The sequence below is a fragment of the Apodemus sylvaticus genome, chromosome 3 (assembly GCF_947179515.1).
Source record: "Apodemus sylvaticus chromosome 3, mApoSyl1.1, whole genome shotgun sequence".
Classification (NCBI taxonomy): Eukaryota; Metazoa; Chordata; class Mammalia; order Rodentia; family Muridae; genus Apodemus; species Apodemus sylvaticus.
The window spans coordinates 54,444,118-54,566,138 of record NC_067474.1 but is presented as its reverse complement, the minus strand read 5'-3'; the positions used below and the strand labels follow the sequence as shown (position 1 = coordinate 54,566,138).

At 44.8% G+C, this 122,021-nt stretch overlaps 2 protein-coding genes across 4 annotated transcripts; one reads left to right on the top strand and one right to left on the bottom strand.

The window, feature by feature from the left end:
- The first annotated feature begins 10,644 nt into the window (after positions 1-10,644).
- On the top strand, positions 10,645-53,221 carry Rigi (RNA sensor RIG-I). Of its 2 annotated transcripts, none has more exons than XM_052176240.1 (18): positions 10,645-10,872; positions 19,477-19,611; positions 21,688-21,884; positions 22,844-22,991; positions 24,040-24,162; positions 25,862-25,969; positions 26,359-26,512; positions 27,168-27,426; positions 29,034-29,196; positions 30,564-30,668; positions 33,562-33,719; positions 34,666-34,801; positions 37,815-37,963; positions 40,391-40,481; positions 42,919-43,089; positions 44,679-44,830; positions 49,915-50,058; positions 51,982-53,221. In XM_052176240.1, exons 1-18 carry the CDS (start codon positions 10,767-10,769, stop codon positions 52,276-52,278), a joined length of 2,796 nt encoding a protein of 931 aa, XP_052032200.1. In that variant the 5' UTR covers positions 10,645-10,766; the 3' UTR covers positions 52,279-53,221. The 2 variants fall into 2 exon arrangements, with proteins under 2 accessions (XP_052032200.1, XP_052032201.1); XM_052176241.1 differs by having other exon boundaries at positions 10,646-10,872; positions 21,688-21,869.
- A 9,011-nt stretch (positions 53,222-62,232) lies between these two features.
- Aco1 (aconitase 1) lies at positions 62,233-118,590 on the bottom strand. Of its 2 annotated transcripts, XM_052176239.1 has the most exons (22): positions 118,436-118,590; positions 115,688-115,834; positions 100,020-100,138; positions 99,124-99,292; positions 96,496-96,633; positions 87,474-87,543; positions 87,176-87,359; positions 85,853-85,992; positions 83,540-83,711; positions 82,450-82,550; positions 81,286-81,402; positions 80,045-80,204; positions 78,460-78,595; positions 77,694-77,778; positions 76,124-76,280; positions 74,597-74,721; positions 72,343-72,447; positions 71,549-71,691; positions 69,949-70,096; positions 66,489-66,611; positions 64,234-64,419; positions 62,233-63,021 (listed from the first exon to the last, which is right to left on the bottom strand). In XM_052176239.1, exons 3-22 carry the CDS (start codon positions 100,114-100,116, stop codon positions 62,908-62,910), a joined length of 2,670 nt encoding a protein of 889 aa, XP_052032199.1. In that variant the 5' UTR covers positions 100,117-100,138; positions 115,688-115,834; positions 118,436-118,590; the 3' UTR covers positions 62,233-62,907. The 2 variants fall into 2 exon arrangements, with proteins under 2 accessions (XP_052032199.1, XP_052032198.1); XM_052176238.1 differs by lacking the exon at positions 115,688-115,834 and having other exon boundaries at positions 118,436-118,589.
- Positions 118,591-122,021: the final 3,431 nt, after the last annotated feature.

The window sequence follows — 122,021 nt, the reverse complement described above, 5'->3', positions numbered from 1 at the left end:
GGATGCAAAGGGAAGGAGGGAGGAGTGCTGAGTTTAAACTAAAGTGTTAAGATCAAGGGAGAGGTTACTCTGTTCGATGTTTTAAGATAGGTCCCAGAGCCTAGAGGCACAGGTAGCAATCCCAGCTAGTCAAAGGACTGAGGCAGGGGAATTGTAAATTCAAATCCTGCCTGGGCAGTTTGTGCAGCCTTGTCTACTGCTGGGATATAGCCCAGTGGTAGGGTGCTTTCATGGCTTGCATAAAGCCCCAAGCACAAATCCCTGGGGAGGGACATACTTGAATTTGGGGGGACAGAACCCTTGAAGAAGGAAAGGTTGGAAGCAGTAATAATAAAGCAAAGTATTTGAGTGATAGCGAATCCAAAACTCAGGCAAGTGAAGTAGTTAGGCATTTCAAGTGGTAGAGGGGTCAAAGTGCACAAAGAGCTGTATAGGTAAATAGAACATTGCCTAAAATGTCTCTTCGTTCTGAAATAGGAAAAACAGAACAGTGAGTCAAGAGTGGGACTGAGCTTGAGTGGTAAACGCCTTTTGATGGAGCAAGAATTAAGGGTGTTGGTGTTTAATGTTGAGGTCTACCTGAGATGGAGTATTTCAATTTTAGAATACTAAGACTTGTGATTTCTTTCTTTCTTTTTTTTTTTTTTTTTTTTTTTTTTTTGGATTTGTTTTTTTTTTTTTTTTCGAGACAGGGTTTCTCTTTATAGCCCTGGCTGTCCTGGAACTCACTCTGTAGACCAGACTGGCCTCAAAATCAGAAATCCGCCTGCCTCTGCCTCCCAGAGTGCTGGGATTACAGGCGTGCACCACCACCGCCCAGCTACTTGTGATTTCTTAACCTGGTAAATGTTTGTCAGTGGGAAAAACAGAAAACTGTATTAGGAACTTTAGATTCTAATTTTTATTTATTTATATAATGTATATGTCTGCCTATATACCTGCATGCTAGAAGGAAGGGGACATCAAATCCCTTTATTTATCCCATGTGGTTGCTGGGAATTGAACTCAGGACCTCTGGAAGAGCAGCCAGTGTTAACTGCCACGCCATCTCACCAGCCCCGCCCCGCCCCCACCCTTTGTGGTTGAAGATTAATAAGTGTGTACAGTAAGGGATTTAGTTGAGGGAGCTGCTGTTGAGTTATTGAACCGATGCATCTGGGCTGATTCGGGGCAGGGAGTGAAGCTATGAGATGATCAGTATACTTGGCCTAATCCCAACCCCAATGCTAACCATATATTATATTCTGGCCCTGTAGTCCAAAAAAGGGAAGCTGGGAAGTGTAGTCATTCAGCAGGAAACTCAGCTAGTACTGTAGCATCTTACTTAGTCCCTCTTCCACCTTTGTTCCCTTGCCCTTTTTCCTCTAGTCACTTCAATTATTTAAAAAAAAAAAAAAAAGTTATCCTGCCTTTCAGAATTCTGTGATGGTGTATCGCCGTATTTAAGACCAAAGCCCCGTGGTCTGTAAGGCCTCGGCTAACCTTGGCGGCTTCTCTTCCCTAGCATTCCACTCTGGCAACTCTACCTCCTTTCCTTTCGCCAGGTCCTGTGCTCCTGCCTTGGGGTCCTTGCACTTTCTGTTCATTGTGAGTAGACTGTTCGTCACTCTAAAGACTGACTTCCTGTCTTTATAAGATCTTCTCTGACCAAGACACCTAATAAATGCAGCCTCCATCACAGCACGGTGTAGCCCCTGCCTTATCCCCCCTTGCTGCGTTTGTGTGGAACGTTCTGTCCATCTCCCTCACTAGAGTGTGAGAGGCTGTTACGTTCTCGTCTCTGTCATGGCACTGGCCTCCTTCCGCCACATGCTTTTCTTCTTCCGCTACAATGCCAGCCACTCAGTCTTAGCTCCTTCACTGCTGAGTCTCCTCTGTTTCTGTTCTTACCCGTGCCCTCATCTTACCGAGTCATTTCCAGGATGATGTACTAATTCTAGGTAGGAGCCAGGCAGGGATTATAAACAAGTGGTTTAGTTAGGTCATCCCTTGCTTTTTTTTTTTTTTTTAAAGATTTATTTATTTATTATATGTAAGTACAACGTAGCTGTCTTCAGACACACCAGAAGAGGGGTCAGATCTCATTATGGATGGTTGTGAGCCACCATGTGGTTGCTGGGATTTGAACTCAGGACCTTCGGGAGAGCAGTCAGTGTTCTTAACCGCTGAGCCATCTCACCAGCCCATCCCTTGCTTTTTTAAAAGCCTTCGATTGGACTTACTCGTCGTTAAGGCCCTGTTTATATTCTCACACCACTTCTTGCCACCTGCTCAGAGCTCAGAGTTCCAGGGTCACATACACTCTTGGGGGTTTTGACCCTTTTGTGAGCTCTGCCCCCATACCTGGCAGCCACCTCTCTTTTCTGGGTAATAGCAGAATCCTTCTCATTCTTAAGGACTCGCTGAGCTCTGTCCTGCTCAGCTAGGCATTCCTTCACCGCTGTGATGAACGGCTTGCCTTTAGGTCACTTTGCATTTGGTAGTTACTCAGTTCTGTTCATACACCTTTGTTTATACATCTTTGTCCTTCGTTGGCAGACAGATCTTAAGCTCATAAAGACGGCTTTTAATTGTGTCTATGTATGGAATGCTTTGGTGTGTACTCCAAATGGGTCAAGTAATAATGCCCAGCCAAAGAGAGGGTCCGAGTTTTAGATAAGTCCTCTCACCATCCTGGGGCTTCATGGCTTGGTCACATTTTACCTAGGAATCAGGTTACAACTGGTTTAATAAATCCATTGCAATCAAGGATACAGTGTTTCCCACTGGCAGTATAAAACAAGACATATTGTTATCCTTTTTCTTCTTTTGATGTAGGGTCTCACTTCTGTAGCCTGGATGATCTGGAACTTCCTATGTAGACCAGACTGGCCTCAGACTCAAATCTCCATGCCTCTACCTCCCAAGTTCTGCTACTATGTCCTGCTACACTTTTACCTTCTGAAAGCAATTCTTGGTCATATTTCTTTCTTTCAGTCAAAAACCCATGCCCAGGGGCTAATCTGGTGGTATGCCCTCCTTCAATCCCAGCACTTATAGAGACAGGAAGACCAGGAGTTAAAAGCCAGCTTGGACTACAAGGAAGTTCTAAGCTAATCTGGGCTGCATGGGAATACCCTGTCTCAAACACTTAGGACAAAAAAAAATTTCCACTAGACCTAAGCTGATATGGTGACATGCCTGTAATTGCACAACTCAGGAAGCTGAATCAGGAGAGCTCTAAGCTAGTATGTCTCTCAAGTGTACAAAATTAAAATGCTACATAAAGGTACTGGGAAAAAACCCAATGAGACTGAAGAGAATTGAACCTTTGAGAAATGGGAACTGCACTGTATAAAAATGGCTGGCTTTTTTTTTTTTTTTTTAAATGAGAGCCTTCTGTTTAAGGCTCTTACAAAGCAAGGTCCAGACAGCCAGGGCTATACAGAGAAATGCTGTTTCTGTGTACAAACAAACAAGAGTGAGCCTTCCTCAGTCTAGATGGAGGCTGGAATCTAAGATTCCATACTTACTCTTTTATAAGATGGACCATGGAATATGAGGGAGAAAGCTCAGAAAGAAAGGAGGTACTTGGAGAGCCCTAAGATTGTATATATAAGATTCACTGTAGTTTTTAATCTGGCTCTGAGATGCCTGTATACAGGGAAGATGTGAAGGACTGGTGTAAGGAAGAGTTTGGAAGGATGAACGATCCTGCGATGTCTGAGATGCCACAGAGAGGACATTCCAGGGGTTGGGTCCAGCTGCTCCCAAATGACGGGCACATTTAGGCCCTTTTATAAAGGATCACTATCCAGACCAAGGGTTAAGATCACATTAAGGGCAAAATCGGAACAGAGCTGTCACTATGTGTAAACGAAGCTTCTGGGAGTTCAAAATGGAGTGCTAATAATTTAGAGGCATGCTAGAGCAGAAGGTGACATTCCCAAAATTAAGGTTATAGAGTCTAGACATACCATTAGTTATCCACAATGCCCTGCATAAAATTAAATTTATTAAACCTGAGACAAGAGGAAAAAAACAGTAACCCAAAAAATGGAATTTCCAAACAAGGATTAAATTTTCCTTTACTGGGGATCAGTTGAACCCAGGGCTTTGTGCCTGCTAGGCAAAGGCTCTACTACATTCCTAGAGTTCTTTTTCACTTTTGAGACAGAAGTCATTAAATTCTTTAGACTGGTGTTAATATTTTCTGGCCTCAGCATCCCAAGTAGGCCAAACTACAAGCCTGTTCCACCAGGCCTGGCTTGGACTTCAAAGGTTTTACTAGAAATACATATGTAATGCTGGGCATGGTGGCGGTGGTGCACACCTTTAATCGCAGCACTTAGGAGGCAGAGGCAGGTAGATCTCTATGAGCTCGAGGCCAGCCTGATCTGCATAGTGAGTTCTAGGACAACCAGAGCTGCATTATGAATGATTGTGAGCCACCATGTGGCTGCTGGGAATTGAACTCAGGACCTTTGGAAGAACAGTTGGTGCTCTTAACCACTGAGCCATCTCTCCAGCCTGCCAGAGGGAAGTTTTAAGGTGAGTCATGGGAACCGAGGCGGAGGAGGGGGAGGCACAGGTGAGATCCTAGAACTGTTTAAAACAAGGTCTGAACGGAAATGAAAGCGAAACAACCCTTGATGACAGACTGGGGAAGCAGAAGGCAGGAAGTGAGGAGGAAGCCTGTACCTCCTGGGGTGAACAGCTAGGCTGGAGCAGGTGCCGGAAACTTACTCAAAACAAAGCTTATATCTGTCTGTCGCAGTGCCTTACGCCACCCCGGAAGGGTTGTTTCTGAGCAGTCCTTATGAGCGGGTGGGCGGGAAGGTGGGACTTTGTGGTTCTGAGGATCTGTACCTGATGAGGTACAGTATCAATCCCAAGTGAATGATAAAAGCTGTGTATTGTAATCTTTGGAGCAATCACTAAATACAACGTATATGTACACAGGCATACATACATGTGTGAAAAGGGTTGTATGACTAAAAGGTGAAAGGTAAAATTATATATATTTTTTTTGTTTTTTGTTTTGTTTTTTTCGAGACAGGGTTTCTCTGTGTAGCTCTGGCTGTCCTGGAACTCACTCTGAAATGAAGAATAAAATCAGGTACAACAAACAGCGAAATCATAATTCTAAATCCATATCAATAATTAAACATAATTGAAATGTTTCAGTTAAATGGCAAAGACTGTTAAAATGAGTAAGAAGTAATGCCCAGCTACACACACACACACACACACACACACACACACACACATATATATATATATATATATATACTAGACAGGCACCTTTCATATAAGCAGAGGAAGGAAACAAATAGGATAGGAAAAGAGACTGCATGTAAATAAATAAGCACAGAAAGGTGGTATGGTTATAAGAATATCACAATTTAGGCTTGAAATGACATAAAACATAATTTATCAGAACCATGTAGTAGTCCTAAATGTGGAGATGTCTATTAACATTTTCAGTGTTTTTGCAACACTGACTGATCCAACTAAGGGACACAGGAAAGCAGTAATAGTTGAAGATTTTGACCTTTTCCTCTGCTTATTTGATAGATCCAGGAGAACAGGGTATTATTAAGACTATAGCAGATGTGGGCTACATTATAAACCAAGTGGTTTAATTGACAATATAGAACACTAGTCCTTAAGACTGCCCAGTACCTGCCCTTTCCTTTTCTACATGCTTATGCTGTGCAGGTGCATGCAGGTTCATGCATATAGTGCCTAAAGGTGTCATTCTCAGGAACATCCTCTCATGTTCCTTGAGACAGCCTCTTTCCTCCTCTGCTTAGAGATCATCAATCAGGATGGATGGGATGAACAGAGAGAGCTGCAGAAATCGTCCTGTCTCTCAATGCCTCCTCAACGCCGTGTTTACAAGCGTGAGTTACCATACTTGTCATTGTTATGTGGGCCCAGGTGATTAAACACAGGTCCTCACGCTTGCGTGGCAAACACTTTACCTACTGAGCCATATTCCCGAGCCTTGGTTCATTTAAGCTTAACTGCCTCTGGGATGTATTTCAAAATATTTGATATGCCCAGGCCCTAAACAAGTTGCACTAAATTTCAAAAGGCTAAGTATTGCAGTTCCTGTCACCACAGCAGGTCAGCATCAGAAGTCAATATCTCAAAGCTATTTAGGAAAATTCCTAGCATGCTTATTTAGAGGTTGAAGAAGAATTCATAGGAATACTAGAAACTTGCAAATGGAATGTCATGAAATAACATCAAGACTTGCAGAATGTCCCAGATTCTCATCTAAAAGGGGGGAACTCGGGGTGACTCCTATGCTTTTATACAGGGACAACTATAAAATAAGTAATCCAGAATCCTATTTTAAGAAGCTAGTACAAGAGTACTCTAGAGGCAGAGGCAGGTGCATCTCTGAGTTCATCCTGGTCTACCGAGCAAGTTTCAGGACAGCCAGGGCTACACAGAGAAGCTAGCACAAGAATGATAAATAATAGCAAGTAGATAAGAAGCACTAATATTGACAGCAGAGATCAATAAAATAGAAAAGGAAATAATGAAGAAATGTGTCAGTAAAAGCTGGTTCTCTGAAACAAAGAGCAATGTTTAGCAAGGGTGAGTTTCTTTGAAGGTTTTAGAAGGAATTAAGGAATGTCATGAACAAGTATGCCACTGTTTTACTAATTTAAAAGAAACATGTGTTGTGCTGGAAGATTCCTGGAATGTGTTACCTTTTTAACGCGGTGTGAGTCATGAACTGGCCATCTCCAAACTAGAAGTGCTTCAGAGTTTGTCTAGAAGGTGTTGGTAGAAAAAAGTTCTTTTGTTTAGTTTTGTTTGCTTTTCTTTTTTGTTTTGCTTTTCTTTGTTTTTAGCTGGATCCACAGGGAAGAAAATTTGTTTGATTGGTTGCAGTTTGGGCCTTACTCGGGCTTTCCTGGTGAGCAGTTCAGGAGGAAGTAAAGAATGCTCAGTGGCTACCTGTGATTGGCTGAGCTTGTCCTTGGCTCTGTTTCTATGGTTTCTTTTCTGGGTCTTAGCATTGCCCCAGACTAATAGATTCTCATTTAATCATTTTAGCATTTGGAAAAAAAAAATCACAATTTCCCAAAATTCATGATGTTTTAAAAATCTGAATAGCCTTATATCTAGTAAAGAAATTGAATCCAAACAAATATGCTAACATGATCCCCAGACCAAAAGGTCTGTTGGTGAATTCTGTTAGTATTTAAGGAGAAAAGATGCTACCAGTACACAGACTCTTATGATACTGTCACAAAAAGCATTACAAGAAAATTGCAGGCCAGTAACCTTTGTGAGCACAGACAAAAACCAAAACCCAACCAAACAAACCTAAAACAACAAAAACAGCAACAACAACAAACCCCAATTGTATGAAAAGTACCAGCAAATCGAATCCAGAAGTATATAAAAAGAATGATACATCATCACCAAGAGATTTATTGCAGGAATTTTAGGCCAATGTAGCCTTCACGAGTCAGCATGTAGGCACAGTCTTGTAATCCCAGCAGTCTAGAGACAGAAGCAGGAGGAACAGTTCAAAGCCATCCTTGACTACATATTGAGTTCCAGGCCAGCTTAGGCCACATAGAATCCTGTCCCAAACAAAACAAAATAATATAAATCCATAAAATTTAGCATGTTAGCAAAATATATGGTCACTGCAATAGATATGGAAAAAGACATTTGAAAAAAAATCAACACCCATTCATGGAAGGAAAAAAAAACTTAAAAAGTAGAAAAAAATAGAGTGCCATTAATCTGACAGAGAGCGACTGTCAGTTTTTGTCAACTTGACAGAAACCTAGACTGACTGACTTACCGGCTGAGGAATGGCCTCCAGCAGACTGGACTCTGTGCCTGTCTTTCTTAACCACGAGAAGTGCCCATCACACTTGAAGAACTACTACCCCTAGCCAGGCTGTCCTGGGCTGTGTAAGAAAGGGAACTGAGCAAGAGTGAAACTAAGCAGGTGTTCACTGTTGTTCAGAAGCCGTGTTGTTACACTTTGTTATTAAGTCTCCTACTTGACAAGAATAAGTTTCTGGCAGGGCAGGGCAGGGCAGTCCTGTTGCAGGCCTTTGATCCCAGCACTCAGGAGGCAGAGTAAGTAGATCTCTGAGTTGGAGGCCAGCCTGGTCTAAAGGGTGAGTTCCAGGGCAGCCAAAACTACACAGAGAAACCTGGTCTCCAAAAGCAAAAACAACAACAACAAAGTTTGTTTCCTAAGCTTAATGTATCCTACAAACCATGTTTCTCAGCCTCTGCTGGACTTGTAACCCCGTGATGTGGACCCACCCGTTTGCCTTGCTCCTGAGCCCCTGTGATGACTCCCTCCACAGGATGTGTTCTTTCACTTCTATCCACAGGCAGCCTTGAGCCTCACTCTTCTGTCCAGGTGCTAACAGCCAATCATCTCAACAGCTTTTTCTATTCAGCCTAATTCTTCCCTATAAAAGAGACCTCAAAAGCCAATGATGGGCTGCTCTCTGAAATACCAATTTAGGAAGAGGTGGTCGTCTGGCCAGACCCCTGTGCATTTCTAAATCCAGCTGTGCAAGCGTTTTGTTGTTTTTCTCAAGTCTAACAAGACCTAGTGCAAAAAAAAAAAGCCAGGACATCACATTCCCTCCATGGTTTCTCCTTCCATCCCAGCTCCTGGGTTTCTAAAGCTTTGAGTTTCTCCTGCCTTGGCTCCCCCTGTTGGTGGACTTGAAAATTGGCGGCTAAATAAACCCATTTACCCAGTGAAAGCAAGCCATGCTCACATCTGAATCCCAGTTAAATCGAAGCACTGATCGGTTCCTACCGAGATCAGTGATAAAGTTTATCAGTTCTGTCACCTGTCTGTTTTCTATTAGAGGCATTACTGGGACAAGGGAAGGGAAGGAAACAAAAGGCATAAAGACTGGGAAAACTATGAGGAATGGAGACCTAAACAAATGGAAAGAAATCCCATGGTCATGGAGAAAGCTCAGTCCTCGGATTTCATCTGCAGGCTCAGTGCAGTCCTGATAAAATCCAGTTGGTAGTTGTTTTTGTTTTTCAATTGACCTGTTGATTGGAATTGGATATGGAAATGTAAAAAAAAAAAAAAAAAAAACAAAAAAAAACCCAGCATGGCCCAATATACTCTTTATAATGAGAAACAAGTTTGGGGGACTCAATACTACCTGATTTCAAGATCCATATGCAACCTGCAGTAACCCAGGGAAAGTGGTAGGCACTGTTATAAATGCCAGGGAATGGAAACAGATGGGAAAGAGTCAGAAATGGATCTACACGGGCAAAGCCAGTTTTGTCTTTTTCTTTTTCCTGATAAAGGTCCCCAAGGCTATGGAAGGACAGGTTTTTCAGCATATGCATTACAGCAAAAAAAGTTAATTTGAAATAACCTAGGACCAAGAGTAAAACTAAAAGTATAATCACTCTAAAGAAGCGTTGAATAAATTCCAGAGCTGGTGTGCTGGATACTTTTAGGTCAACTTGACACAAGCTGAAGTCATTAAGAAAACCATAGGATCGGGCTGTAGGGATAGCTGCATCCTCTCACACTGAGGCCAGACAAGGCAGCCCAGCAAGAAGAACATATCCCATGGACAGGCAACAGCTTTTTGGGATAGCGCCTGCTCACGTTGGGACCTACGTGAAGACCAAACTCACAACCCTACATGTGCAGGAAGTCCTGGGTCCAGCCCGTGGTTGCTTTGGTTTGTTCAGTCTCTGAGAGCTCCTAAGTGTTAGGATTCTGTCTAAGCTCCACCCCACAATTACCTGGCAACAGTCAGGTATGCCCCTCCCATAGTTGCCTGGCAACAGCCAGGTAGACCTGGCCCACTATAAAAGGGGCTACTTGCTCCTCCCCTCTCTCTCTCTCACCATTCTTGCCTCTTGGCACTCTCACCTCTCTGGCCATTTTGGGCTCTCCTCTCCTCCCCTCTCTCTCCACGTGGTCATGGCCGGCCTCCACTCCTCCACCTCTTCTCCTCTCCCTCCCCCTTGCCCCCTCCCTCTCTGCCACTCTCCACTTCCCATTAACTCCCGTCCTTTGCCCTGAATAAATTCTATTTTATACCATGTCTGTGTACATCTGGTCCCTCAGGGGGAAGGGGTTGCCTGGGCATGGCCCCGCCTAGGCACCCCCTACCCCACACCGCTGTGCCGCATTCCCTAAACCCCCTTTCTCTCTTTTTATGACCCCATCACTAGGGATCCAAGTTAGTTGACTCTTGGTCTTCCTGTGGAGTTGACTCTTGGTCTTCCTGTGGAGTTCCTATCCCTTTCCGGGACCACAATCTTCCCCTCAATTCTTCTATACGGTCTGGTGGTGGTGTGGCGGTGGCATGGCAGCCCCAGGTCTTTAATCCTAGCATTTGGGAGGCCAAAGCAGGGGTGATCAGAGCTCTCTGAGTTTGAGGCCAGTCTGATCTATAGATCGAGTTCCAAGACAGTCAGGGCTACGCAGAGAAATCTTGCCCCGAAGGGAGAAAAAAATAAAGGAAAAAAACCCACCACGCGAAAAGCTGTGCCCAAACTTCAAGGCAGTTCCCAAGGTACTTTTGAGTCCCTACGGATCAGTGGCTGTCTAGGATCACAAACGAAACTGGATCCCCGCCCCCCCCCCCCAGCGCCCTGAGGCAGTTTCGATTTCCTTGCACTGGCCCAGCTGGGCAGCTTTTTCATCCGGACTCTTTGGAAAGTCCCCGCCGCGTTCACCCCGGGCGGATTTGGGGGAGCCAGGGTGCCCCTAGATCGCGGGGAGCCACAAAATGACAGCGGAGCAGCGGCAAAATCTGCTAGCATTCAGAGACTATATCAAGAAGATTCTGGACCCCACCTACATCCTCAGCTACCTGAGTTCCTGGCTCCAGGACGGTGAGTGGTCCCCTGCTGGGGCTCTCTGACTCTCCACCTTAGACAGGGAAAATCGCTCAGATCAAAAACATTGGAGGCTCTGTACCTCCCCCAGCCCCCTTCTTTAAGCCAATTTGGGTAACTAACCTAGGAACACCGGATGTTTGTGAGATTCCCAGGCCATATTAGAGTAGACAGCATCTGGATTTGATGGTCAGGAACAAAACTCCTGCAAGGGGTAGTAACTTGCATAAGGACGCCACTCTCATTTACTTTCAAAGCTGGGGAAATAGTCTGTTTCTCTTATTTACACTTTATAGACTGCTGTGTGCCTCCATCGTCCTGTCGTGCGCCCGCCCCCCACCCCTAGATTCCTGTACAGAGCAAAGAGCAAGGCTCTGGGCCGTGGCCAAAGGTGGAGGTGAGGGCGGCGTGAAGCAAAACGAATGGCACACGCCTTTCTGTCAAAGGATGTTGCTGACAAGAAGACGACTCCGTTTGTTTAGAGTTTAACACGGTTGTTCCCGTCTAGTTTTGGGGATTTGATTGTTGGATAATAGACTCTTTGTAAATTGCTCTAGTTGCTTCCATCTGAATAAAAAGACTTCCCCCACCCCACCCCCATCCCCATGGAGAAGGGAGGGGGTGTTTGAAAGGGTGACAAAAGACTTCTTGGCAGCTACTTTTCCTTTTTTGCAAGTTAAAGCCTAGAGTCTTTCCTGGTGTTGGACCACGGCGGAAACTGCAGGTTAATTCGGACGCTCTTGTGTTCCGAAGCCTAATAGGCTATGCGGTGTGGAGAGAACACTACCCAGGGGTCCCCACGCACGGTTATACTGGAGAGAGGCAGGAAAAAAAATATCCTAACGACTGGAGGGGGAGGACTTGAACCACCCAAGACGTTTCTCATTGTGCCTTCCAATTCTTTAATCTTATCTTTAATGATTTACATTAGCATAAGAAGTAACTAGTTGCGGTACTTGAGGTCAGACCTTCCTACCTTTGCTTTGTTCTTATTTATTCCCCTCTTCCGTGGCTCTTCCAGCCGCTTTGCCCGCCCCTCTCGGGATGGTTTCCTTCCCTCCTGGAATTGGTACCCTGTTCCGCTTTCTTAGAACCTGCATTCTATTCGACTCTCTCCCTCCCCCATTTAAGATCCTTCCATCTCAGGATGCCTGTTTTAGTTTCATGAATGTTAGGGTTTTGGTTTTTTGTTTGTTTGTTTAGTTCTGTGATTTTTTTTTTAAATGTGGATTATGTTGAATTTGTAGATTGTTCTTGGTACTAGAGCCCTTTGCACGGTATTAATTCTACCCATCTAGGGAGATCATTTCCATCTTCAAGAATTCCCCCACCCACCCCCATCCCCCTCTTTCACCTCTTTGGTTAGGGTTTGTTGTTATTGGTTTGTCTGAGGCAATTGTGAATAGACCTCCCTCCATGTCTTTCTCAGCCAGGTTCTTATTGCTAAGTAAGTAAGCAAGCTACTGGTTCCTGTATGTTTATTTTGAATCCAACCTCTTAGCTGAAACTTTTTATGAGGGCTAAAAGTTTCTGGTAGAGTCTTTGGGGTCTTTATAGGATTATATAGGAGCCATTTGACTTATTCATTCACTAGTTGTCTCACTTTTATCTCTTGTCTTATTGTTCTAGCTGAGACTTCCAGCACTTTCATGACTAAGAGTGGAAGGAACAGGCACACTTGTCTCGTTCCAGACGTTGGAGGAAACACTTGCAGTTTCTAGTATAATGTTGTCTGTGTGTTTGCCATTGTCTATGCACAAACAAACAAAACAGATTATAAAGAAGCATAAAAGACCAAATAGCCAAGGCCACCATTCACAGAAAGGACAGTGCACTGCAATCAGACTGGCTACCTATCAAGGAAACAAACAAGTATCTACAAGGATACGGAGGGAAAGGAACCTTTCACCTGCTGTTGAGGATAGAAACCTGTGTAGCTGCTATGGAGTTCACTATGGAGATGTCTAACACAGACCCTCAAACAGCACTACCAGATAACACAGTTATGTACATACATACATACACACATACATACATATACAGTCTTGGAGGTCGTCTCAAGGAACTCAAACTCACTGTGGACACACTTACATACCAGTGTTTATTGCTGAACTTGTTCATGTAATTGAGGGCACAGTAAAGAACCACTGAGATGGAGCCATAGCCCCATGGAAGGCTTTTGGGTTTTTTTTGTTGTTGTTGTTTTTTGTTTTTTTTGTTTTTAGGTTTTTGTTTTGGGGTCTCTCTCTATGGCCTTGGCTGTCCTGAATTGGCTGGCTTCCAATAAAGGCATGCACCACAACCTCCCGAGGGGGGGAGGGAGGTTTTTTTATTGTAGATACAATGGAGAACAAGCAAGCAGAGGTACCTGGAAGAGTCCAGAACAGAGGGACACAGGAGCAGACTGGCCACGTGGCCATGGGAGCGGAGAAAATAGGAGGAAGAGCCCAGAAAACCGTATCGTAGAGTGGGGTAGCCTGGGGAGGAGACGCCGGATAATTCACAGTAACTGGGAAACAGAACCGGTCTAAAAGTCCATCGATGGGTGAATGTATAAAACTTAGTAGAACTGAGCTGGGCGGTGGTGGCACACACTTTTAACCCTAGCCCTCGAGAGGCAAAGGCAGGCAGGTCTCTGAGTTTTAGGCTAACCTGTTCTACAAAGAGGGTTACAGGACAGACTCGAGGACCTACATGGAGGAACCCTGTCTTGGAAAACAAAACAAAAACACTTCATGAAACTGTTTCCGCCGAGCAGTGGTGGCACACGCCTTTAATCCCAGAACTTGGGAGGCAGAGACAGGCAGATTTCTGAGTTCAAGACCAGCCTGGTCTACAGAGTGAGTTCCAGGACAGCCAGGGCTACACAGAGAAACCCTGTCTTGAAAAACAAAAACAAAAAACAACCAAAGACTTTCCATTTGGAACAGAATTTGGGCTAATCTGACTCTGTATTTCTGAGCCATGGTCACTCAAAATGGCTCTAGAATAAACTTTCTCTTATTCTAAGATAAGAGTTATTGGTGTCTGTTTTTGTTTGTTTGTTTTCTGTCTTTAAAGTTTGCCTTGTTATAGTCTTTTACCTCCTTGGGTAAGGTTTGCTGCTCTTTGTTTGTGGCTATTATACATAGGAACACCTTTTATAATTGATTCATTTCTTGCCAAGTTTGCTAATAGCATGTTGGAAAGCTACTGGTTTGTATGTTCATCAAGAAACCTCCCTCTTTTCCTCCCTCCCTCCCTTCCTTCCTTCCACTATGTACTAATCTAAGTTTGGTATTAGTGTAATGCTAACTTTGTACAGTGTTTGGTGATGTCCCTTTCCTCTCTATTTAATGGAATGTGCTGACAAATATTTAGGTTAGCTTTTCTTTAAAGGTTTGGGCGAATTCAGCAGTGAATCCATTGAGTTCCAGGCTTTTATTTGTTGGGAGACTTTTTATTACTGTTTCAACCTCATTTCTTTGTATGTTTGTTTTTTTTAAAGATTTATTTATTTATGCATATGAGTACACCACCATTGCTCTCTTCAATCACACCAGAAGAGGGCGCCATACCCCATTACAGATGGTTGTGAGCCACCATATGGCTGCTGGGAATTGAACTTAGGACCTCTAGAAGAGTGTTCAGTGCTCTTAACCACTGAGCCATCTCTCCAGCCCCTCATTTCTTGTTATAGATCTATTTGTTTATATCCTCTTGATTAAATTTTGATAGGACGTAAGTGTCTAGGAATTTGTCCATTTCTTCTAGTTTGTTTTAAGTATAAATTTTCAGAACATTTCCTAATGATTCTGTGCATTTTATAGGACTCCGTGGTAATCTCCTCCCCCCTTTTCTTTTTCTTTCTAATTTTGTTATGTGGGTCTTTCACTCTTTTTGATAGTTTAGCTAGGGATTTTAAAGTAATAATTTGAATTGAAAAATAAATCAATAAAGCCCTGTGGAAAAGAATAATAAGAGTGTGTGAAATTCCTCGCCTCAGAAGTGAGGAGGCCGAAAACTTAGCACATCATGTCTGTGGTTTTAAAATGCTGTCCAGAGGCTGAATATAATAATACACAAGTGTAAAGATGATTATACTGGTTTCATTTTCTAGAAAGAGAGAGAAACATGTTTAGTAAACTTAAACTAACTAGAAAACAGAAAATGAAGTATAAGATGATTCGAGGAAAGCTGGTTGTGTCCATTGGGGTCAAACTCCTCTTTCAAAATGAGTCCACAGGCAGAATCTAGGACTTCCTGAGACCCACTGTGGTGGTTTGGATAAGAATGGCCCCATGGGTTCATATATTTGGATGGTTAGTAGCCAGGGAGTGATACTATTGGAAGTATTAGGAGGTGTGGCCTTGTTGGACCGAGTGTCACTGGGGGTAGCCTTTGAGGTTTCAAAAGCCCAAGCCAGGTCCTATGTCACCTTACTCAGCCTGCAGACCAGGATGCAACAGCTACACAATGCCTTGTATGTTGGTAAGCTCCCTGCCATGATGATAATGGACTAAGCCTCTGACACTGTGAGCAAACTCTCAATTAAATGCTTTATTTTATAAGAGTTGCCTTGGTCATGGTGTCTCTTCACAGCAATGGAACAGTGACTGAGACACCCATCTAAAGGGAAAAAATTAAAAGTGGAAATGAGACAGACATACTAAATAAATGTAGATGAGAAAGCTAGAGACCTAATTTTAATACTAAAACATATTTCACAGACACAAAGCTCAAATTTCAAAGGATAGCTCGTTCACAATGCAGCTTTGTTGGGTAATAAATGTGACATGCTAGAATTAAAAAAAACTGGGGTATGACCATACATTTTATGAATATTGTTAAATTAGTTCATCAATATTAAAAAAAATATATATAGACATTGTTCAATGTGATAAGAACTACTGAGAGGCCACATATGTAAGTTTGTACCCTATAAAATGAGAGTCCGTTGTCTGGCAGTGGTGGCGCACGCCTTTGATCCCAGCACTTGGGAGGAAGAGCCGGATGGGTCTCTTGAGTTCGAGGCCAGCCTGGTCTACAGAGTGAGTTCCAGGACAGCCAGGGCTATACAGAAAAAAAAAATCAAACTACATGTCTCAAAACACTTACATAAATAAAATAAATTAATCTTTAAAAAAATGAGAGAGAGAATATCAACCTCTCCCAATCTATAAACTTTCTCAGATGCTATACTACACAAATCCTTAGCAAATGTTATAAAGCACAGCATAAATATAAACATTTGATCCTTTTATTGACAGGTTCAGGACCCCAGGAAGTGTTTTAACTCTTTCAGTTACTACATCTATATGATGCGAGTAACAGTGATGTTGGGAAAATTTGAGAATAAATGTCCAGGACACTAAAGAAGTGACAGGTATTCTATGTCCCCAGAATTACTCACGGAACTTTAAAAAATGACTTACATAACTTCAATGCATATTTTGGGACCAAAGGAAGGCCTTGTAGATAAAAACACTTTCTACTAAGCCTGACAACCTGAGCTGAGCTTGATGCTAAGGACCCACAAGGTGGAAGGAGAGAACCAACTTCTGCAAGTTTTTCTCTGGCCTCTCCACACATCTGCCATGACACACACACACACACACACACACACACACACACACACACACACTTCAAAGAAGCAGATAAATAATAATAATAACATAGCACATTTAAGTAACTCTTTTTTTAAAAAGATTTATTTATTATTATATCTAAGTACACTGTAGCTGTCTTCAGACACCCCAGATGAGGGCATCAGATCTCATTACATATGGTTGTGAGCCATCATGTGGTTACTGGGATTTGAACTCAGGACCTTTGGAAGAGCAGTCACAACCATTTGTAATGGGATCTGATGCCCCTTCTGTTGTGTCTGAGAACAGTGACAATGTACTCATGTACTCATAAATAAATAAATCGAGAGAGAGAGAGAGAGAGAGAGAGAGAACAAAGAACAAAGAAGTCATTAGAAACAATTGATTTTAATTGACTTTGTCTCTGCTTTTCAAAGATTGTTAGGGTTCAGCAGATTTCAGATTGTAAAGGAACATTCATGCACTGTTGATAAAGGCTAGATTAGGTTTGTGTGTGTGTTAGTTCTCCCTAGGTTAGTTCATAGGTATACTACACTATGTAAGGTAAAAAGACAAGTGGAAGACTGCATAATTTTTCAGACCCTGTTTATTAGAGGTACACTGGAGGTTTTTCATTTCTTCTTATCCCCCTTCCATCAGAAGATTGTAATAAAGTTGGTTGTATGAGGCTGAGAGTATAGCTCTTATCTAGGCTATGTGAAACCTCATGTTAAAATAAAACATTGGTTGTGTCTTGCTTAATCATGTTTTTATAACATATTTATCCACAAATATTTTGCTTTTCCCTTCTTACTTTTTTGTTAGCTTGACAATACTTTCTGTTCTTTCCCTTCTCTTCTTTTCTATCTGTGCATTGGTGGCTTCTATAGAAGCTCTGGATTCTCTTGGTTGAATAGAAGTCCTTCATTGTCAAATATACACTACCAGTAAGGATACAGAAAGGGACCTAGGACACCAATGGGTACTATGGCTGGGTATAAAAATTGGACTTATTTATTTATTTATTTGCTTTATTAGAAGGCAGAGAATTTACTTCAAAGTCTCCATGCCCTTCCCTTTCTTTTAATCCTTTTTACAGACTGCATTTAGGACTTAAGTGCTTCTCTGTGGGGTGGAGGCTCCCTAGGCTATTTCAAAGTGTGGTTGGGTGTAGGGCATAGGAGTTTTTTCAGCATTTCCTTGGAGTCACATGCTCACCCTTACCCCAGAGGAGCACTAGGTGGGTGGTAGTCTCACTATCCATTTGTTTGCATTAATTAATTAATTAATTAATTAATTAATTAAGAGGGTTTCCCAGTAACAGTCCTGGCTGTCTAGCATGAAGGGGACAGGGAAGGACTGATTGCTGAATGGATGAACAGTTTCTTTTCATTGCAATTCAATGGTAGTGATGGAGTCCCAACTCCAAATTCCATCAAAAAGAGTAAGTTTGACTGTTATCCATAGATTTACTGTTGATAAGAGATCCCTAGGGGCTGGAGAGATGGCTCAGTGGGTAAGAGCACTGACTGTTCTTCCAAAGGTCATGAGTTCAAATCCCAGCACCCATATGGTGGCTCACAACCATCCTTAAAGAGATCTGATGCCCTCTTCTGGTGCTGTCTGAAGACAGCTACAGTGTACTTACATATAATAAATAAATCTTTAAAAAAAAAAAAAAAAGAGATCCCTAAATGAGAGCTAAGGAAAAAGGTTCTCCCTCTCTTAGTTCTTCCATATACCTTTCTTGAGTGTTCTGGGCCAGGTCTCCTAATCTCTAAGAATATGCTGAAAACACACTGGTAACTGGCTCCCTCCTTGGGAATTTGTACCCCATCTCCTGTGGAAAACTTGGATATAAGAGTCTACAGGAGGACAGTGGGTTATACCCCAGGCATGGAGTTAGCTTGTACATTCAAAACGAATACCATTTTGAAAGTAGCAGCTGCTAGCATTTACTGTCACCTGGTCTCCCTGGTCTCTTCAGCTCCCCCACCCCTTCCACTTTTCTGCTGTGTTTCTTTTACTCTTTTAGCAAAAATTGGAATGAAAGACCACCAGTGTACTTGTAATTCAAAGTGCTCGCTGCGTCTGCTCTGCTGTCTGTTACTGTTGCCATGGGGAGTTCGTTCCCCCCTCACCCGCTTAGTCCTACAGTTGCTTCAGAGTTTTGAAGGAGAGGAAGCCTCTCTTCTTTCACGTGACTCCCTCCACTGTGACTTCTGCTTACTGTGGGGATCTTGAGTGGAGGATGGGGGTGTACAGTGATGAAGGGGTGGGTGGAGGATGAGGGTGTGCACTGATGAAGGGGTGGAGAATGGGAGTGTGCAGTGATGAAGGGGTGGAGGATGGGGGTGTGCACTGTTGAAGGTGGAGGATGGAGGTGTGTACTGATGAAGGGGTGGAGGATGGGGGTGTGCACTGATGAAGGGGTGGAGGATGGGGGTGTGCACTGATGAAGGGGTGGAGGATAGGGGTGTGCACTGATGAAGGGGTGGAGGATGGGGGTGTGCACTGATGAAGGTGGAGGATGGAGGTGTGCACTGATGAAGGGGTGGAGGATGGGGGTGTGCACTGATGAAGGGGTGGAGGATGGGGGTGTGCACTGATGAAGGGGTGGAGAATGGGAGTGTGCAGTGATGAAGGGGTGGAGGATGGGGGTGTGCACTGATGAAGGGGTGGAGGATGGGGGTGTGCACTGATGAAGGGGTGGAGGATGGGGGTGTGCAGTGATGAAGGGGTGGAGGATGAGGGTGTGCACTGATGAAGGGGTGGAGGATGGGGGTGTGCACTGATGAAGGCGTGGAGGATGGGGGTGTGCACTGATGAAGGCGTGGAGGGGGTGTGCGTAGGTGAAGGAGTGGAGGCTGGGAGTGAGCATACATTGATGAGTAGAATCTGCTGCTCCTCAAAGGTCTTCTGGTTCTGTGATTTGTTAGGACCTCCAGCCCCACATGGGAAGGTCTGGCCTGTTTTACCTTCCAGTGACCAGTGCTTCTGCAGGCTGATCACTGGTCCTTGCTTCTGTTTGCAGATGAGGTGCAGTGCATTCAGGCTGAGAAGAACAACAAGGGCCCGATGGAGGCCGCCTCACTGTTCCTCCGGTACCTGTTGGAGCTGCAGACAGAAGGCTGGTTCCGGGCCTTTTTGGATGCCCTGTACCATGCAGGTGGGTTCCTTCTTCTTCCTCACGATTCAGACTACTTCACTCAGCTGTGTCAGAATGCTGGGAGGATAAAAGCGATTCGTTCTGTGGTGTCTGTGTGTGGCTCATGCCTGGTAGAGGAAACGAAAAGACTATTTTTGAATCAGATTAGAGAATGGTCAATGCCAGAAATATTCAGCGCCATCTACAGAGTTGTAACTAGTAGGAGAGGTGGCAATATTACCAGCACAACAGTATCTTTCAAGAGGAGAGCGAATAAATCAGTTTTATAATGTTTATACAGTACTCCATTATCCTGCAGTGAACATGTCTAGAAATGACAACCCTGATGAACTGTAGGCACACAGCATTTAAATTTGAATATCATAAACTACAATAGCTATAAAGTTCCACACGAATCAGAGTAAACACACAGGGAAGGAAACTGGACCGCGGCCCTGGCTGACCAGTCCTGGGGTGTATGCTCAGTAAACTCTCCCTGTCTGACGGACATCGGTGCCCTGTGGCTTGCGAGGCAGTTCCTGGATCCTAACACTTAGGCGATCACAGTTCTTGCCTCTCTGCTGCTCCATCTTGTTCACTGGTGAAAGAAGATGAAGAATACTTTTCTTCAGTGTTACAAACAGTGAGTGAGAACGTGTGAAAAGAGCCAGGCCCAGTGTATGGAAGAAACACCAAAGAAAAGAAAGCCAGTGCCTTGTTTTGGTTTGGAGGTATATAGTGGGGAACACCGTTGTCTTCCCAGGCTCCTGAATGAAGTAAATGAGGGTCTGAGAGGCAGGTGAGCCTGGCGATTCTGCCCAAGAACCCCAGAGTAAGGCGTTTTGGGATCCTTTAGTTGGAAGTCATTTTCCTTCTCAATTTGCCCATTGACTTAATCTTTTCTTGGAATGGCGTGGAAGGAAACACAGTTCTTTTCTTTTCTTTTTTAAAGATTTATTTATTTTATGTGAGTACACTGTAGCTGTCTTCAGACACACCAGAAGAGGGCATCAGATCCCATTACAGATGGTTGTGAGCCACCATGTGGGTGCTGGGAATTGAACTCAGGACCTTCAGAAGAGCAGGCTTAACCACTGAGCCCTTTCTCCGGCCCCAGGAAACACTTTTCAAGGGCAGGATGTAAGGTTCATATTTCCCCTTGTATTCTTTACTATTTGCTCCTGAGAAGATAAACGCGATGAATTTGACTAATTTAAAAGTGAGTTGAGGGGCTTCAGGAGCTAGCTCTGTGGCTAAGAGCACTTGCTGCTCTTGCAGAGGACACAGGTTTGTTCCTAGCTCTCATGTGGTGCCTCACAACCATCTGTAACTTCAGTCCCAGGAATCTGACACTCTTTCCTGCTCTCCACAGGCACCAGACACACCCACGGTACATAGGCAATATATGTAAAATATAAATATTTAAAAAAATAAATTGTGGGTTGTTGTTAAAGTGCACGGAGGGGCATTTTGAAGTTTTTGTTCTAAGGTCTTAAATACAAGGCTTCATATCTGTCCTTAGGACTTTACCCTGGAAGATAATGAATTTTAGGAGACCTAAACTGCTGGGTACCAAAAATGAGGATTCCTTCCGTTTTGGAAAATCATGAATAGCTGTATTAGTTCACTTCAACTACTGTGAGTAAATGCCTGAGGAAATAAAAAGCAGAAAAATGAGAGCCAAGTGGATCTGTAGCTTCTGCACCCATGTGTGGTGACTGCCTCACCATGGCGGGAGCATGTGTGACAGAAAGCCGCACTTTCTGGTGGACAGGGGCCCTGGACAAGGTGCGTTCTTGTAAGCGCCTTTCCAGTGACTCACTTCTCCCAGAGAGGCCACAGTTCTCCATTGCTTCTTCTGTATGAACTCAATGTGCATCCAGGATTTGCATGGTGTGGTCACCTCTAAAGACCGCCACCAGCTGGCAACCTGCCAGCCTCTTGGTCTGGCTTCCCAGACTGTCCAGTGACTGAGGCCTTTTGCAGATGGTTTTGAGTTCCCTTGCCATTTATTCAAACAGAATCCCTATGATTTTGATGTCAAAGCATTTTTATGTTGGATTCGCTTAAGAAATCCCCATTTCTCTTTCTTTTCAGGTTACTGTGGACTTTGTGAAGCCATTGAAAGTTGGGACTTTCAAAAAATTGAAAAGTTAGAGGAACACAGATTGCTTTTAAGACGTTTAGAGCCAGAATTTAAGGCCACGGTTAGCCCAACAGATATCCTTTCTGACATAGCCGAATGTTTGATTAAACAGGAATGTGAAGAAATCGCACAGGTAAACCAATGCCAGGTACTACCTTTGAAGAAAATTGCCGAAACATTGGAAATTTCTGTTTTCTGTCGTGTTTTAGGCCCAAGGATAGTTGAAATCCATAAAAGCTCTCATCTAGAAGACACAATGACTAGAATAGAATTCTTAAAGTGAACGGGGTAATTTTTGTGCTAGACTATTGGAAAATTAACCTATTTGCAATTAAAGTTAATCCCTTACTTTTTCTTTGAGTAGTGTTTTATGCAAATGCAAATCACATCACATAGTGCAACAGATAAAAGGAAAAATATGCCAGGCTCTTGGGTATAGATATAGTCATTACTGTCTCTCTGTCACTTAACTAGTGACATGGTGCTGGATGGTTCATTTAGCTTCTGGAAGCATCTGGATTTTTTGTTTGTTTGTTTTTTTTGTTTTGTTTTTGTTTTTCACATCTGAAGTAAGAAAAGTGTGCTTTATCAGAATGCTCTTAGGGTTAAATGGGATATCGTGCACAAAGTGTGAATGTCAGCTTGATGCATTGCAATACACACACATTGCATTTTAGTTATCATTAGAAATGAAAGTCATAGAATACCTGCTTTGAAAACAAAAAACCCTGACGCTGTGTTGTTAGGCATTTCCAAATGGCTCTGTATGCTGATACGTCCTTAGGGTGAGCGGTTAACGTTGGGGTTAATGTTTTACCCGAGATTGCTGACAGTAATGGGCGTAAGGATCTGAAGATGAGGATGTTTGCCTTGGCATATTGATGTCACATCATAAAGGACAAAGGTGAAGGAAAGACTATCTTAAATATCTTAAATATCTTAAAAGCTAGTGCTGGGTAGGACAAAGGTGACGCTAACTAAGGCCTACTCAACTCTACCGCACAGTGATTTCAGTCGGATACTGCTTGAGTAGATGTTTCTTCAGCGAAAACTTGTAAGAAGAAAGGCTGAGCTGACTGATCGGTGTGGCACATTTGTCTCCCCCAGATCTGTTTCACTAAAGGGAGGATGGCGGGCGCAGAGAAGATGGTCGAATGTCTTACCAGATCCGATAAGGAGAACTGGCCGAAGGTCTTGCAACTTGCTTTGGAGAAAGACAACAGCAGGTTTAGTGAGCTGTGGATTGTTGATAAAGGTGGGCTGCTCCCAGAAAGAGCTCTGGACCGTGCTGGGCCCCCGACACTTCTTCCCGACTTTATTTTCCATTAGAGACACTGTCACTTCAGACACCAAAGGCTGTATCCCTAGGACACAAGCAGTGGGAAGCTAATTCTGGGAGGAACTACAAATCATGGAATTTACCTGCCCAGGTCAAAGAATTTGGGGAAAGAAGAATAAAGGCTTCCAGCCCAAATTTAAGTTATCAGGGAAATAGCTTGAGAATTCCAGCCCTGAAGGTTCAAACTGCAAAACTTATCTCCCTGTCAGAGTAGAGGTCGAGTGCTTGGGTTGATAGCTATTGACTGGTTCTCTTACCCAGAAGCCATCTGGACTTGAACAGAGCTGGAGTAAACCAAGATTCGTGTTGATTAAGCCAACCTCACTTGGCTTCCAGAAACTCACTTCTTGCTTTAAGCCAGACCTTGATAAATACCTGAGTTTCTAGGTTCGGTTCTCACCTAGATTTCCTTAGTACATAAATTATTCCAGAAACTGTCTATGTCGTTGGTCAGAGATGAAGTCATGAGTGTCTCTCTAGTGTGCTCAGAATGACTCTCTTGCGTTGTTGGGGGCTCTGGATGCATACTGCTAATAGCAGGTGACACTGGAATCCAAACACCAAATTGAGTTTCAAACTCAAAATGATTCTCGCAGTTGTTTTAAGCCGTAAAAGTGGGGCTGGTGAGATGGCTCAGAGCATAAGGTTCCTGTCACTGAACCTAAAGACCCGAGTTCAATGTCTAGGGCCTACCTGATAGAGAACCAATCCCCAAACAGTGTCCTCTGCCCTCCGCACACTCACCGTGTCATGTCACACAACAAACAAATCCCTATCAAAAGTCAATAAAATGTCAAGAAGGTGCAAGGCCATGGCTGTAAGAGCTCATCGGAGATTTAGATGTTTAGTGGTAGTGTTAGGACTCTTCGGGGCTTCCTCAACCAAAACCATAATCACATCGCATTAAGAGTCTAAGCTGTTATTTGTGTTTATGATTATGTTTGTTTGCTTGTTTATCACAAAGGTTTCAAAGGGGTTGAACGTAAGGCTGTTGAGGATGATGGAACGGAGACGTCCAGCATCCAGATTTTCATTCAGGAAGAGCCAGAATGTCCAAATCTCAGTCAGAATCCTGGGCCTCCTTCAGGTACCAAATATCATTTGTTCTCGCCCGTGATGGTGTTTCCCTAGCACTTGGAAGCCCTTTGAAAAATCTTTTTTTAAGGATGATTAAGAAAAGAAAGAGGATTTATGGGGCAATAGGGACTTCATAATTGGAGTCCCCGTTCCTGTCTCCAGCGGCCTCTGCATGGGCTCTGCTGCTTTTATACCCTTCCATCCTGAGTGTGTGTCTTCATTTGTGCGCTGTTCCCAGAACTTCAGTGTCCGTGACACCCCAAAGTGGCCTTTCTCTCTTGAGAATACGTCTGTTTATGAGACACTTGTCCAGTCTCCTCCCAGGATCCCGGGGCTGCCATTCAGGTGGCTGAGGTGGCTGTGTGCCCACTGTTTGCAGCCCCTGTGTGGGGCTCACAGTAACTTCTCATGCACATGTGCCGTTTAGTTGCCTGTGGTTGGACAAGGGCCCTAATGCTTCTTGAAATACATCTTCGTCATAGAGAGACCAGAACGTTGTAAGACATGCCATAACAAAATATTTGTTAAAAAAAAAATATCAGGAAGGAATGAAGATGAATAGTGTTAAAAAATGTGATTTTTTTTTCTAGAATAATACATATAAAAAAAGATGATTTATGAATGATGTCAGCAACTGAATGACACAGGTTTCTGTCATCCTAGACATACACAGTATAGACTGACTTAAATGTTTCAGACACACGGTGATCCATACATGCCTTTTAAACACAGGCAGTTTTCTTCACCTAGAAAGTCTTTCTTCACCGTGGGAAGGTTAGACGCACTAGTTGATTTCAGCCTTTTCTGTCCCTTGGCATGTTGTATGCTGACAAGTTACTGAGATAAGGCCTCAGGTCACTAAACCTGGTTGTGCTGACCGAGAATAGAGAATACCGTTGGAGGTTCTGAGATGCACACAGCGTGGCTCCTGCTCACCAAGCAACTGAGAATCTGGTGCTAACAGCTGTTTTTCCTCAGCTGTTTATTTTTGGCAGGGGTGGTGGGGTGGTGGGAGGGTATAGTTCCAGACAGGGTTTCTCCGTGTAGCTCTGGCTGTCCTGGAACTCACTCTATAGACCAGGCTGGCCTTGAACTCAGAGATCTCCTGCTTCTGCCTCCCAAGTGCTGGGATTAAAGGCATGCACCACCACTGCCCAGCTGTTTTTGATGATCTGTTCTTACTTTGTTCCAAGTGGCTTTGTTTTGAATTAGGCCTTTCTTGCTTTCCTTTTTCTTGATAAAGTTTCCATGATTAAGAAAGAATTCACAGGGCTGGAGAGATGGCTTAGTGTTTAAGAGCACTGACTGTTCTTTCAGATGTCCTGAGTTCAATTCCTGGCAACAGAATAGTGGCTGGCGAACATCTGTAATGAGGTCCAATGCCCTCGTCTGATGGGTCAGAGGACAGCTACAATGTATTTACCCATATACATTAAATAATGAATCTTAAAAAAGAAAGGAAGGAAGGAAGGAAGGAAGGAAGGAAGGAAGGAAGGAAGGAAGGAAGGAAGGAAAGAAAGAAAGAAAGAAAGAAAGAAAGAAAGAAAGAAAGAAAGAAAGAAAGAAAGAAAGAAAGAAGAAAAGAAAGAGAAAGAGAAAACACTTTGGCCATTGTTGCTAGAGTCAGAACTCATGTCCTCTGAATGCAGTTACAGCATGATTCCTTAGAGCATGAGCCCTTCAATAACTTTGTCCTCTTTATATCACAGAAGCATCTTCTAATAATTTGCACAGCCCATTGAAACCAAGAAATTACCAACTGGAGCTTGCCTTTCCTGCCAAGAACGGGAAAAATACAATAATATGTGCTCCTACTGGTGAGTCAGCTGCTGTAACTCACAGAACTCTCTCTTTGCTTTGCTTTTCCTTTTGGGTGCTGTAAAATGAGGAGTTTTCCCCTGTGGTATTTGCCAGTGGCAAAGCTGCCCTATCAGTTATTTCGCTTTATTTCTTAAGGAACTTGGACAGTGGTAAGGATGGAGATAAGTGTCCTCTTTAGTTTCCTTTTGGTTCTTGCTACTTGAGTGCATGATACTTAGGAAGTAGCTTGGCATTTTTCGGCCATGGTTTAAACTGTCATTGTTAGTGCAGAGGAAGGATTAGTTTATTTGTATCCCAATGGTCATAGAGAAGCCAAAACTAAGTACCATTCTGGAAAACCAGCTAACACTGGCCATCTGTTTCTCTTTCCTTCCCTACTAAAAAGGTTGTGGAAAAACCTTTGTGTCACTTCTCATATGTGAACATCATCTTAAAAACTTCCCATGTGGACAAAAGGCAAAAGTGGTTTTCTTTGCTAACCAAATTCCTGTCTATGAACAGCAGGCAACTGTGTTCTCGAGATATTTCGAAAGATTTGGGTATGTATTACAATCAGTTCAACTGATTTGGTTTTTGTTTTGTAATTCTAGCCTCTTTGTCTGGTTTTGGGGGTTTTGTTGTTTATTTTCTGTGGCAGTGCATCACGTAGCCTGAGCTGTCCTCCAACTCACTATGTAGCTGAGGTTGGCCTAGAAGAGACGATCTTCTTGCTTCTACCTTCCAAGTGCTGAGATTACAGTGTTTTTAAAAGCTATGATTAAAAGAAAATTAGCATAGACTTAACTTTCAGAGGTAGTTCCTTTGTGGAATAACATTCTTTGTTTAACTTTACTAGAAATGCTAAGCCCTCGTGGATTGTGCTGACAGTTAATGACTTCGTGGCCGAACTTAACATTTAGGCAATACACGGGTCATCCTTATGATTTTATACTTGATTGGCTATTGCTCTTTTTTTTTTCAAAATCATTTATCTCCTGAAGACTTGAATGAATAAATATACGGTGATGAGTTATAACCCCTTGCATTTCCTGACCCCTGCCTTTGCGTCAGGTCTGTGGGAAAGTTCCAGGTACTTCCCAGTTGTACTCTTTTGGGTTTGGGGTGACTTCCTTAATTGCTGCTCTGACCTGGACTTGCACTTTGTCTCCTTGTTCACATCATGGTTGGTGATCAGGGATTTCTGTCATTTCCCAGGTACAGCATTGCGAGCGTTTCCGGGGCAACATCTGATAACGTCTCAGTGCAGCACATCATTGAGAACAATGACATCATCATCCTGACACCCCAGATTCTTGTGAACAATCTCAACAATGGAGCCATCCCCTCGCTGTCTGTCTTCACTCTGATGATATTTGATGAGTGTCATAACACCAGCAAAAACCACCCGTACAATCAGATCATGTTCAGATACCTAGACCACAAACTCGGAAAGTTGCCGGATCCACTGCCTCAGGTATTCCTAGTTGGGTGACTTCTAAGAAGAGCTGCAGTCTTCCCGAGTCCCGCTTAGTTGCTCTTTTGTGGTCACATTTGAGCTTGCCCTCCTTGAGTTCTCAGTCCATCAGTTAAAACTCAGTGTTCAGTGTGGTTCGTCCATTTGGCAAACAGTTGTCCCTTGGTGTCTAGGGTGGCTGCCCTGCCCAGAAAACAAAGTCTAGGCTGCTTAAGTCTCTTGCACACTTTCCCTTGAATACTTTAAATCAGCTCTAGATTACTAGTATTGTACAGTATGATGAAATTTTTATGTAAATACTTGTACTGCATTGTTTAGGGAATAAAAGTGGGATATTCATACATGCATAACTTAGGAGTTTATAAAAATATATTTGATACATGGTTGTGTGAATTCACAGATACATAACCTCTGGCTTTGGAGAGGTTATAAACCATGGGCTTCCATAGACTTTGTGCATTTTTCTAGGCTCTGGGACACCAGTGTAGAAGATACAGTCCTGGCTCTCATCCAGTTAGGTTTGCACAGGGAGCCAGGAACACAACAGTCACAGCTTACCATGAGGGACGCTGCAGAGACAGGTAAAGGGTGTGGTCAGAGCGTAAGGGAGAGCAAGGCAAGGCCTCACGGAAATGAAGGGAACTAACAGGGGTTTGCCAGGTAGACAGCTTGTGGTTTCCAGTGAGAGGGTGCTGTGTGTCCAGGGGCTCAGAGGAATGGAAGGGCCTGACACGCCCCAGAACCTTAAAACTCTACACCTGAGTGTACAGTGTGAGGCAGGGAGCAACAATCAAGCCATTTGTTTGTGTGACAGATGGCCCTGAGACATCAGGAGGGCAGAACGTCAGTGGGCAAGTCAATGGCTTAGCACAGGGACACCGAGCAGCCCCCTTCTGATGTCATATGAGAAGAGTCACTTCAGAGAGTCATTCTTATATGTGACAGGAAGGAAGGGACTCTTGAGTATAAATTCTCCTTTCTGTCGATCATAGGAGAGGCAGGCGCTTTGCTGAAAGTCAACAGTGCAATATGGGGAGAGGGGGCTGGAGAGGATGAGGATGATTTGACTCAGGGGATGAGACCGGATAGATGCAATAAAGAGTGACAATAGTGTATCTCTCAGGGGCCCCAAGAAGCTGTAAACCATGAGTTATATGCAATTTTTTAGCTCCAACAATTCCCTATTTAGGAAGTGCAGGTTAGAGGACATTTAGTTATAGGACCCACAGTTTGTTCTTCTTGAGAATTGTTGATAGTAGATTTCTTACTCGTCAGTAATCTTTCGGGTGAGCGATTACTGAAGGGCATTATCTTTCTGAATCCACACAACTCTCGGTGTACAGGGTCATTCCCCAACCTCGCTGATTGTTGAGGGTGCTTATCCGGGCACACAAAATGCATGTGATGTGAACGTGACTGGAATGGACTCGCCATTCCTTTTCGTTCCCATTGTGATTTTTTCCCCCTACTGAGAGACTCGAGGATTAAAAAATGGAGTAGTCCTGCCTGGAAAAGGAAAGCCTATTTAGAGCTTTGCTTCAGGGGCCTTTGTGCTCGCAAACACCCTGCAGACTGTCAGAGAGCCAGTGTTGGGATGCTCCTTACAGGTCATTGGGCTGACTGCCTCCGTCGGCGTTGGAGATGCCAAAACCGTGGAGGAAGCCATGCAGCACATCTGCAGACTCTCCGCTGCCCTTGATGCCTCAGTGATCTCCACAGTCAGAAGGAACGTGGAAGAACTGGAGCAGGTTGTTTATAAGCCCCAGAAAAGTAAGTGGGGTTCAGCAGCACACCCCTGGGGCCTTTGTAACCTTCTGTTCCCCCGACTTCAGAGACAGTGGGTGAAGTTTGATTTGTTTGGTAAAAAGCATTTTTAACTCCAGACGTCAGAAATAGACACATTTCCTATCTTTCTCCCTAGTCAACTTCTTTTCCCTAGTGGTGTGTGAGGAAAACATCCCTACTCGTTGTCTCTAAAACCCATCCACAGGCACCAGCAGCAGGGTGAAGGAGGCGATGAGGAGGTTCAAGCGCTTTGGAAGCTTGAATAGCTAGTGGCCGAGTCAGCCCTCTGTGCTCCGGGCCCTAGGCTGTGGGGTCGTCTTGTTCTTGTATGTATCTGGTCATTGTAGTTGGCGCGATTCAAGTCATGATAGTTCTTTTCAAAAGACCAGAACACGCTTTCAAAATGAGCTACATTAGCAGATGGTTGTTACTTATTAACTACCCGTGACAGCAGGGAGGTTCAGTAGTTACCCGTGGCTGGATCTTGGCCTGAGCACTCGCTCTGTGAATCAGCAGCAGGGTGGGCACAAGGGAATGGAGGGGCACAGCCCTGGTTCTTCCCTCCCATCCCTCCCCCCACCCCGTGGAGAGTGTGAAGAAGGTGTCTCCCCACCCACACCAGCCTCTTAGCAACACTCAAGGATTTCTCTACAATTTGAGCCCTAGGAGCTTCATCTGCTTCAAAGTCATTTTGGGTTGCGTTCTCGGGCTCTGAAAACCCTCCCATGAGCTATTCCGAGGGTGTGTCCCAGCTGTGCTTTGTGCACCGCTGCGCCTGCGCTGCCTTCCTCCTTCCCGTATTCATTTCAGCTTCCCCAGAGAGAATGAGGTTTCCTCCCCTTGCTCAGCGATGCCTTGCCTGCACCTGCTTCGCAGGACTCTGATGGGCGGGTTTAGGAGCGCACCTCGGTTTCATTTAAGAACCTGCCTTTGTGCAGCATGGGGTAGTTCTTGTCAGCTCTCTGTCACTGAAACACTCAATTTTTTTTCCTGCCAAAAGTACACAAATGTGAAGTTAAGATCAACAGGGAGCGCTCTTGGGGCTCGGAGGTGCGTAGAAGGAGAATAGGAACTCAGGAAAACAGGGCTGGGAAACTAGAAGACTGTCAGACCTGTCCTGTCGGAGTAGAGGCGCAAGGGAAGCTGACGGAGAAGCGGGCTTAGACTAGACCAGGAGAGACATCAGACCCGGAAGCAGTGTCGAGGCTTTTGACCTGCAGTGATTTGGGCCGCTCACGGCGAGCTTGGAGCCTGTGGCTTTAAAGGACTTAACCAGGATGGAGAAGGATTTGGAAAATGGCTGCATTTGACCCAGGGTTTCCTTCAGATGACTTAGATTCCTTTGACCCTAGTTTCCAGGAAAGTGAAATCAAGAACTTCGAACACATTTAAATGCATTGTATCCCAGCTGATGAAGGAGACAGAGACGCTGGCAAAGAATGTCTCTAAGGAACTTGGTAAGTCTGTCCTGAGTCATGGAGAGATCAGTCTCATTTTGGGGGGGGGGGGCATTCCACTTAGAGATACTCATGCATTGATCATTCGTGTCTTCAGTTTAACGATGACATTATCCCCAGATGTGGACTGCCTTAATCTCACTTACTCACACATATTTTTCTCTCTCTGTATCTTCTTTATCTTTTTATTCTTTTTATCCGTTCTTTCTTTTTTCTTTTTTCTTTTTTTGGTTTTTTGAGACAGGGGTTCTCTGTGTAGCCCTGGATGTCCTGGAACTCACTCTGTAGACCAGGTTGGCCTCGAACTCAGAAATCTGCCTGCCTCTGCCTCCCAAGTGCTGGGATTAAAGGCGTGCACCACCACTGCCCGGCCTTTTTTTTTTTTTCTCCAGTCCTTTTTAAGAAGGTTTATTTTTATTTGATATGTATAGGTGTTTCATCTGCACGTATGTAGGTGTACCACATGTGTGAAAGGGTGTTGGATACCCTGGAACTAGAGTTACAGACAGTTGTGAGCTATCACATCTGTTGGGAATTAAACCCATGTCCTCTGTAAGGGTAGCTGGTGCTCTTAGCCACTGAGCGGCCTCCATTTCCCTAGTTTTTTTTTTTTTTTTAAAAGTCTCTTCCCTTGTCCCTGGTTGGCCCGAAACTTGCTGTGTAGGCGGGGCTGGCTTTGAACTTGCAGGGGTCCTCTTGCTTTAGCTCCTGAGTCCTGGGGTCGCTGGCATGCAGTACCATACCTGTCTCAGATGTACTTTCTTAATCCCAGGTTACTTAGGAGCCTTGTAAGAATTATTTAATCCTCTCTTGCCTTTTTTTTCTTTTTTAATACAAAACACATCCCGTGTGGACACACATACCTGAAAAATACTGTCTTGAAATCATCTTTTAAATTTCCTTTCTTCCTTTTTCTTTTCTCTCAAGACAGAATCTCTGTAGTCAGTGCAGGCTGGCCTTGAACTGGGAACTCTGTGCCTCCCAAGATGTGCATCATCGCTGGGTTAGAGTGCCATTAACCCCTTCCAAGACCAGTGCCCTCAGTGGTATAACACACTCTCACTGTCCTCAGCTCTTGGAAGTGTCACCACCTCCTAACCTCACCACACTCAGGACCAGCCTTTTGCCACATGAGCATCCAGAAGACACTTAAACAGCCGCTAAGGCATGGCACTGGGGGAGGAGTTTGAATAATGAATTCACTAAGGGCCCCAAAGTTGTAGGGTAGCAAGCATGCTCTTGCCTCTAGAGTTTTGGAAACTCTCTGTAAGATAAACTGTAAAGAGACCAGCTAGGCGGTACATGGACCACCTAGGGACAAGATGACAAGGTCTGACTAAAGCAGTGGATGGACAGGCAGACGGGCATAGAATTATATGACTTACTTTTTTGTTGTTGTTTTGTTAGGTTTTGTCTGTCTGTTTGTTTATTTGTTTGTTTTAGAGACAGTCTCTCTGAGTAGCCCTGGCTGTCCTGGAACTCTCTTTGCAGACCAGGCTGGCCTTGAACTCACAGAGATCCACCTGCCTCTTCCTCCCGAGGCATCCACAATGTAGAATATTTTCCCACCTCCTCACATTGAGTACTATCAATATCCACCTCATTTCTTCTGGAACTTGGAAGTTTCTCATTGAGCTGGGTGTGGTGGCACCATCTGTACTCCCTAAGCTGGGAGCCAGAGTCTGAGGCCAGCCTCGGCTACACACTGAGCTCCTATCTGTGGGGCGGAACTGGGGACGAGTTTGCCACTGTTTCCTGTTGGAACCTGTCCTGTGTTATGTTATTGAAAATGAGCAGGCGAGGGGAGCCATTTAACGCATAAAGGCATTTCTTTTCTTTGAATTTCACTGTACTGTGCTTGTCTCAAGAAGCCCAGGACACGAAACACTAGATCAAGCCTCTGGGGCTGTTTCCACTTCACCTCTTCACCCCTCCCCACACCAGCATTCCCCTGAGTCTGAATCGTTGTGGACCCCACAGCTCAACCAAGCAGCTGAGGCTTAACTTCTGCACATGCGTGTGTGTGTGTGTGTGTGTGTGCATACACATGCTTCCAGGATAAACATGTTTGAGCTCTGCCTTGTGGTTGGTGCTGAGAGTGCTGCTCTGCGATCAGGTGTTTGGGACTCATAGCAAAGTAGAGCATGCTGGGAAGGGTCCTGGTGCTCCCATTTTTATATAACTGCCTCTGATGAAGCTCTTGAGATTTGTTATTCTAAAGGTATCTTCATTTTGAAAGGCAAAATGTGTTTCTCTTCCTCCTCCTCCTCCTCCTTCTTCTCATCTTCCTCTTCTTCCTCATTCTCTATTATGTTATTTCTGAACTACTTTGGCTGTCAGCCCCTTAGCCTGCAGAGCTTAGACTCCACAGAGCTAGGTTTGAATTCTTGCCTCACCCACACATTTATGACATTGGGTAAATTACTTAATGTTCCTTTTATAGAAGATTTATTTACTTTAAAAAGTTATGTGTATGCATGTGTGGGGTGAGTGATGTTGCCTCCAGGGGCCAGAAGAGGGCGTTGAATGTCCTGGAACTGGATTTACAGATGGTGGGAAGCCACCCCATGTGAGTGCAGGGAACTGAACCTGGGTCCTCTACAAGAGCCTAACTACTGAGCCACCCTCCCTCTCCTTACTCAGTCCTTCTGCATCCGTTTCCTCTTTTTAAAGTGAATTATTGATCTCATGAAATTAGAAAAATTCTGTGCAATTATGAACTTTGATTTTGGGCCATTTAGTAAATAGTTATTTTATACACACACACCCCACACACACATAGCCGAAGACTCAGTCTACTTCAGGATAAACATCTTCCTTATAATGAATAAGAAAGAAAATCAGAGGACCAGTGCTTGCAAATCTTTTATTTGTTTCTGTTCTTACCCTCTAGGAAAGTTATTTCAAATTCAGAATAGAGAATTTGGCACCCAGAAATATGAACAGTGGATTGTCGCCGTCCACAAAGCGTGCACAGTGTTTCAGATGCCGGACAAGGAGGAAGAGAGCAGGGTCTGCAGAGCGCTCTTCCTGTATACTTCACACTTGCGGGTACAGTGCTGCTCTCTGGGGCTTACGTCCCTCACCCTGTCTCCTGGGGTCTGTAGTCTGGCAGCTGAGGGGGCATTAGCTTCTCATCGAATCCAAGAGCTTAACAAGGAAGCTGAGGGGACATTAGCTTCTCATCGAATCCAAGAGCTTAACAAGGAAGCTGAGGGGACATTAGCTTCTCATCGAATCCAAGAGCTTAACAAGGAAGCTGAGGGGACATTAGCTTCTCATCGAATCCAAGAGCTTAACAAGGAACCTTCCCCGAAGGTTCTTTTGTTTTTTGAAACTCATCAGCAACTCTCCAACACTGGATCAAAGGCACAGAGTCGACCACCAGCTCATGAAGTGGCTCCTATGGCCACATCCTGAAGCTGGTGTGGGCATAGCTTTGTTACAAAGTCACATGTTAGACGGGTGGGGAGGGGGGAGAAGATGGAGTGCTGGTTAACACACACAGAGGGAAGGAATTGCAGTGAGAGCCCTCAGCTCTGTTTGCTAGTCTGTGGGAAATATTTGAAGATGTACTCCATACTGTGGGTTTGCGGAATCTTATCGCTGATGGACTTTCAGCCCAGGTGGGAAGGGCCACCGTTAGGAAAGGCCATGTCCACGGTAAGTCTGACTTGGGATTTAAGAGGAATGTCAAAGCCGACTTGCTTTTGTCATTGTTTCACATGATAGACTCCCAAGGTGGAGTTTTGTATTCCAAAGTACTTGTAAATTTCTAGCTGAGCCAAAAATAGAAACCAGCTTTTGGTTCAGAGTTTTTTTTTTTTTTAATTATAGACCCACCAAGGGCCATTCGCCTCTAAAACCTCAGCTGTACTATATGAGAAAGATTTTCTGCAAAGCAGTTTTGTACTAAATACAGCGAGTTGAACTTGAGTGCAGTGAACATATGCGATCTCAGAAACGTATACTGAGAATCACTTTCCATTCCAAACAGAAATACAACGACGCCCTCATCATCAGCGAGGACGCGCAGATGAAAGACGCTCTCAATTACCTCAAAGCCTTCTTCCACGAAGTGCGCGAAGCGGCGTTCGACGAGACTGAGCAGGATCTTACGCGGAGGTTTGAAGGTGAGGGTGATTTCTGAGGTCGGAGGTCACCAGGGTCTGGTGGCTTGTGTGGCAGTGTGCACGTGGTGGTTAACATGCATTTATTTGCCGATGCTCAGGCCATTGCGTTGGGTTTAAGGTGAGATTTATAGGGGCTGTGACGGAGCGTGACTTAGCATGGCTGAAATCCCAGCACTGAAAACGAAACGATGCTGAAGCTTTGAAGCCAACTAAGTGAAAACAGGAGGGTCTGGCTTCAGAGAAGTCTAATGCCCGTGGACAGATCTGTCGCTTGTCCCACTTCTCACTTGGGAAAAGGGGAAACAGTGGGATCTGGGAAAGGGGCTTCCCACAGGTAAGAGGCGGTGCCATTCTGATTAACTCAATAATTTAGAAGGTTTAATAACACCGGCATCTGTTCTCACAATGTTAAGAAGCCTGCTTCATGTTCTCTCTCTCTCTCTCTCTCTCTCTCTCTCCCCCCTTCCCTTCCCTTCCCTTCCCTTCTCCCTTCCTTCCTTCCTTCCTTCCTTCCTTCCTTCCTTCCTTCCTTCCTTCCTTCCTTCCTTCCTTCCTTCCTTCCTTCCTTTCTCTGGTTTTTCCAGACATAGTCTCTCTGTGGAGCCCTGGCTGTGCTGAAACTCACTCTGTAGACCAGACTGGCCTCAAACTCACAGAGATCCTCCTGCCTCTGCCTCCACAGTGCTGGGCTCAAAGGCCTGTGGCACCAACACCCAGTTTATGCATACTTCTAATAATGGGGAAAATGCCTTACTACCCTTATATTATACTCCAAACATGGGAAGGCAGCAGATGGTTTCTTTCTCATTTCCAATTACTTTTCCTAGAATCAATCACTATTAATAACTTTTTGTTGATACTAAATTATTTACATATGTGTGACAGGCCGTGTTGATAAATATACCATTAGTTTTCTAGGAGGAAATGTATATACATATATGTGTATATATTTATTATAAATTTTACTGATACAGGAGATGGCATAGCACACACACACACAAATAATAAACAAGGGATTCTTCACCTTAAATTACTTTTAGCCATTTGTGCTCCTCAGAATGCTTTTGGTGGTCTTTTCAGTACCCTCGTGTACAGAGTTAACCAGAGACGGCGGTTACCCAATATGGGAGTTCTGAAATGAAAGTCAGTTCTATCTTCTGTTAATGCCAGGAGCAAGAACAAAGCGAAACAGCGGAGGCATGTCGGAACCTCGCTGGTTTCTCAGTGGCGTGAGCAACTTTGTTTCTGAGCCAGATAACAGGTTTTCAAACATGGTGGGGCGTTTCTGCATTTTTACGTGATGCATAAGTAATAGCTAGATTTAATCTGCATTATGTACTGGGCACTTTACGAAGTCTAACCTGACTATAAAGGACGAAGCAGGTGCTTTCTGCATCTCCACGGTGTGGGTACTTCTAGGGTCAGCGATTTCCAACCATTGCCTCCTCGTTCAACTTGTGTAAAATTGAGCAGTCACACACACTAACTTATCTACCATATATACACTATAGGTGAGTACACACACTGAGCATAAATAATAGTAAATTGTAATAAAATGAATTAGGAAATTAATAAGCATGGCTATTTGTTATAGGTTTCGGGAAATATTTAAAAAGTGAGCCAGCACGTCCCGGGCCAGTGTCAGCACTGGTGTATTCTCGCTGAGATATTTTCTCCAGCTTGCCCCCACTCCCTGTCACTGTGTTCCCAGCTCTCGTTGGCTTGTCTCCGCAGCCGCTAGCTCCCTCTCCGCCATTGGCTCTGTCCCACATTCTAGTAGCCAAATGGATCTGCCATCCTCATGGTTTGATAACACAATACCCAGTAACCCGGTAAAAACAAGACTCAGTGCTTATAGTTAACCAATCAGACTTATGTATCAATAAATTCTCAATATACAAGATGCCAATACAATAATTTCATAACCAGTTGATAATGATAAAAGCTGCCCACCTAGATAAGACAAATTACCCCAATATTCTAACCTTTATCATAACAACCTGTGGCTTGTCATAGCCATGCCGATTCATGTCCACCGCCGCCATCTTCCTTTCTCGTTATCCCCTGAGATGCTCTGTCTCTGCAACTCTTAGTTCTGCCTTCCCGTTCTCTGTCCACTCACGGGCCTCCTCTGCACTAAATTGAATAGGGAAAAGTCTGCGACAGTTATGTTTAAGTATAAGTCATTGAGTTGCAAGCATAAAGGGTTAAATAGTTTTAATAATAGTTATATTTAAAACCAGGTCTACAAGTCTGAAGAACTTAATAACTAACCATCATAATCCGATTTGATTTGGTTCTAGTACACCACCATTGTGTATGCCTGTGTATGCTCCTGTGCACATTTATACATTTTTTAAAAGATAAGATATCCTATGCTTCAATTTTTAACTTAAAATACCTTTTTGAAAGCTGGGTGGTGGTGGTGGTGGTGCATGTCTTTAATGGCAGCACTCAGGAGGCAGAGGCAGGTGGGTCTCTGGGTTCAAGGCCAGTCTGGTCTGCAGACCGAGTTTAGGATGGCCAGGGCTACATGAAGAAACCCTGTCTCAAGAAAACAAAACAAAACAAAAAATACCACAAATAAAAAATATATCTTTTTGATGTTTCCATATCAGCAGGTATATATTTAATTTTAATAGTGACAGTGTTTTTTACCTCAGTTGGGTAGCCTGGGATTTGTTGAGCTGTTTCTCAGTACTCAGTGTTGGGTTGTTTTGTTTTTGTTTTTCTGTTTTTTTTTTTTTTGTATTTAATTCACAGTCTCAACCCTGACTTTCCTTGGAATCTTCTCCAGAGTTTTTAAATAGAATTATGAATCAGATTCCTAACTGTGGATTACTGTGTCAAAGAAGGTGTGAGCTTCATATTGCTAAACTGCTTTTCTAAAAGGGTATTCCCTTGAGATCAGTGCCTGCTTCTCAGATTTCTGGTGGTTAACTGAAATAGAAAGCCACAGTTGCTTCTAAAGCTTTAACCTTTGTAAGCCTTTTGCAAAATGCTCTATTTGCAGAAAAACTGGAGGAACTAGAAAAAGTTTCCAGGGATCCCAGCAACGAGAATCCTAAACTAAGAGACCTCTACTTGATCTTACAAGAAGAGTACCACTTAAAGCCAGAGACCAAGACCATTCTCTTCGTTAAGACCAGAGCACTTGTGGATGTAAGTTGTGTGTGTGTGTGTATGTGTGTGTGTGTGCGCGCGCGCGCACGTGCGAGTGTTTACAGATTAGCCCTACTTTATTGAAAGGGTTGCTCTGTAATCAAGTAACCATACGTGTGTGGACCTGTTGTGATTATTTACTCTCACACTAATCATCATTGTTTTATTGACCGGCAGCTATAAGTCTTTTGGCACTATGGAGTAAACATTGTGTCCTTTTTAAAATTTAAAATTTCCACTTCCAGCCATCTTGTAGGTTTTGATTAATGACTTATGTATCAGATGCCTTATATACATCACAGTTACCTTGCTATCATCTTTTAAAAATTATTTATTCAGATTTTAAAAAACAGTTTTAAAATTGGCCTGTGTCTAGAGATGCGGCTCAGTGGTCAAGCACTTGGCTAGCATGCATGACTTTAATCCCCAGTTCTGGAAAGAAATAGATTACCATCTTATTGCTAAGATTTTAAGATTCGTTTTGCCTTCTGGCCAAAAAAAAAAAAAAAAAAAGTCTTCTGTGAGATGGGCAATTTGAAGTGTTTTTTTTCTGTTGGCCCACAATTTGCTTTTTAATTATCTTAATAGTGTCTCTGTACACTGAATGTTTCAAGTCCATTTTTCTGGTTTTGGCTGGTGTTTAAGGTCACAATTTTTAAGGTCGTCAACAGAAGTTTTTGAATTTTTATATTAGTGTGAGGTATAGTTGAGTGATTTCATTTTTCCTTTGGATTTGTACATCTTATTGTCTGTTGACAAGGCAATCCTTTATTGAGTTACTTTGTAACTTAGAAGAATCACTTGACTATATTTGGATAGACTTATTCCTATTTCTTATTGATCTATACATCAGATGCTTTGATCTAAATATCAATTCTTGATCTTGAATCCATTCCATAGTTACGAATACTCTAGCATTTTTTTTTCTTCGAGACAGGGTTTCTCTGTGTAGCCCTGGCTGTCCTGAAACTCATTCTAAGAAACTTGAAATGGGACAATGTAAATACTTTAACTCTTTTCTAAGCTTTTAAAACCTCATTCTAAGCCGGGCAGTGGCGGCGCACGCCTGTAATCCCAGCACTCTGGGAGGCAGAGGCAGGCAGATTTCTGAGTTCGAGGCCAGCCTGGTCTACTGAATGAGTTCCAGGGCAGCCAGGGCTACACAGAGAAACCCTGTCTCGAAAAACAAAACAAAAAACAATAAACAAACAAACAAAAGACTGACCTCTTGGCTCCTTTTGTGGGTTGTTGGCAGGCTTGTAAAGATGTGCCTCCAACATGGCGGCCGCCCTTGCGTACATGATGAGCGACTGAGAAGAGGAGGGCCCAGTAGACAGACACTGTCATTTTATAAAGTCCATCTTGGAATTGATGTCCCACCACATCTCCCATACTTCAGAGATAAGCTACAGAATATTTTTAGAATATAGGATGTGGAAGTCATTAAAGATCTCTGGTCATGTGATCTTTGTTGTCTTTTTTTTTTTTAATGTATGTGGGTGTTTACCATGTGCTTGTGCATACGTTTCGTGGAACTGGAGTTAACAGAGAATTGTAAGTTGCCATGTAGGTGCTGGGAATTGAACTCAGGTCCTCTGGAAGAACAGCCAGTTCTCTTAACTACTGAGCCATCTCTCCAGTCCCCTCTGGAGAGATGTTTTATTAGTGTTTTGTCATTTTTAGTATAGAGGTCCTGCATACATTTTGCTAAATTCATACCTACGTATTAATTTTACTAGTGTCATTCTGAAATTGTACTTTCAAATATTTCTTCTCATTGTGGGCTAGGAAGACATCTCAGTTAGTAAAGTGTCTAAAGTATAGGCATCAGGACCTGGCTTCCAGCAGCCCAGCAAAACAGCTGAGTACTATTGGGCACACTTGTAACCCCAGCCCTGGAGGAAGAGATAAGCACAGCTTACCGGCCAGCTAGCCTAACTGGCAATGCCCAAGGCCCAGGGAGTTATGAGTCTTAGACAGAACTAAGTGGGTGGCTCCTAAGGATGATACCTGATGTTGACCTGAGGCCTCCACATGCACGTACACACACACACACACACACATACACACATGCTTACTCCCCACCAACACAGTCAGCCATGCACACCTCTACACAACACACAGATCTTCAAATCCTGCTGGTATGTACCATGCAATTTACACGTGTTGACCTTTCACCTTAAAGCCTTGCTAAATTGCACTTATTCCATGTCTGAAGCTTGTCTTTAAAGATACTTTTTAAAGTATCTCCTACGTTAAGCCATAATGAGCCAGAGTTCTAGATCACTAGAATTGGTCGTTGTTTGGAACCTAGGGTTTGCCAGTCTGAAGTCTATTTGTATCTTCAGTTGTATTCTCTATATAAAATCGACTCGAGGTTTAAAGTTTACAAGAAGTGTCTAACTGGCCGTTGCTTTTCATTTTTAGGCTCTGAAGAAATGGATTGAAGAAAATCCTGCACTGAGCTTTCTAAAGCCCGGCATATTGACTGGACGTGGCAAAACAAGCCAGGCAACAGGTATGTATGTCTAGAGAATCAGATTTAGGATACTAGGTGTATAAAATTACATTGTTTTAGTGTTTCTATCAGTCAGAGCTCAACCAGAGAAATAAAGCTCCTAGATTATACATATGTATGTGGTATATATATGTAAGTATGTATACTTATTTGTTTGTTTATGTACTTAGAGACAGGGTTTCTCTGTGTAACCCTGGCTCTTCTGGAACTCACTCTGTAGACCAGGCTGACTTCCAACTCACAGAGCTCCACCTGCCTCTGCCTCCTGAGTGTTGGGATTAAAGGCGTGCATGCCATCGAGCTCAGTTGTGTATTTATATATGTGTACAGTACACTAAGATTTCTTGAGTATGAACACACAGGCTGGCAGCGCAAGTCGGAAACCTGTAGGGCATTAGTCAGGAGGAGGAGACCAAGAGCAGGTTGGTCCCCTGCCCATGCACTGATTACTTCTGAGCTCAGGGAAGGCCTAAACCCCCTTTCCAAAAGGTCATGAGAATAGGTCAGGCCCACTTGGATGAACTCACTTCTTTCTCACTTAGCTCGACACCAACTGATTAGGGCTCCTGCCATGTCTGCAGACTCCCTTCCCGCAGCACCTATGTGAGCAGCTGCAGCTGGAGCCCTGCCTGACCCAGGCCGTGCCTCAGAAGGCCTGCACGTTTCCCAGATGCCAAAGCTACCCTAGTCTAGTTCTATGCAGGAAGTTGCCTTTTTTTTTTTTTGTGTGATGTATACACAAAGACAGAGTTGCTTTCTCAGCACTTCTTAGGCCGATGTCGCTCTCCAAATTCTGGAAATAAAAATATTCTGGGTCTATTATTACACTGTCATTCTTTACCCAGTAAATTTTTCCCTCCACCTACTGCCTAGTTTATAGTTTTTAAAAAACGGTCCAGGCAATCCTGAACTCTAGCTAGTATGGTCTAGGGAGGAAAGTTATCCTTTCCTGGAAGAACTCTATGTGGCTAATTCTCATCACAGCTTTGTCCCAAGTCATATCTCATGGGTGCATGACCTGTCCTCGCTGTTCTTCCTGCCAGTGTTGTTCAGATGAAACGAGTCTCCACCCCTGCTCTCTCCGCCCTCAGGCACTACTCTTGGACTTTTCCAGTGTGGAATTTCCCGCTCTCATAGATATAGAGTGGACTCGAGTGTTGCACGTGAGACTTCGAGTCTAACACTACCCTAATGTGGCTGCATTTCAGAGTTCTTTGCCATCTCTCCAGCATCAAATCCAACTTGATTTTCATTCAATATATTTTTTATTTACATTTCAAATGGTTTTCCCTTTTCTGTCTTCCCACTCCCCAAAAGTCCCATAATTCCTCTTCCCTCCCCCTGTTCCCCCATCCACCCCTTCCCACTTCCCTCATCTGGTTTTGCCCTATACTGCTACACTGAGTCTTTCCAGAACCAGGCCACTCCTCCGTTCTTCCTGGACATCATTTGATATGTGGATTATGTCCAATTTTCTAGGCTAATATCCACTTATTAGTGAGTGCATACCATGATTGATCTTTTGACACTGGGTTACCTCACTTAGTATGATGTTCTCCAGCTCCATCCACCAACTTGATTTTCAAACTTTGTTACTGACATACAACTAGAGCCTTGGATAATATTTTGTCTGCTCAGCCATGCATGCGTGGATCCATGGATCCAGTCACGTGTGCGTCCACCCGCCCGCCCGCCCATCCGTGCATGCCTCTGTCTTTCCCTCATGCACTGACACCTTACTCAGCTCCTGCTTCTGTGGGGCAGCCATCCCTGTCCTCTATGCCAGAGGCGCCCCTCCCCCTCCACGTTCCCACCTTACAGATCCACCCCACTTCCTCCACCACAGCTTCCTGCTCATCATTTTTTCTTTTTTATTAGATATTTATTTACATTTCAAATGTCATCCCCTTTCCTTGTTTTCCCTCCAAAATCCCCCTATCCCATCCCCCCTCCCCCTGCTCACCAACCCACCCACTCCCGCTTCCCTGTCCTGGCATTCCCCTACACTGGGGCATTGACCTGCTCATCAAACTTACAGATAAAAAATGTCATCTTTAAACATCATATTCTCATCTGCCCAGCCATAATCCATAATTGCTGGCTGAGTGTTGGATGAATGAGTAAATGGGTTAAGGTGATTCTGCTATTATTGTCTTCTGGATGATTTCTTCATGTTTTATAGCTAACCTCAGAAAAAGGGTGAACTTTTATAAAAAGCTACGGGTTGCTTGGTGTTTGGACATCTTCAGATTCCCTTATTTGTAGCATTTTCACTTCCCAGTTTGTGAAGCATATTGTAATGTTCAGGCCTTCTTTCTTCATCTGTCAAATGGAACAGTACATAGTAGTTGTCCCCAGCTCAGTTTCATTTTAAATGGAAAATAATTAGTAGCTGGTTTATGAGTGAGTTGTACGGTGTCCTCTTTATCCAACACAGGAATGACACTCCCGGCACAGAAGTGTGTGCTGGAGGCATTTAGAGCCAGCAGAGATAACAATATTCTGATTGCCACCTCCGTCGCTGACGAGGGCATCGACATTGCCGAGTGCAATCTCGTCATCCTGTATGAATACGTGGGCAACGTCATAAAGATGATCCAAACCAGAGGTGAGAGCGCGACATCATTCCCACCTGCTCCCATTTCGCCTGGCCGGTGGCTGTGTTTGCCCTTTGGCATTTCTCCTTTCCGCTCCTTGCCATCACATTGTGTGATGGGTGGCACAGTCGACTCTGGTACTCATTGTCTGAAAGCTGACTGCCTTGGCCAGGATTGGGTTTTACCCATAATATTCCATTGCCACTCTCCATGATGGCACTGCTTTACTTTCCCAGCACTGGATGGCATAGTCATGAAAATATCATACCCACTAGGCCTGAGGCTTTGCCAGTCGGCAAGTAGACCTTTGATGGTTGTGGTGAGTAGCTCTCTGTACTCCAGCGTTGGAGGAAATATTAAAATATTCCCCCAACACTCATTCCCACACGTGTGCCTCTTCCCCGTGGCCTGGCTGGCCATGCACTGGCAGGCAATGTCTGACATGTTTTTGTCTCGTGGAGATTCTGACTCTGAACTCCACAGTCTCTCTACCCAGCTTGCTAGTTCCCACTGGTGAGTTGCTACCATGCCAACCCCATGCTTCAAATCCCCCAGGCCTTTGTGGAGCACCTCAGGCAAGGCCACACTTCACTGCCATACCTTTCTCTCTTGAACCCAGACGAGCCGCTGCGTGAAGGAAACACAAAACAAACTTAGTTCAGAAACAGTGGTAACTCAGTCTCTGGGCACAACAGCTAAAACCTAATTTTATAATCCTTATTAAAATCTGATCCCTCCGGTGGCGGATCCTGGCGGATCAGCCATAATACTAGGAAACTCTAGCACCTACATCATATCCCTCTGCTGTCCTGGTTCCAAAGAGAACTCTCTCCTGATTCCTCTCTCCTTCCGACCAACCCGGAAGACCCGCCTACTCACCCAGTGATTGGCTCCTTTATTCATTAGGGGATTAGCTCACAAGAAGAGCACCAGGCCCATCCTCCACGCAGAGTTTGGTCTCACCTGGACCTGAGTTTGCCTTCCTTTCTCTTCCTTATTTCCCCAAGATCAGCCCCACATTCCCTTTCCTGAATAACGTCTCTGTGCCTGTGATTCATCAGTCACACCCATTTTTCATCCTCCTCCTGTGTATGGTTCAGCCAGCCAGACTCCACTTACTGCTCGTCCGATTACTGCCACGCTGCATGTTAGGCCCTTCTCTGTCTCTGCCACACGTAACCCTATTCTTCCAGCTAGAATAAGTGCTCCTTCAAAAGCCCAGGACCCTTTATATCTGTCTCTGCAGTAGCACTGACAATTGCATTCTGGGGGTTATGAACCTCTCTCCACATTGCAGAAGGATCAGGTGGGCATGCACTGCTGAGGGCCCGGGTCAGATTATCTGTACATCAGTGTTGCTGGGAATATGGCTGTGCAATCAGACTGTTTCATTGGAGATGCTATGAAAACCACCAGAGATGGTTTATCTGTCTGCTGAACACGAAGGTGGGAGCCTGTGTTTGAGTCTACTCTTCAGTTCAGCTTCCCTAGAAAGTAGGATGCAGTGAATCAAAGTTGAACTCGAGAAATACTTCTCATATCTCTTTCCACATAACACCAGAGTTTTACACTAATACACAAATAAAACGTTTTCTGGCAGGCAGAGGCAGAGCACGAGATAGCAAGTGCTTCCTCCTGACCAGCAGTGCTGATGTAATTGAAAAAGAAAAGGCAAACATGGTCAAGGAAAAAATAATGAATGAATCCATTTTAAGACTGCAGACATGGGATGAAATGAAATTTGAAAAGATGGTAAGTCTCTTGCAACTCTTTTGGAATATGACTAGAAGTAACAAATGACTATGGTTGGCCCTGAGTGTGTGTGTGTCTGTCTGTCTGTCCATCTGTCTGTCTGTCCATCTGCATCTGTTGGTTTTTTGAGAGGGTCCCAAGAAGCTCAGGCTGGCCTTGAACTTCAACTTGTTATGAACCTGAAGGTGACCTTGAACTTCTCATCCTCCAATCTCTACCTCTCAAGGGTTGGAATTAGAGATAAAAGGGAGAATGATGGAATTCATGAGACGCGAAAGGCAGGTCATATGGGGGGAGGGAGGGAGCCAGCCAGAGGTGAGAGGAACTCAGTGTGGGGACAGGGCAGTACAGACTGGAAGGCAAGTCAGAGCTGTCATAAAGTGTAATCTGAGATCTACACGAAGAAGTCTATCTTCCCTTCCTCATGGGGCCAAGAGAGGACAGGAATGTTACTTTTGAATGAAGGACTTCCAATATGTTGTATATGTGCACAACTACTGTGAGGGGTCCACTTTGCTTTCTCCACCTGTGAGGGTGGGGGAGGGGGGACGGCTTATGTTAACCCTACTGGGTGAGAATGAGACAACTATCACAATATTTGAGCTAGATTTGAAGTAAGCGTTTATTAAATACTGGCTAAGACAATGGAAATTGGCCAGGTCCCTACCTGGGATTCCCAGGGTATGATGCTGAATTACATTCGTTAAAGGCTTACAGAGGTAAAACCTACCTGGCTACATTCTTCTTTTTTTTCCCTAAAGTGTATTTATTTATTATATGTAAGTACACTGTAGCTGTCTTTAGACACTCCAGAAGAGAGCATCAGATCTCATTACGGATGGTTGTGAGCCACCGTGTGGTTGCTGGGATTTGAACTTAGAACTTTCAGAAGAGCCATCAGTGCTCTTAACAGCCGAGCCATCTCTCCAGCCCCAGGCTACATTCTTCTTGTCTTCATTCAATTGGGACAAGTATACATCCTGACTTTCTTCCTGCCTTGTATCTCCCACCTATGTGTGATCAAGCACATCCGAGCATTTGAGGTAATCAACACAGAAGCCAAAACAAGTGGCTTGCTGTTAGATGAGAACCCCAGCCCCCAGCAGTTCAGGAAAGTAACCAGCCTTGGGCAAGTGATGCTTACAGGTTAGAGGCACCTCTGTTTTACAGCTCTCCCAAGCACAGTATTGAAACTTAAAACACAATGTGAGCCATCACTCTCAGTGGATAAGGGTGCTTGCTACCAAGCTTGATGACCAGAGTTTGATCTCTGGAAACTACAATATGGGAGGAAGAAACCAACTCTGCCTGTGTGTGGAATCCTTCCTTTCCAACCATAGGTGTGGACTCAGGTGGGGCAGGGCCTTGGTGGCATCTTCACCAGGTGCCTTACAAGTTTTAACTATAGTAGTAATGGCTTTAACCCATTGGAATTTAGAGCAATTACCAACAGTACATTGAAAATACCTGAGATGACTAGTATTGAATTGAGTTTTGCTGTTCAAAACTTGATTTAAAAAGCTATTACATGTAAGCAAGTGAAGAGACAATTGGATATCTAAGGGAACGTTTATATATTTACACTTTCCTACCACATTCCCCAAAGCTCCAGTCTGCCTGAGATGGTGAGCAGATCTGAACCTTTTAATCCTTTATTTATTTAATATGTATAAGCATTCTACCTACATGCATGTCTGTGTACCCTGCATGTCCAGCGCTCTGAGAGGCCAGAAGAGGGTGCTAGGTCTCCTGGATATGGAGTTATGAATGGTTATGAGCTTTGATGTGGGTGCTGGGAATCAAACCTGGGAGGAGCAGCCAGTGCTCTTAACCACTGAGCAATCATCTCTCCATCCACCTTGATGCGTATTTTAAAAAGGAAGTTAACATCTGGGCACCGTGGTACATACCTTTACATCTCAGCATCTAGTAGGCAGAGGGATCTCTGTGAGTTCGAGGCCAGCCTGGTCTACATAGTGAGTTCTAGACCACGCCAGGGCTATGTGGAGAAGCCCTGTTTCAGGAAAACAAAATAACAACAAAAGGGGGGGAAGTTAATATTAAAACTTTTCATAAAGAAATGTATATTTCATATAACCTTAAAATTTCTTCTAGAAATTCATCCAAATTAATTATAGAGTTAGGAGGTAGTACATGTCATGTAATGGTTTCACAGGCGTGAAAATTGATCTTGAAAACAGGACCATAACCCCCACTTTTCTTTCTTTTTCCTTTTCTTTTTGATGGAGCCTCACTTAACCCAGGTTACTTTCAACTTCCTGTGTGGCTGAGGATGACCTTGAACTTTTGACCCTCCTACTTCCAGACCTAGATGCTTCATGTCACCGTACCCAGTTCCACTTCTCCATTTTATTTACAAAAGCAAGAAAATCTTAGAGACTGGTAGGAAATGCCTTTAACCATAGCACTTCAGAGGCAGAGGCGGGCAGATAGATCTCTGTGAGTGTGAGGCCAGCCTGGTTTACAGAGCAAGCTCCAGGCCAGCCAGAGCTACACAGTAAGACCAAAAGGGAAAGGAAAGTTCTGGTGGGACAGCCTGACGGTGGGAGGCCGTGGGTATCATACACTGATTATTTTCTAACCTACACTCATGGTGGCAAATCCTGTTTTCTTTCTTCTGAGAAGGCCTTCATTTCCCTTCATTAATTCTTTCAGCATTTGAGAAGTAACTGTGCCTCTTCCTTCTGGCCTGTGTGATTTCCGGGGACTGGCTGCAATCATCCAGACTGCTTTTCCTTTACAGAGAAAGTGTTTCACCTTTGGGTGACCGTCCTTGCTTTATATTGTTTGAAGCTTGTATGGCTTCCGTGAATCTATGATCATGTTGCTCTTCAGTTCAGACTTGTTCAGCCATGATTCTGGACTCCAATGATGTGGATGTTAGATGTAAAAACATTCTTCAGTAGCCATGTGTCCCAACGAGTCTGGTTTTTGTTTTTGTTTTAGTCTATTTTGTTTATGTTATTTGATTGGGATAATTTTATTTGATAAATGTGTGTGTGTGTGTGTGTGTGTGTTTTGCCTACATATAAGTCTGTGCACCAAGTACTCATGCCTGGTCTCAAGGAGGCCAGAAAAGAGCATCAAGTTTCCTGGAACCGAGACTACCGCTGCCATGGGAGTTGAACCCAGGTCCTGTGGAGGCCCAGCCAGTACTCCTTATTAAATGCTGAGCCACCGTTCAATCACTTGCTCTAGTTTTTTTTTTTTTTAATTGATTATTTGGGAATCTCACATTATACACCCAATCCTGCTCACCCCCAGTCTTCCCATGTCTGCTCCACTCTGCACCAAGTCCATTTTGTGTTGATCATATACCCACTGGAGCATAGCCAACTCCTAGTAGCCAGCCTCCTAGGGAGGATGAGTCTTTTTCAGCCTCCAAGCCAGAAGCCATCAACTGAGGAGACCCACATGGCAGCTTCCGGGATCCACTCTCCACAAGGGGCGGGGCCTTGTTTATGTTTTTAGTTCAAAGTTACTCCCTGGTCCCCTGTTGTCTGCTGTCCAGTCCATCTACCAGGCTTTCAGTTTGGGTTTTATGTGTCTGCATATTTTCCATAATCAAATATGCATCGTTGTTCATTGAAGTGTTTTTATCATGGCTGTTAAATTCCTTACCATGTGATTCTCATCATTTTCGAGTTGACATCATTGACTGTCACTCTTTTTCTTTCTTTTTTTTTTGTTTTTTTTTTTGTTTTTGTTTTTTTTGTTTTGTTTTGTTTTTTGGAGACAGGGTTTCTCTGTGTAGCCCTGGCTGTCCTGGAACTCACTCTGTAGACCAGGCTGGCCTCGAACTCAGAAATCCACCTGTCTCTGCCTCCCAGAGTGCTGGGATTATGGGTGTGTGCCACCACTGCCTGGCAACTGTCACTCTTTCATTCAGCATGAGGCCTTCCTGTTTCATCATATGGAATCAGACATTTTCATTTGCTGTTCCTGAGACTCTGAACTTTATCAGTCTTCCATGTCAGCTGGCTTCTGGCTTGGCTCTGGTCGGGAGGCCATGACCTACCTCATCAGGCCTTATCACCATGAAAGCAGATATCCAGCCTCTGATAGGAGCTAAGGGGAGGGACCCACTTGTGCTTCTTGTGCTTCTTGGCTGTGTGTGTGTGTGTGTGTATGTGTGTGGTGTATGCTTCTAGTCAACAAGGCTGAAGACCCTGGCTCCATCCTGATAGCTGGGGCCGAATTACAGCTTTGTAAAGTACTTTGTAAAGTAGAAATCTTAGTTCTCCTTTGATACAGGTAGGGAGAGGCTAGGCCACGGCCTCCCCACTCTGGGAGCAAAGTTGTCATATCATCTAAATTTTAGGCTCTAAAGATTTTGTTCTCTAGGCTCCCCTCTTTGGGTCTTTGCCTGGGGGACACCTGGCTTTTCATGGAATTTTTTCCCTATGCTGATTGTCAGCTGCTTTGGCTTCAAGTTTGAACATATCAGATGACGAGGAAGTCCAGGGACCCCAACATATCAGTTGAAGGCAAAGTCCAGAACCCAGCACACTATTCCCTGGGCCCCAGTAGTTCTGGCTGCCCCGCCTTCTCCTCACTCTTCACAATCTTTTATTAGGTTTGTTTATACTGAACTGTTATTTCTGTACTTGGCCAAAGCCTACACTTGAGTTAGAATACAGTTTGCGTTATGCTGTACTGGAATTCGCAGGATGTTTTGAGCTTGGGGGGAGGTTTCAGAGGGAGATGACTATTCCTCCCCTCGAAGTATCCATATTATAAGTCTATCTGTGAAGGACTCCTAAAGTTTTGCAAACAACTAAAGTAGAAAGCACAGCTCAGGTGACTCTTCTATAGGTGTGTTTTTATGGCAGTCACTGGAAGACTGAGGTAGGGTGCATTTAAGCGCTGATTACCAAAGAGTTAGGAGAACCAAAGGAATTACTTGGTTTTTACAAGCAAAACGATACAAATAGGTGCTGTATGGAAATGCACTTGTGGAAATTAGTTTCACATGAGTGTGTGTGTGTGTGTGCATGTGCGAGCGAGTTTTGTGACCACGTGCTAATTATGGTCATTCAAAAAACCTTTCTGTTGGCATGTAGGTTCGCCGCATACAGTTGGATGAAAAATTCCTCAGAGACAGTCAGCACAAACCACAACCTGTCCCCGACAAAGAAAACAAGAAACTGCTGTGCGGCAAGTGCAAGACTTTTGCATGCTACACTGCTGACATTCGAGTGGTTGAGGTGAGTGGCCCTGCATAGTTTTTAGCACCAGTTAAATCTTACCATCTCCTGGAGAAATGTTTATAGCAAGAACACTATTTCTATTGTGGGGGTTGCGAGTGATGGCTATGGTTATGTATTGAGAAATAAAATCCTGCATCTGTGTGGGAGCCAGAACAGCTGATATCATTGAAGTACAAAACAGAAAATGGTGCTGTCAGCAGGGAGCAGAGTGAGGTCTAATTGCAGCTGCCCCAGACAGTCAGGCAGGACCGATAAGGTTTCCAGGTCCACACAGCAGGGAGAGTGCTGCTTATAGTTTCCGATTCATTACAACTCTTACGAAGAATTAGATGAGAGAAATTCAAAGCTTCATCCATGCAGAGATGAAAACTGCTCAGGCAGAAGGGAATACTAATTACTCTGGTGAGATCATTTGCATGCTTAGATTATGACACTGCACACCCTAAGTGAAGACAGCTGTGTGTTTTGAAAGACAGTCTCACTTAAGTAGACCATGTTGGCTTCAGCTTGTGATTTTCTGTGTCTTAGCCTCCCCAGTTCAGGGACTACACCACCACTCTCTCCAAAGAAATAGTTTTTTTCCAATGCAGGTATAGAAGGCTAAGCTAGATACCATGTTATGTCCTTGATTAGTTCCAGGGACAATTAAGGATTAGGCATGAAAATCTGGAATTGATTTCTTAGTTTTAATAAATGAGTGACTGAGTGTAAAATGGAACGGGGTTAAAGGCATTCCCGAATCTCCTGAGGCATCTCTGCAAGCTTACTGCATGTCAAAGATTATACCAAAGAAATGTTAAGGCTCTGATTTTGAAATGTACATGGTATAGTGTAAACCTGCCAGCAAATGAATGGTAAAGTGGGAAAATAGTATGATTATGAAGTTATAAAGATGCTTTTGTTATAGCTGCGTACAACATGAGCAGCGGTATCTTTGTCATGACAACTGTGGGTCCATCTTTGTCTAAAGGGGAAAAAAGGCTATATAAAAATGATATATTCTGCTAGTGAAATTCTCTCTTCCTGTTTGGTTTTCTAAACTTCCTTATTGGGACAGTGAATGCTTTTATAATGAAAACAAAATACCTCACTTTAAAAAAATGTAACACTTGCAGGTCAGCCCTCTACTTTTTCCCCCCTTCAGACTTTTTTCTTTTGACACAGGATCTCTCACTCTATAGCACTGGTATCTTGAAACTCACTATGTAGAGATTGTAGAGATCCCTTGTGTCTGCCTCCCAAGTGCTGGGATTTAAAGGCATGAACCACTTCATACATGGTCCCTTAAAACTTTTAACGAAGGATGGCAAAAACCCTGCAGAGACTAAACTTGCTGGCGTCATTCCTGCGTGGCGGGTGGCTGGACGAGCTGGGAATGGCTATATTACTTATTATGAGTCTTTTTTTTTTAGATGTAAAAGGTCCTTTCAGCTCCAATTTCAAGGCTTCTTGTTCACAGTGGTCCCTGTAGACCATTTCCTTGGAGGACTGGGCGCTGGGTCTGCATTTCTGTCTGTAGGGTACACTCTTAAGTCAACTCTAGGTGGGGTCTGCAGACAGTGTGGCTCTTGAGCCCCTTTGCGCTCACGCACACACACACACACACACACACACACACACACACCCTATGAGCCCTGGGTGTTCAGCCCCAGCCCTTTTGGCCTCTGGTGAACTGAACTTGCACTTTGTGTGTGAACTTCTCTTTGCTTCCGAGATGGAAAGCTGGGTTTCCCACTTCTTAGGTGCAAGAGGCCCAGAAAATGGATCCTGGTTGGCCTGCGGAGGATTCCGTCTATAGTCTCTTCTTCCAACTGTAAAATAAACGACATTCCACCCATTCCTCATCTTTGGCTATTGAGTGGCTTTTAAGCCATTTTCGGACTATTTCTAACATTGTGTGTTCCCATCTCTTCCTCCTAGAAATCCCACTACACTGTGCTTGGAAATGCTTTTAAGGAGCGCTTTGTTTGTAAGCCACACCCTAAACCAAAGATCTTTGACAGTTTTGAGAAGAAAGCAAAAATATTCTGTGCCAAACAGAACTGCAGCCATGACTGGGGAATCTTTGTGAGATACAAGACGTTTGAGATCCCAGTCATAAAAATTGAAAGTTTCGTCGTGGAAGATATTGTGAGCGGAGTTCAGAGCCGGCACTCAAAGTGGAAGGACTTCCATTTTCAAAGGCTACAGTTCGATCCTGCAGAAATGTCCACGTGACCCCGGGCTCCTCAGTCTCACGCCACAGGGATCGATGCTTTAAATGTGGAAGCCGTGAGCCAGTGCTTTCTTACCCAAGCTTACATGGTCCTTTCTTACGCAAGCCTGCACTGTGATGAAAGCCAGATAACCCAACCTGTTTGTTCTAAGTCGTTTCTGTCCACACAAAGCACACCGGCATGAACCATAGCACCGAATACTTTGTTCACCAATAACTCAGCACTTGGCGGTGGTGGGGAGGGGTTGAAATTTTCCCTTTTACACTTTTTCAGATCTGCCCACCAGGGAACGCGCAGCCACTCAGTACACGGAGAGGCGTGATGGCTGGCGAGCTGGAAGGGTTCCCACACTGCCCTCTGGGCTCCACCTGCTCTAAGCTGGCTTTTGCCTGTAACAACCCAGTGACTTAGTTCTTTTCCAGGCCACCAGGCTGCCAGATCTGCCGCACTCCTGTCCCTTTCAGGATCTGGCCCTGCCACTGTCACCGTCTGCAGATTCTCTGGTTTCTGTCTCTTTCCAGTCTTTTCCATTGGTCTGTTTGCTGACTCAAATTTGGTGATTGCAAGGTTCAATATGCACACACATATGTATTAAAATGACATATACTTTTAAAATGTAAAAGGCTATAGTTGACAGCTATGCTTACTGAGAAGGTATTTCTGTTCTGTTCATTTACTATATATCTTACTCTAATCTGTTCTTTTGATTTGGACCATTTCCCTTCCTTGAATAGATATCTCAAACCATCTCTCTCTCTGTCTATCTGTATGTTTGTCCCCCACCAGTTTGAGATAGGATCTCTCCATAGATCAGAAACTCGATACGTAGACCATGCCGGCCTTGAACTCACAGATCCCCCAGCCTCTCAAGTGCTGAAATTAAAATCTTTTCTCCATGCTTGGTTCTAACTATTTTCAATAAAGGTTGATGTTTAACATTTGAACTACTTCCAATTCATTCCCTAACATGAATTTTGTTGTTGTTTACTTTGTGAGACACTGTTCCTCTGTGAAGCCCTGGCTCTGTAGACCAGGCCGCCCTTGATCACAGAGATCTGCCAGCTCCTGCCTCCTGAGGGGCTGAGACTGAAGGCCTGTGTCACTCTGTCTAGTGCCCTTTCTTCTTACACATTATATATTCAAATGGCATTTCCATGTTTCTCCTCAAGGTTTACTAATGCTTCAGAGAGCTTAGTCTGGGGTTCTTCAGATCAAGAGACAAGTGTCTGAGTGCTGTTACTGCCAACAGAGCGAGGTACTCTTCAGCACAGGGAAGGAACTGTACTGGTTTTATAGGCAGTACTTGTAACTCACTTACTTGTAATTCACTAGGACCAATAATGGCCTAAATAAAACTGCAGAGATCATATGATCACATAACTCTTTTCACAGGACATTTACATCTGAAGACTATCCCAAGCCCACCCGGAGCACAGTGGGTCACCCAAACTACCCAGGTCAGCCCTGGAGGTCAACAGAATGGCATGGGATAGCACATCACTTCCCACATTAGCCTAGAGAAATTAACTAGCAACATAACTCTTTGGGGGGAAAAACCTATAGGGATATTAGGCTTTTAATAATAGAACAGGTGAAAAAGACGATGTGTAAGTAGTTCTTGGTAATGGTTATTGGTAAAATTCTTAGCGCAATAAAATGGATGAAATGAATTTGCTGAGAGCTTTCATTTCTTTTAGTATATGATGCCTTTCTTTGCTACTTTAAGAATTCTATAACGTGTAAGATACCTACTGGAAATTATTTGAGAAGAAACTTTTAAGCAGTGATTTAATTAAAAATTTATATATTTTATGTATATGTCGGCATGTCCACATGCACATTAGAAGAGGGCATTGGATTCTCTCTGACTTTAGTTATAGATGGCTTGTGCTGCCATGTGGGAGGTAAGAATTGAACTCAGGACCTCTGGAAGAGCAGTCAGTGCTCTTAACCGCTGAACCATCTCTCCAGCCTTGACAATGATAATTTAGTTGAAGTGAAATAGTCTTTTTTTTTTTTTTTTTTTTTTTTTTTTTTTGCCAATGGGGGAAAGCAGACTAAAGCTGAGGACAAACAGAAATATGAGTTGTACATGGACTCAAGCCACTGCCAAGAATACCCTGGGATGGAGCGAACCCTGGGTGACTAAGTACTGAATGAATAAAGAGGTAGGTTTTGAGAGATGGGAAAATGCTCGTCTTTGGACTTCCTGATGGAAGTTGCATCTGGAATCTCCCATGACCACATCACCGGTTCCCACTAGAGTCCTCACAGGTTGCCATCCGTGTGTCCTTTTTGAAGCTCAGTACAACTTGTTCTGCAACCACAGACCTTGCTGTTTCGTATGTCAGTGCCAGTGTCATGGCGTTTTCATCCTGACCTGGAGCCTTTGTCAAAGGCCTCATGGCACAATAAGGTTGCTGAACTCCTGAATCCTATACTTAGGACAGACTCAGTATTAACTCTATTTCAAATATTTCAAAGCCAACCAGATGCTGGTATTTCTGCGTGCATGACTTGTAGGATGGTGTTGTGATGTCCCAAGTTGTACATGGGGACTTTTGTACCCTTTCCATCTTTATGGCACACGGGTCACTGTGTTGCTTCCATCGTATTAACATCCACACAAACCAGTGGTTCCTGAAACACTTCTGTTCATTGGACCTTGTTAATTAGCATCCTGTAAAAACCCATGAACAGGTATCTGGCTGGGATAGCAACTAGATAGATAGAATCAAAGTGAACTGTAAACTTCTGGACCATGCCAGTAGCTGTTTTAATACACCATAAAATATAACTACTACAAATGTGTGTTTATTAAACAGGTACAGGCTTGCTGGGTGCGAACTTTTAAAACTCTTAATAAAAACGGCAGCTGTGATTATCTTTGTCCATGACAAATTTGACTAAGAGAATAGAAATTAGCTGAGTGTTAAGTCACATCCGGGTTTACAACATTTAACTTCCTAAAGAGCCGGTGGAACCACTGTTCCTGTGTTCACAGGCAATGCTGTTCCACTCCTACACAACCCAAGGGCCACTCCACCCTTCTTAACTGAAGGCACCCTCCTTTGAGCACGTGGGCTCAGAGCGTGGTACTGATGGGGAAGGCTGTGGAACCTGTAGGCGACGGAGCTGCTCTGGAGGAGGTGTGTCACTGGGAATGGATCTAGGGACTTTATAGCTGGTTCCTCTTCCTGTTCAGTCAGCTTCCTAAAAATACATGCAATGTGACTGGCCAGTCCCCTGCTCCAGTCACCCTGCCTTCCCTGTCCTCACTACCAAAATGGACATCGTTGGTCTGGAACCTTACACCAACATAAACTCTTCCCCCCCTAAAGTTGCCTTTGTCAGGATATATCCCCACAGCAACAGAAAAGTAACGTAGATACTAACACAGTCCTGAAGGAGAGGCTGTACCAAAGTTAAGGTTCTTCATTGATGAGTGGGAACTCCTATTGACTGTGCCCAGAGCAGATGTTTGCAATGACAAATGATTAACTGTCACCAAACAGCTGATAGTAGCCATAACCCTGACCCACAGAGAGACTCAGAATAGGAGATATAAATAAATGCTGTCTCAGAGGCCATTAGAATGTGAGCTAACTCAACGATTAAGAGTACTGACTGTTATTCCAAAGGTCCTGAGTTCAAATCCCAGCAACCACACGGGCTCACAACCATCCATAACGAGATCTGATGCTTTCTTCTGGAGTGTCTGAAAATAGCTACCGTGTACTTAAATATAATAAATAAAGAAATAAATAAATCTTTTTTTAAAAAAGGAAGAATAAGGCAGTAATGAACTTGGAAGATCATAAATACAGAGGTATCCATCCCTTTTACAAGAAGGAAGGGATGGGGAGTAGTGGGCCAGCACCGCCTTGAGAACTCAGTCAAAAGGCTGTACAGTTTAACTTTGGGCCAGCATTGGACACTGGCCAATATTGAAGCACAAAGAACAGAGGACACGTTAGCTAGAGGATTAGAAAGTGGAAGATGCTTGTTCCAGAGGTGCGGCCACCCGAGACTTCCTTCACAGCCAGCATCTTAGTCTGATCAGGCTGCTACAGCACAAACTCACAGAAGAGACAGTTTAAGTGTAGATATTTCTGGAGGTTGAGGAAGCCAAGATCAAACAGCGCCACCCCTAAAAACTTCCAGCCAAGAATACTGTTCCTGGCATAGCTGTTCTTCAAAATTGACGAGAGGATAAAGGCTTTCTCAAATACAAGATGAGGGATCCAGACCTACCACAGGAAACACCACAGGCAGCCGAAGCTAGAAACAAGAAAAGATACAAAAGAATTTCATGAAGTCATTGTTTTTAATAGCTGAGTAGTATTCCATTGTGTAACTGTACCATATTTTCTGTATCCATTCCTCTGTTGAAGGACATCTGGGTTCTTTCCAGCTTCTGGCTATTATAAATAAGGCTGCTATGAACATAGTGGAGCATGTATCCTTGTTATATGTTGGAGAATCTTTTGGATATAGGCCCAGGAGTGGTATAGCTGGGTCCTCAGGTAATATTATGTCTAATTTTCTGAGGAACTGCCAGACTGATTTCCAGAGTGGTTGTATCAGCTTGCAACCCCACCAACAATGTATAAATTATCATCCTGAGTGAGGTAACCCAATCACGAAAGAACACACATGGTATGCACTCACTGATAAGTGGATATTGGCCCCAAACCTTAGAATACCCAAGATACAATTCACAGACCACCTCAAGGTCAAGAAGAAGGAAGACCAAAGAATGGGTGCTTTGGTCCTTCTTAGAAGGGGGAACAAAATACTCACAGGAGCAAATGTGGAGACAAAGTATGCAGCAGACACTGAAGGAAAGGCCATCCAGAGACTGCCTCACCTGGGGAATCCATTCTATTTACAGTCACCAAATGCAGACACTATTGCAGATGCCAAGAAGTGCATGCTGACAGGAGCCTGATAGAGTCTCCTGAGAGGCTCTGCTGGAGTCTGACATATATAGAGGCAGATGCTCACAGCCAACCATTGAACTGATCATGGGGTCTCCAATAGAGGAGTTAGAGAAAGGACTGAAGGACCTGAAGGGGATTGCAATCCCATAGGAAGAACAACAATATCAACTAACCAGAGCTCCCAGTGTCTAAACCACCAACCAAGGAGTACACATGGAGGGACCCATGCTCCAGCTGCAAATGTAGCAGAGGATGGCCTTGTTGGGCATCAATGGGAGAAGAGGCCCTTCGTCCAGTGAAGGCTCAATGCCCCAGGGTTGGGCAATGCAAGGGCGGGAGTAGGTGGGTGGGTGGCAGAGCACCCTCATAGAAGCAGGGTGAGAGGGGGGGATAGGGGGTTTGCTGAGGGGAAACTGGGAACGGGGATAACATTTGAAATGTAAATAACTAAAATAACCAATAACAAATAAAAAGAAAAGATACAAAAGCATAAAACTCACAGGGAAAGTAAGTACACACCCAATGAAAACGCTGCTGATGGGATGCCAGTCTTCCCACCATTTACTTCCACACCATTAACATGACATCACAACCATGAGAGACTAGACACTTGGTAATAAAAACAAGCACGGTGGTTAAGATGCAGACTGTGGGATGAAGGGCAAGTCTTCATATGCGCTCTTAGCTGTTAAATGACCTGCCATATCACATGATCCTGGAGGCTCGCTGAGATCACAACTCCAAACCTCCAGCAGACAGACAGAAGACCCCACTAAAGAACATCGCCTGCACACGCAGGAAGGGGTGGAGAGGGACAACCTACATCCTCACCCACCAGCAGTGGGAGGCATTTTAGAAATGTGTACATACTACGTTCCTGAACAAGTAATGAGCCAAAGGGAAAGTAAGAAAATTAAATTGCATGCACTGAAAGAATTAAGGTTATTAACATGTCTGTGATAACACCATGATCTGTAGATTCAATGCAATCCTAAAGAATTCCCAATGCTGCTGGACAGTGGTGGCCACACCTTTAGTCCCAGCACTTGGGAGGCAGAGGCAGGTGGATTTCTGAGTTCGAGGCTAGCCTGGTCTACAGAGTGAGTTCCAGGACAGCCAGGGCACACAGAAAAGTCCTGTCTCGAAAAAACTAAAAACCAAACCAAACCAAACCAACCAAACAAAAAAGAATTCCCAATGCTCTTTTTTCCCAAAGATGTTTTTCTAAGAAACAAAAGCTACCTTACTATGTACAAGGAACAGGAATCCCAAGCCGAGAAGGAAAACAAACCTGAAATTATTACTGATACCAAATTTCAAAATATATTACAGAGACACAGCAATGAAAACAGCATCCTGGTAACATAAGAAGAGACGCAGAACCCAGAGGAAAAGAACAGAGGTTGCAGAAGTAGTGTGATCATGACTTGACAAGGAAGCCAAGACACACAACGGAGAAGAGCTGTCTCTTCAATAAATGCTGTTGGAAAAACTGGAGGGCCACATGCAAAGAGCTAAGCTGACCCTTATCTTACAGTTTATAAAAGTCAGCTCAAGAGAGACTGAAGACTGAAGCCTAAGACCCCACTCCCAGAAAGGATTAGATAAACTCAAAGGAAATGCTATGGCATTGTTTATAGTTACGTCCTCGGCAGCAAAAAGGAAAACAGGCCCATCAGACTGCTTCCAAATAAAAGTTTTGTAGCCATGGAAATAGTCAAGTGTTAGACTGACTACAAGATCAGAGAAAATATTTGATAAATACTTACTATCTAGAATAGGTGGTATTCTATGCTAGACAGGACTAGAATAGTCCTATCAAAGGACTGGAACAGACACTTTTCAAAACAAGTCACAAAAATGATCAATACATATATGAAAATATACTCAACACCATTAATCATCAAGGAGCTGCATATAAAACCATAGTTAAAACTACACACACACACACACACACCCAAAAGGTTACTGCTGGTAAGTATGGGAGAGAGCAGTTGGTGTGGTGGCGGCTAGGCAGTGCAGCTCTGTGACAGATCCAGAGTCGCAGCACTCCGTGTGGCCACAAAGCCCAAGCGGAAGGTTAGCAAGAGCGCCACTCCTCAAGGCTGTCTGCCAAACCTTCCCCTGCCAAGGTGGATGTGAAACCCCAAAAAGCCTCGGGAAAGGATAAAGCATCAGACACAAAAGTGCCGATAAAATGGAAGAGGGGAGCGGAGGGAATCAGGCTGAAGTGGCTGACCAGCCAACTACAGATCTGCCGGCAGGAAACAGAGTCCAGCTTCTGAAGAAAAGAAGCCAGGTCCGACTAAGCATCCATCCCGTCAGTGCTCCCCGCCTCCCTTCTTGTACAATCCAGAGGAATATTTTGTTTTGTTTTGCTTTGTTTTGGTTTTTTGAGACAGGGTTTCTCTGTGTAGCCCTGGCTGTCCTGGAGCTCACTCTGTAGACCAGGCTAGCCTCGAACTCAGAAATCCACCTGCCTCTGCCTCCCAGAGTGCTGGGATTAAAGGTGTGCAACACCACCACCCGGCTAGAAGAATATTTTTATCAACTATTTTGTAAATGCGTTTTTCAGTACCTCTAGAAACATTTTTAAAAGGTGAGGGAATCCCAGCTCATCCCATTTTTTAAGTGTAAATGTTTTTTTTTAAAGATTTATTTATTTATTCATTATATGTAAGTACACTGTAGCTGCCTTCAGACACCCCAGAAGAGGGCGTCAGATCTCTTGTGATGGTTGTGAGCCACCATGTGGTTACTGGGATTTGAACTCAGGACCTTTGGAAGAGCAATCGGTGCTTTTAACCGCTGAGCCATCTCTCCAGCCCCTGTAAATGTTTTTTTTTTTTTTTTTTAAAGAGGTTAAATCATTTGCTGGTTGTTTATTTTTGGAGATAACCAGAAAATAGCAGGATACTGAATCAGGAGAGGCTGTAACTGTCTTGGGGGTCACCATGACATTTGGTTGAGGGGGCTAGTTTTATATCCTACAATACACAGCATACTAAATGGCAATTTAGAGATTCAGTCGTGCATTTGTGTCTGGAATATTTTCAGTTCTAGCTGGTCCTGTGTTTCTAGTAGAACCATTTTGTAAGAAAGCTAGTCCTTGGTCCTTGCCCTGCCAGAACTGTGATGTCTGTGGTCATGGCAGTCTGTTTTCCTAACAGTTGTGATAATGTGCTGTGAAAGATGGAAGTTTCGAGTATGTTCTGTGTGTGGCATGAAACTGTGAGCCGTGGAGCTGAGGATTATGAGCGTTTGGTTGCTATGAGAGGTCTTAGGGAAACTTGTCAAGTTTGAGGCTGGAACATCCTTGGAATTAAGTTCAAAGAAAAAACAACACTTGCTCTTCATTTGCGTACGTGAACACAATGGGACTCTTCAGAGCTTGGGTCCATGAGCACACATATGGCTCTTTTTGGGCACAAGTGATAAGAATTGGAATGTCTGTGTACTCTGCTTCTCGACCAATAAAATCTGCTGTGAAAGAAAAATAGAGTATGGGAAAGAGGCGTGCACACAGTTCGAGGCCCATATACACAGACACGCAAAGACACTAAGGAAAACAGTACAGGACCCTCCAGAAACTCACAAAGGACATTCTTTTGGCCCAGAAGTTCCACTTCTAGGTGTGCATCTGAAGGAAAGAAGCCAGTGTGTTGAGGAAACACCTGTATCACCATCCATTTTCAGCACTATTCATAACCACTAAGGTAGAACCTGCTTAGTTGTCTATCCATGACTGAATCAAGAAAGTATAGGGCACATGTGTGCACACACAAACATACTGTGGTAACAGGACAAACCTTATGGACCTTGTGTTTAAATGAAAAAAGCCATGCACAAAAGAAAAACAACCGTGCAATCTCACTATGTCTAAAGTTAAATGTACACTGCAATAGTTACATGGGGGCTGGGAGGGGGGTCGAGGGGGGCTGAGAGGAGCTGAGGGGGGCCGAGAGGACGCCATTGCCGAGGGGGGCCGAGGGGAGCCGAGAAGACACTGTTGCTGAGGAAGCAGCGAAGAGTCAGCTCTGGAAAGAATGGAGAAAGTACTACACGCTGTACGTGAAAACATGGGAGAACGTGGGCTTCCATTCAGGAGGAAGGAGCTTAGGAGCTCTGTGGTACAGCACCACAAGCGCTGTTGATACCTACACATTCTATGTTCTTTGAAAAATATGTTCTTGGAAGTATTCTCACCACAAAAAGTAAGAATGGGAGGCTCAGTTTAGTCACCCTATGATGTTTACATATTTAAAAAGTCATGTACAAGGTAAATACAATTTTTACATTTTAGTTAAAAAAAAATTAAGAGACACAGTCCAGTGGTGGTGGGGCACACCTTGAATCTGGCACTTGCGAGGTAGAAGCAGGTGGATCTCTATGAGTTCGAGGGCAGCCTGGCTGACAGAGTGAGTTCTAGGACAGCCAAGGCTACACAGAAAAACCCTGTCTCAAAAACAAAATGAAACAAACAAGAACAAAAGAAAAAAAAAGGAAAGAAAAAGAAAAGAAGAAAGAAAAAAGTTAAGAGACACAAAGCAACCCCTCCCCCAGAGGAACTTTAATCCATCACAGGCACTGGGTGGTCTGGACAAGGGCAGGGGTCGGGCCATTCACGGAACAGTTCTCAGCCCTGGTTCTTATACAGGCATTTTGTAACAGCAGCCTGAGCGGAATAAGGCACACCCTAAAACAATCCCAGCCATGAAGGTCAGTGAACAGAGTTTAGGGCACCAAGAAGCTTCAATCTGCCCCTTGCTGCTGCTGTGACCAGCGCAGAAGGCGACTTCCTGTCCGCTGCACTCACACCTTGGTGGTGACTTCCTGTCCGCTGCACTCACACCGTGGCGACTTCCTGTCCACTGCACTCACACCGTGCCTCACACTCTGGCTCGGCAGTGCTCCCTCTGTGCCTGCAGCTCAGACGCAGGGGACCCAAGAGCAGACTCCCAGGGCCCAGTGTCACAACATGCCCAACAAAATTCAATTCCAAAGCCAACACGTTTTCATGAAAATATATTTAATCTTATTTGAATTAGAAATCCCGTCTCTCTCCCCAGTCACTTTCAAACAAAGGACCCCTAACGTTGACAATGGTAAAAGACAATCTCATGTTGATTGATAGGTAGGTGATCAAACACTCTTGACGGCTGACCTGTCCACAAGGTCTTCGCTCACCTCTAAGGGAGGGATCACATCATCGCTGTGAATCTGAAGTGTGAAGACATTCTTAAGCTATGTCAGTTAACACTGGTGTAACATTCAGAGGAGTGGGCTCCCCAGGGAAGGGTGTCACTGAGCAGAGAAAGCCACAGAACAACAGAAAGGGCACGAGCCACTTCTGAGAACACTGGCTAGTGTAGAGCTCAAGATCAGTCAGAGTGAAAGATCGACGTCCGGTGATCAGTGACTTTAAAGAGAAGGTAGCTCCCACTGGTACTACAGACCGTCCCGTGATTCTAGGATCCAGATTATAGAAAGGGATAAAAAGATTAACAAATCGCAAAACTAGAGACTCCTGGCTCTGTGCCTCCAGAAAAGGCGGTGCCCACTCGCTTATCCCGGCAGCACCTTCGTTAGAAGTAGAGGTGGCTGCTCCGCCAGGCCTCCACCAGCGGGGCCTGGCACCTCACTGGGTCTAGCACCGAGCGCGTGCGGGTCTCCTGAGAGGCCAGCACCTACTGGGCCATCTTTCGGATCATGTAGTTCAGGATGCCTCCATTGTGGAAGTACGTGAGCTCCACGTCGGTGTCGAACCGCATCACGGCCTCGAAGGTCTTCCCAGTGTCAAGCTGCAAGAGCAGAGAGGCAGGGGGCTGCTGAGGGCGGGGCGACCCGGGGTGGGGGGGCTGCTGAAGGCAGGGCGACCCGAGGCTCCTGCCCCAGGGAGACTCCCCCTGGCTTGGTTGCCACCGGCCGGCCTCAGGTGGGGCGTGGTATATGCCCACAGTGCCAGCAGCAGATGGAACCAGTGGTCTGCACACCCAACAAGAACCCTGGGCATTTACGTGCCCTCTAGAGGCTGAGAAGCATCGCAGAATTAATGATGCTGGTGAGAGAGAGGCGCATGGGAACAAAGTGGCCTCTCAGGACGGCAGCTATGAGGGACACTGTGATGCCTTTCCCTATGTTTTTTCCTGGACATACTCTGGGCAGCAGAAGTCTCTGGGGTTGTTCCTTAGGCAGCTGATCCAACTGATCACCTGGGGTCATCCCGGGACCTCAGCAGCTGCCTCTGCAGTGCCCCTTGGGAATTTGGTACAGGGCACTTTATTCTTGCCTCTCCTGAGGATGTTGTTGTTACCTCTACGTTAGTTACTTTTCTGTCACTGTGATAAAACACCATGGCCAAAGCAACTAAAGAAGGGGTTTATCTTGGCTTTCGGCTCCAGAGACTCCGAGTCCATCATGGTGGGAGCCATGGCTGCAGGAGCAGGAAGAAGAGGGCTTCTCTCCTCAGCCACAGTACAAAGCAGAGGGAGGGGACTGCATGGTGAGTCTCTGAACTCTCCGCCTCTTCCACCCCTCCGCCCCAGACATACTTCCCCCAGCGCAGCTTCCACCTACTCCTACACCACCTATGCTTAGCCTACACCTCCGGGAGGCACCACCTGAGGCACCATCTCTGGTTGCAGGAGACTGTGGGGAATTTTCTGTTTTGTAGCACAGCCATGGGGCTGGGCCTGGGGCTGGGACAAGGTTCCTTAAAAAATGGAAATCTTAGGTAACGGGAAAGCATCACCTCTGAACTTCCATCACTAATCTTTGGGCAGAAAGAGGTGGAGAGAATGGGGCTGGTGGGGACAGGAGTTCAGAATGAATTGATAAACACTATGAATTAAAAACTATGCTAATCAGCAGATATTTTCCTACCCTGGACCAGGAGGCTTTGCATCCATCTGATGGTATCTGGAGTTAGCTACCCTCTGCCCCACTAATTCCTTCCTATCAACCGATGATAAACAACAGGCCCTGCAGGTCCGGCCAGCAGAAGCCCTGCTTACCTTTATCTGAACCTTCATGCGAGGCTTCAGGTCTTCAGGGATGTTGATAGTGTATCTTTCCCGACCTGTGAGTCCCAGAGAGTCTGCTGTTTCACCGGGGAGATACTCGAGGGGGATCACCCCCATGCCAACCAGGTTGCTGCGGTGAATACGCTCATAGCTCTCTGCCAGTACAGCTTTGATCCCCTGACGAACCAAGAGAGAAGTTTAGACCCAGCTTCATTCTTTAGGAGGTACACAGACACTTTGCAAGAGGCTTCTTAAGAAATTCTCACAGCTAGATGGTAGACCTGTGGGTCTAAAATGCTATCTTCTGGTTAGAAATAATTGAATAGCGACTCATATCTGATTGCCTACCATACACCAGCACTCTGTAAGCACTTAACCTGAATTCTTTCCTGCCTTCCAGCAGCCTTGAGATCCAGCTGATGCTGTTACAGTTCCCTTTCACTGAGGGAGTCTCAGTGGTGGGATGTAGCATTGGAACCCATGAGGTCAGACCATGCATTTAGCCACTTTGAGATTCTAGAGTCCTCAGCTAATCTGTATCTGGAATGCATATCTCAAATATAAAAGAAAATCGTTTTTCTTTCTTTGAGTTTTATTTTATTGTGGGCACACATCAGCAGATACCAAGGGTTTAATCAGAACTGACATTCGGAATGTACTAAGCAAACGATTAGCATGCATAGCTTTCCCATCTCCTGTTTCAGGATCAAACTGCACTTAACAGTGTTTCTGTGAAGCTTCCTAGAAAGGACCTTTTATTGTTAATGTATAATTGGTAACATACAGCAGTAACCAATACAGCAGAGAACTGGAGTAACTAGGCTTTCCTGTTAGTTCTCAATCCTACCTCAAATCTACTGCACCAAAACCTTGCAGGTCTGTGTGTGTGTGTGTGTGTGTGTGTGTGCACAAGATTACATTTAAGTTTCAAGAACCTGATTGTAAAGTAATAGGTATTGAAGCTGTTGCATGTTAGAATCACCAGGGGAGGTTTTAAAAATCCCAATGTCTAAGCCTTTACTAAATGAAGTGTATGCTCTAAAGAGAACACCTGAGATGTCCCCACAAGTATTCCCAAAGTCAAAAAACACTGGGTGGATATAAAATGTGCACACCCTTTTAGGCTGCTGTGGTAGCTCAGTGGGTAAAGGCACTTGCCATCACGCCTTAGTCCCACGACTCCTGCGAGCTGTCTTTCCTCCGACTCGTGGCTGTGTAGGCGCTCGTGTGTATGTACCTGTGCGTGCATGAGTGACCGTACTCATGAACTGCATGAACACATGCAGCTTAAAATCAGAGCACCCACCCTTGCTTCACCCGGCTCCTCACTGCTCCCTTACAGTTCACCCCTTACACTCACCGAGGACTATAATCTTAACACATTCGGGGGCTCCGAGCTCTGAGACTACGTGTTGAACGTGGTCCAGGAATGGAGTCGGTGAGGAGAATTATGAGTGCTTATGAGAAAAGTCCAAGAAACAACACAAGGGTCTCCTGACCTCAACTTCTTCAGAACAGGGAATTGCTCTTGGAATGTGTCTCTGTGTTGTCCTCCCAAGTGTAGCGGATAGGGGTGAGTTGATTTTGGATCACTCATTATTGCTTGCTGTTATTATTCTATTAATTCTATTAAATTATTATTCTATAATTCTACTAAATGTTTATATTATCCTTTATATACTTCTATGAAAAACATGTTTTTGCCACGTGCATCTTGTCCTTGTGATTGTATACAGCTTGAACTCATGAGAGCTTTACTTATGTGACCGGTCTTAATGCTCACAGTATAAATTGTCTGAGGTACTGAATAAAATTGGCAATTCATGAGACTTTAGTCAGCCTCATTTATGGGCTCTATTCTCCCAGGCCCTCTAGAGCTGTGACAATTATGAAAGCCATGCGATTTACACACACACACACACACACACACACACACACACACACACACACACACAAACAATAGCTGCATATACATCTCTGAATGTGTCAGCCTGACAGGTTTTCCTCCAAAGTTATCAACAGATACCTGCAGAGCGAATGCTGCCAGTCCCGAGCTGATCTACCTGAGCCAGTTCTCCTAGTGACTGTTGCTCTTTGGGTGGAAGAGGTCTAGATCAGCAGAGAAGCAGGCTGGGTGGATATCACAATCTGCTTTTTCATAGTGTCTTGGGAACAAAGCACCCTCCTGGCCCCGGCTCCCGTTCTGAGTGGCCCCACCAGGAAGCATCGTCTCCATACATACATACCAGCAGGAAAGGGCCTTTGGCCGCCCAGTCTCGGGAGCTGCCGGAACCGTATTCTTTGCCAGCCAGAACAATCAGGGGAAGTCCAGCCTGCTGGTACCGCTCAGCAGCATCGAACACATCGAGCTGAGAAGAGGAAAGGAAGGTGTTATAGATGACAAAAGGCAAGAGTGGGCCACAGACCCAGAGGACTAAACCATTTGCAATGAAAAGAAAAAAAAACCCATGAAGCCCAGGTTTTGGTCCAGTACTAGAGGCCCAGCAATGGTCAGTTCTGAAAGGTAGCGAAATGCAAGATGGTATAGAAAAGACAACACAAAGCCCACTAGTTTCCATCTAGGGGCCTAGGGGCTGTAGTTACAAGCTCCAGGAACAGACCAAAACATCCAGGGACAAGGTCATAAAACCTCCACCCAAAGAACAGCCTGGGGAATAACTGTAAAAATGGGAACTATCTTATCTCAGGACAGGCCATCTGGCCTGGGCAGCCCTACCTCAGCCTGTGGTTAAACGTTCATGACAAAGGAAAGCAAACCACTGACCACCTGTGACCCCCCAGCACATGCCAAGGAAATTTTAGATTGCCTGATCCTTCTAGAGAGTTCCCCCAGTCCCCTATAAGAAGACCTGGGTACCTTAATCTGAGGTCACCATGTCAAAACATGGTTGACCCCTGCATGCTGGATGTTTCTGCAGAATAAAGGTTCTATCTTCGTATACTACCTGAGTCTGGGGTCTTCCTTCACTGATTTTTCGGACCCTTATAGTATGTTTATAAACCATATATCAAATGCAAAGTCTTCTTGTCCCTCTACGTGCAGGCCACGGCAGAGGCAGGAGACGCATGCTTGGAGGCCTGACGCAACAGCTCGAGAAGAGTCAGCTAATTTAATAAGTAAGAAACATCTTCCACAAACAAATTTGCTTCTCACAGGATATATTCTGTTGGCTTGAGAATTCCCCAGATATCTGATGACATCACTGGTGATTGGGAATTTAAAAATTATGTATATAGCTAAGTGGATCAGGAAGTAAAGCCCCTTAAAAAGGAGTCAATTGAAAGGGGCTCAAGGCAAGCCTTGGGTTAAATCCTAAAATAGGCCTTTGCACAAGTCAAAATCCTGGTGGATGGCTGGGGCTGTGCTTAATTTCATTTGTTATCACCTAAACCTTGAGTTGGACAGACCTCACGAATACAGAAATGCTATACAACCTGTTAAGGTTTGGTCTGTTGCTATGTATTGTTAATGCTAAATTCTGTACCCAAAGGTCTCGGCCCATCAGTGAATTCTCATATTTATGGTTACAAGCTTTTGCTATGCAAACCTTGTTCCTTAATTTAAAACTACTGGTTAAAGAAAATTGGCTATAGTCCATTACTTGAGGGATTAGAGGTAGGTGGGCTTTAAGTTACCTGGTTGGGGTTAGAGAAGCAAGAGGAGGAGGAAGAAGAGGAGAGGAGAAAGCCTCCACAATGGGAGAGGACCATGAGCATGGCCAGGAGGAACAGCAAGTGTCTGAGCACATCACTGGGGAGGAGCCAGGCCAGGCCCACAGTTAGCAAAGTAGATTCGGGGTTATCCCCAGTAACTGCCAAAGTCCAATAAAATAACCATAGTCCCAGTCTCATTCTTTGTAAGTTAGTGGGATAAGCTTAAACTGGTTCTACTGCAACAATAGGTTTTCTCTGCACAAGAAAGCAGCAGGATCAGAAGGAAACTACCTACCTGCCTCATCCCAGAGATTACTAGCCTTGTGAATTAACAGCATGGAAGTCTGTGCCTTAAAAAGTGCTTTTTGAGAATGCAGCTCAGAATCCCACGGGGAAGCAGCTTATGTTACCTGCAGGCTGGCCTTCCTTCCAGAATTTCTATTTTTCCTAGTTTCAAACCCTGTGACTTGACAAGGTCTTTGCAATCATGTGTCTATTGCTCAGTGGAGCTTTTCTAAACAGATTCCTTGAGTTATTCTCTCTCTCTCTCTCTCTCTCTCTCTCTCTCTCTCTCAAGATTAATTTGTGTGTGTGTGTGTGTGTGTATGTGTGTCTAAATGTACATATACAACCTACACAGGGTGCCTGTGGCATCCAGGAGAGGTGCCAGGCCCCCTGGAATGCAGGGCTGTGAGCATCCTGATGTGGGTGCTGGGGACAGACCTCTAGAGCAGCACTGGGTGATCCTGACTGCAGAGCCATCTCTCCTCCGCCCATTTGTCTATAGAACTTGCACTAAATCACATGTTGTGCTGTGTGAGTTCAGTCCCTTTTCATGATCTCTCTCCCTTTGTCACTCCTATATACTCCCAGAAATTTTCCAAAGAGATCAGCCTTGCTTTTGAATCTTTTAATGTGTTCTTTCTTTTTCCATAATGTACAAGGATCTTGGCTTCTGACTGCTAGTGCTACAAAAATTCTGTGGAGATGATTTTAAGTTTTCTACTTTTTGCAGTGCCCCCGTGTCCTGTTCTCTTCTCACCCCACCAGCCTGCTACACTGATCAACCCTACAGCACATTAGGGTTGATGTGCTGGTTAATTTTACATCAACTCAACACCAGGCTAGAGTCTTTTCTGAGTTGTTGGGGAACTGTAATCAGAGTATATTGTATGAAAAAAAATATTTTCAGTAAAAGAAAAGTAGAAATAAAAAGAAGAGGAGGAAGAGGAGGAGGAGGAAGAGGAGGAAGAGGAGGAGGAGGAGGAGGAGGTGGCGGTGGCGGCAGCAGCAGCAGCAGCAGCAGCAGCAGCAGCAGCAGCTGGCCATCTTCAAGGAGGGCAGGCAGTTTTCAGACAGTTACAGAACAGTCCTTGGGGCCCACAGATGTAGTGCCATCCTGGATCTTACAGGCCATCCCATATTGTCTTAAGTCTCAAAGCCACTTAAGGCTGGTGTTATTTCTAGGTCACAAATTTATCAAAAGGCCTACAGAGGTAAATAACCGTGATGGGATCTCACCTCCAGTGGCTCTGAGTCCAGGTTTTCCCACCTCATATACCCACATCTACAAATAAACAACTCCACAATACACACCAACTTCAAAAGGCTCCTTCAGGTCTGAGCAAACCTCAAAGGGCCTCCAGGCCCTTCCTTCTGCTGTGGATGCAATGGCTTAGAACAAATACCAGTGGAGACAGGAGAGCCCTTCTCGATAAATATGCTAAATAATCTGGAATTTAGTTTTCAAGTACTTTAAACACAGATGAAATTTTACTCAGAGACTTTTTTTAAGCTCAACTTCCAGGGAATGGGACTTAGGTGAACCCTTGGGTCCATCCATTAATCTCAACATGAGATTGTTATCTCTCCCATGATATAGGAAAGAACAGGACAAGTATGGACTCCTAGTAAGAGGAACCATAGGAAGTCAGGCAGGCTGTGGCTGTGCAGATAAGAAAGAACACCGTAAAGATCAGGCATCAGAGCCTGACAGACGCTGGTTTCCGAAGCCAGGTTTCTGACACTCACGGTTTCTCCTGAAGGAAGATGGACAGTCTGAGGTGCCTGCTTGTTCAGAAACTTGTTTAGCAAGCGAATGTTGGCAAACGTCCCCCGTGCCATGATGGCGTCGTTACCCCGGCGGGAGCCGTAGGAGTTGAACTCTCGTGGCGTTAGGCTAATAACGGAAGGTGGGACAGAACGTGAGTGAACAGTAAACTTACATACAGACCAAAAAAAAAAAAAATCCATAAACCCAGGCATGTCACTGAGTCGGCCAGGCACTGCTTTGCCTGCAGGTTGCTCTCAAAGCCTTAACTGGGGCCCAGGCAGGCAGAGGGAAGCAGCTCGGGAATCAATACGCCCCAGGAGCGGCTCAAGAGTCTTTCATATTGGATCTCCTCTTAACTCAGCAGGAAGCTCACACAGCTACACAGAAGGGAAAACTGAATTAAAAGCAATAGGGAGGCCAGTAAGCTAGATCAGAGAACAGAGGGTAATATATATTCACTACAAGTGGGCCTGAATTTGCCCCTGAGTAATCTGGGCCTGACAGCCACAGCCAGGCCAGAGATCCTGACCTTACACCTGAGAACCGATGATGGGAACTTTGTGACACCAAGGACAGCATATCTCCGCCAACACAGCTGCCAGATTACTGGCCTGTGTCTGACATCCTGGGGGTCAGTGCTAACATGGTTTAATTGTTACGACACTATCTGGAAGTTAGGGGAGCTTCTGTTGGGTTTCAGGAGCAGGCAAGCATGCCTCAGAACCTCTGAAATCCTATCCCAAATGTTGTGGGTTTGTGTATTGCAGGGAAGGGGACATTATACTCGATCGTAATCGCTGCTCTAAAGAACTCCAATGACAAGAGAAATCTCCCCTTACCCTGGGATAAAAGTGTCCTGCTAGGGCTAGAGAGATGGTTCAGCTGTTAAGAGAACTGACTGCTCTTCCAAAGGTCCTGAGTTCGATTTCCAGCAACCACATGGTGGCTCACAACCATCTGTAATGGAATCTGATGCCCTCTCTGGTGTGTCTGAAGACAGCTACAGTGCACCTACATATAATAATAAATATATCTTTTAAAAAATGTGTTCTGCTTCTTGAATTCACTCTGAGCCCTCTCTCCAAGGGAACTGATTCAGAAGGGAGGAACAGAAATCAGGAAATTTTTTACTCCTCATGGAAACTAGCCTAGGGAGCCCCTAAACTCCTTATCTGTACTGAGCTGACAGAATGATGCTGGTATGGCTACCGGCTGTCTGAGGGATGACGTGCCGGGTGAGCTGTACTCTGGAGAGAGTCCTGTAAGCACTGCCAACAGGACAAGCAATGAATTCCAGGTTATATCACTGCTGGGTCTCCAGCAGGCTCTGCCGAGGCTTCACGCTTAAGAAGGGTGAGCCCACGGCATCCACTTCCCTGGGAAGCTGTCCCTCCTGGTCATTTGTGACTCAACAGCTTTCTATGGTGCCAACAAGGGAAACCAACTCATTTTCAAGCACTAGTGCTTAGCAAAGAAAGAGAACGCTCTGATCTCAAAGTCACCACAGGAAGATAGACATGCTGGTTTCATGGTATTTCCTCCCTCTGCCTTCAGCCCTTCCTGCTCACCCACACTCACCCTCTGTTTGTCAAGTAGCGAGCCGCAGGGCTGTTTCTTGCAATATTCCCAGCTGGAGAGATATGGTCCGTTGTGACTGAATCTCCTAAGTTTAGTAGCACATAGGCATCCACTATAGACTTGGGTGGCTGGAGATCTAAAGTCTATTGAAGAATGCACAAATCAGCATTTGCCCAGGTTCCCAGACAGGTCACCAGCTGGGCTCAACACCGAGTGGTCAAGCCAGACTGGGAGTTCTACATCAGTGCATGGATAATCTTCAATTACTGGTACATAGTGACGGTGTTCACAATTAAAAGTGAGGTAAACTGAAAAGGTTCGCTTCTGAACCTGGGACAGGAGGTGACATATTGGCACCAGCCCTCCAAGGCAATAGGGATGCAGCTGCAAGGACATTTTCTGCTTCTCTATAATTCTTCAGATGCCAAGGACAACGGGGAGGCTGACATGTGGTACACAGACACACAGGCAAGCACAACAGTCATACGCTTTAAAAAAGAACGTTAGGCCAGTGAGATGGCTCGAGGTAAAGGTTCTTGCCAACACCAACCCCGAGGACCTGAGTCTGATCCCGGAACCCACCGTGCACTGAGAGAACCGACTCCGTAAGCGTCTTCTGACCTCCACGTGTCATGGCACATTACACATATGCACCCGTGCTCACATACAAGCATCACACAGACACAGACACAGACACAGACACACACACACACACACACACGCACGCACACGCACATGCACACACACACACACACACACAAACATATATCTATAAATATAATATAAATCCATACCAAGCCTTCAAAGAATGGCGGTGACTTAATGTACGTAGATTTGGGATTCCATGTGTACAGCTTCTCTGACGGGGCTGCTAGGGCATTCCAGCTTTTGTTTACAGTCTGAAAAAAAATAAATAAAGGGGCTGGAGAGATGGCTCAGCAGCTAAGAGCACTGACTGCTCTTCTGAAGGTCCTGAGTTCAAATCCCAGCAACCACATGGTGGCTCACAACCATCTGTAATGAGATTTGATGCCCTCTTCTGGGGTGTCTGAAGACAGCTACAGCGTGTTTACATATAATAAATAGATAAATAAATAAATAAATAAATAAATCTTTAAAAAAATTAAATAAAGGGGGGAAAGAATCAATCATATTCTAGTCCAGGAAAATTTTGATAGGTTAAATTAAAACTTTCAAAAGAGTTCTTCTAAAATTCACTTTGATTCTAAATAGATACACAAAGTGGTTCCTTTGTCTTGCTGAGTGACAGTTGTGCCCTGGTAGAAAGGCCCTTTGCTGTCCCCCGGAACTCACAGGCAGGTGACCGCTCCTGTGAAGACGCTGGCTACTCCTCATTTCTCTGATGGTAACTGTCTACCATGAGGAAACAGAAGCCATGGTGGCCGTGCTGAGAGAAGCTGCCAGCTGAGAGCTACGGCGGGACTGGGGACCTCAATCCATAGCCCAGGGGGTCCTCAGTAGCCGTGTCAGCCCTGATGGGTGACTTCTGCTCAGAGCTTGGGAGGGCTGAGGCCCCCACTGGCTCGGCACCCACAGGCACAAAACATTTTTCTTTTACTTTGCTAAGTATTACCTGTTTTTATTTCCAATATATGTGTCTATATTTTCTTCTCGTAATGGATTTCATATATGTGTGTGCAATGTTCTGGAGTGCATCCCCCATTACCCTCTTGTCCCCTAATTCTTACTACTGTCATTCCCTTCTTCTCACCCCCCTCGCGCACGGTCACGTCTTTTTCTTCTGACCTGCTCAGTTTAATTAGCATTGCTTGTGTGAGCGTGGGCTGGGTGACTTGCAGGAGCCTGGATATCTTCTCAGCAGCTACACTACTGAAGAAAATGACTCCTAGCCGGGCGGTGGTGGCACACGCCTGTAATCCCCGCACTCTGGGAGGCAGAGGCAGGTGGATTTCTGAGTTCGAGGCCAGCCTGGTCTACAGAGTGAGTTCCAGGACACCCAGGGCTACACAGAGAAACCCTGTCTCGAAAAAACCAAATCCAAAAAAACCAAAAAAAAAAAAAAAAAAAAGAAAAAAGAAAAAAAAAGAAAATGACTCCTCTTCTCCAAACCACCGCTCATCCGGGAGGGAGGGGCCTCGTGAGTCCCACCCCCATCCATGACGAACCAACAGATAATGAATATACATTCTTCAAACATTGGGCTTCCAGGTTACACGGACACTAGACAGCAAATGACAGCCACTGCATATCTAAGTTGGCTTGAATTGCCTTCAGAGATCCTTCACTTGACCTTCAATGGCTGACAAAGTCCCCCTGACACTTTCCCAGAGAGCAGCCTGTGGCTGTGGGAACAGTGAGAGGACCCCACGCCCACCGCTCTGCCCTACAATCTCGCTCTCCTTTCCAACCATCTCCCCGGCCAGAAGACCTTGGCCACCAGGGATGAGCACTACCAAGGTTCTTTTCCCACTCACTTTCTCCTGTTTTATTTCCTTAGTCACTTAATTTTTACTTTGAGACAGGGTCTCCCTATGAACACCCAGGCTGTCGTGGGACTCACTATGGAGACCACGCCAGTCTCCAATGCATGGTATCTCTCAGAGATACACTCGCCTCTGCCTTCTGGGTGCTGTGCTGGGATCAAAGGCATGAGTCACCACGCCCGGCTTTTCTTTTAAAATGTACAACTCCCCCCCCCCCCATTTCAATGAGTTGGAACATTCTGATTTTTTTTTTTAACATTTAAATGATTTCTAGAGAGGCACATTCAATCAATTAACTCCACTCCAGTGACAAAATATAGTGACCATCATGGTCCTCAACACAGGGACACGCCAGGATGTCTGAAAGAGTGGAGCTACAGCACACCCAAAGATGGCCACTGAGGCCTGTGCCATCTCTTGCGCCGATCTGTGCATCATGGGCGAAGGATAACCAAGAACACTCGCTGGTCAAAGGAAGAAAGAAATGTTTCTCTCTATCGCTTATGTCCTGTTAGCCTCGATGCCTGCAAAGACAACATAAATAAAGGCTTCCTGGTGTGCGCGTGCGCCATGTGAGTCTCACCTCTATTTTCTGATAGACCTCCTTGAACATCCCGGGGATGACGTACTGCCGCTCCACCGCCTGGATCTCATCCCGAGTGGGCCAGATGTCCTTCAGAAACACTTGCTGGCCCTGTGCATTCACGCCTGGGGAAGACATGTCGCTGATGAGAAAATCTCTAACACCCACTTTCATTATCGCACAGCTACGTCTGTTCTGTGCAAACATGAGCCAGTGAAGACGGAATCTCTCCCTCTGGAAGAAAATCTCTGATCACATTTCCATCAAGCCTTTAATACATAACCTGGTAGCACATGCTCTCTTATTTACAGACACATTTATATAGATTCTGAATTTGTTAATTCAATCCACTGTAGACTGAAAACAGAAAGCATGCCTGCACTGAACCTGTATATCCCCCTCATTATTCCCTACACCACACTAGGGAATAATGTGGGAACACTGACATTGTCATAGGTGTCATGGGTGGCTCAGAGGCGGCCTGTGCCTAATAGGAAATGCTTTGTCAGTTGCTGTTAGGCACCTGAGTTCTGGCAGACTTCAGTATCCCCAGAGGTTCCTGACCAGTCTCTATGGACACAGAGGAAGGCTCTACAATATTGCTCTTAACTGGGGACTCAGTGCCAACAACAGCACACTCATGGCTGAAGGACGCCTGTGTCAGAAGGAAGCCCGTGTTAGCACATCACCGGCTTCTTGTGTGTGGAGGACTAGACGCCAGTTCAGGACTGTGCTCCAGGCTAAAGTGAAAGCTACGGCGCTGACCATGAACAGCACATTTGTCTACAGACTGAGGAGAGGAGACAAGAGGGCAGGGTGGTGCTGCCTGGCCGTGGCACACTGAAGACATGTACCGGGTGACACAGCTTTCCCCCAGCTCACGTCTCCATGGCAGCACTGAGAACACCGATTTAGGATCAGATATATCTTAGCGAGTGGGGATAATTGAAAAATGTAGAAAAAGCCACTGACGGTCAACTGCAGCTAGAGTTCCATTTCCTAAAAGTCAATCTAAGAGATGCCGGCCACGCTGAATCGCCTCTGGCTGGAGTAAGGACACAGGGAGCCCAGGGCAAAGCAGCACTTGGGACTGTGGGATTCTGAAACACCTGCAGTGTGCTCGCTCGTACAGGCTGCACAGCAGCGGGAAGCCTGCCTCAGGAGGCCAGGAGGCAAAGCCAGGGACTGCTGAAGAGTCTGAACGGCAAACCGCTAATACGTCTGGACTAGATCCCTTCTTGCCACCTACCACTCCCCTCAGGCCTTCCTTCTACTCAGGTCTACTCTCCTCAGGTTTTCCTTCTTCCTTCGTCTTTTGGCTGTACCCTGGAGAACTCTCTGCCTCATCTCTAGAGTCTTTGTGTTTAAAGAAGGTCTCACTGTGCAGCCCTGTGTGGCTTGGAACTCACTCACTTTTAGAGATCTGCCTGCTTCTGCTTTCTGAGTCCTAGGATTGAAGCCACATGCCAGCACACCCCGCAAAGCAGCAACGGTCTGTAGAGACAGTCACAAACCCCAAAGTCTTACCCAAAGGCTCTTTCTCGAAGTCAATCCTGACGGTGCCTGCAATTGCATACGCTATTACTAGTGGGGGAGATGCCAAGTAGTTGGCCCGTGTGTTAGGATGGACTCGGCCTTCAAAATTCCTGTTGCCAGACAGTACTCCAACAGCTACGAGGTCTCCCTGTGTGAGGCAAGGGAACCATCAGTTCACAGGAAGGCACTGCCTAGGCTTCTGACAGGTCAGTTTTCACATCATGTGGACAAAGACGTCAGCCGCCCTTCCCTCAGGTCTCCTGCTACAGGGAGGAGGGCACGAAGCAGCATTCCGAGGGGAATGCTCCAGGTCAAATGCAGGGAGCAGTGGTCAGTCATTTCTGTTCTTGAGAAAATACCAGACGGGTCGGCACATGACATAATTTTTGCTGCAGGAGTCTATGATGAGGAGAGACTACGAAGAAAGGCCAAAGGGTGACATCTCAGGGAAGCCACAGTGACGGGTCCGACAGTGCTTTTCAGGGCCGAAGACCTGTGAGGCCAGAAGCCGAACCAACCGAGGTAGCTCATATATGGGAATAGGGATGATTTGGAACCAAGTTCCAGATGAGCGGCAACAAATAATGTTAGAGCCCCTAGTTGTCAAAAGCAGCATGGTCTGAGCCCTCGCTCATGTGCCAGGCACTGTCCTAAGCACATCATTTTTAAAGATTTATTTATTTTTATTATATCTAAGTACACTGTCGCTGTCTTCAGACACTCCAGAAGAGGGCGTCAGATCTCAATACAGATGGTTGTGAGCCACCATGTGGTTGCTGGGAATTGAACTCAGGACCTCTGGAAGAGCAGCCAGTGCTCTTAACCACTGAGCCATCTCTCCAGTCTGCACTTCATATTTATCATCATCATTTTCAGTGTGGGGACCCTCAAGACACCCCAAGACCAAGTTCTCAGCACAAAGAACAGTTAATTGCCCCAGAGGATCATAGGGCGGGGCAGAAGAGACAAAGACAGGAGAGAGAGGGTGAGGGTCGGGGGAGGAATACTTGTTGGGCTGGGGGTGAGGACGCACGACAAAGGACCACCTCTGGATAGAGAGGAGAGAGATTGTGATGCACAGGGAAATGGCAGTTTTTAAAGGTAAGGGGGAAACCCCGTGTTAGGATGAGGTGTTTAATTTTGATTGGTCATGATTAGGGCAGGCAAAGGGGTATTTGATTGTTGGACTTTAATACTTTGATAGCTAGACCTTGGCAGTCAGTCTCAGGAAGAGGAAGTGGCCAAATATGGAAGAGATGGTTTTTAACAAGGCAGCTGGAATTGGGGAGGGACAAGGCCTTGCCCTCCCTTCAAGACCCCCCCCCTTCAGCATTCCCTAAAACAGGTGCTACACCGTCTCCAGTTTACAATTGTGGAAACCATGGCACGCACCAGCTAACGTAGCTGCCCCATGTCACACAGCTAGTGATGTCTCCTTGTTAATCTTACTTCTAAAGCATATTCTTGACCACATCCCAATCCCACGGAGCGCCTTAACACTTTGAGAATTTGTTACATGCTATATGAACTCAGCCTGCGTTCTGCAGACATCCGTAATTACCTGAGTGATGGCCTCCACCACAGGTTCGGGCAGGGGCCCGCTGTTGCCGATGCAGGTCATGCAGCCGTAGCCCACCACGTCAAACCTGGGCATCAGAGCACAGGAAATGTCCACTCAGTGGGCCCCTCTGCTGGAAAACTCCCGGAGGCCACAGGTCATGAAGGAATGACGGTGGAGTGAGTTTAGGACAGGATGCTACTGACATTTTAAAACTTGTGACACAGGAGTTGATTTGGAATATTTAAAAGCTGAAACCAGATGTGCCATTTGATGTCCCCATCTCCTATTACTGTGCATTCGTTCCCCAAACCTTTTGAATTTTATAAAACACATGGGGAAAACAGAACACAATAAGGAGAAACTGTTTTGGCACCTAATTTAGCACCTAATTTGTCTCAAGGACTAGAACGACTGCAGCCTTGTAAGTAATTATGTCCATGTCAAAATGCAGACAATGGCACAGCCACTGCCAATCAGCCCGTGGTTCATCTCAGTCCAAATGAGGAACAGCGCCCTCTTCTGGGGAAAAGAGGGAATGCCACACGGAAGCCCAGGGCTCCCTCTTGTTTGTTTGTTGAACTGGCATAACCATCCGTTGGGCCCCATGCAGTTGGAATGCTAGGGTTTTATCACATTTTACCTGCGGTAAAATGCTATGAAAGTACATAGCACCCGATAAGCTCAAAACTGCTACACGCAGACACAGACCCCGGAGAACTACCACATAAAGCTAAGACATGACCAAAGCAAACACCCTCTTCCTCACCCTAACTGGGACAGGTAAGGCATGACTCCACTCTCCCGGAGGTAGTAGGTGACCACTCCACTTCCCGGAGACAGGCTGGTTTTGACGTAGGGCTTCACATTCAGTCCCGCCTCTACAGCTTTCTTTGCTAACAGTCCTGTGAAATGGTGAACAGAGGCACAGCATGGGTGGTTGGCTGTTTATATGTTAGGAACACATTAGGAAAAAGCCTGTTTTTTATTTTTTCCAGTTACATTTCTTGACTGGCAGATCAAAAGTTCACCTCCCAGAGACAGCTGATGCATGCAGCAGGCCCAAATGAGTCACGGAACTGAAGAGGGAGGAGGGCTCTTGCTCCTTCTAATAAATACAAATCACAGCCTGGCATGGATGGGGGCAGGCATCTTTACTCCCAGCCTAGGAGGCAGACCCTCTGTGAGGTTAGACCAGCCTGCGTGTTCTCAAAAACAAAATCAATCAACTGAACAAATAAAAGAAACCCAAGTCATTTAGGAATATATATATATATATTGGCTTTTGGGGTTTGGTTTTCTCGAGACAGGGTTTCTCTGTGTAGCCCTGGCTGTCCTGGAACTCCCTCTATAGACCAGGTTGGCCTCGAACTCAGAAATCTGCCTGCCTCTGCAGGGATTAAAGGTGTGAGCCATCACTGCCCGGCAATTTAGGAATATTTTATAAAATGAGTTTTTAAAGTTTGGAGGGAAAATTATCTAATATTATCTGTTTGGATTTAGATGAAAATTGTTAACTGGGAGGGCCTTTTCTGAGATTCATAAATTGTGTACTGAATGATAGCAGATGTAGGCAGCCTACAACAGATCTAGAACACAGATACTGTAAAGCAGAAGATCAGAGGCCCCGGGCCCCTGCTGTGACGGGATAGCCTGTACTCTGACTTCAGAAGAATCACAGCTGTGGGGAGGACATGAGGCAAAGAGATGAAGGAACAAGGAGGGGAGGCCAGGGGGGGAGGGGGAGGGGGGAAGGGCAACTGCGGCTGATGCCTGATCAGACTGGCTCTCAGATAAGTATGGAAAGTTCAGGTGGCAGAGATGAACTCTAAAAAGATTTCCCTTTGGCCCACTAAGAAAGAACTGTTGGTTTTGGTCTCTGGACCCAAGGGAGGCTCTTTCAAGGGTGACTAAACATCTGAACTAAGGCACTCTTCTAACCCTGAACTCCACATGAACTATTAACTGCTCCTCAGCATTGCACAACAGGCTGGGCACACGGAGTTTGATCAGCCAGTGCCCTGTGCCCCAGCCCGGCTGCAACTGCCAGTGCACCAAGACAGTGCAAAATTCACCGTCCAAGCGGGCCTTACAGGAGCCAACTCTACAACCCAACAACAGGTTCTTCTTCCATTTCCTTCTTTCTCAAGCAGACCCAGATTCTAAGTGTTAGCAGAAACCCTACTTCCTCTGCTTCCCTCTACTTATTTTCTGGGCTAAGTACAAAAGAAGGCTGTTATACACTATAAATTTCTACTTTGAATATTTTGTACCGGATGCTATTTGTTGCGTAGGAATTTTCTGGGCCAGTCGGAGTCTACCTCTCTAAGGAGGCTGGAAGCAGATGCGCTCACCTGCTCCTAACATCACGGATGGATTGCTGGTGTTCGTGCAGCTGGTGATGGCAGCGATCACCACGGAGCCGTGAGCGAGAGTGAATTCACTGTCATTATAGATGAACGTCTTGTGGTCATTGTGATGGTCTGGAGGAACTTGGAAGCCTTTAAATCCTTGCTGTGGGAAGGGAAGGTTGAAAATATTGCATGCAGTAAAAAAGAAATAGGACACACACAGTCTGAGATACAGTGAAAAATATATATGATCAAAACTTCTCATTTTGGAAAAACCTTGGTAGTAATTTTAAGTGCCAACTGTTAACAGAACAATACTTCTATGAGTAAACTTTGAAATAGCCCAGAAAATTTCAACTTCTCTTTATTCTTTTAAATATTCGCAAAGGCAGTTGTAAGTCCTGAATCTTGCTTAGCAATGAAGTTAATAACAATTGCTTTCTTCCCTCCTCTAGACTAGGAGGTCAATTTAAGTCTACACAGTTCGGAGTTAGCCCTAACTCATTCGTGTGCAGCTGAGTGGCTATGAGCTGCGACTACTGATTCTGGCCACGTGGAAACTTGGAGAAGGTGAAATTTATTAATATCACTTTCAATTACTCTGATCAGTAATATAAGGCACAGCTGAACGTCTGGTATAACTAACGCTGATGCCTTGTGGATAAAAATCCATCTCAACCTCTCATCTGGGAGACTCTCACAGAGCAGCAGACATCATGCTGTGAGCTTTGTGGGGTAGCAGAACGGTTATGATACAAATCTTATGTTCCAAGGCACAGGTCAGTAAGGGAAATCACACAGCAACAATCTAAATGAAAGAATGCGAAACCTCACCCAATGGGCTTCAGGTTAAGTGCTATGAAGTTTCAAGTGAGGGACAGATGATTTCCTGCTAGGAGATGCTTGGGGCCATGCTCCAGAGAAGGATATCTGAGCAGAACTTTGAGGATCGAACAGAACAGGATGTCAGGAGATGGAGCAGAGACATGCACACAGAGAGGCCAGAGCAAAAGTACAGAGACCTAAAGAGTGTGTGTGAATAGGGACAACAACACTACAGACAATGAGGGCTTTCACGTGAAAAGGATATGCGCATAAACAGGCTGTGTTTATAGGCAGGCCGAGGGAAATGACGTGTTTAGGATAGAGAAGAAATGCCCTTGGCACCAGGCTTCAGGAAGATCCACAGCAAGGTGTTGTGAAAGCCTGGACCCTAAGGCACAGGCAGAGTCCAGAGGCCTTACCTTGGCTCCAAGGCAGTTTTCAAAGTCCTTTTTCATGTCAGACACGGCAACTTTGTCCTGAGGTCTTTTTGGTCCACTGCAGCAAGGCACAACTGTTTTCAGATCTAACTCCACAACCTGTTCACCCAAGCCAAAGCAATTATAGACTTCATAAAGAAATAGTACAACCACACCAGAGACCTTAGGCCATCCCAACAATAAACAACCAAATAAACAGGCAGCCACGATCCAACACTAGGGAGCCAGTGTTGTAATCCTTTTACAGTGTGCAAGATTAATTTCCCAATACTAAGATGGGCACGGAGTAGCAGGGGCTGGCAGGACTCTGCAGCCTCAGACAGGGTGGACACAGGCTACCTGCTCTCTTCCACTCTCTACTGTGGAGAGTAGCTCACCCATGGCTCTCAGGCTGAGAGGGGCTTTCTACTGAGGGACGTACCCACAATCCATCTCTGCAGAAAACAGTCTGACCACTCAGTGAGTACTTTCCCCCCTCGATGATACATGAAAACTTGGACCCCCCCCCCCAAGTCTGCTTTACTTTCTAATTGTGGCTGCTGGGAAAAATATGGATTCAGTTTTTCCCCTAGAAAATAAAGCCAATCACTGGATAGGCAGAGCCACTGACATGCTCGTGCCTTCAGTTCTCTCTAGGACTGTAACAATGGTGGCCTGAACCTTTAAAAAGCTCAGCTACCTTAATAAAGTCTGCCATGCAGAAGTATCAATCAGTAGGCAGGAAGGGGCACTCAGTTCACAGAGGTCAGGTCAGCAGCCACATTAAGAAGTCACTCTGGCTGGGCGGTGGCAGCACACGCCTCTAATCCCAGCACTCTGGGAGGCAGAGGCAGGCAAATTTCTGAGTTCCAGGCCAGCCTGGTCTACATAGAGAAACCCTGTCTCGAAAATACCAAATCCAAAAAACCAAACCAAACCAAACAAACAAACAAACAAAAACAAAACAAAACAAAAAAAAGAAGTCACTCTGATATGTTTATGTCCTTAACTTTCTCAGTTTTCACCCTCTGCAACACTGTTCTGTCCCTTATAAATAACGGCACAGAAACTAATGTCCCACAGTTGGAATACCCCTGATAAAACAAAGCCCACTGCACTTGTGACTTCAGGAAGAAGGAACGTGTTGGTTGGTAGCTGCTCTCCCACCTGAGTGAAGTCTGGGTCTTGCGAGGCGTCGTTGAAATCCCGAAACATGCCCACAGCCTGAAGGTACTTCTGGATGTGCTTGACTTTGTCTTCCTCGCGACCTAAGTGGCATGGGTAGCAAACAACCACGTTACCACCTCCTGGTGAAAGGCTATGGGCGGAGAGCCCGTCTGCAGCTGTGTGCCCCCTCAGCCTCCAGGCTGCTTCTCCTGGCTCCCTTTACAGTGACAGTTCTATACCAGGAGGCTCCTCAGCCCCAGCGCACTGCCCACCCCACCCATCCATCTGCCCTCACCCTGCCGCAGATACTCTTAGCATTACGTTGCTGAAATAACTACCAAGCACCTCATACCTCTGGCTCATAAGCACATCAGTGTGCCTGGCGCTGTGCACTAAGGGCTTCAGATGAATTACTTCAAACTCGGATCCATGAAACAAGTACTATTATTATTACTATTATTGTTCTCATTTACTAATGAGGAAATGCTAGCTCAGGAAAATTATCAGGTAAATTCTCTAAGGAATACAGCTAGCACAAGGCAGAACCAAGAATCTGAATTTGCACCTAATGTCTAAGGTCTTAACCCTCAGTGCCCTATCGCCAGGAATTCAGGCTCGAACCCGCTGGTGATCTGAGTAAGCCAGCCATGGCCTTCGATTCTCCATCTGCTCCTTATTAGCCCTGGTTAAGTACACTGCTCTGATTCTAGGTTTCCTCTATTATTTAAGCAAGTAATCCATCAATCTACCCTACCAATCTATGAAGGGGGTAACCAAAAGGCACCCCAGAGACCACAGTTACCATCACTAAGATCTCTTGTGTCAATATCAAGAAGTTGATATTGCACACAGTGCAGTTTTCAACTGCACACAGCAGTTGAAAACCAGCACACACATCTGGGATCTGGGGCACCAAAGAGAGAGAGCTCTTTTTCTTGGCCATCATAGCTACGTTTCAGTCCTCCTTAAATCTGACAACACTCTGTCTCCACAGAGAGGAAGAGTAAGTCTAGCACAAGAGCACGGTATGGGCGGAGGCGGAAGGCAGGGCTGTGATTCCCAGCCTTTGTGCCCTCAGCCTGTCACTTACCTGTCTGCACCAGGTACGCGATGCTGACTTCATCAACCGGGAAGAAGGCTGCTGTCGCACCATACTCTGGGCACATGTTGGCAATCGTAGCTCGGTCAGCAATGGACAGCTGTGCCACTCCTGGCCCGAAAAACTCCACAAATTTGCCCACAACGCCAACTTGTCGGAGGTGCTGTCCAGTGGAAATAACAGGAAAGTTTGAGGCTTGGCACCATGTGTTTAAGACACAGAACTACTTCTTTGCAATTCCCTAAAAGCAACAAGGCACCTAGGACTGGATCCCAGAATGGCAAAGGGACATCACTGAGGGATGAGTGACACTGTAGTCAGGAGCACTGTACCAACGTTACCCTTTGCTTTGAGAAGGCCACTGTGGTGTGAACATTAGGGGAGCTGGGAAGAAGGGGGCGGGGACTTTACTAGTTTTCCATCAACTCTCTTGTAAATCTGAGATTGTAGCAAATTTGTTCTTATTCTTTAAAAATAAAGAAAAAAATAGCCAAAAAAAATGTGATTAACACCAGGGTAAGGTATTCTAAATCACAAACATCAGAATGAAGCACAGTATTTGGGTAAATGATTTGTTTTATGCACAGAATGCCCAGTTCTGGCTACCATACATCCCCCAGGCTGCCTATCTCCTGTCTTCCCCAGGAAGCCAGCTTCACAGGAGGCTGAGACTGCACAGAAAGCCCTTCGGTTACATGCATTCTTCCACGCTTTTGGGGTGAGCCCTGTTATTCCATTTTTGAAAAATAGCATGATAATTTGTGGTGTTCCAATAAATCTCATGCTAAAGTTTATAAAGACCAAATCAAAAAAAAAAGCAAAAAAAAAAAAAAAAAAAAAAAAAAGCACAGGGTCTATGCAAATGGCTTCTATACCATATGCTAAGAAAATAAAGTGTTTAAAATAAAGACCATGAAACTACCTTATTTCATATATAATCACAGTCTTTAAGTAAATGATTTGTTTTTAAAGACATAATGCATAATATTTGCTACCACAAATCATGTTCCATGGAAAAGTAAGTGGATGCTTTTTGTAAAGTGAATAAAGAAAAAGGGGGAGGTGGTTTCTGCAGGAGTTTAAGAAAAAGGCCTAATGCTTTCCAACTGGTAGACACATCTGTTACAATAAAGTAACTTAAAGCAAGAAAAGAAAGTATAAAATTATTCATGTAACTAAGTTGCTATTTGCATATAAAAAGATCCAGGTGGGGCCAGAGAGACAGCTCAGTGACAGAACTAAGCCCAAAGGTCGTCTGTTCTCCTTACTCCACACATGCCTTGGCCTGTCTCACACACACAGGAGAGTAAAAAAGTAACAAAACTAAAATAAAGATCCATGTGCAAAGAATTGTAGCAAAAGTGTAAAATAAATATGGGAATAATTTTCAACCTCAACACAGTGATTATGTCTGGGAAGAAGATCTGCTGAACCATAAATACATGCTAATTATAAAGACACGCTAACTCATTAAAATATTAAAATATTAAAATATAAAGATTGCTCAGAGGCAAATCTGGCAGGACTTTAAATCATATCTTTAAATCTTGGGGACAGAAGCCAGGTGTAGTGGCACACACCTTAATCCCAGCACTTGAGAGGCAGGAAGATCTCTGTGAGTCTGAGGACAGCCTGGTCTACAGAGAGTTCTAGGACAGCCAGAGATATATAGTGAGACCCTGTCTTGAAAAATACAATATCAGTGGCAGGAATATGAACATGATTTTAATTTCTGTGTACTTTAGGTCACAATTTTTAAAATTGTGATTTTAAAATTAAGGAAAAGAATAAAGATAACCATCTAAATTTAACCACAAGAATTACTTTTATTTCATTTTTATTTTAGTTTCTATTAACATATTGTATCCTAGCCTCTCTGGAGTACAGACTCCATTGTGTTTATTCCCTGTCTATCACTGGCTATCGTGTGGAAGAGGCACACACACAGACACACAGATGCACAGACGCTCAGATACACACACAGACACACACACTCATACACACAGACGCTCACACAGACACACACAGACACACACACACACAGACGCTCACACACACACACACATACACACATACACACACAGACACACACACACATACACACAGACACTCAGATACATACACACACATACACACAGACGCTCACACAGACACACACAGACACACACACACACACATACACACAGACGCTCACACACACACACATACACACATACACACACAGACACACACACACATACACACAGACGCTCAGATACACACACACACACACACACACACACACACACACACACGTATCATTACCTTGGTGATGGTGAGCACGATGTCCGTGGATGTTACCAGAGGGTGAGGCTTCCCCATCAGCTTGTAGCCAATCACCTGGGGAAGCACCATGCTGATGGGCTGACCCAGCATGACAGCTTCTGCTTCAATACCACCTACACCTGCGGTAACAGCACAGAAGAATAATGCCTTTGTAGTCCTCTGTCCCTCAGCCGCAGAGTCAAGAAACTCAGCCAGCACCAGGTTTACCTGGTAGAGAGCTGTATTTCCCTACGGAACACTCATTTTTCTCTATTCCCTCTACAAAGTGTGCCTTTCCCCAGGACTTGGGCCAAAATCTCTTCAATGCCACATGTAAAAGAGTAGATTTAGGAAGCACCATTGTTAACAAATGCCTAGGAGATTTTCACTTATACAAATGTCCTTAAACTTAATTCAGTTTATTTTTCCAAAATGAAAGTGAATCTCACTTCTAGGAACTGAAAATATAGCAGTAAATAGAGTGGACAAAGCACCTTCCTCTGGGACCATGCAAACGCAGTCGGTGAGTGCAGCGCATGCTCCTGATGACCATGCAAACACAGTCGGTGAGTGCAGCGCATGCTCCTGATGACCATGCAAACACAGTCGGTGAGTGCAGCGCATGCTCCTGATGACCATGCAAACACAGTCGGTGAGTGCAGCGCATGCTCCTGATGACCATGCAAACACAGTCGGTGAGTGCAGCGCATGCTCCTGATGACCATGCAAACACAGTCGGTGAGTGCAGCGCATGCTCCTGATGACCATGCAAACATAGCAGTGATGAAGCGAGGTGCATGCTCCAGATGACCATGCAAACACAGTCGGTGAGTGCAGCGCATGCTCCTGATGACCATGCAAACACAGTCGGTGAGTGCAGCGCATGCTCCTGATGACCATGCAAACATAGCAGTGATGGAGCGAGGTGCATGCTCCTGATGACCATGCAAACACAGTCGGTGAGTGCAGCGCATGCTCCTGATGACCATGCAAACACAGTCGGTGAGTGCAGTGCATGCTCCTGATGACCATGCAAACACAGTCGGTGAGTGCAGTGCATGCTCCTGATGACCATGCAAACACAGTCGGTGAGTGCAGCGCATGCTCCTGATGACCATGCAAACATAGCAGTGATGGAGCGAGGTGCATGCTCCTGATGACCATGCAAACACAGTCGGTGAGTGCAGTGCATGCTCCTGATGACCATGCAAACATAGCAGTGATGGAGCGAGGTGCATGCTCCAGATGACCATGCAAATGCAGCAGTGATCGAGGTGCATGCTCTAGAAGAGTGCATGTGATAGGAATGTGGGAAAGACTCACCCCATCCAAGAACTCCCAGACCGTCAATCATGGTAGTGTGAGAATCTGTGCCCACGAGGCTGTCTGGGTAGTAGCATCCATCCTGATCAAATACTACTCTTGCCAAATACTCCAGATTCACCTGGTGAATGATTCCTGAGCCAGGAGGAATAATCCTCATGTTGCAAAAGGCTTGGGAACCCCACTAGGATTGAAGGACAGGAAGAACACTGAAAAAATTTTTCCTTGGTCTGCACACCTCTCCTCATGTCCCACAAACATGGAAAACCAAACAAAGAAACTGAACTCCGGTTCATACCTTTAAAAACTCAAATCGCTCTCTATTTCTTTCAAACTCCAGGTCTTGATTCTTTTGTAAACTGTCTGCCCTGTCAGAAAGAAAAAACTAGCTGTATAAATTGCAAGGCTTCGAGTGTTACCCATCCAACCTGCCAGTGATGGATCAGTGAGACAGCAACTGCACCCGCTGGCTTGCAGGCTGGCATAATCCCTCGCTAACCCGCTGGGAAACTGAGACAAGCTACAAACGCACGTTACAAATGACCCGTTTCAAGTGATTCCTCCGAAGCCCTTAAGCACGGTGGAAAACCATTAGCTCAATTCCACTGAAATTTAAGCGCCAAGTCTGACTCTAGGGACAAACTCAAGACATATATGACAAGAGCAGCAGAGACACAATGGCAAGGCCCACCGGGCTCAGCATCTCAGTCTCCTGACTTTCAGACTGGGGTTTATGCAGATGGTTGCTCGCCACGAACAACTGTAAACCCCAGATCACAAGCAGAGGTTTATTCAAGGTCATTCAGGTAGACTAAGTCATAGTCACAACTCTGCATGTTTAGCACATAGAAGGCGCTCACAGTCTGCATATGGACTCTGAGGAAACACTAAGCAGCGAAGACCACGCATCATATAATCACTAACTACTGACATCACTAGGCAGTGAAGACCCAAGGCAAGCTCCACCACGCATCATATAACCACTAACTACTGACATCACTAGGAAACAGCTGCTTGATTCATTTTCTCATTGAATCTCCAAACTTCAAGTGAGGAGAATGGGACAGAAAGAAACTGGAGCTGCTGGGTGCTGCGCCGCTAGTCCGTGGTGAGATGGAGGCCATAAGCACCGAGGTGCCATCAACACAGCCCTCGGAAGCAGCCACGGGGGCACAGGGAAGCTGGAGGAGCTGTCAATCAGGAGGTGCCATCTGAGCCCCAGTCTGACTATTTCCCAGTCTCCACTTCACCCTCAGCCTTTCCTTTCATTTATAAATTAGCTACTGAGAAGGCAAAGGCTGCCTTTTCCCTGCTCAGTGGGCTCAGGGCCTGGCAGGAAAGAGGAGGCAACCAAGGATGAACTCTGGACATGTGACGCAGGATGTCACAGGAGTGTGCAGAAAGGGCATGAACTCAGACCAGAAAGCTTCCAGAAAGAAGGAAATGACATCAACCCAGGCCGAAAGACGAAGGGAGCCAGCCAGGGAACACCACACAGATAACCTTGGAAGAAGATGTGAACGAACGTTACCATAAAAAGGCGCCCTGGTGTTCACACTGATTGGCTGAGTAGAACCATTTGGTTGGACAGAGCTGGAATGCTGCAGACGCAGAGCTAGAACTGTCTTAGGCTCTCATTAGTTCCTTCAACAGCTTTGCATCACCCACCTCTGCTTCTGACATTCTTCTATCAAGTGAAGCCTTTGGGGTGTTTTAAGTTATTACAGAGCATCAGCTTCTACCATTCGAAAAGCTAAGCATGTCAGACATCTATGATGATCCTTATCAAACCTGCCTCTCTGGTATCCCTGCCAGTGTAGACAGCAAAGGTACCAGCTCACGAAGGTGCTTATAGAACCACTTCCACAGTGTAGCATGCCATTCAGAGGCAAGCCATGCCTATGTTCCTAGGCCACGGGAACTCACACTTGGTTCAGAATAAATATCATATTCCTTTTGAAGTTGGGAAGCTGTGTTTTACAGATAAAAGCAGCCAGCATGCATTACCTCTCAAAAACACATTTAGTGACTATACTGACCCTGTCCCCACACTGTGACATCAATATTCTAATGAAATTAATTTCTGAGGGACAGTAGAGCAGGGGTCTATAAACTCTAGCTCCAGGGCTGAGGTCAGCTCAATGCTGTAGATGCTTCATCCCCAAAGAATGGTTCTGTTTTAAAGACTGGGGATGGGTTATACGGCAGAGAGAGCATATGGCTACCAAAGCCTGAAATATTTACTTCTGAGCTTTTTAGAAAAAAAAGTATTGATCCTATTGAGAAATGGAATGCCTCAGTATTTCCATGTTAGAGGAAGGCAAAGAAAGACATGGATGAAGGTGAGGCCCAGCTGGAGCAGCACAGGCTGGACCCCGGGGCAGGCACCTACATCAGCAGATCGTTTGGATACACGCACCTTTCCTCGGCTTTACCAGCTCCCTCTCCTCCTGAGGCCTCCAGCCCTCTGGCTCTGACCTGTCCCCCCTGCCCTGGTGCATGTGCATCATGGGGAAACCCTAATACCTGCCTTCCTTCCTACATCTTTCTCTTCGTCTGTGATCGCCTCTCTTCCTGTCTAGTGCCTACGACTACCAAAGCATTTATCATAAATGTAGCGCCAGCTAGCTTCTCAGTCCATTAACTCACTTCCATATCACCTCCAGTACTGAGTCTCCTACACGTGCACATCCTTATCAGCGTGCCAAGTTCTAATACACTATAAATGCTTTGTGTCAAAAAGCCACTTCTTCAGCCTGACCTGAACCTTGCTTTCCCAGACCCTTCATATTCTCCAGTTCAATTCTCCGGGTTACCACCATAAGAATCTCTTATGATTCCACACTCTGTCCTCTCTCAGGATGATATTTTGGCTTTTCTCCCTCCTTGGTCTGAGTGGCTCTCTGGAGAGACCTCTGGCTCCCACGTCAGGATTCTTTGCTTCTTCTTGGGTGTGACCTCACTTAGGAATTGCACTGAAGTTATATACTCATTAAACTTTCTCTTGGAAATTTACTAGCTCATTGAATAAATATGGGTAAAACACAGGTCTGTTAAACTTATTTTGAAAAGAACAGCAGAGAAGGGATCTCCAAACATTATTTCTACCAGTACAGGAGAGCCGGTGACTCATTACGTGGCTGGTGACCTCTCTCCTGTGACACATGGGTGCTCCTGGCCTTTAGTCACTGCTCTGTCTTCTAAACATCCAGCACCAGGAGGACGCTGCAGCTGAGGCATGGAATGCAGAGAATGCCTGCCCCAGAGCATGTTGGGCAAAACAATCACAGATATCTTCACCAAATGATTGAGAGCCTGATGCTCAGGCTGTTCCAAGCTATAGCAAGTTCAGGTAAAAACCTAACTCCATGGAACCAAAAGCACATTGTACTAAGTGTGGCTCAGTCTGCCTTGCTGTGGTTACCAGAATGTACCATCAGACCTAGAATTCAAAATTCTGAAATTTATTTAATTTTACTACTACTCAAATCTTTCCTAAATTAGTCCTAGTGACCTTTTCTTCTTTTGTTTTTTGAGACAGGGTGCCGTGTAGACAACTGGCCCCTAACTTCTCATCCTCCTGCCTCAGTGTTCAAGGTCCTAGGATTACCCATGTGTCAGCATGCCTAGTTCCAATCTAGAGGACTAATGAGGTCTCCAGATATGAATGACCTCTTAAACAGAAGGGATAACAATCCCCTTAATTAAATAATACTAATTCACATTTGTAGTTCCCGAGACTCACAAGTAATATTCCCAGAGAAAATAGCTTCCATACTCGAAAAACCTAGTCATTAACTGTTGTGAAATTCTTGGGGGAAAAACCAGGGATGCTAGTGAGATAAACCCAGGACACATGACAGCAACACACTAGTTAGGTGCACTCAGCTGCAGAGGATGACGAGAACACAATTATACTCAAAGACAAAGGCTCCAATCACCGACAACGTGCAACCCTGACACCCTGCCCCAGCTTCCCCAAGAGCCAACCTGGGGATAAGCCAGCATTCATTTCCATAACAGTTGGTACATGTCATATTTAATTTATTTTAAAAGGTAAGGAAAAGATTAGGTCAGTGTCCAAAATAAAACTCAAGAAAAATAAAACAAACCAAAAAAAAAAAAAAACCACTAAAACCAACCAACCCACCTACAAACCAACCAACCAGCCAACCAACCAACCAGCCAACCAACCAACCAACCAACCAACCAACCAACCAGCCAACCCACTAACCAACCTACTTACCTACTACAATGGGGGCTGGTGAGGCGGCTCAGTGGGCAAAAGCACCAGCCACCAAGCTGACAACCCAAGATTCATCCCTGAAGCCCACACATTGGGAGGAGGAGAACTTTTATTTCCACAAGTGACACATCCTCTGACCTACTCATGCACACCACCCACACCCCCGAAATAAATCAACCTAAAAAGTTATTTTAAAAAAAACAACATTCCAGCACTTGGGATGCAGAGTCAGGTGGGATTTCTGAGTTCAAGGCCAGCCTGGTCTATAGTGTGAGTTGCCAGGGCTACACAGAGAAACACAGAAAAACCAAAAAGAAAAAAAAGAAAAGAAAAAAAGAAAGAAAGAAATGTTTTAACAGAAAAGTTCTAATATGTACGTGCACTAGATTTAAATTTATATGGAACATTCACCGTTGCATTTTATGCTTTCCTAATACCATTTCCATTACGATCATGTAAATGAAAAAACCGTGAAAATGAGTTGACGAACGTCAACACTTAGAGGGAAGGGGAAAATCAAGGAGACAGCCCAGAGCGTCCATCCTGTGAGCACTTGGGATTGATTGCAGCAGGGCCGACGTACAATCACTGCCTTCTGCTCCCAGGACCTCCTCCTTCCAAGAAGGTACAAGGAAGTCAAACCCTTAGCAGCTGCCAAGTCTCTAAAACAGTGGTTCACACACAACTCTCACAAAGCTATAACCCTTTAATACAGTTCTTATTAATGTTGTGGTGATCTGCAACCATATAATTATTTCATTGCTACTTCATAACTGTAATTTTGCTACTGTTATGAACCATAATAACATGCAGGATATGTGATATGTGACCCCCATGAAAGGGTTGGATGACCCCAAAAGGGGTTATGACTGGCAGGTTAAGAACCACTGCTCTAAGGTGACGTAGTTATGGCTTTGTAAGCTGACTTTACTATTATTTGTGAGGTAGGACTTCAGAAAATCCTTATACAAAGTAAGGTACTACTTTTTATTTTAACTTTTACTTTCCAAAACAGAACCACTGAGCAGTGCTCATGTGAATTAAAAGAGGCCTGGGAGAGAGACAGCGCCCAAAAATGGTTCCAGGGCTATGGGAAAAGTGAGGAGAAGGCAGTCTGTGTAAGAGCCTAAGTGTTAGTTCTGGAGACTGGCATGTTTCTCTTCATGCTCAATTTACCTGGTTTAAATATTTTAATATTAATTAGAGAGTGCCTTATTTTCTAATTTCCTTTGAGGATGTATGGAATCCACTTACATCTCCAATGGGGGATTGATTTTGTTTCCCTTTGGATATTTTCCAAAGGAAATATTGAATGACCCTTTCAAATGATCAAATAAGTTTCTTGTAAAAATACAGACCAGTTAAGATCCCACAAAGGGGCTGTAGCAGGCTGGCGTCTCCTTGGATACTCACAGAGCCTGGATATCGCTGCGATTATTCACACGCACAACTTAGATTCCTGCACACTGAGACACGACGTGAGCACATTCTGAGCGTTACTCATTAGTGTGACTGTGGACACCAAGCGATCCACTTCAGGGCATGCCATAATTTAATACATTATTTCCTTTTGTGGAACCCGCAACCATATGGAAGGGGTCTAGATTTTCATCTATAATAATGCTTTAATTGCTAGCATTTCAATGACCCACAGTTAGGATCATTATTGCTCTGAAGAAGCACCACGGCCGAGGCAACGTGGGAAGGAAAGGGTTTATTCCAGCTTGCACTTCCAGGTGTCAGTCCCTTACCCAGGGAAGCCAAGGCGGAAACTCGAACAGGGCAGGAACCTGGAGGCAGGAGCTGAGAGAGAGGCCATGGAGGGGTGTCACTTATTGGCTGGCCTGTGGCTTGCTCAGCTGCTTCCTTACAGAACCCAGGACCACCAGCTCAGGGACAGCCTCATCCATAATGAGCCGCGCCCTCCCACATCAATCAAGCTAAGAAGATGCTCCGCAGGCTCGCCTACAGCCAGATCTTATGAAGGCATTTTCTCAGTTGAAACTCCTCCTCTCTCATGACCCTAGCTTGTGTCAACTTGACATAAAACTAGCCAGGACACTAGCCGTGAGCTTTTTCTGAATTTACAGTATTAATTAGAAGTATGCTTGAATGCAGAAATCCCAGGACAAAGGACATCGAAGTGTCTTGTCTTTTTAAAGATGCATTTTATTTTTAGTTGCCTCTCTGTGTGCTTGTTGGTGCATGGGAACGCAGGTGCCCCCAGAAACCAAAGAAGTGTGTCAGGTCCACAGTGCTAGAGTTGCTAGTAGTAGCAGTACTTAGTAGTGTTGAGCCTCCTACTGTTAGTGCTGGAAACTAAACTGCTGAGCCATCTCTCCAGACCCAAAGCACAGAAGTTCGTAAAGTGTTACGACATATTGCTTTCATCATTTCCAATTACAGTGCTATTAGCAGTGCACACAAATGTCTCCCTCATGACACTTTTGATAATTAAGATTTAATCTTAATTATACTGATAAGAGAATAAGGTATTAGAAATATTTAAATTTTTATCACCTGCAAAGCTGAAAAAAAGCTTTTGATACTGTTTACCTCTTGAACAGTTTATTTTTATTTATTTATTTTTGTTTGTTTTTTTGAAATAGGGTTTCTCTGTGTAGCTCTGGCTATCCTGGAACTCACTCTGTAGACCAGGCTGGCCTCGTACTTAGAAATCTGCCTGCCTCTGCCTCCTAAGTGCTTGGATTAAAGGTGTGTGCCACCACTGCCTGGCTTGAACAGTTTCTTTACAAATTCATCTGCTGAGTCTATTTTTCTAAATAGATTACATATTCCTTTTCTTTTCTGCTTTGTTTTTGAGACACAGTCTAACCATGCACGGGCTGGCCGGCCTGGAATTCATGGAATTCCACCTAATTCTGCCTCCCAAGAGATTACAGAGTTGTTTACATACTAAGATATAACCTTTGCCACATTTTTGCAAATAATTTACTTCCTATTATTTTTTTAAAGACACGATATCTATAGACATTTCCCCTATTTTCTTGAATTCTAAATTTATAAGTCTTTCTAGTCAAACATTTGACACATCCAGAATTATTTCCTCATAATTCAAATTACTGCATGTATCCAATGTATTTGAATTATGATGAAAATATGAACTGCTACTCTTACTGCTTAAGAGAGTGGGAAGTCCCTGTGCACTCACAGTGCTCCTCACGCTCCTGTCAGGCTCCTGTCAGATGCCAGGCTCCTCATATTGGCTGCTGCTCCCTATGTCCGAACCAAAGCTCAGTAACCTCAGCTACCATGGCTGGGCTGTATTTTCTACCCTGATTTCTGACTGAACCATATCGTTGGATCACAGTCACTGTGACCAGAAAAGGTTCTGTAACTGCTGAGTGGGCCTGAAGACACACTTGGTGTTTCTGGCCCCTCCCCCACACCCCAGCTAACTGCCTTCTTCCTTAGCCTGCGTGCCAGAGAAACAAAGGGAGTGGAGCTGTCCCGCAGTCCCCCCATCCCCCCCCCCTGATTTCAGCATTCGCAAGCCCAGCCACCAGCCCAGCCTCAGCCACAAGGCAGAGCTGCCCATCCTGCCAACCTGTAAAAGCAAGTCTCACTGCTGGCTGCCACTGAGACCCTCCAGCTATTTTTTTTTTTTTTTTGAATTTCAGGCAGTGTTTTTCTTTTTCTTTTCTTTTTTTATTTTCTAAATTCTTTGTTTACATTCCAAATGCTTTCCCCTCCCCATATGTCCCATAAGCCCTCTTCTCTCCACCCATTCTCTAATCACCTCCCTCCTTTTTCTCTCCTCCAGCTATTTTTATACAGCACTAGGTGACTTTCAATGTCTAACTTTCCATAGGAACTTTCATGACTTGACGACGGTATAAACTCTGCCTTTCGGAGAAAGAACATACAATAGTGTTTCCTCTTACCCTTCTCCTGCCTGTCCACACCATTTTGATTCAAAGGGGCAGAGGCAACTAGGTTTTTTTCTTCTCAAAGTTTAACTTTTTCCGGTGTCCTCTGGGTCCATGATAAACCACGTGCACTTCCCAGATTCTACTGTGGTACTGGAAGCACATAGTAATGTTTGCTGTCTGGATGCCATCTAGCCCAAAGACTCATTCCCCAATTTTAGCAAAGCCTTTTGAATGAGAAGGGCAGAGATAGGTGAAAAGGAGATACCCAATCCGGTTCAGACAGTTACTCTGTCCCCAGCTCAGGGTACCTCAGTTATGTTAACTTCTCCTTTAGCTTAGGGATAGTTTCAACGTCAACCGCTTTAGTAACGTTAAGTGTGTATTACATGCCTGACAGCTCCAGGCCAGTAGACCAGGCAACTTGAGACACTGTGCTCCCATGGACGTATGAGTCCACTCTAGACAAAGTCGAGCAAGACGGACATGACACAGGCTAGCTAAAGAAGGATTTCTGACACGGAAATTTAAGCCGGCTATGAAAGATGGGATGGATTTTGGCAGGAGAGGATGAGGATATCTCCCAAGAAGCAGGCACTAAGGCAAGGCCCTGGAAGCCAGAGACAGAACAGTTACTTGTGATAAAAGCAGAACTGACGCTGCAGTGGATTCTGAACAACCCAGCTCTTCTAAAGACAGACGTGCACTTGCACCAACAATCTCTCGCGACGAAATGTACATGTGTGTTTTGAATCAGACTTCAAGCTACATTCAAGCTACCAGGTGCCGACCACTCCTATCCAAAGCAACCACAAGCAATAATAGGGTCACACAGTCCGTTTTTCCCAGTATCATTCACAGGAGAGTCAATTTTCTGGCAACACCTTTAAAGATAGTCTTAAATACATATGCATATTTTAAAAAATCCTTCATATATTTGTATGTATATGGGTATGTGTGGGCATGCATGATCCATGGCCTTCGTGTGTAGACCAGACTCATGGGAGTCGGTTCTCTTCTCACATGTAGGTCTCAAGGATGAAACTCAGGGCCTCAGGCTTCGCGGCAAGTACCCCAACCTGCTAAGCTATCACAGCCCAACACGTATGTATAATTTTAAAAGACGTAAATTTCAATATTTTGCACAAAGCAGAAAACCAAGGCATCCCTGCTAGTCTCCTCACCTTCTGTTGAAATCAACCTGGATGGAATGATCAATTACAAGGTCAGCTGGGCAGACAGGGTTTATTTTCTCTGGATTTCCTCCCAACTTCTTCACAGCATCTCGCATTGCTGCAAAATCCACCACGGCAGGCACACCCCTAAGGAAGAAAGAAGCAAGCATGAGACAGGCATAGTGTGTGCGACGGATTCGGCAGGCTGGCCAGTGCTGATAACTGACAATGTCCTCATTGCTAGAAGCTAACAATAGTGACGCAGACTCATGAAGTTCTGAGCATATATTTCTTTGGGCAGAAATCACATAGGCGAGAAGTGGCAGAATCTCCGTGTAGAACTCTACCATATGTGTGTGTGTGTGTATGTGTGTGTGTGTGTATGTGTGTGTGTGTGTATGTGTGTGTGTGTGTATGTGTGTGTGTGTGTATTACAATATATATATTAACTAAAACACAAGGAACCATGGGAAACCAGTGTGTTTACACTCAAGAGCTCTACTAGAGTGACTGCTCCCAGAGCACCCCTTCAACTTTAGACCCAACTGAAAGGAGTGGATATATACCTCGGAATAAGACTTACCAAACAAGTGAATGATCTCTACATTGACAACTTCAAAACACCAAAGAAAGAATCTGAGGCCCCTAAAAGATGGTCAGACTTCCGTACTCATAGATTAGAAGAATTAATGTTGCGAAAGGAGCTATATTACCAAATCATCTGTAGGCTCAATGTAATCATCAAAATTCCAATGCCATTCTTCACAGATACAGAAAAATACAACCTTAGAATCCACTGGGACGTACAAAAGACTCCAGGCTGCCAAGCACCCCTGGGTGTCTTAGCTTCTTTTCTCACTGCTGTGAGAAATTATTGTGACAAACACTACTTATTAAGGGAGAAAGGTACTACTGAACAATAACCCATGGCTCTTAGTACAGTCCTTCATGGGGAAGTCAAAGCAGGAGCTTGAAACAGTTGGTCAAGAACAGAGCTAGGAACACATGTTCAGCTCTCACGGCGCTCTACTCGTCAGTCTGGGATCCCTCGCCTAGGGAATGGTCCCACGCACAATTAAGGCCAGCCTTCCCACATCAATGAACTCAATCGAGATAATCCATCACAGACATCCTCAGAGACCTTTCTCCCAGGAGATTCTGTCAAGCTGACAACACTGACCACCACACTAAGCAAAAAGAATAACCCTGGAGATTTCCTCACACTTGATTTGGAGGCTTCTTCTGCACACTAAAGGAAATAGTTTATCAAGTGAAGGGGCAGCCCTCACAGTGGGAGATGATCTTTGCTATTGATAACAGTGGACAGAGAACTAACAACTAACCCATATCTAGAATATGTAAACATCTCAAAAACTAAATAAGCAAACAATCCAATCAATAAACAGACTAATGAAATGAAAAGACAGTTCCTAAAAGATAAAATACAAATGGCCAATAAGCACATAAAAATGTTTAGTTCCTCACTAGCCACCAAAGAAGAGTGAATTTAATTTCACTGGGATTCCATTTTGACTGGAATCAAAGTCATTAAGAAAATCACCAACACATATGGAGGACGTGGACCAAAGACAGCAAGCAGTACACACTGTGGATGGGAATGTATGTTAGTCCATACACCAAGGCAGGCAGGCAGGACAAGGATTTCTTAAAAAGAAAAAAAAAAAAACAACCTAAACGGTTTTTAGATGTTCCAAATAACCTGGCCATACCACTCTGGGTACTGACCGTTGTCTCCAAGTGAACACAACACAGAGACACTGAACACTGGTGTTCACTGTAGCTCTGTCCCACCAGCTAAGCTATGTAACCAACTAGGTATCTAAGAAAGAGCAGGGGATAAAAACAGTATTATGGTGCACACAGTACGAACGATGTTAGCCCCAAAGAATTAAATGTGACCCTAAACAAGCAAACCCACGTGCAGCTAATGGAGATCATCTATAGAGTGAACTACACCAGTCAGGAAGACAAACATATGCTTTCTCTCATTTGTGGCTGCTAAGCTTTATGCAGATGTATAACGCTGTCTATATGTGTGTCACATGAAAGCAGATGTGAAGCTGTTTAAGAGAGCAATGGGGCCTGCAGGAGGGGAAGGGAGGAGAAAGGGCGAGTAGGAGGTATGGGGACAATATGCTCAAGGGACATTACCTACTTACATAAAAATCCCCTTATGCAACAATGTACCCTATGCAGAAATTATACCATTTGGAAAAAGCAATAGTTAGAATTTAGAAAAACGGGTTGTCAATCAGACTTATACTAACTAAATCAGCTCTTCCATTATCTGTAAATTATAAAAAATCTAGTGATTTTCTTCCATATGAAGAAACATAAAGAGACCAAAGGAATAGAATAACTGCTGCAAAATGGGAAGATTGTGTCTGAGGAACTGTGCTGTAACAGGCGGCACGGAGCTCAGGAGCAGCAGGCTGTAAGCTAAGTGCAAGCTGGAGACCACACCTCACTGTGACAGGGGTGCCCACTAGAGACACAGCAGCCTTCACTAGTTCCAGGGCCCCTCACTTTCCTTTCATCTCCCGATTAAGCATTTCCATTGCAGTAAAGCTGTCTTGATTGGCTGGCAAGGGAGGCAGAGAGAGGAGGCGGGCTCACGTGAAGTCTTGCAGGATGACCCGGGCTGGCTTAAAGGGCACTTCTATGTTCTGATGCTGCATGATGTTCCAGTTCAGGATGTTCTCAATGTCGTTTTTCTTCACCAAAAACTCATCACAGTTCCGAACGGCTGCCTCCAGGAGAACTCTGATAGAAAATGGTAAGCGTCCTGGGGACAAAGGTAGAAAGCATTCACAACCACAAACCACAGGGCACCTTCTGTTCAGAACTCTCTTGAAAGCCAATCTTTAGATAAACTTGATCCATGACATCAGATTATTCTTTTACCAGGAAAGAGGGCCGGGCGACTGACAAGTATAAAATGTATATAAGGTGAAAACTGTGTACAATGAATAGGTTTAAGTAGATTCAGTAGTTGAAAATACTAAAAAACAAGACAAATAAACAATTTATTTATGTTAAATGGTTGCTTATTTTGAATTCAGTAACAGAAAGAAAAGTTCCCATTAAGTCATCACAGCTCACAATCAGTCTAGACTCTCACTGTATGATCTGTAGCAAGCAATATCTAGTCTCATAGCTACACAGAATATTTCTTAAGAAACTAATGCTCAAGAAATGAGAAAATGACCTATTTACAATTAAATGCCTTAAACATAATGTCTCATGGCTACTTCATATAACAATTTATTTATTTTATTTACAAAATAGAAATTCTATCTTGAAATATATGAAAATTGCTACTACAAACTGGACAAGACAGTAAGATGTGTATTTGGAGAAGTTCGTGAGTATCTGTGTATTTAACCTACATTCACCCGCTGTCTCCTGTGATCTCTTCCACCTCTCCTCTAAAGGCTACGTAATTGCATGATCAGGTATACAACAAGAAACCAGTTGCTAACAGCGACTGGATCACAGAGCCATGCACCCACCATATCTTGAGTCCTCCAATTTATTCAAGTTGAAGAATCTCTTTCCTGGCTGGGCAGGGTCCAAGGGCTCAGCAAGATGTGCAAATGGGTTCTTCATGATTATTGACAGTCACGTGTCTCTGAAAAACAAAATAATGGGGAGGGGTTAAGGGGAGGATGAATATGATCAAAATATATTTTATTCATGTACGAAATTCTCAAAGAATAAAAATTAAATTTTAAAATAGAAGATAACAATTTTTATTTTGGAAGCTGGACCCTTTGTAGAAATTTTGGTACACATTTATATACATAAATCATTTATTAACTCTTCAAAAATAGGAGGTGGACTTGAATAGGACTTGAATCCACCAGAGTGATAGCCTCAACAATGTGTTTCTTATAAAGCTACCATGTCGGAAAGCCAGGGTTAGCTTCTCACAGCAGCCTGTGATCCTTCTGTCTCCGCACCAGGAAAGCCACCACAACTCATGAAACTGTATGAGGAGGCTTCAGCTGTGGAAGCAGGGATCCCAAGAGCCTGATTTCTGATACTGTTCTATGTGTTTCTAACTTTTAAATTTCTGCAGCATTTTTAGTAAACGTGAATACGGCAGTTAAAAGTCTTTGAGTCACCTTGGCATCTCTCAGTACCAGTGTGCTGACATCCGAGAATCTGTCCTCTCACGCTGTTTCCTGCTTTTCCTTTGGGCTTTAGGTCAGGCTCCAACTCCCCACATATGAGTGAGTGCAGGGGACAGCTACACTGGCTCAGGAAGACACTATTCCTACCTAGGTCCCCCATACATATAAAAAGTGCTTTCATTTACCAATACAACTGAGAGCAAAACACACTAACGTGGTCCTCACCCGTCCACGAGTCTATTTTTCAATATTTTATTGACTTTTACTTTCTGTGTACGAATGTCTGCCTGTGTGTATAAATATATGTGTGCCATGTATGTCTGCTGTCAGAGTGGATGGTTTATCCCCTGAAATTGGCCAACTGTGAGCTGCCACGCAGGTGCTGGGAACCAAATCTAGATCTTCAGCAAGAATAGCAAGTGCTCTTAACCTCTAAGCCATCTCTCCAAGCCCCCTCTAATATTTTGAATTTAAATATAACAATAGTATATTTCTTCTGCTTCATCTCAAGGTTTATACAGTTGATACATTTACAGAACGACCAATATGGCAGGGTGACATTATTGCACAGCATAGAATTGTTCGTGAGGATACAAAGTACGGGTGTCTATAATTCTTCACTATGGTGGTATAAAATCTTCCTGGTTGTCTCAGCAGGAAGGCCTGGTTTTTGTATATCCTTTACTATCATTTACATTTTAAACTATGTATGTATGAGCACATACAAGTTAAAAAAAAAAACTAGTTACAAGTGTTAAGAGCTGTCTGTGCATCCATCCAAAGTGCGGTACAGATCTATGTGCCAACCCAAAACATCTTACATTTAAAATGACTGAAAACTTTAAGCTTTTGTGTACCAAGAGGATGCCATAAACCTGAGGTTTTATATCTAAACTCATGTGACTGAGTACAACTAAAACACAGTTGTGCTAACAAACAGTATACAAAACTGGCTTTAGGGGTACACACACAAACACACACACACACACACACACACACACACACACACACACACACACACGGAGCATATGATATATGAAATGCAGACAAATGAACTTTATATTGAGACTTCATTTCATCACCGAGAGGTCTAATTGTACACATGCAAATACTTCAAACACCAAAATACTCTGAAAGAATACTTGACACAGGGTCTGATTATGCAGCCCTGGCTGGCCTGTCACTCACCACGTAGCCAATGGTGGCTTTGCACTAATGCCAGCAATTCTTTTTGGCTCCCTAGGTGTAGGATTACGGCCAAGTGCCACCCTGCGCAGGTATAATGTAAAAATTGAAACACTTCAGGTCTGAAGCATTTTATGAGTGAGTACTCAGCCTGGACTAGGGAGTCTTGGGGAGAAGCAGTTAAGAGTTACCAGTACAGCCAGACACCCTATCTTATATTGCGTTTCTGTTGTTGTGACAAAACATTGGCCAAAATCAATGTTTGTGGGGGAGGGGTATATTTCATCTAACAGCTCTGGGTCACAGTCCATCATCGATGGAGGTCAGGGAAGGAATCTGAAAGAAGGGCTGCCGCAGAGGACACAGAGCACTGCTTATTGGTTTGCTCCCCATGATTGCTCAGCTTGCTCTCTATACACCCCACGACCCAGGGATGGCATCACCTGCAGCCACCTGGGCCCTCCACATCAATTATTAATCAAGACAATGTCCAGAGAAGTGCCTACAGGTCAACCTCATAAAGGCATTTTCTTAATCGAGTGTCCCTCTTCCAGATGTGGTGGTCTGAATGAGGATGTCCCCCAGAGGCTTAGCTGCTTAAACACTTGGTCCCCAGTAGGTGGCACTGTTCAGGGTGTTTTAGGAGGTGCGGCCATGCTGGAGATAGTGTGTCACTGTGGGAAAGCTTTGAGATTTAAAAAGTCACAGGCCATTCACAGTCCCCTCCCTACTCACTTCCTGCTTGTGGTTCAAGATGTAAGCTCTCAGCTTCCAGATCCAGCTGCCACATCTGTGCTATCATCATGGACTCTTATTCCTCTGGAGCCCAGAGCCCTGATAAACTCCTTTTCAGTAAGCTGCCCTGGCCATGGTGCTTTATCACAGGAAGAGAAAGGTAACTAAAGTAACATACTAGATAACTAGTGTATGTCAAGTTGGCAAAAAACTAACCAGCACACACCAAGGTACCTGCACATGACGAGGAGGCTGCATGGGGCAGCGACTCAAGTTTTTGTTGTTTATTTGTTTGTGACATGGTCTCAATGTGTAATTCTTGCTATACTTGGAACCTGCTGTGCGGTAAGACTGGCCTTGAACTCACAGAGACACCTGTCTCTTCTCCTAAGAGCTGGAGTTAAAGGAGACACACACCAGCATGCCCAGCCTCACGGTTTTCCTTTTTGACATGAGGGCACATATAAGATAAAGCATCACACAAATGCAAGAGACTTGTTAGTGCGCCTTCGTTAAGTGGGGGCCAACCACGTCTAAAACCATCAGTGCTCTTTAATAAGAAACATCAAGCTGGGCAGTGGTGACATAGGCCTGTAATCCCAGAACTTGGGAGGTAGAGGCAGGTAGATTTCTGAGTTCAAGGCCAGCCTGGTCTACAGAGTGAGTTCCAGGACAGCCAGGGCTACACAGAGAAACCCTGTCTCAAAAAAACCAAAAACAAACAAACAAACAAACAAACAAACCCAAAAAACCAAAAAACCCCCCCAAAACCCCAAAACAACAACAACAACAACCCCCCCCCAAAAACCCCCAAACCAACAAACAAACAAAAACCAAAAAAAAAAAAAAAAAAGAAAAAGAAAAAAAGAAAGAAAGAACATTAAAACTTGTCTATTTAAGTAGTTTGTAACTCTCTGGGCTCATGAAATTGAGATTCATCGGTTTGAAGAGGGCATCCTTTTACAAGCGCCATATTGCTACATCCTTTGGGTTTGCCATCCAAGGTCCCATGTTCAAATTTTTCACCCTACGTGATAACAACTACAACAATAAACCTGTTGTTTTTCCTGCCCAGGAAAAAAACAGATTGACTGAAGAACATCTCTGGGGCTGCCATCAGAGGAAGTATGGAAAACACTCAAAGGACTGTGCACATCTGTCACGTTTTCAGATACTCTTAAGTTCTGAATCATTTCTACCTCCATATTCTGTCCTAAGGGGCTAGGCCTAGAGCCAGCCAAAAATGTACAATTAAATCAATTGCTCACCTGTTCCTGTATCTACTGCCATTCCGTGAGGGCTGATTTCCTTAGCACTGCTCTGGCTTGCCCTGGGTGTAACACTAGTCCTCATCTCCCACCAGCCTGCAGAGCCAGGGCTTACCTTAGGATGGCTCCTGCAGGCACTGGGTTGCATGAAGAGTTCTTACTGCCTCCCTTTCCTTAGGAAGTTGGTAACTCTACTCAGAGACGTTAGAGGAGAAACGAGAAAGGAAGGACTTCCTAGTCACTGAGCAGAAGCGGGCACCAAGCTGAGTGCTCTGAGCTTCTCAAATCGTCTGTATGGAATCGCGTAACTGCGCGTGGGGGTGGGTAGGAACAATTTAACGCTGCTACTAAAAATCAACTCCATATCAAGTGGGTAATGGTCCTGAGCTGGTTCTGACTGTTCTCCCACACTGCGCTGGGTGGCTCCCCTGCATCCCTGTCCCTGAGCACTCAAGCGCACGCAGTACCGCACGTCAGCACAGCACACAACCGCAACCAGTGCTGCCCAGCAGGCATCTCAGCTCACATTCAAGACTGCTGTAAATTATGGTCTGCAGTCAAAGTCTTCTGTTCTTACAGAGTGATTTCATTACAGAAAATGAAAACTTTTAACATTTCTTAACTATTGTTCTCATAAATACCAAATGAGTGTACCTTTGAGTTGTAATGGATTAAAATGTTTGGTTTTTAAAAAGTGCAATTTGATTGCTAACTTGAGTTTCATTTAAAAAAAATCATGAAATGAATCTTGGATTAGGATTTCAGCAGAGTTTCTATCAGTTTCTGAGATGTCCCTGAGCATTTGCCATTTTGTACTGTATATTTATTTGAAGAAGCACTCTCAGCATCGGTGGTTATAAAATCAGGATACCAATCAGCTTCAACCCTACAGTATCAACTATTCAACCAAGATTTAATTCCTCATATGAAACAAAACAAGCACATTCATCCCATTAGTGGGCACACTTGCTTTTTCCTTAATAGATACTAAAATTATGGGTGTAAATATATAGTGTAATTAACACGTATATCACAGACTTATTTAAAGATACATTTCTTTATACTTATTTCAGTAAATACTTGGAGTCTATGCCTTTCTCTACACCTATACCCAGGGTTGTGCAAAAATCTCTCAAACAAAAAAGGGATCAGGAGGGAGATGTGTAAGGCGGCCCTTGTGCTGTCTTCCGCAGTCCTGGTGGGAGCTCCAGTGCAGCACACCAGCATTCCTACTTCACATCTGTAGGGACAGCAGCTCCGAGGATGCTACAATGTATTTACCCTAGAAGAGACAGAGTGAACTCTGGCTGTTCCCACTGCCCCACTCCACTTTGCGGGGATGAGGACTCCTGCTGTAGAAGGAATGCTGGTCCAACCAGGCTACACACCTGCTCCTGTCTGAAATCTCCAAGAACCAGCTCAGCACCGAATGGCAGAATGATTCTTCCCTCTAGCACCTCTTCTGAGTCACGCTTTCTCCAGACTCTGCCCATCTTTACTGAGCCACAGGTCAAAAACAATAGGAGCTATGTTATAGCAACCAAAAACTGGTTTTGCTTGGAAGTTGAGAAATAATCCTTCTCCATAAATCTGGAGGACTCAAGAACTGAGGGGCATCCAAGGCTCCACCCACATCACTATTCTTGGTGCAAACCTCCACACAGGAGGTCCCAGTGGTTTGGCAATTCCACAAGAAATCCCCAAACGACCACATTTCAGTGAGTAAGTAAGGGGAAGGACCTTTGGCTTGGGAATAGGTCCAGATCTAGCACAGACCCTAGGCACGGTTAAGTCCTTCTAGGTCAGCTCCTTTCCCTGGTCTAACTCTAACCCATTATTAACCCTCAAGAACTGCCATAGTCCCCCAAACTCCAAAACTGCTCAAGGTCGCAGCTTTGTCCTGGAATCAAACTGAGTGGCTAGGGGCCCTACTCCTTTTGAGTAAGCACAGGCTCCTGCTTTCCTCTCTATGGGCGCTTTCTCCCCTGTGGGTTTGCTCTGGCCTCTTTCCTCTGTCTTACCTATCTAATATGCATACAGGGACACTGTAAGACAGGACTGGGCCCAGCGAGTGAACTGTGGATCTGGGGAAGAGGCCAGCGTGTCATTCTGGTTTCTTCTGTGGGTAAGCAGGAAGAGTCGGCACGCATGGCAGAAGGTTTTAGGTTGCTGCCTTTTCTGTCTCCCAGAATGCAATGATATCACAGGCAGGAGGAAAAGCAAACAAGTAAAAAAGAGAAGAGAAAATAAGAAAACCTGGGCAATGCGACCAAGTTAAAGCAATCATTCAGAGCCCACCCTCCTCCGAGGCCTAGCTGACTGCTTGAGGCTCTGGAACACTCACCTCTGGCCACGCAGTGACAGCATAAGAGTTCTTACACAGGAGGATTTTAATAAAGGGGTGTCTGCATGAGGTGGGAGGCCCTTCACTGTACCTACCCCCTGGAAGTCAAGTTAATTATTTGATAGGAAAATGGCTCAAAGCTGACCTACTATGAAGTGATAGCTACATGAACTGTGGGGCAGAATTCTCACAGTACACTCTGCACAGGAGAGTGCAGGGTACAGACGGTGAGTTTTTAGAGGAAATCACAACATAAACCAACGCCTAAGTATCAGGCACAAATATCCTAATCTGAGATAGACATATAAAGGCAGAGCCATGCAGATAAGGAGTTCTGAGTTCTCGCGGTCTTGCTGGTAAGTGCCCTGTGGCCCCAGTGTGGGACACCTGTGGGGATCTGGAGCCTTCACTCCTGCTTTTCCTGCATCTTGTTAACCCTCATCACACCTAGTCTCACCCTGACCTTGCCTGTTTGCACACATCACTAAACAGTGTTGCACCTTTGAACACGGCGCTTTAGGGGCCCCCTAATCCACTTAATAAACAGTTGGCTGTCAGTTCCTAGAAGCAGGAGAGCTAAGTGAAAGGATTTTACATCTCTGCTTCCCCTCAAGCACCCTGGAAAGGTTTCATTACTGTTCTTTCTTGCCAGCAGTGAACACAGTTGCAGAGACCAGACAAGATAATTTGTTCTTACACTTTGCCAAGTTTCGAGAGATAAAAAGCAACCTTTTATTTCCTTAACAGCTAATAAAGTTAAATATTTCTGATTTGCCTGTTAGATATGTGTCTTCATTTGTAAACTGCTTATCTGCCAGTAAGGGCAAACTGGGTGACAAACTGAGGTGGCCTCTGGTGACCAAAAGTTCTCATCTCCAAGGAATGTAACTGAGATATTAATATTGATAAGAGTCCGTGCTGTAACCCCAGAGGGAATGGGACAGCCCTTGCTCCGAGCCTTGATTTGAGACGCAGACTCTAGATTCACCCTTACATAAACAAAGCTCTAAAATGTGTTGCACAATTGGCTCTGTGCTTGCACAACTGAGAGCCACTCTGCCAACAGCAGCAAGAAAAGAGTCTCATTGGTTAAATGGTGAGCAAAACTCCTATCTAGACCAAGGTGCTTTGCTATGTGTGGGCCCAGATTAAAACCCCACATCCAAGCAGCGATCTTACAAGAGGGTTGTGAGAAAAAGACTGAGTACTGTTTATGAATGGGGGCCAAACCACCGCCCTTGCTTGAAAGGCATGTTGACCCATATTCTAAGCAGCATCAGGACCAAAGGGTGCATGCTGGTTTTGTCCACCAGAGACATATTTATTTAGAACAACCTGCCAATGATCAGAGTAAAAAAAAAAAAACAAAGCCAAGCAAGCAAGCAAACAACCAAAGAGAAACAAATAAACAGGCTGCATCTTCTTCTTCTTTTTTTTTAAAGATTTATTTATTTATTATATGTAAGTACACTGTAGCTGTCTTCAGACACACCAGAAAAGGGCATCGGATCTCACTACAGATGGTTGTGAGCCACCATGTTGTTTCTGGGATTTGAACTCAGGACCTTTGGAGGAGCAGTCAGTGCTCCTAACCGCTGAGCCATCTCTCCAGCTCCAGGCTGCATGTTCTTGACTGGCTCCATCTCCACTTTGACTAGGCCTATGTTACACCTTGATATCAGAGTTGAGTCCTGTCAAGCTGCCTTATGTTAAAGGGCCCTACAGTCAACACTACCTACCCTTGCATCCTCAGAGGAGGAAGCGTAACAGAACCCCCCTGGTAGTGGGGTGAGTGCAGAGTTTGGGGCTTTTAGTTTTTGTTTGGAGGCAGTGCATCAGGTTCTTGGGAACTGCATGTTCTGTACAAGGCTGATAGGGCAGGAATCACAGACAGCACACCCTCAGGACTGCTCACCTGGGACACGCAGAGATAACAAGGGCAGATGACAGATTAATAGTCTAGGTGACGACAGGGAGAGGTTTCCTCGGCATTCCTTGCCCTGTGGCCTCCTTTCTTCACAGATGGTTCTGAACGCATACAGCCTGAATGTTCACAGCTCTCAACTCCAAAAGTCAGTTCAGGGTTTACTTCAGCTCACTGGAAAGACAGCTATGCTATGCTCCATTTTTTTCTTTCTATCTAAAGAGAAGTTAATTGGTCCTATTCCCAAACTGGCTGGTGTGTAAACATTATACTATTTATAAACAACTTTTTGTTTAAAAAAAAAAAAAGCAAGGATGTCTATGTAAGCATAAACACCAAGTTCAGATGTCTCCAAGAAGGCAGACTCACCATGGCTTGTCCCCAGTGCTAGGAAGGCTGTGCTGTTTGTCAGGGGGCTGTGCGTGCACAAAGGAAATGGATTTCCTCGGAAACAGGGTAACTCTGATCCTTCCAGCTATTTGTAAAAGTGATTTCAACTGAATGAAAACCTCTTAACTTATAACTAAAAGCTAGGGTCTGTGTGTGTGGCATCTGTAACTAAATGACTTAATGGAGAAGCCAGTACAATGACCTACTTTGGGAGAGATTAGAAGACCACGATGACTACGATGTCACAGACAAGGCCTTGGCAAAAGCAATGGCTCTGTTGCAGTCAGCCTTGGGGCAGGACAGACAGCCCAGGGATTAGGAGTGCTGACTGTTCTTCCAGAGGACCTGATGTTGATTCCCAGAACCCATGTCACCAAACCACATCCAACTCCAGCTCCAGATGATCTGATGCCTGCTTCTGGCCTCTGCAGGCACTGCATTCACACACACACACACACACACACACACACACACACACACACTTCAAAAAAAAAAAGAAGAAGAAGAAGAAGAAACTTAAGGTGGTGTACATCTTTAATACCAGAATTTGGGAGGCAGAGGCATGTGGATCTATCTGAGTTCAACACTCGTCTAATCTACATAGTAAGGCCCTGTCACAAAAGAACCAAACCAAACCAAAAATTCCCAAAACAAACAAACGAACAAACACAACAAAGCAGTTGCCAGCTCTGGCAGCACTGTTTTCTGGAGCAGAGCTGCCATGGAGCTAAGCACCCCTCTCTGAAGGCCTGTACCAGGCTGGTTCTTCTTGGTACATTGGATGTTATTTATTGGTCTATTTCCTTTCAATCTTCTGTCTTATCCTAGGTAACTGACCAGAGCAAGCCATCTATTTCTAGAGTTTTACGTGACTATGAAACAATTAGTTTTCATGTAGGCGTCTGACATCTCTGTGGCCCACTTTACAAAATAAGTCAGATCTCAGATCTAAGGTAAGGTTAGACAATGATCTAGAGAGTCCTCTAAAAACAATTTCTGGTGCATATATTCAATAGATACTTATATTAATTGATTTAGAAACTGTAGTAGGTCCGAGGGAGACACCAACAAAGGCACAGGCAGAGCTCCTGCCATTATAGGCCAGTATACACAGACTAAACAAGTAAGTGTACATGCTGAATGTGGGGTGTGGACCATGCTCTTTGTAAAGTAGAGCAAAGGCAATAGGCAGCTCAGGGGCAATGGGAAGGAGGGTCAGGTGACCCAAGATCCCTCACTGAAGCCACCCAAGCAGAGAACCGAAGGCACAGCTTCTACAGGAAATTCTCAGGTAAGGCATGAGAAACCTGCAAGAGGGTGATATCTCATGTAAAGGCCCTGTGGTAGAGGCCTACTGGTGGGGCTTGGGGACAGCATGGGGGTGATCGAAGACTAGAGGGCAAAAACCAAGCTGGACATATAACAGGCTACTTGGGGCTTTTCAGCCACTGGAATGGGCTTTGTAGAAACAGTTATACATTCCTGGATGTCCATCTGGTTTACATTATAAGCTCTCAACAAAAAAATGTTAGTTAAAAGTTGATGAGGCAGGTACTCAGTAGGAAAATATCAGGTTATAATAAAGATGTGGTTCCTTCCTGAGTCTAACAGAACCTTTGTTTCTTTTTAGTTCATTACTAAACAATACTGGAAATTCTGGGTATGCATCACAGAAATGATCATGTAGTACTTAGCAGATGTACCCAGGCTCTGTAAATGTGGTCATGATCTGGGGGACAGGGCAGGCCACAGCAATGCCTGACAAGTTCTTTCCCTTTCGGGGCTTCCCAATCCTGAAGTGGGCTGTGTCCGTACCTGTATCTCAAAGACAAAGAATTAACCAGATTAACTCATTTTACCTTAGCTGAAGCAAATCAAAATAACAGAAGACTCATTTTATTTTTAGTATCATTGGGCAGTTAATTGAAACAGTTTCACAAAATGTTGCTGAATTTCAGCATTTATAGATTGTGGAGACATCCAGGAAACATCCATGGGGCAGAGAACACTAGTGCAGAAAGCAGAGCTGCTCAGACAGAGGTCAGGCTCGCAGCCAGCCTGCCTCATTCTCAGCTCGGGAAGGCAATCCTCAACTCCTTTGGGTATGTGCATCTTCACTCTGTAGTTTCTTACGGTCATTAGTGGGCTTAGTAAGTTCTGCCCGCAGAGACCCCAGTGGGGTCTAGTGTGAGTGAATGTGAGTGTGTATATGTGAGAATATATGTGTGCGAATGAGTGTATGTGAGTGTGTGTGTGAATGGGTGTGTGACTGTATGTGTGAGTGTGTGTGTGTTATGAATGTTACTTTATTTCCTCAGATAATGCACTGAGATAAGAGCCGTACCAGATCTGTGAGAACACACAGCTGGAGATGAGCTCAGAGCATTTCGTTCTCTGTTTCTGTCTCTAGGTCTAGGCCTGGATGCGTCTAGCCTCTATACAATCTAATCTTCCAAGGTGACTGACTCAATCTAGCCTTTCTTGGCTCTTACTGAGTTTCTCTGCTTGGCCTCATTCTAACTTTGGCAGTATGTTCTTTTTTTTTTTTCTTTCTTTCTTTCTTTTTTTTTCCCCAAGACAGGGTTTTTCTGTGTAGTCCTGGCTGTCTTGGAACTCACTCTGTAGACCAGGCTGGCCTCGAACTCAGAAATCCACCTGCCTCTGCCTCCCAGAGTGCTGGGATTACAGGCGTGCGCCACCACCGCCCGGCTTGGCAGTATGTTCTAATCTTCTGGCTCCTTATTACTCTCTGGCTTGTTCTGTCTTCACCTGTGCCTAACCTGTTCTCTCTGCCACCTGCCATTGTAAAATGGTCTGGCTAAAGCTGCCACACTTTCTCTTTGCGCTACGCTTAAATACTCTCCCCTACAGGTGCTGTTCTTGTAAGAGTTGGGGATATCCTGTCTCTGACTCATTCTGTCAAATCTTTCTCCGATTCATCACTTTGTCTGCTACTCAATTAGACATCACTTTCAAACATGCCTGCTTCCTTCTACAAACTAAACTTACCTTCATTGTCAGGGATTAAAAGAGTCCAAGTGTGTGGGCCACATGTGTCTTAGGATAATGTGACCTAATATGTTTGGAGAAAACATCACCAAACTACAATGTCTCCTGATGTGAGAGAGGGAACTGATGGGATTCACTTGTGCGCTTGCTGAGGCCCAGAGGTGGTTGGGGTCAGGACCAAAGCTGGGAAGCACAGTAACAACATTACAGACCAGAAGGGGCTACAGCTCAAGGACGTGTGGGTTGTCACTGCAGTGTCAGGCACCTCAAAGCGATGATAAAATCCTTTAGCATCTCATCCACAAGGTGCCACTCTCTTATAGGTGATAAGACAGTCAGGAGGGTTAGGTCACCTGCTGAGGCCTCTGGGTAGTAACCTAACTAGGACCTTGCCACAGATAACTCTCTTGCACCCAGGATGCAACCACAGATAGGCAGAGTCATTTCACACACAACTATCCAAATTAAATAGTGTTTGAAAAAACTAAGTTCACAAATAATCTTCAGATTATAAGTCATCTGTGTGAGGACCAGATAGCCTCAAGCCCCCTAAAATGTCCTTGATTTTGGGCAACTCTGAAAGGATGGGTTGATGTGAATAGTAAAGGCAACAGTAGCAGGAAGGTAATGGATTCCTTATCTTTGCTAATACAGGGAATAGATTAATTAAATGTGTCTTTGTTAATACAGGGAACGACAACCTGAATCCTAAGGCTGGACAATGGAACCCATTCTTGGAGGTTCTTGACCAAGTCTATTGACTGCTCTTCTTTTCAACCAAAGATTCAAACTAGTGAATCACGTAGGAGCCAACTTAGAATCATGCATAGTCATGAACCATGTCATAACTGTAACCTGTTCTGTAATGCTAACACACAAAGGATAGGAGGACAATGAATAATCAGTGGCCCATACGAACCATTTGTAGTGGCGTCCAAGACAAGTCAAACAAAGACAAGCTTCCCCAAGCTGCCTAAAGGTCAGGAGTGAATGAGAAAAGTAGGGAGAGTTATATCTGCAAAGTCATCAGAGTGCTTGGGGAAACTCTTGACGGCAAAGTCTAAAGAACTGCTGTCTCAGACAGTGAGATGTCACAATGTAGTTAATAAAGCATCCAGTGGTAAGCACCAGTGCTGAGTTGCTCTGACATGCAGTGCTTAGCAAGGTGGTTTCATGGCCTTGCAACTTTGCAACATTTAATCCCCAATTCTTTGGTTTCTAGTCTGTGCTTTAGTTTGACTATCCCTTAGGGCAGTAGGCAAGAATTTCTTCTATCTTCTTAAAGAAGATTAAAGAAACATCACTTTGTTTCTTTGCAGATTTAAAGTCACAGTATCTGTCTATACATCTCTGTTCACATTCCAAGAAATACTGGGATAATGAATGAGTTAACACATTAAACACCGTGCATTCTGGGAGCTCTATGACATGAGTCTATGATGAGATTGTTACCAAATTACTACATGAAGTTTGGCAGGCTAGAAAAGTAGCCTATTCCTCTTACTAAAGATTTCAATCTATACTTTAAAACACATGTATTAAACAGAGCCAAGAAACACTCTCATCCAATAAAAGGGATCCAAGAAGATATGGATTTTTAAGTGTTTTCCTGGAGTGGGAAGAAGCATCCTTGCTTAGACAGGTCTAAAGGCAGCAGATATAGATGTTAACTTTTTTTTTTTTTTAATAAGGAAAGCAACTCTTAAAGACTTTCAAAAATCTATGCAAATGAGATAAAATCTACTCAGCTGTAGGCAATGTCTGAAAATGTCTCTTTTACACTTGTTTTATTCCTCCAATTGATTCTTTTAAATATATTTTTATTTAACACATGAGGGGTTTTGCCTGCATGTACATGTGTGCCCTGTTTGGGTGCCTGGTACAGGTGGAGAGGCCAGAAGGGCATTGGACCCCCTGAAAGTGGAGTCACTGATGGTTGTGAGCGATCATGTGGGTGCTAGGAACAGGTCCTCTGGAAGATCAGCTAGTGCTCTTAAACTGCTGAGCCACCTATCCAGCCCCCTCCACTATCCAGCCCCCTCTACTATCCAGCCCCCCCCCCACTATCCAGCCCCCCCCACTATCCAGCCCCCTCACTATCCAGCCCCCCCCACTATCCAGCCCCCCCCCACTATCCAGCGCCCCCCAGGGAGTCTCATCAGCTCACTCTGCACACATTTCTTGAGGCTCTTCTTTGCAGTAATTACGAGGTACCACAGGAGAAAAGAAGATAAAAAGACACACCTTTTACACAAAGCTTACAACCTAACAGAAAAGACTGACATAAGCACACATTTAATTACAGTGCAGTAAGGGCCAGAAGGAAGATCAGGGCATAATACCAGCCACAACTGGGGGGAGAGGAAGGCTTTAGGAAAGCCAGAGTTGGCTCAGGCGAGGGAAGAGCAAAGACCGGAGAGTTCAAGGTGCACAGAGGCTCCACCTGGCTCACACGAGACAACTGAAAGACAGACAAACAACAAAAGCACCACAAAGAAAGGTGTGTGTTCTTGTTGTTGCTAATTTAAGTAGCTGAACATGAACTCCTGGCCTGGGGAGAGGTGAGGCGGGAGGAAGAAGGGTGCAGATGAAATGAGACTGGTCACTAGGTAATGCCAGATCACCCTCCTCCCCACGCTCTTGTGTGCTCCTAATTTCTTACTAAAATACTTCAAAATGAGACATTGAGTGAGTGAGCGAGAGAGGACAGAAAGGCAGAGACAGTCGGGGGTGGGGTGGGGGAGAACCCAAAGGGGAGGGAGGTACCCAAAGGATCCAGGAAGATGGTCAGCTGATGGCACTAAACCTATAAGGGACCTTCTAAGCTCCCAGTCAAGTGGACAAAGGGTCACAGCAGGCTGGGGTGTGTGTGTGTGTGTGGGGGGGGGGGTGGTCAGCACAGCACAGCGTGACTCCAGTGTCACTGTGCCCGGTTTCAGTTCCCAGTGCCTTGTTCCCCTCTCCTCTCTCCAAAGCTCTGCAGCCAGGCAGCACGTTGGTAAGTCAGCGTAAGAATGGAGCAACTGTTTCCTTCATGTGTGACTTGTAAGACAACTGCAGAGATTAGCTTTTATCACAAGCAAACTTAGAATATACTTATGCTGCAAAGCTCTAAGAAACAAGATTGAGGAAAATCCAAAACCCAAGTTAACCCCATCACCAAGAGAAATCCATTCATTACTGTGGCAAACCCAGTTTCTTTACCCACATGCACACACTCACACACACACACACACACACACACACACACACACCCATGAGCACATATTCTTGTTTTCTCTCCTCAAAAATAGAGGTCACAGGAAAATACCCATTTTAGACTTTTTAATATTAAAAACTACATACCAGATCTTTGTGACACCAGTGCAGGGGTTTGCATAAGGGCCCATCCATGAACATTGTACTTTTAGCATTTCTTATATATTGAAATGTTTTGACTTGAGAAGAGGGTTTGCTCTGAATATTTTGAGTTAATAGATCAAGCACCATGACCGCCTGCGTGCCACCACGTTCCCGGTTACGGTGACAATGAACTAAGCCTCTGAAACAAAGCAAGCCCCAATTAAATGCTTTCTTTTCTAAGAGTTGCCAGAGTCATGATGTCTCTTCACAGCAATAGAACACTAAGACACTTATCTTATTTGTGTGTGTGTGTGTGTGTGTAGAAGCATTCTTACCAAAGAAATCACCGCATCTCCCTTCAAAGGCATAGGCTGTTCGAATTTACTGTTTTGCTTTAAGTTGCAAAACAACCTATGAATCTGAGAGGACAGATGAGGTTCTTATATCACAAACACTAAGAGGAGAAAGGCTCCTGATTTGTTTTCATCCTATTCTTCCTCTCAGAAATGACTGTTAATAGTTTAGTGTTTTCCATTTCTGAGGCTACTTTAAATTTCTAGGTGTGAGATCACATAGGACTACAACGTGTGTATGCACACAGGTAACAAATATGCACATACCTATGGTATGTGTGCAAACATGTATGTATCACACACATAATAAATATTATAATATACGTGTGTATGAGGAAGGTTTGTCCCCGCCCCTGAAGTTAGGATAGCTGCTAGAGATACTGCTGGGTTTGTGCCTACAGTCAAAGTCTGCACTGTATTAGAAGGCGGGTCCATCTGTCTCAGTATAAATCCCAGATGGCGCCAGAGAGCTGGGAACAAGGATTCTCACTCACTGTGCACACCACGCCATGGAGTCCTTCTGTGAACAACCACTTTGCCTTCTTCTATGACTGAGTCTAAGTCCTCTGTAGCCTCAGCTTCCACACACACACATCCATCTTGGAGAGTCCAGTCCCAGAATTCCTGAAGAATCTCCTTTTCTACACAGAAGATATTTTTGAGACAGGGTTCCTCTTCACATTGTAGTATATGAGTTTGTAAACTATAGCCCAGTACCTGTTTTGTAAATAAAGTTTTATTTGAACAGATACGCTCCTTTGCATATTTTAAATACAGCCTCCCCACCCCCATCTATCAAAAATTTGGAAGACTTGAATAAAACACCCCATACCTAGTACCTTTGTTCAGGCTAACAGGTCTGGTTTTGAAAAAAAAAAATAGAGAAAAGAAGAAACCAAACAAATTAAATGCACCCTGGCTCCAACAACAGCAGCAGTGTGCTGGTAAATGTTTAGTAATTTGTTCCCTGGTAGAAAAAGCTCATACATGACGTGCTGGATGATTTCCATGTTGTAAATAAATATTCTCATTATGGCCTATTTCAAGTTATAGAAATGTTTTAACACTGCAGAACACAGGGTTGAGAAGAAACATGCACAAACACTAGCATAAATCTCTCTCAGGAAACCATGGGTGCTGGGGACATCTACTAACAACAGCCTAGTTGTAAAATCAGACACTAAGGCTCTGAGAGAACAAGTAACCTCCACAAGGCTGGGCCAAGAACGGACCCAGGTTGGAAGGGGTGTTCTTATGCAGACTCTAGCTCCCTCATGAGGAGGTGTCTCCTCCTAAACGGCAGAAGAATGAAGGAAAAAAGACTAACGATGTTGTTTGCCGGGCACATGGTAATAAATACTACTTATTTGAATTCTCATCTTCACATGTAGGCCTCTGCTTTCCTTCCCATGTACTTTTGATGCACACTTTACAAGCAGGTATGGCTTCTCTTACATGGCTGTGTTTCATGTACACATATAGACCGGAAATGATCTCAACCAAACAGTAGTTACCTATGCTCTTGACTGTCAATTCCAGACAGGCCCTTCATCTTTTCAAATCATCAATTTCCCAAGGTCCAGAAGAGTTGGGGAATGGCATAAATATCTACTCAAGGGATGACGGAGGGAGGCTCCAGCGTCACCGCGAATAGCAAGAACACAAGTGCTCAGAGTTTGGGTCCCAGCCCCCTTTGCCCAACTGTGGGAGCAACAGCATGTGTACAAATCATGACTAATGTATCACCCAAAGGGCTGAAGCTGCTCAATCAGAGCACAGAGAGGATAAAGAAATCTGCTTGCCTTGAGACATATATTTTTTGATAATATGTATATAACTTCTATCTCAAATTTGTGTAGACAGCATGAAACAAAGGGACGAATCTGATGCAGGGTTCCATCTATCACACACTGGCACACTGGGCGACTGCTTTCTAGTGGCAGGGTAAGGACCACACACAGAGCTCACCAGGAATCCGGAGGTGGCAGAATTCAGACTGGGACACACACGTCAACAAATAAATCCAAGGCTAGAAAGCCCAAACAGAACTGAACGTAGGGGAAAGGAGGCAAAAAACATGCCACCTGGTATTTTAGAGATGACCTCTCAACTACTCGGTAATCTTACAGTAACCCTTACACATTTGGCATGGTCTGTTCATCCACACCTCCCAGAACCCACAGGGCTGGTTTCAGGGTAAACCCGATGCTTACAAGGATTAAATCAGCAGGCATAGAACCAACCAAAGCACACACACACAAACGTCAGTCACCCAGAGTTACCACCACGTGTGGGGATCTCGTACTCGGTTCTAAAGTCAGAGGTTAACTTGCTCCGCGGTGCTGGGTGAAAGAATCACCACTTGGCAAACCAAGCGGCAAACCCAGTGGCAAGCACCGGCTAGTTGAGTGGTTCTTAAGTTATGCTGCAGAGAACTACAGGTCCAGCTGTTGAAAAGTGGTTCAAAACCACTTTTAAACAATACAACGTTACATTTTTCACCAATATACTTAAAAGACTTTGGAAGCTATGTGAGGTGTCATACTGCAACAGGCTGAGTGTCTTCTTCTAAGCAGAGATTTGCAGAAAGGTCAAACAATGCCATTCTTAATAACAGTGTTTTGGAAACTACAGGATTTTTAAAAATGTTAAATATAGTTGGTATATTCTGAATTCATAGGTATATTAAGTGTCTATACGTTGTATTTATACACGGCAAAAAAAAAAATCAATAGGTCCAGTACATATAACAAAGGTTCCTTAGGCACGCGGCCGGTTCTAAATCTAAAAGTTCGGTAACTTCTGCTTGGAGACTGTCACGCGTGCTGCAGGGAGATTTGCGGTTCCAGTGCACTGGTCTGGCTGAGTAGTAGAATCCCGTTCTCCTTGGGTTTCTCAATCACCTCGGACTCTATGCCCAACCCTTCCCCTGAGGGGTTTTTCATCCTCACCCCACCTGCCTTCGCCGGGTGTTGGGGACTCCAATCTGCCGGGCACAATCGCTCCTTTCTATCCCGTGGGCTGGGCCTGGCAGACTGACACCCCGGCGGAGCGGCCCTCACACCAAGGCGAGAACTCCCGGGGCGCCGAGTCGAGCCACTCCCAGTCCAAAGCGACGCAGGCAGGGGAGCGGGCAGAGAGGTCACCCCAGGAGCCAGCTCCACGGCCTCCCTCCCAGCTCTCCCCGGGTCTGCACCGTGGGAAAGGCCTGCACGGACGCCCCGGGGCCGCGTGGTACTCACCGCTCACAGTGGGGCTCCCCGAGCACACAGGCGGGTGCTAGCAAGGACCCAGGCCGACTCCGCGCTCCTCCCACTGAGCGGTCCTCCGGACGCTCCAGCAGCGAGGCGGGACCGGTGGGAGAGCGGGCCGGAACCAGCTGCGGCAGCAGAGGGGCGGGGCCCGGGCTTCACTACGCCCCCAGAGGGGCGGAGCCTGGGCACCTCCTCCCTTCCGAAGCTGCAGGGTTTTGGCTGAGGCTTGCAGTCTGGTGCGGGTACGCCCTCCCTTCCGAACCTTCCGATCTTAGCAGACGGGCGGAGTCTAGGATTTATTCCGCCCTAAGGCCCAGACCTGACTTGAGGTTGCGGCCAAGGGGCAGAGCTTGGGAACGCCTCTTCTTTCCAGAGCCTGAAGGCAGGCCATACCGAGGGACGAATCCCAGGCCCCTACATGGCCAATCCAGGGGACTTAGGTTGAGGGACTGGGCACCATCCCACCCCTAGATCCAGAGACTCTTGGCCACGGGCCGGGGCGGAGCCTGGGACCTGCTCCTTCCCTCTGTGTACCGCCCAGGCCCCTAAGGCCCGAAGCTGACTGCCATTGATCTTCGTGGCTCCTCCCCGTAGGCGGGAGACACTGGGCTCCGGAGCAGCGTCCGGCTTTGCTAGTGGCTCAGTCCCAGGAAGAGTAGAGCTGATTTCTAGGCTTTTCCTCTTTTGGACCATGGAGAAGGCTGACCGCCGCGCACGAGGGGCAGAGTGTGATATGTAACTGCTTGACTAGCGCAGGGAGCCAGAAGAAAGGAAATAGTTAGGATTTCTTTTGCTGTGATGAAACGCCATGACCATAAAGCAAGCTGAGGAGAAAAGGGTTTTTCTGGCTTACACTTCCAGTTCATTGGAGGAGGTCAGAACAGGAACACAAGCAGGACTGGAACCTGGAAGCAAGAGCTGATGCAGAGGCCGTGGGGGTGCTACTTACTGCCTCGCTTCCCATGCTTTGCTCGGCCTGCTTTCTTTTAGATCCCGGCATAGGAATGGCACCGCTCACCTTGGGCTGGGCCGTCCCCCATTGATCACTAATTGAGAAAATGCCTTACAGCTGGATCTTATGGAGGCATTTTCTCAACCGAGGCTCCTTCCTCTCTGAAGACTAATTTGTGTCAAGTTGACACACAAAACACCACCTTTTAAATACTTGGTTGTTAAGTACTCATTTCCTGAGTGCCTCAGTACACTGCATAATCAATCATCTCCCGCTTCCAGTGTCCCCGCCTCCTCCACATTATCCTTCCTTAACTTCCTATTCCTACTCCAATTATTGTTTAGTTTTAGATTTCTTCGTGAGGATTTAGTTCTTTTGGGTTTTTGGTTTGATTTTGAGTAAGATATTCATGGACCCCAGGCAGGCTTGGAGCTCGCTGTTCGGTGGAACTCCTCAGACCTTGGACTCCCTGTAACCACCTTTAAAGTGCTGGGATGGCAGGTGTGCCCCACCACGCCCAGCTCTTGTGAAAAGTCAGTTTCTCTGTTTTCACTTGCACAAAGCACTTGAAGTAGACCACAACCGTCCGTAATGAGATCTGACGTCCTCTTCTGGTGTGTCTGAAGACAGCTACAGTGTACTTACATTTAATAAATAAATAAATAAATAAATAAATAAATCTTTTTTTTTTTAAAGACAGGACCTCAACATTTCTGCAGCTTACACAGAATGCAAGATTTCTATATATAAAACTTTACTTCCAGAGGACCCTGCTATACCACTCCTGGGCTTATACCCAGAGGATTCTCAGGCATGCATGCAATAAGGACACATGCTCCACTATGTTCATAGCAGCCGTATTTATAATAGCCAGAAGCTGGAAAGAACCCAGATGTCCCTCAGTGGAGGAATGGATACAGAAAATGTGGTATATTTACACAATGGAATATTACTCAGCAATTAAAAACAATGAATTCATGAAATTCTTAGGCAAATGGTTGGAACTGGAAAATATCATCCTAAGTGAGGTCACTCATTCACAAAAGAACACACATGGAATGCAGTCACTGATAAGTAGATATTAGCCCAGACGCTCTGATTACCCAAGACACAATTAACATAACAAATCATTCCCAAGAAGAAGGAAGAAGAGAGCCCTGGTCTTGGAAAGGCTTGATGCAGCATTGTAGGAGATTACTAGGACAAAGAAGTGGGAGGGGGTTGATTGGGGAATGGGCAGAGGGAAGAGGGCTTATGGGACTTATGGGGAGGGGGGAACCCAGAAAGGGGAAATCATTTGGAATGTAAACAAAGAATATAGAAAATAAAAAACAACAACAAAAGAATAAAACTTGTTTTTAGCCTACAGCAACCCATTAATTATAGCACATGCTGTCCACGGATCTAAAGTCTGAGCTGTGAGACTGAGTGGGGGTTCCGTACATGCTTAGCAGTTTAACCTCTCAAGTCAAAGTGAATTCAGAGATATGATGAGCTCTAGATGAGAAGCTGAGGGTTCTGCTGCCCAGATTGTTTGGAAATTCCGTGAGGGTCTCTACATTGAGTTAACTTGAATGAGCATCTTATAGGAAGAATGATTAGTAACTCATATGCCAAACACATGGCTAGGGATGCGGGTTGGGTTTGCTGCTCTAGGTTACTCCCTTAGTGTTAAAGGCCCTGAGTTCCAGGTACTCGTGGGCTGGACTTGAGTTCCAAGCTGTCAAAGCCTAAGGCTTATTATTCCAGGTCTCAAGGTAGAGGCTTATTGCTCTTGCTTATGCTCTTCAGCAGGTAGAGGCTTATTGAAAGGCCAATGCATCAATGAAGGGGCTTAAGAAGAGAGAATGGGGGTTAAGGGAGTGTGGCTCGGCGGTGTGGGGGAAGGGGGTGCCAGGCAGGCCCATCTCCAAGCACCTCTTCCCCCTGAGGGACCACATGCACAGGCATGGTATAGAATAGAGTTTATTCAGGGTAGAGGTTGGGAGTTAGTGGTAGAGAAAAGCAGAGAGAGAGAGACTGAGAGTAGAGAGTAGTGGAGGCCAGCCATGACCACGTGGAGGGGGGGAGGGGAGGAGAGCCCAAGGGACAGAGAAGTGAGAATAGGATGAGAGAGAGTGATTTGAGAGAGAGAGAGAGGAGGGGCAAGCAGCCCCTTTTATAGTGGGCCAGGTATGCGGTGCGGGGCATGCCTGGCTGTGGCTAGGTAAGTGTGGGGAGGAACTTAGACAGAATACCAACAGTTATATGTTGAGGGAAATATTTAAAAAGTAGACCCAGCAGGTTCCTGTGCTTGTGCCTCTATCTCTCTGCCCCAGCAGCCTGGCAGACCATGTACTGGCCCGGAGCTCTACCCAGCTCACTAGGTTCCCAGTGGCAGGTCACTATCACGCCAAACCTGTACTTCAAATCCCCCACTGCCTTTGTCGTACACCTCTGGCAAACCCACGCTTTGCTGCCATAGCTTTCTTGAACACAGATGAGCCACTGCGTGAAGGGAAACACAATACAAACTTAGTTCAGAAGCAATGGTAACTCAGTCTCTGGGCGCAACAACTAAAACCTAATCTTGAAAGCTTTAGTAAAATCTGATCCCCCTGGTGGCTGGTCTGCCATGATACT

Excerpts from the sequence above, each read along its gene's own strand:
- Rigi (XM_052176240.1), top strand. The coding sequence starts at position 10,767 with ATGACAGCGGAGCAGCGGCAAAATCTGCTAGCATTCAGAGACTATATC. Across the intron at positions 21,885-22,843 it reads CACAGGTAAACCAATGCCAG|ATCTGTTTCACTAAAGGGAG; the intron begins GTACTACCTTTG and ends TGTCTCCCCCAG. Across the intron at positions 34,802-37,814 it reads TCTTACGCGGAGGTTTGAAG|AAAAACTGGAGGAACTAGAA; the intron begins GTGAGGGTGATT and ends CTCTATTTGCAG.
- Aco1 (XM_052176239.1), bottom strand. The coding sequence starts at position 100,116 with ATGAAGAACCCATTTGCACATCTTGCTGAGCCCTTGGACCCTGCCCAG. Across the intron at positions 72,448-74,596 it reads AGGTCTATCAGAAAATAGAG|ACTGTAAACAAAAGCTGGAA; the intron begins GTGAGACTCACA and ends ATTTTTTTTCAG. Across the intron at positions 66,612-69,948 it reads ATCTTCCTTCAGGAGAAACC|CTCGATGTGTTCGATGCTGC; the intron begins GTGAGTGTCAGA and ends TCCTCTTCTCAG.